General features: G+C 41.3%; 4 protein-coding genes across 6 annotated transcripts; 1 reads left to right on the forward strand and 3 right to left on the reverse strand.

Annotated features, from left to right (window-relative positions):
- Nucleotides 1-22,925: 22,925 nt before the first annotated feature.
- diras1a (DIRAS family, GTP-binding RAS-like 1a) lies at nt 22,926-28,571 on the reverse strand. Of its 2 annotated transcripts, none has more exons than XM_034140908.1 (4): nt 28,419-28,571; nt 23,843-24,026; nt 23,593-23,763; nt 22,926-23,286 (listed from the first exon to the last, which is right to left on the reverse strand). In XM_034140908.1, exons 2-4 carry the CDS (start codon nt 23,978-23,980, stop codon nt 22,996-22,998), a joined length of 600 nt encoding a protein of 199 aa, XP_033996799.1. In that variant the 5' UTR covers nt 23,981-24,026; nt 28,419-28,571; the 3' UTR covers nt 22,926-22,995. The 2 variants fall into 2 exon arrangements, with proteins under 2 accessions (XP_033996799.1, XP_033996800.1); XM_034140909.1 differs by lacking the exon at nt 28,419-28,571 and adding an exon at nt 28,178-28,401.
- Nucleotides 28,572-38,699: 10,128 nt separating this feature from the next.
- Nucleotides 38,700-89,029, forward strand: apc2 (APC regulator of WNT signaling pathway 2). The gene is made up of 24 exons (XM_034140894.1): nt 38,700-38,772; nt 40,796-40,922; nt 41,072-41,350; nt 41,458-41,628; nt 41,848-42,018; nt 42,180-42,296; nt 42,404-42,408; nt 42,516-42,630; nt 42,738-42,854; nt 42,960-43,142; nt 43,303-43,450; nt 49,162-49,311; nt 53,162-53,252; nt 54,044-54,371; nt 55,944-56,052; nt 57,509-57,622; nt 57,809-57,883; nt 72,880-72,969; nt 73,166-73,559; nt 75,567-75,665; nt 75,747-75,886; nt 78,120-78,314; nt 78,713-78,927; nt 79,876-89,029. The coding sequence occupies exons 1-24, from the start codon at nt 38,700-38,702 to the stop codon at nt 85,421-85,423; spliced, it is 9,054 nt and encodes a 3,017-aa protein (XP_033996785.1). The 3' UTR covers nt 85,424-89,029.
- Nucleotides 59,872-61,895, reverse strand: LOC117491052. 2 transcript variants are annotated; one of them, XM_034140888.1, is made up of 3 exons: nt 61,735-61,895; nt 60,392-61,234; nt 59,872-59,986 (listed from the first exon to the last, which is right to left on the reverse strand). In XM_034140888.1, exons 1-3 carry the CDS (start codon nt 61,762-61,764, stop codon nt 59,933-59,935), a joined length of 927 nt encoding a protein of 308 aa, XP_033996779.1. In that variant the 5' UTR covers nt 61,765-61,895; the 3' UTR covers nt 59,872-59,932. The 2 variants fall into 2 exon arrangements, with proteins under 2 accessions (XP_033996779.1, XP_033996780.1); XM_034140889.1 differs by having other exon boundaries at nt 59,872-59,982; nt 60,388-61,234.
- A 70-nt stretch (nt 89,030-89,099) lies between the features above and the next one.
- cunh19orf25 (chromosome unknown C19orf25 homolog) lies at nt 89,100-94,227 on the reverse strand. Its single transcript, XM_034140890.1, has 3 exons — nt 94,052-94,227; nt 93,244-93,416; nt 89,100-91,165 (listed from the first exon to the last, which is right to left on the reverse strand). The coding sequence occupies exons 2-3, from the start codon at nt 93,383-93,385 to the stop codon at nt 90,993-90,995; spliced, it is 315 nt and encodes a 104-aa protein (XP_033996781.1). The 5' UTR covers nt 93,386-93,416; nt 94,052-94,227; the 3' UTR covers nt 89,100-90,992.
- Between the last annotated feature and the right edge of the window lie 49,952 nt (nt 94,228-144,179).

A 144,179-nucleotide genomic window follows, 5' to 3' on the forward strand; every position in this document is an offset into this window, starting at 1 on the left:
AACGACCAACAATTTATGAAGGTACTGAGTGCACTTTTAGTTTTGAAAGCATTTATTTGTTTACTTGTTTGTTGTGATGTTCAATATGTTATGGTGTTTTAATTAGAATAAATTATATAAATGTTCCCAATAAGTGACTTTTTGTATGCATTTCTCAAATTAAGTGTTGAAGGTTAAGGCATAACGGTTTTATTCAAATTAGATTATCCTATTAGGTGAAATGTGTTCTGTTGCTCCCAGCGTGCATATCGGGTGCAAGCTGAGGCCTGTACTACGAAGCCGGATTTTCGCTTAGCCGGCTGACTTCAGGGAAAACTCGGGGTTTCCGGTCCTACGACGCTGGTTCTCTTTTTAGCGGGCTAGATCTCCATGGTAACTTATGCTGAGCGGCTAACCTCCTCGGGAGGAGGTTAGGTTGCAGGCTAAGAGATCAACTCAGTGAAAGCACTGCCTGCTGACCAATCAGAGCTCCGTGTGTGCGGAGTTTAAAGCTATGAAGTCATATTACAGGATAGAGGAAATACAGAAAAACCAACCTGGTCTCACCAGAATGCGTGACTCCACCACGACTCCTTAACACCGCAGTGCGTGGTGGAGTCACGAACTTTGCTACATTTACGTGTCTGCACCACGCAAACAACCCCAATGTAAAGTGAATGAGGCTCCTTTGTCGTGGTGCACACACGCATTTCTACAACGTCCCGCAGTGAGCTTTTATTCTATAAAACGTTTTTAAAATCTACTTTATAGCTTGTAGTAACTCACGGGAGGCTTCTTTTATTTTATTTGTATTCATAATCATTTTTATTTTTCGTCAGAATGTATTATGGTGCATTAGTTACGAATTTCTGTTCTCAAAAAACAGTGCATTGTGTGTAATACAACTGTGATTTTTATTATATTAGTTAGTTTTTAAGGAAGGCCAGAGCTTCAGCTGTGTCAAATAGATTGTTCCCTTTAGTTAACGTTATTTAAAAGATAATTATATTCCTATTTGATCATGTCCCCTTTATTGTATTACGGACACAGAGAGCAATGCATCCATTCCCATTCGTTTTACACCCGGAAGTAAGTATTCTCCTTACTGTCGATTGATTTTACAGTGATATCTGCACTACTCATTGACTCAAAAACACCAGATTATCCTTGTTAATTACACAACATTGATTGGTTTAAATTGTGTACAATGCTTTTGTTCCTCAGCTATTGTTCCGCTTTGCCTCAAGCTCTGTGATTGGTTGACCTCCAACTGCATTCCATATGGAAAAAAAACGTTTCGTAAAAGATCAAATCATACTTTATTCAGCAGTGCTTGCTTTACTCTTTGAAAGTCATCACATGAATGCATTGTAATGAATGGTTTGGCTGCATTAAACATTACACATCTGTCGTAGTTCTTTATTTATCTACAGAGATCGGGCCTCAGAATAGACCGGAAACTATTCTTTTACCATTCGGTTTTAATTTCACAATAAAGTTAGTAGTAATAATTTGTTTTGATATTATTGTTTTTTATTAACGACTAGACCGCTGGGTCATGTTAAGACCATCTTTTCTGTGTTGCTGTGGGTTTTTTATATCGCTTTTGTGTTACAAATATCAAAACAATAACAGAATATATCCGTCGTAAACTAAACCAGAAACAGCAGTATATTTTATTTTGTTAACACTGTAAACTTGACAGCTTTTTAACCCGCACCTCCTACTGGTTAAAGCACGTTATTACACGTTTAGAGTAATGCAATGCAGGTAGATTGTGTTGCTTTTTAATGACTGTTTTAAAATGCCTTTTTCTTAATGTCTTTCATTTTTGTAAAGCACTTTTGAATGTGTTATATTTGATGAAAACATTTAAATATTAAGAGTACATACTCTTAATATAGTGGGAAAGTGGAAGGTCAATGATATAAATAATATAGAATAGAAAATATCAAGAAGATACTGTAAGTGATCTCTACAATAAAACTAAAAGAATACTTTAGGTTAAGGTCTTCTTTTAAATAAGAAAAAAGCTTTGGGGGTATCTACAGATATTAAGCCTGACAAAGTACTTAACGTCTAATATATTGCATGGTTTGTTTTGGAACTTGACAATCAACTTTCCTGCAATGTTAACTATGTTGAAGCACTTATTTTAACTGATATTATACTCTTATAAGTTGTATGTAGATAGTATAAGAAATGTGCAGAATATGTTTAATGGTGGAGGTACACAGATATCGATAGATGTCTTGTAATGCACTGTTGAGGAACCTGTGACCCAAGTTTTTCATTCATTGCATAACTACACCGTAGTTGTGTATATGATATGTCAATGAACCTTAGAAAATCTTGAAATCTTGAAAGGGATGTGCAAAATAGCCATTATATACAGTTTTTAATGAACTATTAGTAGAGAATAATGAGTAATGAATATACTTTATAGGGATCTGCAGATAAATATTTAGCCTTCTCAAGCACCCACTACCAAATATCTCACCTGATTGTTGGCACTTGACAATCACCTTCACTGAATTTTACTCAGGTGTAACTAAAGTCTGATTTAAGGGTTGTTTATATTTCACATCATTAATCCAAATCTGTAAAGTAACTAAAATAAATGTAGTGGAGTAAAAATACCAGGTTAACCTTAAAGAAAGCCTTCAGGATTATAAAAGACCCCCATCACCCCAGCCACAAACTGTTCTGTCTGCTGCCGTCTGGCAGGCGGTACCGCAGCATCCGGACTAAAACCACCAGACTCAGGGACAGCTTCATCCCACAGGCCAGAAGACTATTAAACACCTGAACTCTGAAACAACATCCATAACATTCATCTGGCTGCTACTTAGAAATTATTTATCTAATATATCATATTCAATCACTTGTATATAGACTCTTATTGCACTATTTTACTTTTTACTATTTTACTATTTTTCTTTTTGTATTTAATGCACTATTTTGTCTGTGTATCTGTTTTATTGTGTTGCACTGTTGGAGGAGCCTGTGACCTAAAGGGGGGGGGGGGGGGGGGGGGAGTAGGACACGTTCTAAGCACATGGTGTAGTCCCATAGCTGGGGATTCTGGGTAGTGTAGTGTCTTCTGCCATCCACACACTACGAACAAATATTTGTTTCTCCGTATCGAAAGGGGAAAATACAAAAGCATTGCACACAATTTAAACCAATCAATGTTGTGTAATTAACAAGGATACTCTGGTGTTTTTGAGTAGATGAGTAGTGCATTTGACACAGCTGAAGCTCTGGTCTTCCTTAAAAACTAACTAATTTAATAAAAATCACAGTTGTATTACACACAATGCACTGTTTTTTGAGAACACAAATTCGTAACTAATGCACCATAATACATTCTGACGAAAAATAAAAATGATTATGAATACAAATAAAATAAAAGAAGCCTCCCGTGAGTTACTACAAGCTATAAAGTAGATTTTAAAAACGTTTTATAGAATAAAAGCTCACTGCGGGACGTTGTAGAAATGCGTGTGTTCACCACGACAAAGGAGCCTCATTCACTTTACATTGGGGTTGTTTGTGTGGTGCAGACACGTAAATGTAGCAAAGTTCGTGACTCCACCACGCACTGCGGTGTTAAGGAGTTGTGGTGGAGTCACGCATTCTGGTGAGACCAGGTTGAGAAAAACTGCCGTTGCAGGAAAGACGGCCGGCAAAAATCAACTGACTGTGTGAACGTGAAAATTAATAGAATATCCCCTCCCATCTTCAGAGCAATCTGACTATTATAACATTAGCGTTAAGAAAGCTTACTTAAATATCTGCCACAACATAAGTAACCGGATCAGAGTAACATTACGTACAGTCCGCGGCACTGTGAGTGCAGACGGCGATGTGTCCCATTATCATTCATATCATATCACATCATAATGTATCATATATTTCCTTATTTGAGTCAGCTTCTTGAGCCGTATCTGGCCGTGCAACACTCACAGTGTCACATACTGTATGCAGAAGTATTATTTTAAGCAACACATTAAGTTGACGAAACACTCGAGTCAAATGTAATTCATTTTAGTTAATGTACGCATTCAAACGCTTTTTCTTTTACCAGCTGTATTCACCTTGCAGGTGCAGCTATGTGGCTTTTATCCTGGATAAAGTGTTTAAGTCATGGATGTTTAAAGTTTAACTTCTTCATATGTTTTCCTCCATGGCCCGTTCTCATTTCATCAAATGTCCCTCCTCGACTCCCCTCCTCGACTCCTATCCTCAAGACTTAGTCTTGAGGATGATGCACAGGAGATACGAGCGGAGGAGCCGAGGAGGGGAGCCGAGGAGAAAGGAGGGGAAGCAGCAGGCGGTTAGAGAAATGAGAACTCCTCTCCTCTGAGCGGTCATTTTAAAGAGACGTCCATTAATGATGACAGGAGGCACAGCAGCCCTCTGTCTGATGGACAGATGTGTTCATGACGACTTATATATTTACTTTGAATTCATTCACAGTGCGGTATAATGAGACAATAACAGGCTAGGCTACACACACACACACACACACACACACACACACACACACACACACACACACACACACACACACACACACACACACACACACACACACACACACACACACACACACACACACACACACACACACACACACACACACACACACACACACACACACACACACACACACACACACACTTTCAGAATCAAACAGAGCACTCTCATAATAACGTAACACTATCAGAGACTGGATATATCCCCCCCCCTCTCCCCTTTCTGGTCGCTACAATGAGGGAAATAAATGGGCCAAAAGTTTTATTTACAAGTAAGCAGAGGACACCAAACCAACTGAGACCTGTCTGTCCGCTGCATCTACGCACACACTGTACCACACACACCTACACCACACACACGCACCTACAGCATAATCAGGCTACAGCCGTTGTGTATTTTATTATGTGAAGCACTAAATGGTTTTAGAAAAATATCGACTTTGTTTGTAGATATCTACTAAACTAAGGCAAATAAAGAGAGTAGGCCTGTTATACTGAGTGATATCTATTTTACACACTGCTCTGCTTTCTGCACGGACCTCACAGCTGTTCTCACTGGAAACATCGCGTCGCGATGAAAGCAGTTAATAAAATAATATCCAGGGGATGCATGCAGAGCTGTCATTGGCTGAGATCAGTCCGGCCGTGCGTCTCGACTCTTTGAAACATCACTGTTGCCGGAAATGCATCCACGAAGGAGCCGTGGAGGACCGTGGAGGACCCATCAGTGTATCCTCGGTTATAGCTCCTCCAGAGAGCCTCCTCGACGCTCGATGCTCGGTCCTCGATGTGCATTTCGAGAAATGAGATGTCCTTCAACATGGCGCGCTAAAATTCATTTCCGGGTCACTACCGGAGGACCGAGGAGTCGAGGAGTCGAGAAGGGACATTTGATGAAATGAGAACGGGCCCTTGTGTCTTCTCTGTTCCTTCTTCCTGTGTTTGCCTTCCTGTCGTTAGTTTCCCTGGTGTGTCTGATTGTCTGATTGTGTTCACCTGTTGCCCTTGTGTTTCTGCCTCCCTTACCCCAGCTGTGTCTTGTCTTGTGATTACCCCTCTCTGTATTTAGTCTTGTCTTCCCCTGTGTGCCTTGTCGGTTCATTGTTTGTTTGTTTGTCCTCCCTTCACGTCACGTTTCATGTTTTTCTCTCCGGTCTTCCTCCATGTTTTTCACGCTCAGTTTTTGTGTTATTGTTTTCCTGAGCTACCGTTTTGATTCATGCCATGTTTTGTTATCAGCTTTTAAATAAAGCTCGCTTTTTGTTTCTAAACCTTTTTCCGTTTTTGTAGTCTGCATTTGGGTCCTACCTTTTCCGCGATCTTACAGTGATCGTAACAGAATGAACCGACCAGAATTGGACTCAGCAGATTCTGATTTTTTGATTCTCCAGGCGGAACGTCTTGGGTACTCTCTAGAGTACCTTTTTTATACCTGGTATGACGCCACATCTATACGGGGTGGAGTGGCTGCTTTGAAGGAGGCACGCCAGGAGGTTGCTCGCAAGCCCTGGCTCAGGGGTTTGTTGCCTGAGTGGCTACATCTTTTTACATGTAGTCCTGGAAACTTTTCTCAAGCCTCTAACCCTTTCCTGGGATCCGACTACTGTCCTGTTGGAGGTCCACGATGCCTCCAAAAGGCCTCTGAGACGCAGGGCCAGGATTCCAGCCCGTGCCCCAGCAGCCATGGTTCCGGCCCCAGCAGCCAGCGTTTTTGTAGTCTGCATTTGGGTCCTACCTTTTCCGCGATCTTACAGTGATCGTAACACAGGCCTGCCGTGAAAAGCACCCCCCCCCCAAAAAAAAGATGTTTCTATTAATCCCACCCTCAAGCATTTTTGAGGGTATAGTTGTAGGACTAGTACCAATAAATGGAGCAAGTTTCATGTATGTGACCCTTTTATTTTGTAAGATAGCAAGGGGGTGCATATCGTGACAACCAGGCCTGCCGTAAAAAGCACCCCCCCCCCCCCCAAAAAAAATATGTTTCTATTAATCCCACCCTCAAGCATTTTTTAGGGTATATTTGTAGGACTAGTACCAATGAATGGAGCAAGTTTCATGAATGTGACACTTTTATTATGTAAGATCGCAAGGGGTGCATAATGTGGCAAAAATATGCTGACAAAAACTATGTAACATTTGTAAACATTTGATTATTATATGACAAATGTGTAAAATTAAACGATAAATTTTAAAGCACGTGTATAGAAACAGGACGTCACAATGAAAAAAAAACATTAAATAAAAAAATAACTAAAAAAGAAGTGACGAATGAATGCAAAATCCAGGATTCGACACCACTACCATCAAAATACGGAGCGAAAAGTTTAACTACAAGAATCAAGACTATATGAGCTACCACTAAACGACTCACAGTCTGAAAATTACCATTAAAAAAAACCTGGATGTTTACTTTTTGTTTAAAGCATCCTTTTAAGGTCTAAACGTATCATTTAGAAATGTGCATTCCCGTGACACGGGGTGCATTTCACGGCGGGGGTGCATAATTTGACACAACACCGGCATAACATGGTGGTAAGTAAGGTGGGAGGTGCTGCTACCTGTCTGTCTGAAGTGAATGCAGATGTCCACACCGCTGTGCGCGAGACATGGAGGGAGAGAGGGAGGGTAGAGAGAGCATCGGAACTTCACACTCTAATCTCCCGACCTGATATTTTTATTTTGAATTCAATCAATATATATTTGGAAAGGCAAACTGTGCGCAAACAGCAGTAGATATATATTCATTTATTGGAGAAAAAAAAAAAGCACCCCATAAAAAGGGCACTTTCTCTGGAGGAAGAAAAAGGGCAGGGGCTCAAGCCCACTTTGATGTGCATGTGCCATCATGTTATAGTGATACAGTTAGTTTGTGTTAGTTTGTTTGTTCTATAGAGTGCCACAGTGACGCGTCCTAAAACCCGGAAGTAAACTCCTTCCGGTTCCTTCGACAAAAACCAATGCAATTTCTCCATAGGATTTTGGAAAATAGCTGGAAATAAGGTCTGTGGTTGACACAAATTGAAGAGACAGATCACGTTTTGTTCAGCCGGATAATATCCACATGTCTACCCTACTTTTTTAATTTTCGAATCATAAATCTAATCGATAGATTTATGATCGATAGACCACAGACCTTATTTTGAGCTATTTTCCAAAATCCTATGGAGAAATTGCATTGGTATTTGTCGAAGGAACCGGAAGTGGTAAAATGCTAACTTACTTCCGGGTTTTAGGACGCGTCACTGTGGCACTCTATACAGCATATATCTAGCACATTCGTATGCATTGATGTTGAAGTACTTACGCCACTTTCGGGTCCCGGGGAACTACAGCTGGCAGCGAAGCAGCCCAGAGATAACTCTTTCTTCATTGTTTTTTGTGTATTCATTCAAGCGCGTCAAAGTTACAAAGCACTTCACATCTTATTAATCGGCCTAGTTTTACCTTACCAGTGCAGTGGTAAAGTAATCTGTAGAAAAGCACCGTATTTAGGTCAGCCTTCATAGTAAGGCTACATTAAATGTTAAAATATTCATCGTGTCCTTTCTACTGTATATGCATATATTCCTGTCTTGCTTTCATTTGTATTTAATGTTATTATGTTTATACTTGTTTCCACACATTTCACAATTTGGGATGAATGAAGTATCTATTTATATCCATCTATCTATCTGTCTATCTGTCTATCTATTTATCTATATATCTATCTATCTATATATCAGTGGCGAACCGTGTCTATCACAACTGGACCTTCTGTAGACACACACACAACCCCCGCCGCTGCCAGAGTACCCTGGAACCGAGGGAAAGTCTGAAAGAATATGCCCCCCTTGGCTACAAATCAATATATGATTGGTTGATCAATCTGTCAATCCAAACGTTCGCTCTCATTCAGTGTGAGGGCCAGGGGCCTCATTTATAAACGGTGCGTACGCTCAAAAGATGGCGTACGCCAGTTTCTAAGCAATCTTTGCGATTATAAAAAACAAACTTGACGGGAAAATGTGCGGCCCTCCACGCAAACTATGACCCATCCGTACGTGTTACGCACAAAAACGGGAGAGACGAGAAACTGCGACACCGTTGGCAGAAGAAAGAATGGAGACATGTGGAAATAATACCATAAATAAAATGTTACCTCATGTATAATATATGTGACCTGCTCCATCGAAATCAGTCGCATTGACCCAAAGACACATTTTGAGTTGTATACTAGGGCTGTGCGATTATGGCAAAAATCATAATCACGATTATTTGGGTCAATAATTGATATCACGATTATTAAATACGATTATTCATTGAATTTGAAAAAATCAATTTATTGAACTTTAAAACAAATACAAATAATAATTTGAACAGTATCTTTTTAACTGTTGATTACCCTGAACGTATAATTCAACTGAAAAACCAATGCAAAAATAAATTAAATAAATGAAACATTTAAATAAATAATATCAAAATAATAAATACCAATAAACAAGATCAACAAATATTTTGGAGCGCACTTCCACAAGCTATTAAACATATATAAATATGATAAATACAAATAAATGAGACCAAAATAAATTAGATCAAATATGTTCTAGTGCACTGTCACAACCTAGCAAAGCTAAATAATAGTTTTTTTCGATTATGTTGTTTTCGTAATTGTGGCAGGCCAAAATCGTAATTGTGATTAAAATACGATTAATTGCACAGCCCTATTGTATACACTGTTGGAAAGAGGAGATTCCTAGCTTTCTAATGATATCAGGATGGTTTTTGTACTCCAAATATTAAGCAAAATATGTCACATTATATAATGACTGTCACCGAGTCATCATTTTGAGAAAAAGGCCTTCAAAGTTTCCTCTTCTCTGGAATCCATCGATCTGATTGATTATTAGCGGAGCGAATGATCAAAATAGTACGGAGGGAAGATATTTTGGTTTGGATTACTGGTCTGTGGGAAGCTTGCGAGTGTATACGTGTGTGTGTGTTTGTGTATTTTTGCGTAAGTGTATATTGTGTTTGTTTCCCGGGGAAAACACTCACGAGAAACACCGGCTGTTGTTATGCCTGCTGTAACGTTAAATTACTCCATTCTCCGCTTGTAATTATGCCGTTACAAGCTTCATAGTTGTATTTATCATCTAAATTTGCCGAAACAAGTTTAATATTCTGAAAGCCAAGACTTTGTTTATTTGAAATCAGATGAAAACAAACTGTAACGGACTCTGCCGTGTTATCTATGATTACTATATGCCTTAATGTACATTCATAATTTCAGCCGGAGGGAGGGGGGCGGCGCTGCGGAAGAGCAGATTGCGAGTGAGAGGTGCCTGTCATCTTCCCTTTACAAGCTTCACAAATGTATTTATCGTGTGATTTTGGAAATAAAAGTTTCATATTCTGAAAGCCAAGACTTTGTTTATTTAAAATCAAACAAAACACCCGAACCCCGAAAAAATTGTTTTTTACGCAAATCCACGTTTATTTTGAAATGAGCCGTTGCGACTTCCGACTGATTTCGATAGAGCGGGTCACATATATTATATAGTGTATTGTATTATTAAGTAATATCATACATTAACCCCATTATAGCAGATGCCACATTGAATGGATGAACACATGTATGCATCAATAATTACAACAGAGTATTTCTAAATACAAGCTGTAAAAATACGTATATGTATTTAATACTAATAACATAATGATTAATTTCAGATGATAATACTTTTGAGTGTCTGTCTCATGCAGCAGCTGGACCTGTAATTTACAGGAAAGGAGTGCGCGCTACTAAAGAGCATAGACTGTATATATAAAGAGACGCGCTACCATGGAAACCAAACAATGGTGTAGCTGTATTGAAGTCCGAGTGGAAACAGTAGCATTTGGAGCATTATGTTTGAATGAAACAGCCAGGTCATGACTCACAAAAAAAAAAAGTGTTACTTCACTAACTGTAAGCTTGTCACTCAGAGTAACCTACAGTTAACTTAACTGCTGGAGAAGAAAGATCAGGGGGGGGGGGGAGAGAGCTGTGGTTGATGGGCCATTAGGTGTGTAAACACACAGCATTCAGACTGTTTAAAAAACGGTAACAACGGACTATTTTTCTTAGCGGATGCATGTCAATTTAAATCAATACATACAACTATTTTTTAAATCAATAAAAACGTTTTCTAAATCCATAAAAGCATTTCAATTAATATTGGGAGTCATGTCGTTACTTTGTTGAGAATGTGGCCATGTAATAAGCGGGATAATTTGCAGCGACTTGGTCATTGTGGGGAAAAATAACACTCAGGGATCAAGATCCCTCCGCTACGCGTCGGGATCCAGAGGCCTGTACTACGAAGCCGGATTTTCCTAACCTGGATATGTTTGAGTTAGCCGGTTGGCCCAATCCAAAACATACGCGCTCTCGCTAAGCTGTACTACGACGCTGGTTATCAAGTGGATCGCTCAAGCCAGCCGTGTCCTATCTAGTTAGGTGCGCGTTCACATGAAAGGGGTGGTATTTGGAGCATTCGACCAATCACAAACATGGACAAGCGTACTGACAGCGCAGCGTCATACTTCCTGAATGAAAAGGGAACTTTAATATTAGTCAAATATGAAGAAGTTAAACTTTAAACATCCATGACTTAAACACTTTATCCAGGATAAAAGCCACATAGCTGCACCTGCAAGGTGAATACAGCTGGTAAAAGAAAAAGTGTTTGAATGCGTACATTAACAGGTTTATGATATCACAGCCCCGTCCAAGACACGAGTGGATCTGACTTTAATTAGGAGAATTTGACTCGAGTGTTTCGTCAACTTAATGTGTTGCTTAAAATAATACTTCTGCATACAGTATGTGACACTGTGAGTGTTGCACGGCCAGATACGGCTCAAGAAGCTGACTCAAATAAGGAAATATATGATACATTATGATGTGATATGATATGAATGATAATGGGACACATCGACGTCTGCACTCACAGTGCCGCAGACTGTACTTAATGTTACTCTGATCCGGTTACTTATGTTGTGGCAGATATTTAAGTAAGCTTTCTTAACGCTAATGTTATAATAGTCAGATTGCTCTGAAGATGGGAGGGGATATTCTATTAATTTTCACGTTCACACAGTCAGTTGATCTGTGCCGGCCGTCTTTCCTGCAACGGCAGTTTTTCTGTATTTCCTCTATCCTGTAATATGACTTGATCGCTTTAAACTCCGCACACGGAGCTCTGATTGGTCAGCAGGCGGTGCTTTCACTGAGTTGATCTCTTAGCCTGCAACCTAACCTCCTCCCGAGGAGGTTAGCCGCTCAGCATAAGTTACCATAGAGATCTAGCCCGCTAAAAAGAGAACCAGCGTCGTAGGACCGGAAAGCCCGAGTTTTCCCTGAAGTCAGCCGGCTAAGCGAAAATCCGGCTTCGTAGTACAGGCCTCTGATCTGCCTGACAAGGCTCCATTAAAATATAAATATGTTTAGTGAATTACTGAGTTTAAGCACGTTAATAACGTTTTAATGAAGTTGAATACAGAATATTCATATTTGTCAGTGATTTCATGTCAATTCGGCGAACATAAACATAAATGATCGTGGTGAAGATGATGATTAAATTAGGATTAAAAATCGAGAGCCGGCTGCATTTCCTCTCGTTCGTTTTTTTCGACTAAACAACATTATTTTGTTAAATAACAACATGGTGATGTTTTGTAAATGATTACATGTCTCTTATTTAGCACAGACTATGATCCTATCCGTGACATATGGATCTTAACAAAGATCCGCTATACAGTAGTACCAGACATACTGTACATCCAGCTTACTGTATCGAAGTTGATTTCACATGAGCTCCAGTGTGGAACCCCACTGCACCCCCTGGTGGATCAATGATCCATTGCAGCTGGCTTCACAATAATTAAATGTATTTATCACCGGGGCAGTCTCAAGTCAGACTGGGGGCAGGCTCTTCATCACTGGCCTTTCACGGGCCGTTCACGGGCCGACCACGACCCTCGCGTTTCAAACTGTCCTAAATAAACTGCTACATCTGTAGTTTGCCCATAGTTTGGCCACTCATTTTTAATCACACACGTCTCCCCATCCCATTCAAATTCAAATTATTGACTGAAAGAGCAGTGTAGCCTACAGTACATGTAAATGGATGGCATTGTCCATATGCATTTGAAAATAAATAGTACCCCCCTCTGAGTGACTACGTGTTGACTTCACATCTTGTCACAAACCAGGGACTTTACTTCCTGATTTTTGGAAGACAAGACTGACCCGAGATACCTGTACATAGTGGAAAGTGAAATTGACATTGTCAAATAAAAAAAAAATACAAAATAATGTATCTGTGTACGTGTTTTACTGTACTGTGATCTGCATGCACTTATCAAACATTTAATTAAAGAATGGTGATATACACAGTATATGCTGTGATGCAGCGGGAGGAGCAAAACACACACTTCAAGTCAGATCATCACCCTTAGCTATTTTAATTACCTCTCAAACTACCTAAACTAGTTATAAATGTTTATTTTTACTGTCGGCCGGGTCACTCATTACTGGATCAGCTGCTGCATGAGACAGACACTGAAAAGTATTATCATCTGAAATTAATCATTATGTTATTAGTATTAAATACATATAAGTATTTTTACAGCTTGTATTTAGAAATACACTGTTGTAATTATTGATGCATAAATGTGTTCATCCATTCAATGTGGCATCTGCTATAATGGGGTTAATGTATGATATTACTTAATAATACAATACACTATATTATATTATATATATATATATTATATGTATTATATTAATATATGATATGATAATTACATTTTAATTTGATTCATTTCTTATTTCATAGTTTCTCATCATTATTATAACAGTTCTGTTTCATATGAGTGTTGAGAGCTGTATCCATAAATCTCTTAATTTTGCCCTCAAAGTGCACCAGATTGATGCATTTAACTTCAATTTAAAGAAAAACATCTTCTGTTGCCAAAGTGCTGTACATATAATAAAAATACCCTACAGTAAAGACACTTTACAGCAAATACAACAGCACAGTTTGTTCAGAATATCAGTATGAGTATGAGCACCCAATATTGATGTGTTCAAATGCTCTTCTAAACAAAACTGAAAGTCCATGAAAAGTTGTCTTTCTGTATTTGTGAATGAAGCGCCATCTCCTGGTTAAATCCTAAAATTGAAAATCTGGCAACGCCCTCTTGGAAAATAGTGGGAGGGCTTAACATTCCCAGATACTGGTTTTAGGCAGGTCTTAGACAGGTAGCTGGCAGGTAGCAGGTAGGAAGCTGTAAGCTGGAGTCTGAAATAAGCTGCTCCATCTGTAGAGAACTCATCCTGGTTTTTATAAGCTTTTTTCTTCAGAATAATCAGCTTCTTTAAACTGAGACACCCAGGGCTTGTCATTAGAATATATTTTGAAAGACTTAGTGGGTATCACAGAATCTACACAAAAATCAATATAACTAGACACCAGCGACGTGCAGTCAGTGGAGGCAGGGGAGGCAGAGCCTCACCTGTCATACTCCAATGTAACGGAAAAACAACTAAAGAAAAACGAAATAGTAATAATAATAAAATGTCTCCACTGATCTGTGTTGTAAGTGTGATTTCTGTTTGATTCTAATCGCTTTTTATAGTCAAAATCAGCAAATTTGCCGAGCTCCGCTACGGGAGCGATGACAAGTGAGGCAGGGGCGTGCTCTGCCTCTCGTAAGCCCACAGTAACTTGCTGGAGCGCGGGCACTAATGTAGCGCGGGCACTTATTTTGTGAGCGCGCTCAAGCCATTTACTGTGGGCTGAGGTGAGGCACAGATGAGCTCTGCCTCAATTCAGAATGCGTCACCCCACAGAAACTGGCTGGAAAGCGGACCCTAAGCGCATGCCTGTTACCATCTCACTGTAGGTCACCAATGTAATGTTTGTAGATCCCTTTATTACATTTATCCTCGCCATCCATAGTCTCTAAATAACTTATTTCACGTATATATGATATTTAGGCTCGCTGGTCTCAACGGCAATGAAAATGCACCAGGGGAGGCAGCCATAACCTCTGCCGCACTGAAGGGGGCGCACGTGAGCCCACAGGTTCTTGTTGCTACTGTAATTCTACGCAGAGACGGTAGACGTAACAACAAACTAGACTTTTGAAACTACAGGAAGATAAGGAGGACTTTTACAAAAAAGTAATAGAGATTGTTGTCCAGAAGGATAGCATGGACTTCATCTTCAAGTCAAGGTAAGACCACATTTGTAATGAAAATGGGATCTTACTAAGAAAGAACAATCCAATATTTAGATTTTGGGTATCCTTTTGTTGAACGGTCTGTTTAAAATGAATCGAAGCATCAGACTAAAAAAGCTTTTGAAAATAACCGAATATTTCGATTAAGGTCAAAATATAATATTTGTAAATCTGACTCAGTGCCTCACCAGCCATGAACCTCACCGCACGTCACTGCTAGACACTGTCCCAACCCGTTCATTAATATCGGGGGTATCGAATGTTTCCCACTGTGTGCAGTCAAAGCATCCCTGCAGAGCCATAATGCTGTCCTTATTCCACATTTTGACAGTCTTAACTTGAGGTTTCTCCCTCTCAAGTAGCCTCCGATAGACAGGGCGTAGAGAGACACACAGCAGTTCTATGTCCGGAGTGCACAATTGCTCTCTTATCGCCACTGCCCGACACCACTCGTCCCTGATGAGAAGACAGACTCCGCCCCCGCGTACCTTCTCGGTGATGATCGGGTCTCGGTCGGTTCTAAACGCCGAGAACCCGGAAGGCTCCACTACACTGGACTTGATGTTGTTATCCAGCCATGTCTCAGTGATCGCTAAGACACATGCATCCCGGTACTCATGCAGGTAGCGGGTGTTGGCTGACAGCTCGTCCGTCTTTGCTCTCAGGGACTGCGCATTAATGAGTAGAGCGGTAGGCAGAGGGAGTTTATTTCCTAACCTTGTCAGCCGGTGACGGGTGCCTCCTTTGCATCCGCGTTTTCGCTTTGTGCGATAGGTAGATGGGTCCTTTTTAAAACAGTTAGGTAGCGATCCAACACTGGTTAAGAACTCCTGTGACAGATCCGGGGATGTGTTGCGCAGCAGCAGCAACGTTTCTCTGCTGTAATGTATTCCTCGGGCTGTGCCAACAGCAGCATAGTCGTGGTTATATCCATGGGATAAATAGCTGTTTAAAATCACTATAAACAGGCTGATCATGCACCACAGAGCGAGATCCATGATTTATTCGATTCGGGGGAGGTGCCGAGATAAGAGACAGTCACAAGCACTCAAACAAACAAACTAAAACAAGCAAAATGCCAGCGTGAAACACCGCAGGGCAGCCACTGAGCAGCGCCCCGGAAGTGAAAACAAGAGGAGTTGAGTGAAGTTCGCCTTCCTACCAGACATGAATGTCTATGGCCCGTTCTCATTTCATCAAATGTCCCTCCTCGACTCCCCTCCTCGACTCCTATCCTCAAGACTTAGTCCCGCCCACAGGAGATGCGAGCGGAGGAGCCGAGGAGGGGAGCCGAGGAGAAAGGAGGGGAAGCAGCAGGCGGTTAGAGAAATGAGAACTCCTCTCCTCTGAGGGTCATTTTAAAGAGACGTCCATTAATGATGACAGGAGGCACAGCAGCCCTCTGTCTGATGGACAGATGTGTTCATGACGACTTATATATTTACTTTTAATTCATTCACAGTGCGGTATAATGAGACAATAACAGGCTACAGATGCGGACATACACACAGACACACACACACACACACACACACCACACACACACACACACACACACACACACACACACACACACACACACACACATATGTATATATTTATATAAATATATACAATTTCAGAATCAAACAGAGCACTCTCATAATAACGTAACACTATCAGAGACTGGATATATCCCCCCCCCCTCTCCCCTTTCTGGTCGCTACAATGAGGGAAATAAATGACGGGCCAAAAGTTTTATTTACAAGTATTACAAGTAAGCAGAGGACACCAAACCAACTGAGACCTGTCTGTCCGCTGCATCTATACGCACACACTGTACCACACACACCTACACTACACACACGCACCTACAGCTCCTAAAGCATAATCAGGCTACAGCCGTTGTGTATTTTATTATGTGAAGCACTAAATGGTCTTAGAAAAATATCGACTTTGTTTGTAGATATCTACTAAACTAAAGCAAATAAAGAGAGTAGGCCTGTTATACTGAGTGATATATATTTAACACACTGCTCTGCTTTCTGCACGGACCTCACAGCTGTTCTCACTGTAAACATCGCGTCGCGATGAAAGCAGTTAATAAAATAATATCCAGGGGATGCATGCAGAGCTGTCATTGGCTGAGATCAGTCCGGCCGTGCGTCACGACTCTTTGAAACATCTCTGTTGCCGGAAATGCATCCACGAAGGAGCCGTGGAGGACTGTGGAGGACCCATCAGTGTATCCTCGATCATAGCTCCTCCAGAGAGCCTCCTCGACGCTCGATGCTCGGTCCTCGATGTGCATTTCGAGAAATTAGATGTCCTTCAACATGGCGCGCTAAAATTCATTTCCGAGTCACTACCGGAGGACCGAGGAGTCGAGGAGTCGAGGAGGGACATTTGATGAAATGAGAACGGGCCTATGTCTCCGGTATAACAATAAACGTTGAATATAGCACGTCGTAGTCTGGAGTATTGATTGTGCATACGGTTACAAGAACAAAACAATCACCAAAACTGATTATTGGGATGGGGAGTTGTGAGGCTTGAACACAGTGCAAGAGCTTCCTGTTGTTTCCTCCCCACCACACCCATCAGTGATGGAGGGAAGCAGCAATGCGACACATCAGCCAGCAGCTGGCAGCAACAGCCTCACATATTATCAGGGGAAGGTAACAGCATCACTTTGAATGGTAGGAACAGAGGAATAAGATTATTGAGAAGGCTGGTGATAAAAGTGCTTTGACCCCTAATACAGTAGAATAAGCTTTGGAGGAAATATCAGTTTAATGTCTTTGAGTTTTAAAACCTGTGCTCAAAAGGTTTAATGTTGTTAAGGTTCTATAGTGTTTTTGCACAATTTAATAATACACAAACATAACAGATAACAAATGACAAACAGTGCAGGAAGAGGCAAAAAACCCATTGGGCTTATTGAAAGCCCTATCTTAATAATGTTAAAAATCAAAATGTTATATAAAACACAAGATCAATATACCACAATTGCTTAAATTCAATACAAATTGCAAACTTTAAGAACAACATATACTACACTTTTAACAAAATAACACTGTTGTGACTCTCAAAACCTGGCATCACGCAGTGGTCAAACGATTTCTTAAAGCAATGCAGCGGGGTACAGTTTTGTGTTCTGGTTGGTAAGGCCATTCCAGATCTTTGTTCTACTGAAACGGATGGTAAACTGAGCTCTACGAGTGAGACTCATAGGGGGGTGGATATTTGATGAGTGGCTTGTTGCATAAAAATTAACCTGTACATTTTGTATTAAGTAGGCTATGTATTGAAGTGCATGGGAATGATCCCTTTTCCTGAATATATTTTGTAAATAAAAACATTAATTTGATAAACGTTGATGTCGTAAACTATAAGAATCTGAAGCCTGTGTAATAAAGGAGCAGAGATCTTAGTGCAATACTTACGAAGCATTTCTGAAGGGACACATTTTTATGGAGAGTAGTAGGGAAAGTACTTGCCCATACATATAATGATGCCCAAAACGTCTGAATTATTTGATTTATTTATTTTTTAATCTGATTTGGGTTGGATTTGTGTATGGTCTGTTTTGACAGTCTTCTTTACTGTAGGTGCATCAGTTTCACTTTTAGTTGGGCTCCTGGGCCGCACTAGTCTCTGGGTCCTTTCTAATTTATCAGTGTTCTACACCCAAAACCATTTCCCATCTGGGTATTAATAAACTAGTATTTTAACTAGAAATGCAAAGAAGCAAAACTGTTTCACAGCTCACGTTCAATTCTTGTTACTTTATTTACTTTTTCTGTGTGAGTTTTACCTGATGAAGGGCAGAGGATTGGATCACAGTTAATAAAGGAAGACAGTGCCCAATTATCTTGTTCTTTAACAGATATTTTAATTTTAATAAGATAGTGTTTTAAAGATGAAAATAGACAGAAAATGGGGCGAGAGGGTGGGGATTATATGCAGCAAAGGGCCATGGGTCGGATTTTAACCTTGGCTGCGAAGGACCATGAGGCGCTTTCACACCGCAGTACTTTTCCCACTTTAGTTCCGATATAGTTCCGAAATGTTGCGTTCACACCAAAAAAATCCGGAACTAAAATGAGTTCATGAGAACCTTTTTACCGCCTTTTCCGTCAGTTTTATTCGTGGGAGAAAAAGGTTCCTATTTCTGATTGGCTGGGCGGATTGCAAACCACGGCCCGTAAAACTCCCAAAAAGTTTTGTGAAACCGCCATTTTATTATCCTGGCATTAGCATGATTAGCATTAGCATTAGCCCAGCGCAGAAACGCAGAGAGACTAACTTATGGCAATACAAAAAACATGGGAGCGGTGGAGATGAGGAGGTGTCGGCGTTCTGGCGATTTACTCGGAAGGCTTCAGTAGAAGCTGCTGGGAGTCCCAGCAGCTTCTACTGAAGCCAGTCCCCAACTCCGGGGACTTCCGGCCGGGGACTTCGGGTGGCTGTATACGCCGTGAAGTTGTTTGCGCCTATTGAGCGCCTGTTCTGTAAAACACATCTCACAGACAAACACACCAGTCTGTAAATCTTTTTGATGTGCAAGATCTTTCTAGCGACTGTCAGCAGCAGAAAGAATAAATTAAAATATTTAGAGAGCCTAACATTGGAGGTCTTTCTGCCTTCGAGACGCAGCTCAGGGCTGAATCCCTGAACACACTGTCAGGTATTTAAACAATTTCTTGTTGTTTTGGGATTCATTGGAAAACAATATTCTAATTTACTTTTGTCCTGAAAATATTTGTCTAAGACAAAATGTTATATCTAATGTGATTTTGTGTTTATCTTGCCTGAACAATATCAAAGATGTGTGCAGAGACTGAACTTCATACATGTTTGAAATATGTTGTTAAATCAGGTTTAACATTGTTTTCATCAGCATTGTATAAAATAAACAAACATTTTTCTGTACAACAGCACTATTTTTATTCAATCACTTCCTTCACATGAGAATAGTTCCATTTACCCTAAAAACAAATGTGAAGCCAGAACACAGAGCTTCAGGGACGGTCTCAGCAGTGTGTCCTCTGAAGTCCTCAGGAGGAAAACATCTTGTAATGACCCTTCAATCCCACATGTTTCTGATTCTGATATTTCTTTTGTTGAAATATATACCAACATTTGATTAGTTGTAAAGCAAAATGCACTACTGTTGTGTGAATAAAAGTTTGTAGACAGCTGCCAACATGTTGGTAGCTTTGTTTGATCTGTTCGACTGTTTTGGATCATAGTTCCTTCTCTTTCCTGCCGCTTGGACCTGCACTGGGGCAGGTGTTGAGTTGGTAGCAAACACATAGTGCAACATACAAGAAATACAATATGCAAAAGATACATGAATGATACATCTACCTTGGGGTCCCTCAGGGGTCTATTCTGGGCCCCCTGTTATTTACTATACATCCTGCCCCTGGGGTACATTATGATTAGACATAATAATTGTTACACTGGTGATACGCTGTGTTATGTCATTTGCAGATCTGAAGATGTATCCATGTCTTTATTTCCTCCAGGCTTGCATTATTCATGATCTTTTCATTATTATTATTCATGATGATATAGATTCTCTTCACTGGTTACCAGATTTTTGAATCTCTTCTTAAAACTAACTTTACTCTTCTGGATTTGTCTAACTGCTAATATCTGCTGAAATTGTTGAAATTGTATCTTGTCTGATGTTTTGAATGATATCGTATTTATTATTTTTTACTGCAAAGCAATGTGTATGTTTTAAAATGTGCTATTTAAATACGGAGCGTTATTATTATTATAAATTAAGAGCTTTTTTAAGCAACATTCTCTGGAAATCCACAATTGCATTCAAAATTCTCTGATTGTAAATACAAATTTATATCCAGCAAAATGTAATCTTTCTTTCCAAAACAAACCTGCCATGTGACAGCACTTATCTGTTCCGAGAATGACATGAAGTTGTGCATGATGAAAAAAAAAGATTGATGACATTTTGATGAAAATGACATGAACAAGGGAAGTGAACCATTTAAAAACTGGAATGTAAAGTTATTTATTTTCCTCCTGCAGCCCCAGCGTTCCCCGCATACGGAGTAAAGACATTTTAATATTGCTGAAGCCAGACTGATGTAACACGGAGGATACGGTGACCTCTTGGACACAAAACTTGTTATAAAGCTTTTTACAGTCGAAAAAAACATAAAGTATTTTTCAAAAGTGCATAAATGTGATCAGCATGGACTGACATGAACATAATGTAACAGATTTTCTGCAGGATCAACGTGTGCTTGCTTTAGTTTGTTGTGTTTGTGCTTTGTAAAGTTTTAAGCCCACTTATGTTCAAGAATATATCAAACTGTCAAGTAAAGTGGTAGGAAAGACATTTGCAATATACAGCTGATGCTCACACAAGGGACTATCTTGACTGATAGTTAAAGGAACAATTTAACATTTTCTTCATCATTCAGAAGAGGGATATCAGTACAGAGAGGATTTAAAAAGGGGGGGAAAGAAGTAGAAAGTAAAACATTTTAATGAAATATAATTATCTTGTTTAACTTTCGGAAACCAGCAGTGGCACTACATCAGCAAGACCACGTGGGGCAGCGCTTACCCAAACCAACCAATTTAAAAACAGCAGCCTTGAACTAGCTCCATCAGGAGAGAGGAAGCACACCCTTCAAGTCCGTCTGATCGGCATGAAACACAGAAAGCTTTTAGTATTGGTCCTGGCGAACAATGAAGAAACTTTAATTACAGCTGACAAAAGCAACGTAATTCATTTGTGTTATAAGCTTTCTATTGAAACTTGATGCCAAAAAAGTCCTTAAAGTGCTCAAAAGCTCCGTGGAGCCATATAATGGATCTCTACTTTAAACTCTGCTTTTTTTAAAAGAGCACTTCACATTGTCAGACTAATGAACGTCAATAAGTGTGTATTTTATTACACATAACATTTGCCAAACCTGGCGCCTACATTGCCCAAAATGCACCTCAACCTGCTTTTAAATGTTTGGGAGATTGTGGTGTGATGAAGATGACACTAATGATGATTCCAGAAATGTCCCCGTCTCTTTAAATGATATATACAGTTTGTCCAGCTATTTTTGCTAACGGATGTTGTCTCCAGAGAGCCTGACAGAAATGAACACAAGAGTGGAAGGCCGGCATGTGCTTGTGGAATTCACTGAAGCCATTTTGACTTTCCTGATGTTTTAAGAGCGTCTGCTGTTTGTCCTGCAGTCTGTCAGCGTATTAGAGTGGCCGTGCTGTTAATGTGTAGGGTAAAGACCTTTATGTATGTAGGCGTTCTTCTAATGATGAGCAGGAAGCAGAACCGACAGGGAACATCCTGTAGTTTGCGGTCACAGCCAGCAAGAATAGAATTATAATGGAATCGTTGCTCGTCCTGTTAGATAAAGGAATACTTCACTGTTTTCAGCCTTATCTGTAGCTGTTTAATGGCTGCATTTATGATCAATATGTGGCGAAAAGTCATGAGGCAGCTAACCACAGGGTGTGGTCGCAGATATGAAAAAAGTAAACCAGGGCTCCCATCCTCTACTCAGGGCACCAACCAAACCACAGGAGAGGACGCTGGGAGAAGCTAAAGTGCGCCTTTTAGCGAGGTGACCATGATGCTCAAATCCTAGCTTAGCATGTAGCTACGGTACAGCAGAGTTAAGGGTTTGTTTTTAAACCAAAATCACAAGAATACAAGTTTAAAGAATTGATCTACTCTACTTTAGTTCTCTGTTACATACTTCCAAGCCAAGAGTTAGCATATTGTTAGCTAGCTCCATTGTTTTGTGAGGTTACATATAGCATCGGATAGAAAACACCTCTTCAAATCTCAGAACCATTATTTCTGTAATGTTATCTGGTCTCTGGTTTACTTATTCCTTCAACAATCTTTAATCCTCTAATCTTTGTACTGCGTCTGCTGCTCAACAATTTCCCACAGGACTAAATAAAGTTCTATCTTATTAACATTATGCTTCTACAAAAAGTTACATTCATGGCTTGGCCAAAGATACACAAAATAAAATCAGTGGAGTATTCCTCTATTATAATATGAGTGTAATGGTTGATGGGTCTGTATATGTAAGTGTTCGCAGCCACAAACACAATCCAGTTCAGGGGGGGGGGGGGGGGGGGGGGGGATCTCTATGGGAGTTCATTAGCAGACTCCCCCTCCTGTTTCCACATCTGTACAGCGAGTCCAGCGCCTGCTCTACATGATGCTGCACTTCCCCTTCAACTTGTCGGCTCGTTTCTGTTTCCCTGAGCGCTTGCCGTCAATGCTCAGGCTCATGTCCCTCTTCTTCTCCAGGGACAGCAGCTCCTGGAACAGTTCCTTCACGTTGGAGTTTGTCTTGGCCGATGTCTCCATGAAGGCACACTTCCAGGCTGCAGCCTGAGCCTCGGCCACCTTCGTGTCCACCTCGCGCTGAGCCGTCTCATCGCTTTTGTTGCCCACAAGCATGATGGGAATGGATTCCACCGTACCTTTGATGGCAAGGACCTGGAGGGAAATGTCATCAAGTCAAGACAACATTTCTAGAGAACCTTTCTGATGCAGCTTTTCAGCTTTAAACACGTTTTACTGCTGCTGAGCTGAGACTAATACATATCAAATCAATATTTTACTCTGGACTGAATGTCAATGCTAATCTGCACGCAGAAAATCAGACCAAGTTCAGACAGAAGATATTTGATATCTATTTATCCTGTTGACAACTCTGAGGATCCTCTAAGATTTGCTCATAAGAAATAAAGTTAAGGTAAAAGTACCCTTAAAAGAGCCTACATTAGCTAAATAAAGACTAACCTGTTGGTATATGGGTTTCAACTCCTCCAGTGATTGGCGGCTGGTGATGGAGAACACTAGGATGAAGGCGTGGCCCTTAGAGATAGAAAGTCGCTGCATGGCGGGAAACTGGTGACTTCCTGTTGTGTCAGTAATCTGCAGCGTACAGACGCTCTTGTCACAGCTGATCACCTGCAGAGAGAACAGCTTCTAATCAATATTCCTAAAAGTGTGTTATTACAAGAGTTGAAGTGACACCAGAGAGACCTACCTGTCTGTACGTGTCCTCCACAGTGGGGATGTAGGTGTCTCTGAAGGTGCCTTTGACAAACCGAAGGACCAGCGAGCTCTTCCCCACTCCACCGGCTCCAAACACCACCACCCGGTAATCGTTACTCTGCTCAGGCATTCTGGGAGTTAAGGTCCGCCTGCTGCTCTGGATATCTGACTTTATGCTGGAGAGGAGGGGAGAAGAGGAGAAGTTGGATTATGGCAGAAATCTGGAAATGTTAAATCACACATCATTCAGTACTGAAGGATTACTGAAGGATTAGCCCTTTGTATAAATATCATGTATGAATCTCAGAGATTTACGTTAATTAAGATTCTAGTTAGAATTTTTGTATTAGATATTCCTGAATGGATATCACCATTTGTGGCAAATGAAGCAAATAAAATGAAAAATAATAGAAACGTTGAAATCAGGTAATATTCTCAAAGCAGGGTTAAAAGGGAAAGCGAGAGGAGCATAAGCTTCTGATCACACTGTTCGCACAGAGCGAGGCAGGAACAGACAAACCATTTGAATGAAATTAGTCTAAGTGCCATCAACAGTAACTGGTCAATGAGAAGCACTCTGCTGTATTCTGGGAGAGTCCTTCAGCTGGACACACAACCTGCTTCAAGTGCAGATCATCCCCATCATAATAATCCACTGTTAGCACGCCCAGCTGTTGAACGATTGCTTTAAAAGTCAAACTGTTTGGTTTAGGTTAGATTACAGTTTAGTTTAGAAAATAAAACCATTTGGAAACTGTTTGTTTTAGCGATTATTAAAGGTTTAGAGAAATGCGCTACTGGAACCAGACATTTGTGGACAAGGGCAGAGGATGGGATGCTAACCCTGTTAATTGTATAAACACCGCACTTCACAACTCATATATTTATAGGTGCTTTGTTATATATTCTTTATTCGTTTACAGTTCAGTTAAGCAGTTTTGTTCAGGTTAGCTTTATTTTAAAACGTTGGTAAATGTATTGACTTTTTGGTTACAGAACGCTTAACTCTGGTTAAGAAAGTACTTTCCTCACTTTACTTAACTTCCTATAAACTACTACATTGCCTACAACTTTAAAATAAATTATATTATATATTCAGCTCAAACAGATCACAAATAATATGTGAATAAGAATGATAGGACGAATGCATATGATCATTTGTGTGTCTCCTATCTAACAGACAGTGAGAGATGAATAAATCCTCCAGTGACATTTCAATGTTCAGTGACTGAAACACGTGAGGCAGCCTCGTCCTCTCTGAACCCTCAGTGTATTCACAGATAACGTGACGAACGGGAAGGAATTAAAAAGATGGAACTAAGGCCTTGGGGAGTTACCCAGCATGCCGAGCAGTATTCCCGACAGAATGACTAACGAGCATTGATTAGAGCTTTGCATCTCATTGAAGAGGAGCGCTGATAACAACCAAAACACTACAGAGGAGAGAAAGCACTACGCAGGAGTCCGTTCCTCCTGTGTCTCAAGTTTTCTGTGTTTAATGCTACAGCAAACTTCATTTCTCTGCAATAAATATCCCATCCACCCTTTTATTAATCTCACTGAGAGTTGACAGCCTCCTGCTACTCACAGATCCAGACTGTGATTACGTCTGTGGAACAGGAGATACTATCACACCATCATGTTCTTCCTCCCACTGCTTCCTGCTGTATGAGCCAAGCTCTCAGTGTACAACCTCTACATAGCATCAGAGCACAAGAGTTCAAACTCAGCTCATCAAATTCACTTTTTACATTTAATAGTAAAAAGCACTCTGAAATGTATTCAGTGTATAATGTCTACACCTGCTTTTAATCTGCTTCAATATTTTAAGTTGCTATCTTGCAGAGCTCTGTTTGTTCTCTTTGGCGCCACCTTTGTCGCTAAATGGTAATTGCAGGTTTGTTTTGCACTTCCCAGAAAGCCAAACATCGTTACCAATAGTAAGTGGGCTCCTGGGACTTGCTATCACTTTTTTCTTTTATTCAGCAAAACCAAACATTTTCTGGGCTTACAGAGTTTGGTAAAAAAAGGTCCCTTGACACACAAGTGAGCTGAAGGGCGATTCTGTTGCATTAGCTTCGCCTATTGCGTCTGTGGTGGAACAACAACTGGGTGATGGAAAATGCATTACTAGATTTTCATTTAGTGTTCCAGAGGGATATTTGTTTTCACAGCTGGTACATGACAGACCATTAGCTGTAGGCCGCTTGTCTCCAGACAGCCTGCTCGTATTACTGCAAATCCAATGGCTTTCATGAGTGGGCCATATAGGCTCAATCTCCATTGTGTTACCTCATTCAGTGATATGTAGGACTTAAAATAAAACAATTTAAATGTTGTAAGATTAAAACCTGAGAAATAAAATGGCTATTATACACTTGCATTAGGGCAGTATTCACACCTCATTCATGTGAGCCTTGAGCCTTGAGCCCCCCACCAACGTCAGTGCTCCTTATCTCCAACACAAGTTAAGACCAGTGACTGATCATCAGCTTGTAAATCAATCAGACACACACACACACACACACACACACACACACACACACACACACACACACACACACACACACACACACACACACACACACACACACACACCTGCCTCCTGATAGCATCCATTGTGTTACTGAATGTAACCATGGGAGCATCTGAATGTACTGTGTGTGTGTGTGTGTGTGTGTGTGTGTGTGTGTGTGTGTGTGTGTGTGTGTGTGTGTGTGTGTGTGTGTGTGTGTGTGTGTGAGTTGTCTGGTTGCCGTGGCGACATTGCTCGAAACAGAGGGAAGGAGAGACAGACAGCAGAGATTTATACACACGCAGACAAGTGCAAACATGTCATCATCGGCACGGCAGTTGTCATGGTTACCCGCCTTCCCACATCTTATTACGTCACTTCCTGTGCGGAGGCGGGTGGCAGGGAAAACACCACCAACTGAGCCAGCAGCGTCACAGCTACAGAAATGAACATCTGTAGATCTGATGATCTGCAGCCACAGTCAGGCGTTTAGGATCATTAGAAACTACAAACTGAGCTGAGGGATGGATGAAAAACTGATGGACATCCTTATAGTTTCATCTGTGAGAGTCCCAGTTCCAAAAGGAGTTCAACCATGCTGGATCATTGTCAAATGTAAAAGCACGTTAAAACACTTTACCCACAAAATATAAGGTGAATGTAAAAAATACCTGTCTAAATACTGTCTGAATACTACACTACCCATAATACTCGGCTACTTTGTAAAAGTGTTGTAAAAAAGGTTTTGTAAAACACAACAAATATTGTGCCTTTTTTTTTGCTGTAAGCAACACAATTCATTGAATGTTTGTTTATCTGTGAAATGCATCCTAGTTTACTTCTGTCTTATTGAGACCAAATAGTAAAATAACAAGCACCTCTGATCAAATACACCTGAGACTAAAACAGTAATGAGCCCAGGACAGAACCTTGTTGTACTGAAAAAACATCAGTGCAGACAGAGCACAGGACATTATTTTACCATAATGCACTGCACAAAGTTCAGACTGATGGTGGGTTATCACTCATTAATTAAAATCAGTTCTTATGTCACATTTCTTATACATTTAGAAGGTCATACATAACGTGTAATGGTATGATACAAAACTATTAGTGTTTTAATAGGAACAGCAGACCGTTAGCATGTTAGTAAAATGATATGCTAGCTACAGTAGGAAATAATCAATGCCTGCTGTATTATTTCCACTATCTGGAAAATGGAAACATGTCAACTTCACAACATCGGACTAAAATCAAAAGAAGTATAAAACACACACACACACACACACACACACACACACACACACACACACACACACACAGAATCCCTGCTGCAGTTTCACACCTTCAGTGCGACTCCTAACATTTCCACATTTAATAATCTCTCTATTTTATTTTGAACAATCTGCTGCAGCTTCAATACTCCAAAAAACAATGTATATTGTTTTTTGTGAGCTGAAGACAATGCCTTGGAATTTGTTCCAATATGGTTACTATTCAAATATAGAAAATGATGTAGTGGAGTACATTTATTTTATTTGGATCAGACTACTGATTTAAATTCTGCATACTCTGTAATTTAGGAGTCACTGTAGTATTCCTAGAATATTTCTGTGCTGACTCCTCCTGATATATTTGACAGCAGTAAAAGATTGTCGTGTTCTCTGTCGTCACGAACATACTTATACAACACACACACACGCACGCACACACACACACACACACACACACACACACACACACACACACACACACACACACACACACACACACACACACACACACACACACACACACACACACTCAGCTGACCTGCTGCTTTGTTCTCAGGTTCAGTCAGCTGCAGTCTCATTATCTCCTCACATCATGTAAATCAGGCTGACTCCCATCAATATTAAGATCAGGAACGGGCGCGCACAGCGTGGCACGCGCATTGTCTCACACACGCACACAGTGATGAAATGAGAGCTCCACAGCACCGAGCCGGCTGGTGAGATCAGACCGAGTAAGGTGCTCGGCCGCCGGGCTGTGTGGGTTAGATGCGCGGACTCACCGTGTCTCAGCCGGTCCTCTGTCTCTGTGTGCGGGGCTTCTCTACTCTGTGAGCATCCTGAACCCTCCGCTCTCTGACTCATAGCATCATCATCATCATCACCATCATCATCATCAGACCTGCTTCTGATCAGCACACATCAGCCCTCCTCTTCCTCCTCCTCCCTCCATCACCATCACCTCCTTCCTCCGCTCCGCCGGAAAAACAGGAAAGAAGCCTTCCTCTGGGGTTTATCCTTTGCTTTTCAGAATAAAAGCGTGATTTACAACCCTACAGGCCTCAGACAGACATATAAAATACACGAAATGCACACACAACTGAAACAAGCTGTCATTATAAAGCCACGACAGAGAACAGACCTGAGTGTAATAGTCATACAATGTAATAATGTTATTACTTTAATAATTTATATGGAAAAATCATAGACTGTATATATAAAAATGCATGTTTTACTTTTATTCTGAAGGATGTAATTGCAAAGCGGAAGTCTTTATCCATCGTGTTACCTGAAATATCATCGTCCTCTTCCAAAGTAAAAATACATTTTCCTCCACACCTCCACCAGCGTCACGCAGACACGTCATCTCCCGAGAGGAGAGCTGCAGTCAGACACTGTTATACAACCTGGTGTTCAGATCACATTAGAAACTGACAATGATCATGATAAACATATTTGAATTATTATAAAAAGTGTTGATGTTTAAATAAAGGGCTAATTTGAATATGAACAAAGAAAAAATATGTTTGTGACTATATGTAGATTTGATAATCAGATCATAATAAGAATGCATTTTAAATTGTCAAAGATATAACCAAAGCATTGTCGTCATTTGAAACCAGAAAAGATTCATTTCATTCCTGACATGTGCAACAAACAAAAAGACACGTAAAAAGGCAGTCAAATGTATGTGATGTTTTTATTTAATTCATGTTATTTCTGCAATATTTTATGTTGCATTTTAAGGTTGTGCTCATTGTCCTTTTTATACTGTTTACTCAGCAATGGATCATATTCTTTAAGATCGTCAGATGTGTGTGTCGCTATCCTGTGAGAACCCCCTAACTAAAATGAACAGATTTGGAGATACATGGTTGTCATTAGATAATCTGTTGATGTTATGTAATGTTACATTGAGGACTGACAGCAGTGAGTGATCCATAACGGAGTGCATTAGAATAGACTAGAAGCTTGTGTTGTCATACTCTGATGATTATTGGAGATGTTGTAAATCTGACAGAATGTAGGGGAATAAAATCACGAAGCTGACCCCAAGAGCCGTGGCTCCCTCTGGTGGGGGGGTTTAGTATTGCAAAGAACACATGTAAGTATTTACGTTTACAATAGAGTGGCGAAGTCCCTCCCACTTACTTCCGGGGTATGGGACCTTATTTCGGAAAAATTATGCATTGAAGTCAATGGGGAGAGAAAACTTATCTTTCGATCCCGTTTGAATTGTGCCATGAATTACACATATGATGTTTGTCAATCTTAAAAAATCATTTCCATGTCAAAAAAGTCACAGTTTGTCTTAAAACTGTTGAAATATAAGACTTTGAAAAATACGAAACTAGAAAGACTACAAATCCCAGAGTCGCGTAAGTGATGTCACAATTGAGACACTACGATACACGTATAATACCGTATATATACGATCAGCGCCATATAGATAGAATCTATCTATATGGCGCTGGCTAAGATAAGATAACTTTGTGCCTGTGTGCTTAGTACCAGGTTGTTATTATACCAGCAATGGGTCTTGCTCGTTCTTTCGCTTCCCGTCTGATGAAAGAGGAGTGTGTGGATCAAGTTAGCTACCTAGCTAGTAGCTAGCACGTTAGTTAGCATTACAGCCTTGTCATTTTTATTAGCCTTAACATGAAGTAACATTAAGTAACCCAAAAATGTTAAACAGTAAGAGTAGTAGTCATATTTCGTGAACCCTTTGAATAGTACTGTCACCGGTGTGATCATTCTATAATACACAATTTAAGCCCGGGGGAGAAATGCTAACGCTAACGCTAGCGATCTTCTCTACTTCATGCTATCTGCACAAATGGTTGACATTAAACATTAAAACGACCAGGCAGTTCAGAGAGAATCAAAGGAAGGAAGGCAGGCAGCTTTGCATGACATTCTTCAGGACGTGTTTCATTGTAGTGATAGTGAGGGTAGTCTCTTGTGTTGACAAGACAGTAGTGACGGCCATCTTGGTGACGTGTGTTGTTCTGTGAGACCAGAGATGTAGTTCTTTGAGCGTTTCACACAAACAAATGTGTTACTTCACAGTTTTACGACACATTTTTTTTTTTTTGACTTGCAAAATGATCTTTTAAATTGACAAACAACATATGTGTAATTCATGGCACAATTCAAACGGGATCGAAAGATAATCTTTCTCTCTCCATTGACTTCAATACATAATTTTTCCGAAATAAGGTCCCATGGAGGTCCACCGGAAGGGGAGGGACTTCGCCACTCTATAGGGCAGCACCCCCCGCAACAAACATTGGTTGCTCTTAGATATAATTTAAAATATGTATATAATACATTTCATATATATTATTGCTACATAAAAGTGATCTTATTTCTGATACTCTTCACTCCATTAGAGAGAGATCTCTCTCTTTAATTGAGTGAAGAGTATGGTTTTGTGGCCTTTAAGTCACCATCAACATGTTGACATTGGAATATTCCAGCGCTACAGTGGAAATACAGAAGAAATGCTACCTTTATTTCGGACATCTGGCCCTCTTTGGCCAGATGTTCGGACAAAAGGGATCATATTCAGACGGAGAAAGGCACAGTTTTCGACTTCCTTAATTCGTAGCTGGGGTGGCTGTGGCTCAGTGGATAGTGTGCTGGACTTCAAATCAGGGGATAGCAAGTTTGAGTCCCACTGCAGTCAGCATGTCGTTGTGTCCCTGGGCAAGACACTTCACCTCATATTGCTCCTGTGGGGATTGTCCACGGTACTGAATGTATGTAAGTCGCTTTGGATAAAAGCGTCTAACAAGTGACATGTAATGTAATGTAATGTAATGTAACTTAGCTCTGTTGCCCCAATTTCGTGAAAGGTGGGAGAAGAAGTACTCAGATCATGTACTTGAGTAAAAGTAGAAGTACTCAGATCATGTACTTGATTAAAAGTAGAAGTACTCAGATCTTGTACTTGAGTAAAAGTAGAAGTACTCAGATCATGTACTTGAGTCAAAGTAGAAGTACTCAGATCTTGTACTTCAGTAAAAGTAGAAGAACTCAGATCTTGTACTTGAGTCAAAGTAGAAGTACTCAGATCTTGTACTTCAGTAAAAGTAGAAGTACCAGAGTGTAGGAATACTCTGTTACAGTAAAAGTCCTGTATTCAAAATGTTACTCAAGTAAAAGTATTAAGGTATTATCATCAGAATACAGTAAAAGTAGTGATTGTGCAGATTGGTCCATTTCAGAATAATATATATGATATGTTTTATAATGATTGATCATGAAAGTGTTCTCAAAGCTGGTAAAGGTGCAGCTAGTTTGAATGACTTTGTATACTGCAGGGTAGCTTGTGAATTTACTCCAGGTGGAACTAAAGTCTGATTTAACACTTGATTATATTTCACATCATTCATCCACATCTGTAAAGTAACTAAAGGTATTAAATACATGTAGTGTACACCATTTACCTCTGAACTGTAGAGGAGTAGAAGTACAAAGTAGCAACACTTGAAATAATCAAGTAAGTACAAGTATCTCAAAATTGTACTTAAGTACAGTACTTGAGTAAATCTACTTAGTTACTTACTGCAGGTACGTTATGTGTGGTAGCAGCCCAGAATCCACACTATAGATTAAATAAAGCAATGTTAATTCTGTTTCCAATTTGTTTAGATTTTCCCTTGAAAAGTAACAAAAATAACCGATAAGAGTACCGTTAAAGTACCGGATCGATAAGCAGTATCGGTAAGAGTAGTAGTACCGTTAAAATCTTAACGATACCCATCCCTACACACAAGCCATTGATAGGTAGGCTATGTGTGGAATAGGAATGGAATAATGATGTGATTATTTGCAACCTGCTGTAAAAATAGTAGTTAATGATGATTATGTTTTTCATTAAAACATTTTTGAATTAAAAAATCTACTATTCAGGGAAGTAGGGCTACTAGTTTCAATTAGGCCTGACCATTATTTCACAGTGCACAGGATAATCTGCCAATACAAGCACTTTAGTTCAGTGGTTCCCAAAAGTGGGTCGCGGACCCGTTTCGAGTGGGTCGCAGATGTGTGAGTTTTTTTTGGAAAAAAGTCAAACTTTTATTTTGAAGACCCGATTTTCTAACGCTGTGCATGCACTAGGCGTTGGACAGGGGGTGTTTCTCAATGTCGAGGAAGGCTCCTCCAGAGCCACTATTTCAAGGATGCTACGTCATCGAGTCCCACCGAAGGACTGTTTCAATGTCCAGGATCCCTGGAATTCTACCAAGGCCGGCATCCTTCGTTGCGGGAAATTTCGAGGCTGCACATGTGTATCCTCCGCGGTCTTAAAATCCCCACAATGCTTTGCGCAAGGAGAGACCAGGAGGAAAAATGTTTTTCGAGCGAGAGAGAGAGAGCGCACCGGTACCGGAGATCGTTGTTGTTAGCTTCTGGTGCTAGCGAGCTACGCTAACAGATATAAGGAGCTTTTTCAACAACAAGGTGGAGGAGAGTCCTCTCCTGTCAGACTGAGAGTCTCAGTGGACTAAAGGACTCTCTGAGTGTTTAGATAGTTACTTTAGTCTAAGTTATCTCAGTGGGTCTCGAACGGTTTGGTCACGATTAATGTAAACAAGTATTTCCGAGGCACACGTTTATATGATCGTTATAGTTATAAAACAATAAGAGAATAAATGAATAACAGTTATGAAATACTATATGACAGTAAAACAAGAATAAAGTTTAAAAGGGGAGTGATTTACAGTTCTGTTTCATATGGGTGTTGAGAGATGTATCCATAGATCTCTTCATGTTGGTCTCAAAGTGCACCAGATTGATGCATTTAACTTCAATATTAAAAAAATTATCTTCCCGGTGGAGCTTGCCCCCGGACCCCCCTAGAGGATGTGAGGTAACAGTCGCGGATACACTGTGTATGTGCGTGTGGATTGTTGCAGTAGAAAATTCCACTGTAGCACCCGGTACATTAATGGGAAACCCTAAATGTTTGAGCACCCTCTATGAAACGTCAAGCTACTCCACAGCACCCCCAAAAGAAAATCTCTGGCGCCGCCACTGAGCCTGCAACCCCGTTTTGAAGAAGTCTGTAGTGCAAAACAGGCTCATTGCAGACACTGATGCTGTGATAAGACACACTTTTTGGCCAAATATCAGCATTTTCTTTCTTTTAATTTTTTTGCACAGATTGCAAAGTGGCAAAGTATTATAACTTATTGTTCTAGCAAAGGGATTGCACAATTGTATTATGTATTTATTTGACCACACAGACATGGAGCATTGTTTTATTATCACTGTTCTAGCAAAGTAATGCTCACGTTCATATTGATGTATTTTAATAAATGTTAACTTGGACCATTACGTGACTATTTGTGTTGGGGGACCCCGATTATTTTTTTTTCTCCAAAGGGGGTGCCTGACAGAAAAGGTTTGCGAACCACAGTGTTAGCCTGTTCCGACCAGGGGCGGGCCCACATCGTACGACCGGCCCATCAGGATTCTTCCCTGGTTCCGACCATTCTTCGTTTTCCGAGGCTAGGAAGGATTCTTGCCTCGCTTCTCCAGGACCTGACTCGGAAGACATGGCCTACCAAGGAAGCGTCCTCGACATTGAGAAACACCCTGGAAGTACCGGAGTACTGGTTTTGAAAACTTCTGTCACGTAGTGATCATCTTCTCAATAAAACATTTTTGCTGATGTTTTTTCGAGTCTTCTGGCCAATCAGAATCAAGATTGTTGCCGGAAGTCCCCACGGAGAATAACTTTGCGGTATAACTATTCTTTATACATCCATGGGTACAACTTCAGATACAAATGAACACATAATGAAATATGACCCCCGGCTTGATGATTGACAGGTCACAGAACAATGGGAGCTATCTACCCTTACCCACAATTTAAAATAATTCACACAGACTATCTCCTCTTTGCTCTTCTCTCTGTGAGGAGCAGCAAGTTCAGCTTCAGAACAAAGTGAAACACAAATAATGGCATAAAATATTATTAATATGTCGGGTAGTAATAGATTTATTTATTTTCTTCTCAGAGTGTACCAGAATGCATAGTTTATATGTTAGTATTTCAAAAATAGATTTGAGTGGTTCAAAATTTCGGGTCGCGATTTATTGACAAAGGAAAAAAGTGGGTCCTGAGGCCTGACCAGTTGAGCATGTTCAGTCCATAATAACATGTAAAATGAAAGTTGGATCTCTGTATCTTGTTATTATTAGCAGAGAAAATGTAATGTTTGTACAACTACAATTAATGCTACCAATCTAGGTTGGTACCTGCCCGGGTCAGGGGGGTCTTGAAAATATTTCCAATTACCCAAGGGGGGCCTGACTGAAAAGGTTTGGGAACCTCTGCATAAACATATGCATCTGCATCGTCACTGCTGTGCCTCGTCTCCTGATATGTGGATGTGTTTAGATTTCAGAGGACATTCGGCTCTTTGAATTCTGAAATGAATGCTGCAACGATAAGTATACATTGACACAGTAGAAAACAAATATTTGACAACTTTTTTGATGATTGAAAAGTTGATATAGTAATTACTATATTATTCATTAGAAATTGGAGAAAAAGTTATTCACAGCTTCTTAAATGTTCAGTTTTCCTGCATGTCTTTATAATATATTAAAGTGGACATCTTTGGGATTTGGTCTGACAAAACAAGACATTTAAAGACATAATATTGGACTGAGAAACTGGGATGGACATTTTTCAATATTTTATGACATTTAATAGAACAAACAATAGAGAAAATGATCTGCAAAATTCCTCAATAATGAAAATAATTTGCAGCCATAAAAGTCATCCAAATGAACAGAAGGTTCTGAATCTCAGAAGGAAGTGCATTTCTATCTCACAGTCCAACAGTGACCAGATATGTCATGCCAATCATATATATATATGTCCCAAAAATGCTTATTTGCTTTGTTTTTTTTTGTTTTACTTGTATTGGTGTTTGAACCTGCTTTGTGTGTCTTTGTTGTCACTGAGTTTATTTTCAGTTCTATTATAGTACTTTTTTGTATAGTTGCATAGTTGTCTTTTAATCTGTTTTTAAATGTTCTTTGTAGTTTTTTGTGTGTGTTTGTAGTTATTTTGAGAATCTTTGTAGCAGCTTGTTTGTGTCTCTCTCATGAGTCCGAGTAGTTGCTTTGCAGTCATTTTGACTTCCTTTTCAGTTGTTTTGTTTCTCTTTTTCTCTTTGTGAGGTCATTTTGTTTCTCCTATGAGTTGCTTTGTCTCTTTAGTAATGAGTTTGTGTGTGTCTCTGTGTAGTAATATTGTGTTCTTGTGTTGTGCTCTGTTTTGCAGTCAGCTGTAGTCTTTCTTTTTGTTCTCTTGGATTTTTGGCTCGTTCAATAGTCCAGTTTATAAGGCGTTTAAATGTTAAGTCGAGTGTGAGAATGTACATGTGCAGTATTTAGAATACTTCAGAATAATATAGACAGCTGACACGGCAACAGTAGTTACTGGTCTCATATTTAAAAGAGCCCTTTGTACCAGATGTCAGAAAAACGATAAATAACAACTTTATATTTGGCACTGAGGCTGCATTAGTCTCTTTGTTCTGGTCCGCAGCTTCCTGTCTGTGACATTCTCCATGTCATTTGGAATCATTTGTTTTTTGTGTCTTTTTAATGATTTCTTCTTGGAGTTTTATTTAAAAACACCTGAATAAATTGGATTTGGTATGTTTTTTGTACAGACTGTTAAATGGGGCTTTCCCTATGTCACCCTGTGGTTGTTTTTGTGTTGAAGTTATTCTATATGCTCAGAATTGATTCCATTAAAGTCAATATCTTTCAAGTTGCTATCAATGTGTCTTTTGTTCCTACTGAGCATTGATATGTGTTGAAAATGTCATCATACTGGACAGCAAAGGGGGGGGGGTCTTTTTGTTATGTGCTTTCTATTCTACCACTGGTCTGTTCTGATGATGTGGCTGATCCAACCACTAAATCAGGCTTTTTAACAGGCTTCTGCTTTTCTTTATGATAGCAAGCGTTAAAGCTTCCTCTTGAAATATATTCATCATCAATAGCATCTTTCAGCTCTCTCCCTGCTGCCCCCCCCCTCGCTTTCACTCTCCCCCTCACTCCTCCGCTCCCCCCCCCCCCCCCCCCCCCTCTCTCCCTCTCTCCCTCCCTTTCTCCTTCAGTGATCTTCAGCTCAGCTTGGAGTCATGAGGTAAGAACGGAGCTCTCCTTCTATGTATTTAAATCACATTATTATCGTATCGTATGTATATGTTACCCGGGTAAAGCGTGCATTCCGAGCCTCCTGCCCTCTCTGGCTCGGCTCGGCTCGGTTCGGTTCGGCTCAGAGCTGTGAGTCACAGACAATGCGAGGATGTCAAATCAGACGCTAGGAGGCTCTTTCTAAAACCTGCAGCATCAAATCCAAATATGTAAGCTTTAAATCCGACTTTTATTATTCAGATTATATTCTCAGAGCTGCGTTTTTATCATGTTTCCATTCCATCCATCATTCATGCGGTGTTTTGGGGGTGCGTCCTCTTTTCTTTCTCCTCCTTCATGCGGGCGGACGATGGAGGGTGGAGGGATGATGAATCATAGATGTCGACAAAAAAAAGGCTGCAGCGAAAACCCATTTCAGGGGTCGAATCACAGTCTATGGGTCGTATATAACAATGGAAAAATGTTGCCGGTTTGATAGGCCTAGTAAGTATCCTGTTTGGTAAAAAACAACAGTGTGGACCTCCATCACACGGTCTGCTCAGGTCCAGCTGCTGGATCTGATCTCAGGTGGTTTATTTTCCGGCTGGTTGATGATTAGTGGCCGTGAACGTCTCCTGCGGCCTGTGTGTGTCTGTGCTGCGTTCATGGCCCTGCTGTCTCATGACTCTGTCTCAGTAGTGTTCTCTGTGTTTATGTGGAAGCTATCCTGATGGTATCTGCATGTTTTTAGATTCGTAGGCCTATGGCTGTTTTATTCCGGTCTGTATTTATCGTTTAGGCTGTAACAACACTGGGTCAGATCTCTTTGAAATCAACTCAGTTACTGGATAGAAACAACGGGGCATTTTCTTAGTAAAGTTACCTGTACAGGAATGAAAAACGTGTAATATAATTTCAATTTCAAACACAATCAAGCATTGTAAATATTTCACCATTTTTAAAATGTCAATGTCAAAATGATAATTTCTCTCATGCGGATTAAATGTATTTTACATATTCAGCCTTTCAAGTTGGTCAAGTGAAATGACCCTTACCACTGTGTGGATTCTATAACACGGGGACCGGAGTGCTTTACTTTTATTTTCTACAGACATTACCATCGATGTAATCAAATCATCCGTGAATATAACTATAATCTAAATTCTATTCCTCTTGTCAATATAATCTACGCTCATTATAGTTAGGTGTAGGCCTACTATGTTTGTAATCAGAGGATATTAACCTGATTACTTTAATCATACTATCCAGCCCTGTTTATAAATGAAATGATCTGATATTAAGGTTTGACCCAGTGATTGAAAGAGGAAATAAGAATATTAAAGCTGTGTGCTCAGCTTTGATGTTCAGCAACAAATCTGATGTGGGATTCACACAACGTTTCTGTTTTATAATGAGAAGAAAGAGCAGAGAATATTGTTTAAAACTTGTAAATATTTTCTCAAAAGATGAATATGATTTTGAGCTGGTTTAATGTTTTTGAATAAAATTAGACTATATAAGGTTCATCTATCATTTTCATTGATTAATGCCATAGTGTACACACAAGGTCAAGTATTAATAACTCATTTATTTTCACTCTGTCTGCCTTAGATGATGATTCTTAATTTAATTAGTATTTCAAAGCTTGTTTGTAATCTTACAAAGATGGGTTTAGGAGTAATGATCGCCAACAGATGTGTTCTCAATAACTGTAGAAGTGTTATAATATATCTCCAGGAGAGTCTTTAATAGTAATCTCAACTACAGGATTCTCTCAGTTCTTCTCTTACAATCATAGTTAGGGCACGTGATATTATATTTGTTTATTACGTCATAGAACAGGAAACAGAGGGAGAGGAAGTGAAGGGTAAATGTGACCCTGGTGATCAGAGATGACCCGCGTCATGAACACAACACAGGCAGGCACACGTCTGTGGTTCTGCTTTAGTGGAAAGGTTGATGACGGTCTGTCTGTAAACGTGCCACGTTGTAGTTGGACTTTTCATTACCTCTCTTAATAGAGTTGTATATTATCCAGAATCCTGAAGATTTGGGGATTTCCCTGAACAGCTGATCCCAGAGCCTGATGCTGCTGACAGATGAGTGTGATGGAGTGAGTGCAGGGTGGAGGACTCAGGGTGTGGCTCTCTTCTGTCTGTTTATGGACCAACATCGTCAAAGGACATTTCAGAAATGCAACCTTTAGAATCAAAGAGAAGCGTTCATACAGTAATGACCAGTTTCACCAGATTCACAGGAAAAAAGGAGAGCTGATGGTTAGGGCTGGCTTTTGTATTTTGGTTGTATAATGACTGATTCATTTTGGTTGTAAAGGAAGTATAAAAAACAAAACAATTTATAATCTATGAATAAAATATGGTGGTGACCAGATTTTCACCAACATTTAAAGTAACATAAAGATAAGTCAAAAGTGTTAAACCTACCCAGAAGTATCATCACAGGTTATACTGCATGTATACTTATATGTCACTTTTGGAATGTGTAACTCCAAATTAAAATACTGAAATCATCCTGGATTTTTTTATTTATCCGATGGCCAAAGAGACCAGACTATAATCCTAATCTTCAAAAAATATATTGAAATCAATTTGAGTCCTTCCTGTTTTCTGATCTGCTCCTACTCAAACAAACACTTATCCTTTTTGAGGAATATTCCATTTTATCTTTGAATATTATGGAAATTCTCAGGTGCAGGCAAATATATATTTTTCATATTTCTTTTTAAAATCTATTTAAAAATGTTAATTAATTAAATGTCTTATCATCCTTCTTATATGTACCTTCTAGTTTGTGGGACAACATTCAAGGATTGCATTTCCTTAGTACAACATTGTGATTTGAGCCTCTGAATACGAAATGTACCTTCTTCTTTTTACATCCTTTGCTTTCCTACTGTTGGAAAGATGTCTTGACAACATAATTCATTTATTTAATGTTGTGGTCACTGGTCAAATGTCTGATTGTCCTTAAATGCACCAACAGGATGTGATGTCTCTCAGCTTCATCTGCACATGAGGAGAATGTTTGACAGAAAACAAGCAAATGTGTATTTTCTTAGAAATGTAGTGAAATCCATCTGAAAACTGAGTGATTTAGTAAATGGAGGCTGGTCACCAGAGAGGTGTGTGATGTGGAGTTTAGTTTCAGTGTGTGTGGGACACTGAACTGTCTGGGATCAAGTTTAAAACTAAACCTCAGGTTCTTTTAGCTACAAACTGCAGAAAGCTTTAATATGTGGCTTTACAATAAATATGAATTGGTCATTTAAACCTGGAACAGTTTTTATTCAAACATACTGAGAATCTACAAAAACGTTACAATTTGACATTTATAGGTAATATGTATTTAGTTAGTGTTCTTCAAAACAAAGCTCCACATTGCTTATGTTACATCAAGTTTAAGTTACGGATAAAGTTAGTTGTAGTCATTTAAATCTGATTGAAAAGAGTTTGTAGCATAATGTGCTTTAATGGTTGACTCGTCTATGTTGGTGTCTTTAGAGTTGTACTAATGGTTATTCTAAAACACGCAGAGTGCAGTGAAAGTGAATGTTTTGGGGGTTTTGGCCGTTGTTGAAATGAAGTTGTGTCTGCAAACCACAGCCTTTTATTAAGACAGACAGGAGGTCCTTCTTCTCTGAGCTGAAGAGGCATTGATGATGTCACATTATAAACGTTGAATTTTAGGAAAGTTGCGTAGCTTCAGACAGAGAGAGCTGAACGTCTGCTGTCCAACACTGATCTGACCTCCGTCCTGCTGAGGCTCAACTCTGCTGTAGAGCTGAGGACTGAGAGTTGACCTGGAAACCAAAAGGTCCCCTCATGGAGCTTCTGCCCCACATCTCTCTTTCCTCAGCTCATGTAGGAGGCGTGGTCATCATGAACCTGCCCCACAGCTCTCTCTTTCCTCAGCTCATGTAGGAGGCGTGGTCACCATGAACCTGCCCCACAGCTCTCTCTTTCCTCAGCTCATGCTGGAGGCGTGGTCACCATGAACCTGCTCCACAGCTCTCTTTCCTCAGCTCATGCTGGAGGCGTGGTCACCAAGAACCTGCCCCACAGCTCTCTCTTTCCTCAGCTCATGCTGGAGGCGTGGTCACCATGAACCTGCCCCACAGCTCTCTCTTTCCTCAGCTCATGCTGGAGGCGTGGTCACCATGAACCTGCTCCACAGCTCTCTTTCCTCAGCTCATGCTGGAGGCGTGGTCACCAAGAACCTGCCCCACAGCTCTCTCTTTCCTCAGCTCATGCTGGAGGCGTGGTCACCAAGAACCTGCCCCACAGCTCTCTCTTTCCTCAGCTCATGCTGGAGGCGTGGTCACCATGAACCTGCCCCACAGCTCTCTTTCCTCAGCTCATGCTGGAGGCGTGGTCACCATGAACCTGCCCCACAGCTCTCTTTCCTCAGCTCATGCTGGAGGCGTGGTCACCATGAACCTGCTCCACAGCTCTCTTTCCTCAGCTCATGCTGGAGGCGTGGTCACCATGAACCTGCCCCACACCTCTCTCTTTCCTCAGCTCATGTAGGAGGCGTGGTCACCATGAACCTGCCCCACAGCTCTCTCTTTCCTCAGCTCATGTAGGAGGCATGGTCACCATGAACCTGCCCCACAGCTCTCTCTTTCCTCAGCTCATGTAGGAGGCGTGGTCACCATGAACCTGCCCCACACCTCTCTCTTTCCTCAGCTCATGTAGGAGGCATGGTCACCATGAACCTGCCCCACAGCTCTCTTTCCTCAGCTCATGTAGGAGGCATGGTCACCATGAACCTGCCCCACAGCTCTCTCTTTCCTCAGCTCATGTAGGAGGCGTGGTCACCATGAACCTGCCCCACAGCTCTCTCTTTCCTCAGCTCATGCTGGAGGCGTGGTCACCATGAACCTGCCCCACAGCTCTCTCTTTCCTCAGCTCATGCTGGAGGCGTGGTCACCATGAACCTGCCCCACAGCTCTCTCTTTCCTCAGCTCATGCTGGAGGCGTGGTCACCATGAACCTGCCCCACAGCTCTCTCTTTCCTCAGCTCATGTAGGAGGCGTGGTCACCATGAACCTGCCCCACAGCTCTCTCTTTCCTCAGCTCATGTAGGAGGCGTGGTCACCATGAACCTGCCCCACAGCTCTCTTTCCTCAGCTCATGCTGGAGGCGTGGTCACCATGAACCTGCCCCACAGCTCTCTCTTTCCTCAGCTCATGTAGGAGGCGTGGTCACCATGAACCTGCTCCACAGCTCTCTTTCCTCAGCTCATGTAGGAGGCGTGGTCACCATGAACCTGCCCCACAGCTCTCTCTTTCCTCAGCTCATGCTGGAGGCGTGGTCACCATGAACCTGCCCCACAGCTCTCTCTTTCCTCAGCTCATGCTGGAGGCGTGGTCACCATGAACCTGCCCCACAGCTCTCTCTTTCCTCAGCTCATGCTGGAGGCGTGGTCACCATGAACCTGCCCCACAGCTCTCTCTTTCCTCAGCTCATGTAGGAGGCGTGGTCACCATGAACCTGCCCCACAGCTCTCTCTTTCCTCAGCTCATGTAGGAGGCGTGGTCACCATGAACCTGCCCCACAGCTCTCTCTTTCCTCAGCTCATGTAGGAGGCATGGTCACCATGAACCTGCCCCACAGCTCTCTCTTTCCTCAGCTCATGTAGGAGGCGTGGTCACCATGAACCTGCCCCACACCTCTCTCTTTCCTCAGCTCATGTAGGAGGCATGGTCACCATGAACCTGCCCCACAGCTCTCTTTCCTCAGCTCATGTAGGAGGCATGGTCACCATGAACCTGCCCCACAGCTCTCTCTTTCCTCAGCTCATGTAGGAGGCGTGGTCACCATGAACCTGCCCCACAGCTCTCTCTTTCCTCAGCTCATGCTGGAGGCGTGGTCACCATGAACCTGCCCCACAGCTCTCTCTTTCCTCAGCTCATGCTGGAGGCGTGGTCACCATGAACCTGCCCCACAGCTCTCTCTTTCCTCAGCTCATGCTGGAGGCGTGGTCACCATGAACCTGCCCCACAGCTCTCTCTTTCCTCAGCTCATGTAGGAGGCGTGGTCACCATGAACCTGCCCCACAGCTCTCTCTTTCCTCAGCTCATGTAGGAGGCGTGGTCACCATGAACCTGCCCCACAGCTCTCTTTCCTCAGCTCATGCTGGAGGCGTGGTCACCATGAACCTGCCCCACAGCTCTCTCTTTCCTCAGCTCATGTAGGAGGCGTGGTCACCATGAACCTGCTCCACAGCTCTCTTTCCTCAGCTCATGTAGGAGGCGTGGTCACCATGAACCTGCCCCACAGCTCTCTCTTTCCTCAGCTCATGCTGGAGGCGTGGTCACCATGAACCTGCCCCACAGCTCTCTCTTTCCTCAGCTCATGCTGGAGGCGTGGTCACCATGAACCTGCCCCACAGCTCTCTCTTTCCTCAGCTCATGCTGGAGGCGTGGTCACCATGAACCTGCCCCACAGCTCTCTCTTTCCTCAGCTCATGTAGGAGGCGTGGTCACCATGAACCTGCCCCACAGCTCTCTCTTTCCTCAGCTCATGTAGGAGGCGTGGTCACCATGAACCTGCTCCACAGCTCTCTTTCCTCAGCTCATGCTGGAGGCGTGGTCACCATGAACCTGCTGCACCTTTTCAAAGTACTACAGATATTTGTGTATAGTGTCTTGGAATTAGTAAATATACTAAAGATAAAACAAGCAATCCGCCTTCATAAGTCACAGAGACAGAAGCAGCATACTTACAACAACAACAACAACAACAACAACAACAACAACACAGCCTTGTGTTTGCAGACAGGAAGTGTGAGTGCTGATTCACTCTGTGATCACATGACTGTTTGTCTCATTGAATGTGCTGCAGTAAGAGCTTCATCCACCCTCTTCTTCGTCCTCCTCTTCCTCCTCTTCCTCCTCGTCCTCCTCATCCTTCTCCTCCTCCTCCTCCTCCTCCTCGTCTTCTTCCTCCTCCTCATCCTCCTCTTCCTCGTCCTCCTCGTCGTCCTCCTCCTCATCCCCCTCCTTCTCCTCTTCCTCCTCCTCCTCCTGCTCTTCCTCCTCCTCCTCTTCCTCCTCCTTTCCTCCTCCTCCTTACGTTGTGACTTCCTGTCTATGGCTCTCAGCCCCTAACCACATGGTCTGCACCCTGTAATGAATATTAAACATAAATCATAGTTTATTTTCCGTTCAGTCATTTCTAGAGAAAGCTGGTCTCTTTAGTAAACATGTTTTAAAAACATAGAGGAGAAGCTACATTTGAGGGACTACTTTCTGTGGCACATGAATGTGGGGCCCTAGTGAGTAGGCACCAGGATGGTGTGTGTGGATGTGACACAATGTGTTAGGCTTTGATATCACACGTCATATTAGCTCCATTAGGTTAGCCTTTAGCATCTGTAGGGCAGTGACTGTTAGAGGGAATGAGTGTCTGATGCACCACGTTCTATCCAGATGTCATCCTGGTTTCAACATGATAGTGAACAAACATCCTGACTGTGTCACAGTCGGCCGTGACGCTGGAACACACTGAGAGAAGTGCACTGTGTTTTCAGTGACAGATCGGATTGTTTGACTGCAGTCGCTCTACACACACACCGACGCCATTTTATTCTCCTCCTCTCTCTGCCTAAAGGATGCGGTTGCCAAGGTAACCAGACAGGGGGAAACAGGAGGTACAGAGGAGGGGGAGGGGGAGGACGTGGGTGGGAGTGATCGACACGCTCTTTGTTCAGATACACAATCCACTTTTAATGTGTAAATGTTTATTATTGAGAATGTTACTCTGAAGATCTGATTATACAGAAAAACGGAAGCAAACATTATAAATACATAATTAAAATGCCCCAATATCTGCATCCATCTGTATCTACAGCCATCTGTGGCTTTTACATAGTGGACATGTTCACACAGCACTACATCATGGAAGTCCTCTGCAGCAGGACGGGGGGGAAGATTCAACATTACATTTCTGTATTGTCATTAGGTCTGAAAACACATAACCATAATATTGATAGATGATGCACGAGAATGAAGTTTCTGTGTTTTCTGCTGAGTTGGTTTCTCAAATTCACTCAGTTCAATGTGTTCAATATAACGTTATGATTCAGATTTCAGTGCAAAGACGAGAAAGAAATAGATTTAAATTCTTCCATTGAAAGTGTTTCTATAGATGTGTGTTCACGTGCCCCAACACATTGACTCAGAATAGAACTGGCTGCTCTGACTGTGAGATGAGGGGCTTTTCCAACTGTATTGACACATTTCTATTCATTCAGAATCAGAATCAGAAATCCTTTATTAGTCCCGGGAACTGTACAATACAACATCAGAGAGATAGCAGATAAAGTGAGGGGGGAAGTAAATAAATAACACAAGTACACAATAAGTAATAAACAAAAACAAAGTAGCATGTAAAAGATGTTGCAGTATATTTGTTTTTAAGAAATAATTACCACAGTAAAGAGCTAGCAAATATGCAAATTGTAAATAAACTGAGAGAAAACACATGAAATATAGAAGGAGAAAACAATACTGGAGAAGGCCCCACATCTTGCATGGAAACAATATTTGTGTTCCTGCGGTGATTAATAAAACACAATCTCAGCAGCACATAGTCGGAGGCCATGCCATGTCCTGATCACCTCATGTGACAAAGGTGCAGAAAGAAAACATACCCTCCAACCAGGAAGGTTATTAGAAGCTAAAATGTCCCCTCCCCCCATCCAGAAGGCAGTAAGTCTCTCCAATCAGGTCGGTTACAGGAGGCTTGTTTTATACAGATTATTCTGATTCATTGTGAAATAATGGGGACCCAGTAAATGCAGCGAGTCTGAAGATGAGGACATTTGACTGTCATGATGAACATTGACCATGAGACACTGCGGGCGGGGTACAAGGCAAGGTAGATTAATGATACTATTTTTATTTATGTGAATATTCAAAGTGACTGAGGCTGTAAAAGAAGAATATCTGAGATGTGGTGGAGTGGAAGCAGACAGTATTGAGTAAATGTGTTTCATGCTTTGTCTTCTCAAAGACTCTCTTCCTGTTTCTCTCTTCTCGTCGTCTCATATAGGGGTCACATGCTTTAGATCCGTCGTTGCCATAGAAACTGCACGGTTGAAGGTCTGCGTTAACGCTTGTTTGAACTCTCCGTCTGATTCATTATCCTCTTGGGAGCTCCCACATGTTCTTACCCAGCATGTTTTGCCAGCGACTGCAGCAGTGAGATTTTGTGTGTGTGTGTGTGTGTGTGTGTGTGTGTGTGTGTGTGTGTGTGTGTGTGTGTGTGTGTGTGTGTGTGTGTGGTGTGTGTGTGTGTGTGTGTGTGTGTGTGTGTGTGTGTGTGTGTGTGTGTGTGTGTGTGTGTGTGTGCCAGATGACAGGAGAAGCAGAAAGAGACATCCCTTGATGTAAATGTGTCACCATGGCGATAGTGGGCGAGGGGGATGTTGGCCTGATACCATGTCACCATGTCATACATGTATATATAAAAAAAGTCTTCAGATTGGTGCTTGTGCAAGCTGCTCCTCGACCTGGACCGCGGCACAGATGGTTCTAGGGCCTCCTAGGAAATAGGTTCCTTTATTTAACTGTTGCTGACTGAACATGTCTCTGACGTGAATCAAGAGCTGTGAGTCTTTTTGTGGATCATTTGGTGGAAAACAAACCTAATACATATAATTATTGTCCTCATTATTTTCATAGAGAAAGTAATTCAGTCGGTATTATGTTTCCTTTAAGAATGATGAGTAGGTGATGCAGTGTGTGGAAGTTTCATGCAGCCTTTTAATTGCAGGATCAAGTTTCAAGTTATGAACTATCATGTGCACGGCAACTAGAGAGAAGCAGTGGTTGGCAATACAAAGCTGTCAGGCTCCCACCGGCCATGCTTGATGATGTATGGATAAGGTAATCCTGAAAGTGTGATCGTGATGATGTTGCTATCTCTCTCTCTGATCTGTTTTCGGATAGAGCTGCAAAGATTAGCTGACGATCAAATCTAGCGTCCCTTTTACCATCAGTAAACACACAATGTGGCAGATGGTAGTGCACACATACATGTGACCCTTTCTTCTACATACAGTGGCTTTATGGCTGTGAACAGTATATGTCCTGACACAAAAGGATAGTTCAAATCAGATGTAGTAAGAGTAAAACACAATTAAACAGTGTAACCTGAGAATACGTCCAGAAAATCCACATGAAATGACATTCTGGATCAGGTTCCCCCACCTTCATCAGGTTCCCCCACCTTCATCAGGTTCCCCCACCTTCCTCCTACCCACAATCCCCTGAGGTCAGCTCCTCTTAATGAATGCAGCAGCAGTGACATTTGCCGCACTGACCGCCTGCTGACTTCAGATCTGCTGCACTGGGCATAAAAACCTGACGGCAGAGATACACAATCACCTGAATAGCATCAGAGACAGTCAGTTGTTTTGTATACATTGTCTCAAACAAACAAACAAACAAACCGCAGCGCCACGTCCTCTCCACATGTTGGTCTGTGCTCTGAGTCTGGTCTGCTGTGAAGGTCACCATGTGACTCACACTGAGCATGTGCAGTGTGACCTCACTGTGACACACAGACTCCATGTTAGCCTATTGATGGATTATTCGCTCACTCTGCATGTCTCTCTAACCTGAGTCGTGACTAGACTACTGTTACGGTCATCCGGGACCAATATTACATAACAGTTATTAAGGAGGATAATAGAAAGCACAGTTCAGAAAAGACAATAGTAATACCAGTATGCAACCCTGTCTGCTAAAATATTCTAGTAGTGTCAGAATGGTTTAAATGAAAGGTTTACAATGTTTCAAGTCAGGTGTTGATATGAACCCTGACGCTGTAACTACTCCCTATACCTGCACATTATTAGATCCTTTCATCCTTTTGGGGCAAGAATACATCATGGCGTTTATCTGAGGAGAAAGGGAGTCTTTACAGATCTCAGTCAATGAAACAGAGTAGATATAAGACTGCATTTTGTAATGAACACTGACTTTGGAAGATCTTAACTTGCAGTATAAAAGTGTTGCAGTAAAACAGCATCACCTCTCTTTAACTTTACCCAGGAACCTGTGCGTTGTTCAAAAAACATTTACTTTACTTTGAATGTTTTAGGAAAGATACGAAATATCTGTTGGTTTATGTTTTCAAATCTTTACAATAAAAACATGACATACGTAATACTATGTTATGTTTAAAAAAAAGTCAAACAAAGATTACAATACAAAGAAAAACATGTCTGAAAGAAACTAATGGATGTCTATGAAGTTGGTTAAAAACTCATATAATTTATATCAGAATAATATTTATATATTTTATAAAAGTAATTTTTACAATACAAAAAGTGAATTTTTCTATTGTTTTCCTGTTTGTACAAAAAAACAATGTTGAGCAGATGAAAGCAGCGAGTGGAGAGAGTTTGGTGTTCCAGACTGTTAGAGGAGTGCAGGCTGGAGCAGCCGCAGGACACACTTAGATAACATGTTATCTAACACACACACATGGAGCCAGAGTGAGAGTGACTGATCCCTCCCTTTGAGCCATGACTTAGTTCATTTATTTTCTTTAAAATATGGACATCAGAGTAGTGTTTGGGAAATATTTTCCTAGGGCCACACCTTTGACCCAGTTGATCAGTTTGTACTGCCCTCACTGAGCACAGGCCTGCAACCTCTGGATGCTCTCAGTGTCTCCCTGTTCCTGCCTGTTGGCGTCAGCTGATAGAGGAGTTATAGTGCTTTGCCGGTTTTATCTTGTCATGCAGCATGTTGATTATTCTCTCAGAGCTAAATACATGGGTCTCGGGAAAGATATTCAGAATTGGTTTGGCACCGCTGAGTCACCTCATGGCTGCAGCACATGTCTTTGTCAATGCTACGGCCGTAACTTCAAATCAATTCTTCAGTGTTTGCCATCAAGTCCCAGCTCTCCTGTGTTCTCATTGTGTTTCGACTCCATGCTCCAGAGGTTTCTATTGCAAGTAGCATTATAATGGTAACATATATATGTGTGCATAAGAACCAGATGTCCTGCGGTCAATGTACTGTATGTACTGCAATGCTAATCCACAAAGCTAAAGCTAAAGACAAAAAGGAAATGAAAATAAATCCATACAAAATACAAAAGGTGTCTGTGCAAGCTGTGAGCGGAGAGATTTCACTTTTCCCCCAAACAGGTCTCCACAAGGGTCGATTGACAGATGACCAATAGTATTCCATCAGAGCGCTTGGAGCGTTTCCACTGACGCTGCCTCTGAACAACAAACCATTTGGTGGAGGCACCACCCTGTGTGACAGTCTCTCATCCATCAGTCTAACACCTCCTCCTCCACCTGCAGGAGGCGCTGCCCAGTGTGAAGATGGCTTCCTACGATCAGCTGGCCCACCAGGTGGAGGCGCTCCGTAAGGAGAACTCCCACCTGAGGAGAGAGCTGGAGGATAACTCCAACCACCTGTCCAAACTGGAGACCGAGACCACCGGCATGAAGGTCAGTGTGGAGAGTACACCAACACCACCATCACCACCAAATCCAATGCAAACACCAGCCACACAAACACCACCAACACAGTCAAAACCAACACTAACACCACCAACACAAACAGCAACACCGACAACATCAACACCACCAACACCAACTTGACTAACACAGATTTAAAGGAGCTAACCGTTGGTTTTACCTTAAAACTTCACACCGTGTATACTTTATTTTCTGCTGAGAACTTTTCCCAATCATCCGTCATGTTTTATGTTGGAGCTTCACCTCTTCGTGTCAGCCTCAGATGCCTGTAAACTGATGGCTCGTTTAGAAAGTGAGAAGTAATGGAAGCACATGGTGATTTGTAGTCAGGCTGCAGCATCTGTTTCTGAGGTCACCTCATTGTTTTTTCTTTGTCCATGCTTTGTTCTGGACTGGAACCAGAACATTTTGAGGCTATCTATCGAATTACTATAACATCACAATTGTTGCCAGTACATTTGTGAATAAATTCTTCATAAATGTGTAGTTCATTTAAAAAACATGAAGTAAACAAATGCTGATATGGTCCTTTAATGTGATTTACACTGTAGAAAGTGAGCTTTTTGAACATTAAAATATATCGTATTACAGCTCTGGAGACCACTCCACATTTGTCTTAAATCTCAATCTCTACATGTATGGTAATTCAGTGTCTGTTGAATTCCAACACAGGTACATGTAGTCAGTAGTTTATATAATAAAAAAAAAAAGCTATAGATAACACATTCAAATCTGAGTCCAGATTGGCACAATGTGTGTGTGACGTTGCGTCTGCGTTACAAGGCACAATGTGTGTGTGACGTTGCGTCTGCGTTACAAGGCACAATGTGTGTGTGACGTTGCGTCTGCATTACAAGGCACAATGTGTGTGTGACGTTGCGTCTGCATTACAAGGCACAATGTGTGTGTGACGTTGCGTCTGCGTTACAAGGCACAATGTGTGTGTGACGTTGCGTCTGCGTTACAAGGCACAATGTGTGTGTGACGTTGCGTCTGCGTTACAAGGCACAATGTGTGTGTGACGTGCGTCTGCGTTACAAGGCACAATGTGTGTGTGACGTTGCGTCTGCATTACAAGGCACAATGTGTGTGTGACGTTGCGTCTTGCGTTACAAGGCACAATGTGTGTGTGACGTTGCGTCTGCATTACAAGGCACAATGTGTGTGTGACGTTGCGTCTGCGTTACAAGGCACAATGTGTGTGTGACGTTGCGTCTGCGTTACAAGGCACAATGTGTGTGTGACGTTGCGTCTGCGTTACAAGGCACAATGTGTGTGTGACGTTGCGTCTGCGTTACAAGGCACAATGTGTGTGTGACGTTGCGTCTGCGTTACAAGGCACAATGTGTGTGTGACGTTGCGTCTGCGTTACAAGGCACAATGTGTGTGTGACGTTGCGTCTGCGTTACAAGGCACAATGTGTGTGTGACGTTGCGTCTGCGTTACAAGGCACAATGTGTGTGTGACGTTGCGTCTGCGTTACAAGGCACAATGTGTGTGTGACGTTGCGTCTGCATTACAAGGCACAATGTGTGTGTGACGTTGCGTCTGCGTTACAAGGCACAATGTGTGTGTGACGTTGCGTCTGCGTTACAAGGCACAATGTGTGTGTGACGTTGCGTCTGCGTTACAAGGCACAATGTGTGTGTGACGTTGCGTCTGCGTTACAAGGCACAATGTGTGTGTGACGTTGCGTCTGCGTTACAAGGCACAATGTGTGTGTGACGTTGCGTCTGCGTTACAAGGCACAAGAATTGTGAAGCTTATAAAGTGAGGCAAATAGAAATAACCATCTGATCGATTGTACATGTGAAAACAGCAACGAAATAGGTACATTTGATCAGCTGACGGTGTGTTTTTCTGCCACATTTCTGACAATAACCTTGCACACCTTCTCTGAGGTGCAACGTCACAAACAAATGATGGTCCTGTCTTTTTTTAAACTTTTTTTTTAATGTTATCACAATAAAAGTGTTGTTTCTTAGTGAATTTCCTTTACTGGTCTTGTATCTCATAACATAAGCTTTAATTTTACTCGTGGATTTTCTTCTTCTTCATCAGAGAAGGAGAAAATGGTGATGCAGCGGTGTCTTTCAGGCATGTCCTTACCTAACAGAAATGACAAGAAACACAACACATGACATAACTGAAGAGCAGTGTGTCTTTAGGGGCTGTAGATATAAATGTTTTATTTCAAAGTGTTTTTTAAATTCAGCTGTGCACTACAATGAGATTATCAATGAACAGTTCATCGACATTAAAATATCAGTTTTTATTCAAATTATATTTTTATTTGTTGCCAAAACGTAACGTAGAAACATGCTGTTTCTGCAATAATCACTTTTACCATGTTTTCTTACAGACAATATGTAGAGACAAATGTTATGTAGTTCCATGTTATCCAACATTTTAGCAATAAGCTTGACTCCAACAAAGAAATACTTTTCAGGTAAGTTTGACTGTTTACTTTAAACAAAGTGGTGGCAGTACGAAAGAAACACATTTTTTAGAGCTCAAAATCCATTTAGCTCCGTGGCGCTATGACGTCAATTTCATTACGGCTGGTTTAAATCAATGATATAATAATAATGATAATAATAATAATAATAAAGAAATACAATGTTCTAATATATATATATAATATATCAAATTATACATTTTAACATATGGCTCCTACAATTAGCAATTCTCACTATATGTTAAAGAATCTTTGCCTTAAATACATGTAAATGCCAAAGCTATTTGAATAAAAACACCAGTAAAATATAAATAGAGAACTAGAATTTACTTACCGAAGAAACCACATTCATGGACGGTCCGTTTTAATTGCAGAGCAAGCCATGAGGATATTTGCTGTTTGCAATAAATATCAAAAAGAAACCAACACAACAAACACGGCTGTGGTCAAGTTATGTTCCCCCGATAAGATCATGTGTCTGAGCCGCCTGTAGCACAGAGCTGCTAACAGAGGACAGGAAGCTAACAGCCACACGGTTCCCGTACTGCGTGATGTGAAGTGAGTCTCTCACTGAAGCTGGTTCACTACAGGTACCCGTACTTCTGACTTTAAAGTCAGAATTCTGACAAAAAATGTAAAAGTCAGAATTCTGACTTTTTTCTCAGAACCAGAACAAAAGAAATGTGGCCAATGTGGTCCTAATCCTTTTCCGTACAAATCTAAATCTAAAATGAGCCGTGAACTAAAATAATGGATAAATATAGAGCTCAACAGAAAGAGAGAAACCTGTGAAACCAGGCTAAGACTCAAAGCCACACACACACACACACACATTCACACACACAGTCACGTGTCGGCATACACACTGAGCTGGTTTCATCAGAATCAGGACGTCGGACACACACACACACACACACACACACACACACACACACACACACACACACACACACACACACACACACACACACACACACACACACACACACACACACACACACACACACACACACGCGAAGGAATAAGCTCTGTTTATTTTCCTCACGGATGAAGGGAGATTTGATCTACTGCTCGGGGATTTGACTTTTTTATCTTTATGGGAGGTTTATCTATCTTTTTGTTCTGACCTTTTTGGTGTTTTTTGCTGCGTTGATGATTTTTCATCTACAAACGCAATCAACTTGCACATGGTTGTTTTTTTCGAGTTACAAACCTTTAATATGAATTCAGAGGCAAAGAAGTGATGATGAACCTTTCATATAATCTTGGTTAATAGCTTTTCCTTATCTGAATACAACCAACAGTGAACACCCTGGATGTGTCCTGTCTGTAAATGTGTGTCTGTTGCTCCTCTTGATGCAGGAGGTGTTGAAGCAGCTGCAGAGTAAACTGGAGCAGGAGGCAGGAACACTGGCCTCGTCCGGCAGGAGCGACGTGCTGGACCAACTCAAAGGTATCAAGGATCAGTTATTGTCATAAAAGATAGGAGGGATTCTACCGACTGTTTCTGAGGCTCCGCTGGGACAAATCGTTATTCTCAGAGAAATGAATCGACTCAATCAGTTGACCTGATTGGATGCAGACAGCTCTGCTCGTTATGATTCAGTCCAATTAAACAACCAATTCATGTCAATTAGTTTGTCTGGACTGAAATTAGATTACTACAACTGAGAGCAACAGCAGCTGCCATCATAGGATTAAGTCAAATTCAGTTTGAAAAAATAGACAACACATAGATGTATGGGAGAGTGGAAGGAAGCAAGGAAGCAAGGAATTAAGCTAGGAAAGGAGTGAGAAAGGAAAGAGGAGAGGATCAAGCAATTATTGTAGGAGGATATCAGGTAAGGGGTAAACAAGGAAATTAAGATATGGAATGGAATAAGGAAGGAAGGAAGGAATGAAGCTAGGAAGCAAGTAAAGGAAGGACAATTAAGAAAGGAATGAAGCTAGGAAGCAAGGGAGGAAGGAAGGACAATTAAGGAAGGAAGGAAGGAAGGAAGGAAGGAAGGAAGGAAGGAAGGAAGGAAGGAAGGAAGGAAGGGAGGGAGGAAGGAAGGAAGGAAGGAAAATTAAGCAATGAAGGAAGGAAGGAAGGAAGGAAGGAAGGAAGGAAGGAAGGAAGGGAGGGAGGGAGGGAGGGAGGAAGGAAGGAAGGGAGGGAGGAAGGAAGGAAGGAAGGAAAATTAAGCAATGAAGGAAGGAAGGAAGGAGGAAAGATTGATTGATGTTTTGTTCCTCCCTTAGAGCTCCACATGGATCTCACTAACTACTACGAACTAAAGCATCAACCCCACAACCTGAGGCTTCTGATGGGCGGTGTGGGGGGGGCAGGTGGGGGAGCGGAGGTGGACGATCGCCTGGCTCTGCCTCCTTCCTCCTGCTCCTCTTCCTCAGCGGTAAGCAGAGCCAGGAGTCCGCTCAGGGCGCTGTCCCGTCTGAGCTCAGGGTCCGGGGGGGAGGCCGCCATGCTGCCGCATCACTTCCTGGAGGGAGCGCCGCCCAAAACAGCTGTGATCAGTGGAGCTGACGGACGGATGAGCGACCACCACCAGGAGGAGCTGTACAAGGAGAGGTAGTATCTTTACATTCTGCAGATACATGTAAAGTACGTTTAATGGACAGATGTTCCATTTACAGTGCAACTACTATATGTAAAGCTTCACACAGATTCCATCTGTGTATAAAAAAATACATTTAAGAGAAAGAAAAAAAAAACACATGTAATTATGTACTAGTACTAACGTACGAGTACTAAAGCTAAACAATTATAAAGAACATACGAAATACATTTGAGAAAATGCATCAACTTAAAAATAAATACCAGTAAAAATGTTATGAAACATGTATTACAATTTAGTAATAATAATATTGTTAAATCAAATGTAAAACAAATGTATTAATGGGGTGAAATGACTGTACTCTGCACCACAAGCCTCAGTTTCTTCTCATTTCACAAAGAGTAAAGGTACAAAACAAGGATTATTATTTGCACTAGTGATGGAGCCTTTAGCAGAACAAATCTGATCCAGTATTTTAGTTACCGGTATCCAAACCAATGAAAAAATACACCCAAAAAAAATACACCCAATTGATATCCTTGTGTTTTTGAGTAATCCCTTGTCCTCAGTCCCAGCTATTACCAACATAATGAATGAGTGTGTAAGGTTCACGATATAAGGTCAACTACGGGAAATCATTTGCTTCACCACTTGGGAATTTAAAATGCTCTGATTTATTTGGACACATTCCTTTCCAATTGGCCACTAATGGGTTCAAATATCTAGGCATTTTTGCCTCCTATAATTTAGAAAATGTGATTAAAATGAATTTGGACCCGGTGGTGAATGTGATCAAAAGACATCTCCAAAGATGGAGCCCTCTGCCAATACCACTGCTGGGACGGGTTGCCCTCATCAAGATGGATGTCCTGCCAAGGCTTTTATATCCAATGCAGATGTTGCCTAATTATATCCCAGCTAAGTTTTTTAAATCATTTCATAGTATAAAAGATACATTTGTGTGGAAATCTAAACACCCAAGACTTAAACTGGAGAAAGTGCAACTACCTTTAGATAAAGGGGGATTAGCACTTCCAAACATTATGTTTTATCACTGGGCGTCACAACTTAGATATATTACAGAATGGTTAAAAAATTATCCTAATTCTACATTTCTTGATTTGGAAAATAAAGGGTGTGAGCCCGCACTCTTAGACATGCCATTTATAAACAACGCAATTTCACTACATGGGATTAAAGATAACTTTATTGTTATAAATACTCTTAAAACATGGAATCAGGTACGAAGGTATTTTGGGATAATAAATCAATAATCTGCTTTAGCCCCAATTGTATGTAATCCTGCTCTGCTTTGGACTTCAAAGTCTGGAACATTTCTGGTATCCTTCAAATGTAAGATCTCTGTTTGGGAGTCAGTGCAAACGGAGATCAGAGAAGTGTTAGGCATAGATATATATTTTAACCCATATAACTTTGTCCTCGGATCAGATTTAAATGACGAACATAGACAAAGGCACATTATTGGTATTGCTCTGTATGCAGCACGACTCACTTGAAAGAGATAATGCTGCTGTGTTAGCATTAGCAGTCCTGAGGCTAACGTGATATCTGTGTGGCGTCCACAGGAACCTCCTGCTGGGGGAGATCGACCGCGAGGAGAGGGAGCGCTGCTGGTACTTCAGCCAGCTGGAGGCGCTGTCTCAGAGACTGGCTCAACTGCCCCGCATCGACACAGTGAGAAAACACACACACACACACACACACACACACACACACACACACACACACACACACACACACACACACACACACACACACACACACACGCACACACAGACACATTCACATGAGCACCTGCATCGGCATTAGTGTGACCTACTGAAGAAGTGTACTAAAGTCTGAGGTCCTTAGGCGCTTTCACACCGCAGTACTTTTCCCACAAAGGTTCATGAGAACTTAGTTCATCAGAACTCTTTAGTTCTCATGAACTAAGTACAGATCGCGTTCACACCGGAATAAGTCCCTGGGGGAGGATTAGGCAAATGAAGCCGCTGACGTCACTTCTTCTTCTTCTGCTTTGGGTTTACTGGCAGGCCGCAAACAACTTCACGGCGTATACTGCCACCCAAAGTCCCCGACCGGAAGTCCCCGGAGTTGGGGACTGGCTTCAGTAGAAGCTGCTGGGACTCCCAGCAGCTTCTACTGAAGCCTTCAGAGTAAATCGCCAGAACGCCGACACCTCCTCATCACTACCGCTCCCATGTTTTCTTTTGTGTTGCCATAAGTTAGTCTCTCTGCGTTTCTGCGCTGGGCTAATGCTAATGCTAATAATGCTAATGCCAGGATAATAAAATGGCGGCTTCACAAAACTTTTTGGGAGTTTTACGGGGCGTGCTTTGCAATCCGCCCAGCCAATCAGACATAGGAACCTTTTTCTCCCACGAAAGTCCCTGCTTTCTAGCAGGGACGGAAAACTGACGGAAAAGGCGGTAAAAAGGTTCTCATGAACTAATTTGAGTTCCGGCTCTTTTTGGTGTGAACGCGACATTTCGGAACTATATCGGAACTAAAGTGGGAAAAGTACTGCGGTGTGAACTTATGAGTATTTCTCTCCAACAAAACTCAGAGTAAAACATGTGCGCTATTGCGCCTAATTTACATTACATTCAGATGAATTAAACAAAAATATGAACATATACATTATGATATGCAATAAAGAGTTTATAAGATAAAACTTTATTCAGGTAACTGACATGTTTTTACCAGCATGCACATAAATGCATGAATAATACAATAATATATTTTTTAAATGTTTTATGAAATTGGCCATTCTGCATACATCTTTTTATTTTGGTAGTCAAAAGTACATTTGAAATTTGAAACCTTTTACTATAACTTTAAAATGAAAGGCGCTACTTTTACTTGAGTAAAAGTTATGAGATATTTTTTCCAAATGGGGCCAAGGAGTTGATAGTTCAATAAGTTACTTAAATGATTAATAAGTCAACTGACTGTTGTGGCTCTACACAGGAAGTCACCTTCTGTACTGCATTTGTCAAAATAAAAGATCAGATTACAGTAAACATCAACAATTCTGTTTTCTTTCGCTCACAGTGAGTAAATCAGATGTGTGGGGGCCTTTAGTATTTGAGTATCATGTGTGTACTGAGCTCTGTGTGTGTTGTTTCAGTTTTCTCTGCAGATGGATCTGATCCGGCAGCAGCTGGAGTTTGAAGCTCAGCAGGTTCAGTCTGTGATGGAGGAGCATTTCGGCACCAGTGATGAAGTGGTCCAGAGGACGCAGGTGAGAAACAGCCTGCTGTTTATGCTCCTTCTGCTACAGCAGATCATGTCATTCAATCATTTTATGAACAATGCAACAGAATCAGAATCTTAATTCATTTGGATTAATTTGATTAAATTAGTTTGATGAATTGTTGTCGATGGTATGCAGCACAGACATGTCTGAATGTATGCGTGTATGTTGTAGATTCGTGTTGCTCGTCTGGAGCAGCTGGAGGAAGAGCTGCAGGAGGCCCGAGGCAGTCAGGAGACCCAGCTACAGGTCAGACATACAGACATCACACACACAATACACAGACAGAGGGGTCAGCACAACAGAAATGCACACACATAACAGCAGACAGCAAATATAAAGGCTGATTCATGTTTCTTCCAACAAGTTGGACCGGGTCTCTTCTGGTCTAAGTCAGTCGGTGTTGACAGATACATTAAAATCATATTTGTGTTTAATAGTCTCAGTTGATGCCGGTCGTTCTCACAAATACTTTTTTATACATGTTTGATTGATGTGTCCAGACCTTAAAGCTGGAACATATGTCTCCATGCTTCATGCGGATAAACGGGCCTAGGTGTTGATGCATAAATACTAACAGCTTTTGTGTGTGTAAGGAGCATAATCAGCCAATCAGCTTGATGCTGGTGCTTAAGGATGGATCCATTGTGATCCCCCTTGTTCACTGCAGCAGTCGCTCCCAGTCTAACTCCACCTGACACAGTGACACCGACCCCCCGTAGGCCCACACCCAGAAAGCTGGGTACAGAGGCTCAGTGAAGGTGGAAGTGAAGGTATGGAGGTGGACCATGGTGTCCTGAGAGATGCAGTAGAATGACAGTGAGCCTACAGACCAGTTTAGGTAAACCCCGACTCTGTGGGTGAAGGGTTGTGGCGAGGAGGACCTGAACCTGTCGTTCTGGTGGCACGGCGTGTAGCTTCCCTCTGAACACTCCAGACTCCAGGAGCGCTCGCTGTGTCCCAGCAGACTGCTGCTGGTGTCTCCGTCTCTGGCGATGCTGTTGTAGGAGACGCCAATGTCTGCTCCGCCGCTCCACACCACCTCCCAGTACACCGAGTCCAGAAGCCCCTCCCTGCACAGGACCTGGGGGCAGCGCTCAAACCGGTCCGGGTGCTCCGTGGGCCGGTGATCCGACCACACCCGGGTCACCTTCCTGTTGCCTTCAGTCAGACGGAGCTCTGAGTTGGCAGTGTTGGGGTCAAAGGTCAAATAACAGGCAACTGAATGAAAAGACAAGGAACAAGATTATTCATTTCAGCAATTATTACGTTCTCCAACAGAAACTCCAAACAGTGGCTGCTGTTCTGTTTGAAATCGCAAAACATAGAGGGATGTACAATCCCTCTATTCTAAGTATTTAATAGAAAGAAAAGCAGCTGTGGCTCCTAATGATGATTCAGGCTGATTGTCTTCAGGTCAACAAACATTTCATATTATCTAAAAATGTCAAATGATGTTTCAGTTATTCTCTTATGAAAGCTGGTCTGCTGAGGACATCTTTTATAATATCTTCTCATGATTAAAGGAACATAATATAATGTCACAAGTTATCCTATTTTCTGGAGTTTACTCCCTGAAAACAAATGTGGGCTCTGCTTAAGCTTAAGCGATACAAAAGGTACAAGTACAGTATAGGTGTTTGCTGTAGTGCTGCAACAACAGTAACCACCATTAGTTTTGAGCTGGACAACCAGTTCTATCTAAAAGAAGAAAGATACAAAAAATAACAAGATAAATAAAGAAGATAACAAAAACAAAGCAATTAATTTGTGAAATTAAAATGTTAAATGTTCTAAATACACATATTGTTTATCAGACAGAACCACCAAATGAAGTGAACTCCTTATACATAAAGCAGAAAGGTAGAAAGCTTACAGTTTTTCAGCGACCACAAGTCTCCTCCCGGCTGACCGCTGCAGGAGCAGAAACAACAACATCATTCAGACGGAACACGTGTTACTGTCAGCAGAGCTCCTGCGGGTCCACTCACCTCCTGTTGTCTTTCTTTGGGTCTCTCAGATGAATGATACTGGTCTCAGAAGACAGAGGCTCCCAGGAAAGAGTCTCTGATGGCTTATGTTCTTCTTCTTCTTCTTCTTCTTCTTCTTCTTCTTCTTCTTCTTCTTCTTCTTCTTCTTCTTCTTCTTCTTCTTCTTCTTCTTCTTCTTCTTCTTCTTCTTCTTCTTCTTCTTCTTCTTGTCCTCCTCCTCCTCCTCCTCCTCCTCCTCCTCCTCCTCCTTGTTGTCGTTGTTGTTGTTCTTCTTCTTCTTCTTCTTCCTCTTTTACTTCGTTCCCCTTTATCCTCTCGTCTTCTGATGACACTGTAGTTGAGTTGTCATTTTTGTAACTTTCTGAAACAGACAAATCAAATGAAAATGGAGCTCAGTCGGCAGATTGGAGAGTCTGTGTGTAATATATCCAGTTATTTGATTCTGACAGTGAACCTAAGGTATATGTACTGTTGGGTTTTTGAGACAGATGTAAGAAATTCTAGATTACAAATTGTATTGAGTTACAAAACATGATTAAACAGCTTGACAGGAGCGTCCTGATATTTGACCTCTTAATACATCTGGCCCTCATTATTATTTGTCTTCCCTTAATTTGAATTACTTATTTAATTTGAGCTAATGAATCCATAGTTACAGAGAAGGCCTATTATTGTCCCTAATGCTGTGATACAAAGACTATGGATAGTCTGTAATGGTTTCTAAATTAATGTTTGGTTTAACAGCGAAAAGATCCAGCCTACCTGCCTGTGGTGTAGGAACCGTCTCCTCAGTGTGAAGTGTTTCAGAAATACTTTTGTCATCAGAGGAAGTTATATGCCCTTCACTGTCCTCCACTTCGTGCATCCTGTCCTTCATGTTTTCTGAGACGTTCTCTCCTCTGACTGTCTCTTCGATGGACTCTGAGAGGTTTCCCCTAAAGCCAGCATCCATTTGTTTCTCCTCCTTCTCTGAGAATACCTTTTTAACTTCCTCAGAGTTCTCTGCTTTTAGGACCAACGTCTTTTGGTCTCTTCTGAAAAGGCTTTCTGCTGTTATTTTAAAGGTGTTGGATGAATCTTCCTTGGCCTTGTTGTCCCTCTCCTTTGAAGGACCCATTCTGAAGACGCTAGAAAGGTCGTCTTTAAAATGAAGAAAGCTCAGACGGTTGATGGTCTTCTCTGCTGACTGACTTGTTTTAGTATCTGTGGACTTGGTCTCTTTCAACAAACTGAAGACGCTGGTCACATCTTCTTTAAACTGGCTCAAGTCCTCTTTCAGGAGGTTGAGCGTACTAATGGCAGGTTTATTTTCTGCCTGACTTGATGGGTTTGTGTCCTTGTCCCTGAACACTTTCAACACTTCTTCCTTAAACTGGCTCAAGTCCTCCTTGATGAAACTCAGTGGGCTTATGGATCTTATATCTCTCTGACTTGTTTGACGCAGGTCTTTCATCCTCGTGTTTTTGTCTTTTTGGTCTTCTTGTTCACCATCATCAGTCACATCGTCCTTTTGGAGAGATATTTCCGGCACTTTCTGCTCCCTTTCCTGTGTAGGTTCCTCAACATGACTCATTTGTTTAGCTGTATTGTTGGAGACTTCAGAGAGCACCTGTATTATCAAAAACATGTTGAATTCGGTAGTTAGTAACAAGTTGTCATTAATACTTGATTATGGTTAGAACTATTCTTCCATTCAGAATCATTCATTTTTATTTAGCACGTTTTTGTCACTTACACACCCAAATTATGTTAATTAAATCTCTTGGGTTCAAATAAAGTCCAACATTTTAGCAATGTCATTGGGATTAGCATGTGATGTTAGCATGCTGGTGTTAGCATGTTATTGAAAACTCCATTGTGTGTTAGTGCAGACCCACATAGCTGCCTGCATGACTCTACATTCATTTAGCTTAATGGTTCCCAACTTCAGAAAATACAATGTTACATTTTTTAAATGCTTATTATAGTCCAACCAACAGAGCAAACCCAAAATGAATCAAAATACATGAACATAAGGTCTGAGGTTCCTGTTGTCTCTACTCCTCTCAGTTCATGTTCAGACTTGTTCTTGAATCTGAATCAATCACAGCGTCTTAGTCAGATACTTACAGCTGCTTTAGCCTCCATGTTTCTGGACATTTCTTCCTTTGAAAACACACCAAGATGATTAAAAACTAATCCACATGTGTGTATCCTCAGTATGAGTGTTGTGGCTGTATCCTGCGTCTCTCTGTGTTGAAAAGGACAGTCGACATTCTTTCATTCAGCTGAACGTGTTTCTGGTTCGACCAGTTTGTCTCCATTTTTTGCTCAGCAGTCAGAGTCGTTTTACTCTGGGTGTTCCTGCTTTAGACAAAGTGAGCCCTCGGCTGCTTGTCACTTCTTTAAAGTGTTAGTTTAGGTTTTGATTTTGAGAAAAACTACAACTCAAGTTTCATTTAAAAAGGCTCTAAAATGTAAGAATTAAGGTAGTGAATGAAGTTCTGCAGAATTCGAAGTAAAAATAAATAATCCGTAAGCAGTTGTTCTATATTAGTTGATCTAAACACAAAATAGGTGTAATGACAAAGAAGTTACTGCATGAACTGATTTGTGTCTGTAAACAAACACATCTTACACACTTTCACCTCATTGAGTAGCTGATGCTAACATGTTAGACCTTTTTTTTAGCTTTAAATTAAAAAATGATAAAAGTAAATCCAAAACACACCATTTACCATTAGATAAGAAAAAGCTTATTAAAAAGTGGTGTAATAATATAAATCAATTGTATATATTGCACATTTTCATATCACAGTTACAAAATGCTTTACAATAAGATTTCAAAATAAAATGAAAAAATTCAGGGACGCAGAGAGAGTACTGCACTTAAGCAAAAATGTTGAGGTACTTGTACTATACTTAAGTTTCTTTATCTTCTAATTTCTACTTCTGCTTCAATACAGCTCAGATGCATATATTGTACTTTTTTAAATCCACTAGTGCAGACCATAATAAAACAATTCATACAGATAATAATGTAATCATATAAATCATTTACTCATGTCGTTGCTTTGGACTGTATGAACATGCCCACCATCACCAAACAGTAAATCAATAGGAATGCAACATATTTAACAGAAAAATAACAAACTCAATTTAGTTTTAAAAGGAAACAGAGCCTGTTATAACATATATAAGTTAATATACCCAGAGTGACTAGATTCATTTTAACTTATATTATCTTGTTAGTTCTTCACAGTTCTTTACATGATGGTTCTGGGTCAGTAGAACCTGAAGAACATGATTAGACATATAGAGGTCTCTCCTCATCCTCGCTCTGTCCATCTGCATCTTGGCTCGTTGCTATGCAGAGACAGGTCTGAGAGCTGAGCTGTGATTGGCTGTTGCCAGGCTGCAGGGCTGGCATGGAGCGAGTCTGAGATAAAGACAGCGAGTGGCTCGGCTTCCCTCTGAGAATAACAACGAGGCAGCAGGGAGATAAAAACATCAGCGGCAGAGAGACCAGCTAATACTGTGTCATTCTTCGAGCCCAGCTCCCCGAAGAGCACAGGGTCAGATTCTTTGTTGTGTCCCTTTACTCTCCATGGAAGTTTTGTGCTGCTCACACACATCCATATTCTGGATGGTTCACCTCACAACTCATTGGGACTTTAGCTTCTTGGGACTTTAGCTTCTTAAAGTGTTATATGGGTGCCAAAACTCCTGTAAAGTTTATTTAAGAAACAAAAAGAGAAGAATCTTGGATTAAAGGAGACCAGAGAACTGGGTCAGACCTAGTTAAAAATAAACCGGGAGATAATGAGACATGGGTGTCAGTCATGAGCTAATTTATTTGTATTTGTATGTATTTTAGGATTAGTGAAAAACAAGGATAAAACTTAAGTGAATTATAATTAATTATGTTCTGAATTGTTTCAAAACAGCAAGAGAACAATAACTTATAACAGTAAAATATAATACAATATATTTTTTATAGCATTTTTAAAAACAATATTAGATAGTAGATAAAGACAAATTACACATCAGTATAAAATACCATACAGTATTGCGAAAAAGATCAATAACAAACACATTATTATTATTGTTAGATAAAAGCCTTGTACTTTATTTAAATTATAGAATATATATTTATGTATGCATTCAATTAGACATTTTCTAACATGAATTGCCACATTATATTCCTATTTATGTGCATTTATTAAAATGATCTGCTGAGACATTATTATAGTGCAGATTCCGAATACATTTTGGGTGAAAGTAGTGTCCTTTTTTTGGAGATCAGTGTGCTATATTATTTCTATCTGCCAGGGTATGTACAGTGTTTTACCGACATAGGTGTGTAGCAACATTGTAAATAGTCCAGAAGGAACTATGTTTTTTTAAAGGTCCCCTATCATGCAAAATGCACTTTTTGATGTCTTTTATACATAAATATATGTCCCCGGTGTGTAAGGAGACTCACAAAGTGTCAGAAAATAAAACCCTCTCTCTTTTCCTCCGTACCCACATCTCTAAAAACGGGGGTACAACGGAGCTGATCCAGATTTGCTGCGTCATGACGACATTACTAAAATGTGGGCTGGCTTTACGCCCACGGCCCTATGAGAAACTCGCTATCAGAAACAATGCCTGTCGTGTTTGGGAAGTAATATGGTCTGTGTTTACCAGAGGTGGGGACTCGAGTCACATGACTTGACTCGAGTCAGACTCGAGTCGCATATTTTTTTACTTGAGACTTGCTTGACTAACATTGATAAAAGACTTGACTTGACTTTGACTTGGTATTCATGACTTGAGACTTGACTTAAGCTTGAGACAGATGACTTGAAAGGACTTGACTGTTTAAAATGAAATATTTGCGTTTGTTTTTGTAGTGAGATATTACGTTTAGTTTTTTCGAAAAACGTGATTGGGTGATTATAGCGCCATGCGCGCAAACCTGGCAACCCACTAGACGGCAGGAGTGTCAGTTAACATGGCAGCGGCTAGCGTTACTCCACAAATAGTGAAGTTTGGATTCAAGGATTATGTTGTAGATGACGCTAATAAGAAGAGAACAGCGGTATGCAGGGTCTGCAGCATAAAGATCAGTGACACGACCACCACAACATCCAACTTCATTCGTCACTACAAAAAAACCCACAGAGAAAGGTGCGTGAATGTGTTGTGTTAACTAGGAAGCTAACGTTAAGTTTAAGCTTTAGTTTTGGGCCGTTTGGAACATTGTGTGAGAGAGAGAGAGAGAGAGAGAGAGAGAGAGAGAGAGAGAGAGAGAGAGAGAGAGAGAGAGAGAGAGAGAGAGAGAGAGAGAGAGGAAGATATTGAGGAAGAGGAAGATATTGAGGAAGAGGAAGAAGGAGAGAGGAAGATATTGAGGAAGAGGAAGAAGGAGAGAGGAAGATATTGAGGAAGAAGGAGAAGAGGAAGATATTGAGGAAGAGGAAGATGGAGAGAGGAAGATATTGAGGAAGAGGAAGATAGAGGAAGATATTGAGGAAGAGGAAGATAAAGGAAGATATTGAGGAAGAGGAAGATAGAGAGAGAGAGAGAGAGAGAGAGAATGAAATGAACAGTTAGAACTGACTCTTGATCGCCCTCTCTCTCTTCTCTTGAACGGCATATGATGACACCCCATAATTGACGTAGAGCTGTTGAGGGCACGACCATTAACCATTATCTGAAGTCTACTGCTCTGAGCATGTCAGTTGGAGTGATGACATCATCGTGTTCCATTACACAGGTGTTTCAAGTTGAGCTAACGAGCTCTGTAGAGATCAAAGGTTTCCATTGTTCTGAATGAGAGATAAACCTGTTACATGTGAACGTTTTGTCGAAGAACCGTAACAGATATCTGTGAAATTTCAAAACGTGAAGCATGTCAAGGAAGTTGAGTATCTGAAGTGTAATTTTTGTGTACTTTCGGGTTAATAATGTGGCCTTTTTGGCAGTTTAACTAAAGGTGTGCGGCTGCTGCTGTGAGGAAATATCAGCCTGAAATTACAATGGGCTTTAATGGAGACATGTTGAAAGTGTTTGTCACTTCATGCCCTCAAGAGGCATTTTGTTTAATTATTTTTGCTTAATTATTTGTCATTTTTCAAGCTACGAGATGTTTTCCTACGTTTGTCATGAAAGATTATGTCTCAGGAATGTAGGGTTTGGGAATTATGGCAGTTTTAAAAAAAAATATGAAGGCAAATTTCAAGATTTCCTACCCTCTAGCTGTGACATCACGCACTCTAGTTAATGTTAAAATCTGAAGAAAGCCTCTTTACCAAGGTCTGAACAATGTTTAATATCTCTAAAAGTAAGAATCAGATTTAAAAGTTCTGTTACATGAATAATGTCAGAAAGATGTGTAACATTTTAAAGTTGGAATGAGGTTTCTGAGTGAAAGTATGAATGAACAGTTAGCAGTTGAAGTCGCATGAAGATTGTTCAAGTCTGAAGATTTTCTCCATTGACTTCAATGGTTAAAAATGTGATGAATTATGGGATGTATCTCTGGAATTATGAAAGTTATGAATGATAAAAGTAATAGCCTGCGATTCCTGACCGAGCTGAACGTTTTGATGTTTGAACGGAGTTTCTGCGATGTTGAATGTGGGAGGAGAAGAGGGCCAAAATAAGTCGGCGGAATAATAATAAGAATTTTGTCTGTAGCATAACATATGCTGTATCAGCATTCCCACTAAATGATTTGAAAATGATATCTATGTAGGTGCTGATGCTGTTGGCGGTTCTAGTGTTAACAGACATTTAAATTAAATATGTGTAATGGCAAATGCCATATACGATTTTCTTACCTGGAATTCTGCCTTTTTGAACAGACTTTTTGATTGAGTCCTAGCTATATTGTCTGCAGTTCTAGGGTTAATATTAATCTAATATGATTGTCATCGGTCTAAATTAGATTTCAAATGATTAACTGTGTATGTAATGAAGATCATAGTGTGGGTTGAATCGATTTTCATAACCACTGTCTTTTAACTGATTTAAATGTGGAAACTGGGCTTATTCATCAGAATTTCGTATGACTTGACTTGACTTGACTTGACCTGAGCAATGACTTGACTTGACTTGCTTGACTCTCACCACAGTGACTTGGGACTTGCTTGATACTTGTAGGTCAAGACTTGAGACTTGCTCATGACTTGCACATGTAGGACTTACTCCCACCTCTGGTGTTTACATTAGGAAGCATCGCTAACACTCAGAGCTAACGCTGTACTGGAGAGAGTATGTGTAAAGAAGCCAGATATAAAAGGTACTGTCCTTGTGGTAAACCCGCGAGAGAGAAAGCGTTTGAGCTCCATACTGTTTCAGAAATAATGCTTGTTTTGTATTGGAACATGATATGGCGTTTAATCACGGCAGCGTTTAGCTGAGAATCTCAGTAGAATTCTCATGCATGAGCTCCCCCCCCCCCCCCCCCTTTTTTTTAAAGCTATGGACCCAGAATCAGCACTTCTCCAACAGAGCTGAAATAGAGGGGTATGAGGCTTCAATGGGTGATCTGTTTGGTATTTTGAGCAAAACACTTCATGGACATTTTTATATATCTGAGACCTATAATATATGCCTAAAAATAGTATAATAGGAGACCTTTAAAGGTGGGGTAGGTCATTTTGGAGAAACCGGCTCGAGAGCGCTAGAATTTGAAAATACACAGCCGGAAAAAATCTGCCACTTCCTTACAGAGCCCCTCCTCCAACACACACGAACGTGCACATGACCAATGAGGACACAAGATAAGTTTGTGCACAGATGGAAGGCTGACAGGCAGGTAGGCCGGGCCGGGCCGGGCCGGCTAAAATGATTGGTCGTGCTTTTTACAGTACTAGGGCTTCCACAGATGACATTTTTGTATGGATTTTTTGTCAAACTCTTGGATGTTAAGAGCATTCCATGGAATATAACAAAAAGTGTATCTCGAGCCGGTTTCTCAAACTTACCTACCCCACCTTTAAGACAATGAAAAAACAGCACCTCCTCCAAATTCTGGTAATTGTTTGTATTTTTGCCTAAAAATTTGAAAAAACTTTTTTCCATTAAAGGTACTGCGACAAATAAAATCCAATAGAATCAAACCAGAACCAGAAGTAGAAAATCGTAGCATACTTTACTTTATCGCCTGTTTCACTCTTGAATCCTACTCTACACAAGAACACAATGCTGAATTTACAAATACTGAACTAGCAATTTAAATCATTATTACATTATGAAATAGTTTACTCCTTCTGGAAACCAGTAGAGTTGCCCCCTGATGGCCATTAGAAACATTGCAAATGTAAGGCTCTTTGGCATATGTATACTGTATATACAGTAGAATACTGTAACAGTAGTAACAGAACCAGGCGGTAATGGTATACTAAGAACTCACAGATTTATTTATCAGTTTAGTTTATCCAGCTCTGGATGGTGAACTTGTGTCATCCTGCGTCTGTGGGTGCGTCTGTGACATTTCCTGGCAGTCTGTCCTCAGATGAAGATGGTAGGTGAGATCTCTGTCCCTGCCTCCGCTGACAGATGAGTCCTGGCAGTGAAGTGATCCTGTCTCCTTTCCTCTCCTCTCCTCTCCTTTCCTTTCCTTATCTTCTCTTCTCTTCTCGTCGGTCTCTTTCTTATCTTCTATCTCTCTCTTCCTCTTCTCTTCTCTTCTCTTCTCTTCTCTTCTCTTCTCTTCTCTTCTCTTCTCTTCTCTTCTCTTCTCCTCTCCTCTCCTCTCCTCTCCTCTCCTCTCCTCTCCTCGCGCTGACGTCCATTTTGTGGTCATGTGTGCAGCTGGCTGTTTAATGGAGGAGGATTGGATCAGAGCCACACACTCAGTCACATTCACGCAAGAAGAAATATACAGGCATCCTTTGTTATTACACACACACACACACACACACACACACACACACACACACACACACACACACACACACACACACACACACACACACACACACACACACACACAGACACTGACACTCATTTGGATTCACAGACTGAAATGCTCAGTCGTATCAAAGCTTTCATCCCCCTTCTCTCCATCCCGTCACCGTAGCAACGCCTAAGGGTGTGATGTGTGAGCCAAAGACTCTCCGCAGACAAAGAGGAGTGTGTGTGTGTGTGTGTGTGTGTGTGTGTGTGTGTGTGTGTGTGTGTGTGTGTGTGTGTGTGTGTGTGTGTGTGTGTGTGTTTAGATTAGCAGTTTTGTGTTAAATGCTTTCAGAAAGCAGCAGGCATGCCTTGATCTAATTGACCGACTCAAAAATAAAGTCAAAAATAAATAATGAAAAACATAAAAAGAAACGTAGAGAGGAAAACAGCAAGAACAAAAAGAGGGAATACTCATGATAACGTGGCCTACTTTCCACTACTACTTAAATTAGTTTTCTTTATGAAATCAGCCTAGATGTAAAAGCTGCTTCAGGGATCGGTCTGTGATTCTACAGGATGGGTAAGAAGTGTTCAAAAGATCAAATTGAAAGTATTTCTCATCCCTCTCTCTGTCTGTGCTCCTGTTATTAATATAAATGATTCAGCCGTTGGCTTTTAAATGCACAGAGAGCAGAAATGGGTCAGTGTTGTTTTCCTCCTTTTCTGGCATTCAGCCCAGAACTGACTTCACCTAATGTACGAGAGGATTTATAAATAATATGAACAAAAAAAATCATACTGAAATATAGTTAGGAGCTGTGTGCAACGGTCAGTGTATGTTTCGGTCATTGGATTTTCTTTTCACAAATGGATATTCAAAACAAAAAACGACTGGATATTTAATTTTCGTTTTAAAATTGAAAAACCAAAATTGAAATACAAGGCTTTTTTTTTATCATGGTCAAAAAGGGATTTACTAAACTTAAAAAACTGGATGATTTTCGTTTTCTACTTCTCAAAACTAAAAATAAAATCACTAGAAAACAGAAACAAAAAAACTACGTTTTTTTCATATTCTGCTACCGGAAGTTACCTTACAAAATAAGAGCGCAGATGAGGTCAGAATCCGTGTATCTACGGTCCATTTGTTTTTCTTTATGAAACAAGTAAACGGAAGAGCGTCTGCACGGCGTTTTTGTTTTTTGCTTTTTACCTTACTAAATGGTCAAATGGTCCTTGGAGCGAGGTGCGGGCCGAAACTCACGGAAGTGATTTCAAAACAAAAGCACTTGTTTGCTTGGAACTGTGATAAATTATTATAAACAAGGGGAATTTAGCAATCACAACGAAAATGGCCAAGACACACTTTGAGCCCAGAAAATGAATGTTACTAAGGGCTGTAAATATAATAAGCCTATGTCTAAAATGGACAACATTGTTAGGAGATTTAAACTATACAGCGATTCTGCACTGCGTTCAACTCAGCCGTCTCTCCACTTTGTTTTTTCAAATCAGCTGCTCTTCATTTTTCCTGCTATATTTGACGAATGATACAAATATTTTTTACCTCAAGTTCTTAAGAAAACTGACATTGTTGGACTCGGTACTAGTTTGACTTCTACCAGAAATAAAATGAAGTACTTTTACTGTGTACTTTGTGAGTAATCCTCTGTCAGAGTCCCCTTCATAGTAGGCTACATAATGCATGTTTATCTGCTATCTTTGATGAATGATCAAAATACAATGTTACCATTAGTTCTTAATGAAATTGATACTGTTTGACTTTGTATTAGTAAGCCTACTACTAACAATACATTGAAGTACTTTTACTGTGTATTTTTTGAGAAATACTCTGTCAAAGTCCCCTGCTGAGAACAAAATCAAGCCACTTCTGCTAAGTTTGATGAGGGAATTATTTTTTGTTGCCATTAGTTCTTTGTGAGATTGATCCTGTTGGACTCAGTACTAGTGAAACTACCCCCACATGTACTATGAAGTACTTACTGTGTACTTTTCCAATAATCCAATGTCAATATCCCCTCCTGAGAACAAGAATGCATGTTTCTCTGCTATTTTGAATAAGCGTTAAAAAACCTTTCTTCATGAGACTTATATTGTTGGACAGAGTAGGCTATTTTAAGAGGATATAATATCAGCAATACTTTCAGTCTGGCCTGGATAGCTGGTCACAAATATCCTTCAGCAATGTGACACACTCTGTCACTCTTGTTGGCCTCTTATGATACTGCTGTCTTTTAATATAAAAAATATTTGTATAACTCAACAAATATAGCAGAAAAGAAATGAAGAGCAGCTGATTTGAAAAAACAAACTCGAGAGACAGCTGTGTTGACCGCAGTGCAGAATCGCTGTATAGTTTAAATCTCCTAACAATGTTGTCCATTTTAGACATAGGCTTATTATTTTTACAGCCCTTAGTAACATTCATTTTCTGGGCTCAATATGTGTCTTGGCCGTTTTCATTGTGATCGCTAAATTCCCCTTGTTTATAAAATCACCGTTCCTTCAGCAGGATACTGTAGTGATTCAAAGTGTGATTTTGTTTTGAAATCACTTCCGTGAGTTTCGCCCCGCCCCTCGCTCCAAGGACCATTTGACCATTTAGTAAGGTAAAAAGCAAAAACGCCTCGCAGACGCTCTTCCGTTTACTTGTTTCATAAAGAAAAACAAATGGACCGTAGATACACGGATTCTGACCTCATCTGCGCTCTTATTTTGTAAGGTAACTTCCGGTAGCAGAATATGAAAAAACTGTAGTTTTTTTGTTTCTGTTTTACTAGTGATTTCAGTTTTAGTTTTGAGAAGTAGAAAATGAAAATCATCCCGTTTTTTAAGTTTAGTAAATCCCTTTTTGACCATGATAAAGAAAAACGCCTTGTATTTCAATTTTGGTTTTTCAATTTTAAAACGAAAATTAAATATCCAGTCGTTTTTTGTTTTTGAATTTCCATTTGTGAAAAGAAAATCCAATGACCAAAACATACACTGACCCGATTGACCGTCCTCATCTGCGCTCTTATTTTGAAAGACAACTTCCGGTAGCAGAATATGAAAAAACGTTTTTTTTTTTTTTTTTCTGTTTTCTAGTGATTTTATTTTTTGTTTTGAGAAGTAGAAAATGAAAATCATCCCGTTTTTTAAGTTTAGTAAATCCCTTTTTGACCGTGATAAAGAAAAACGCCTTGTATTTCAATTTTGGTTTTTCAATTTGAAAACGAAAATCAAATATCCAGCCGTTTTTTGTTTTTGAATTTCCATTTGTGAAAAGAAAATCCAATGACCAAAACATACACTGACCCAACACACTCCTACAATGCTTTTCTTTGCCATGTATGTAATATGTAATGATAAGATCTAACAGAATGGCTTATATGTTCTGATTATTTTCCTATTAGAAAGTCTGATACAAATATTTAACAGCACTGCTATCAATAACATCAATATATTGGATTGTTTGTAATTTAATGAACATGCCCTCAGGAGCTTTGTGTATTCAGGGTTTCTACATATCAGCAGCTGATGTGCGGAACATTAACTAAACAGATCCTGAGATATTCATAACTCTGATCTCACATGACGGATGTTTTCCACCATTATTTAATCCAACATTAAATGTGATGACACATTTTTCAATTATTTTAATTTAATCGTTTATTTGAAGAGGTACAATTGAGGTACAAATTGATGAACATTTAAAACAAATAATACTTTCAAACGTAAACATGCCGGATTTTAGCTTTGAGCTAATTTCCATCCGTAGTCCCTCACATACAACATTTAAGAACGACATTGACACATTTCTGTAAACAAGATATTTTTTGGTGTGACATTGTGCTTGTTGTATTTATTAATCTATTATTTTATGTTTCAAACTATGTTCGCCTTGTATGTAAGCATAATAATGTAATTATTAAATAAAGTTATAATGATCAAATAATTGAGAATCAGTTTTAAGTGAAATATCTGAGTGATTTGTCTGCAAAGATCGAGGATATCACAGTGACAGATATTGCCGTATAAATGTGGCATACATCATTATGACACCCAACACTTGTTTTTATGTCACATTTAGAATGCATGGATAGTTTGTGTACTGCTGGTATACCTGATCATCTCGGACAGGAATCACATTCTCTACTTGGTTCTCCGTTCAAAAATCTGTTCAAATCAAAGCATATCTTCAGTTTATCCCCCTCATCCTCATGTCTTCTTCAACTTGTGTGTGTGTGGTGTGTGTGTGTGTGTGTGTGCGTGTATGTGTGTGTGTGTGTGTGTGTGTGTGTGTGTGTGTGTGGTGTGTGTGTGTGTGTGTGTGTGTGTGTGTGTGTGTGTGTGTGTGTGTGTGTGTGTGTGTGTGTGTAGCTTTCTGGAGCTGAGAAGCCCCCTGCTGGAGAGCCAGAGAATGGAGGCGCAGCAGCAGGAACAGAAGCTCCTGCAGATGGAGGCAGCAAGGTGACCACTTGTTACTCTCCCCCCACTAACTTTCATGCGTTTTGGACTATTGCAAGCACCCCAGAAACGCATTCAAACCCGGCAAATACAAAATATTATAATTCTATCAGTTTAAATAGGTCCTCCGCACTGTGTCTGTCAGTGACTGGGCCTAATAATGATCTTCATATAACAGTTTTCCTGCCCCTCCTTTCAGGTGGAGATGGTGTTCTGGCTGCTCTCCATGCTCGCCAACAGAGATAAGGAGGAGATGTCTCGCACTCTGCTGGCTCTGTCCAGCTCTCAGGACAGCTGCATTGCTATGAGAAAGTCCGGCTGCGTCCCGCTGCTGGTCCAGATCCTACACGAAGCCCCCAGCGGGGGGGAGACAGTGACGGAAGGGACTGTGACGGGCTGCAGCAGGGAGGCCAGATCTAGAGCCAGCGCCGCCCTCCACAACATCATCTACTCCCAGCAGGACGAGGGCCAGGCCCGCCGTGAGATGCGGGTGCTGCACCTGCTGGAGCAGGTCCGGACCTACTGTGACAGCGGCTGGGACTGGATCGAGAGCCACGCAGGGACACCGTCCCCTGGAGGAACCAAAACCACCGGTCAGTCAAGTTCTTAACCTGTTAAGCCCGAGAGACCCCGGTACCGGGGCTCTGCCGCAACATCTTGCAGGAAACAGTGTCTGAGGGCATGTTCATTTAATAAACTATGAATGTTTTATATCCATGTAACGAGAAGAAACTCATCTAACTGATCTTTTTTTTTTTTTTTTTTTTAAAGAAAACCCACAATGCTAACACTGAGCCTCTGAATTAGCAACGAGCGAAAAATGCTAACACCTTACTGCACCGAAAATCACTCACAAAACCTTATTATTTATCTTTTCTCCACATCCATGATATCGAGTCACATCGTGAGGTGTCACAGAATCGATGGGTACCCTCATTATCACTGAATTATACGTATTTGCGACGTTATAAACAAAAACAGACATCAAAACAGGTGACGCTAGGTAGCTAAAAATGCTAACAAGGTTACCTTGGCTCTGTAGTCTCTCCAAAGTGGTCTTCAAAGGCATTAAAACGATAAAAACGCTGCTGAAGTTAATCCATAGGTTAATCGAATGTGTCTGTGTCCCTTGATGATTTCTGATAATCCATGATCAATAAAACGGATAATCCATGCTATTCCGTTTCTAGATGTCAGAGCTAGAATGTAGCTTCACTCTAATGCAAAATTACATGCACAAAGCCCTCACCTTTTTCTTTCACAATGAGTGTGTGTGGGGGACTCCCCCTTCGATTATATTGGCTCTAACGGTCAGAAAGAGGTGTCAACCATCAAAATCTATCAAGGGGGGCCAGAGATATGGAAAATCCACCCAAATGACCCCAGAAGTGGTTGTTTTTTGCTAAATCTCTCTAAAAAGGTCAAATGTCACTTGTTTTGCATCAATCTTGATACAGGGTACTTATTATATGTTGTACTTTGGATTCCTAAAGCTTTTAGTCTACCTTACCATCATCCAAGGGTGGTTTTCACTATAAGTAAAAAAGAATTTTTGGACGGACAATATAATTTACAGTTTTTTACTATGTAAAATCTGAATTTTCTTTAAAATAAAAAACATCTATATTGATTCTGACTTTTCTACATCCAACTCACAGGTTTATCATTACTTTGAGAAAAAAGATTATTAATTTAACCCTTTTAGAAGGGAAGATATGGTCATTTGTTCTGGGAATGTCATTTTCGAGCCTGAGACCTGAAAACAGGCTCAGGGCTTAACAGGTTAAACTCCATTGGTCGGTTAAGCTCCCTCTATACATTTGGAAATGCGAACAACCCTTTAAACGGGCGGGGTCACCTCTAGACTTATCCATACCCACTGGGGAGCAGAGTTTAGAAACTTTAGACCAGGAGGAGCTCACACCACCTATGCCTCAGGTTCCTACTCAGACCCGGCGGCAGACATAAATCTGTGGGCGGGCATTTGATTTCCCAGGGCGGGCCCAATGTAAAAATAATATGTGGCGGGCATCCTTACCTGCGATTACTCTGACAGACTGTTAGAACTATCTCACATTCACACACATTATGTTCCATTGCTTCAAAACAGCTCACATTTAAATATATTTGGGCCTACACATTCTTCTTTTACATTCATGGCCCACAACTTTCCGCTGCACTTGGGTCACAAATCCAAACAATTTATAAGAATGGGAAATTATGCTCAAGTCGTTTAGTCCCACCAAAATGTTAAACTTACACATCATACACAACACAACATTCCATGGCTTATGTGAATTATAAGTGCTAAACAAAGTCAATAAAACAGTTGTTAATTGCACACTATAGTATCACTTCTATAACTAAAGTAAATTATTTGAGGACTTCTTCCTCCACTCACAATTTTCTTCTTTGCATTTAAAACCAATTATACATCCCTTCATTTTTGTGGCGACGAGCTAGGAGTTTTTTTGGGTACAGCAAAAGGCAGTACATTGTTTGTGTTGTACCAGTACAACATAAAGGCACATATTTCACAGATGAGTTTTCTCATTCAGTAGATTTATTGTTAATAAACGTATTTGTTTTCCTCTCTGTAGACATCCCTGAGCCTGTAGACCCTCAGATCTGTCAGGCCATGTGCGCCATCATGAAGCTTTCCTTTGAAGAGGAGTACCGACGTGCCATGAACGAATTAGGTTTGTGAAACAACTACCAGTCTTATTTTCACTAAACACTAGTGGCCCCTTTTGCTCATAGTTGATTGTGTTGTGTTCCAGGTGGTCTGCAGGTCGTGGCTGATTTGATCCACCTGGAGCAGGACATGTACGGCATGCAGAACGACCCCATCAACATGGCTCTGCGCCGCTACGCAGGGATGGCTGTGACTAACCTTACCTTCGGAGACGTCGTCAACAAGGTACACTGGTGTTTCATCAGTCCTGCAAGTTCAGTTGGCAGTAATGTTAGAGAAAGATTTGTCGTGGAAAGGTGTAAAATATGAGAAAAGTAACCTAAACACGGTTGTGGACAGTAACTATATACATTTATACATATTTTCTCATTTCTATACTTGTTCGCATTACAAGAATACTTAAGTTACTTTTTTAATGCACAACCTTAACTTGTAATAGAGTATACATAGTTTGATAATGCTAATGTTTACAAGATCTAAATATTTCTTCAACAATAGATTCCCACCCTTTTTGTTAGGACTGTTACTAACACTGGTGTCGGACGGTTTTTAGGGTAAGAGATTGTTGCGGTCACTTCTTTTTAATACCCTTATAATGACATACTATTCTATGAGGTTTTAAACTCTTTTCAATTACTTTATGGCATTTTTATAACATACTATAATATGAAGTTGTATGGCATTCATATGACATACTAAACTATGACATTAACCTGTTACGCACCGCCCCCCCGGTACCGGGCGGATAAACGCGTCATTTGCAGGAAACAACGTCTAAGGAATCTTAATATTTAATAAACTATGAATGTTTTATATCCATGTAACGGGAAGAAACTCAGCTAACTGATCTTCTTAATTTTTTTTCTCCAAAAAAACCCCACATGCTCAGCCTCTGAATTACCCACGGGGGAAAAAATGTAACCTAAAACTGCACCTAAACTCACTCATAACTCCCTTATTACTTATCCTAGATGCACAGCCAACCGCTCGTTTTGCATCTCCTGGAGACACAGAATCTGTGTAAAAAACCTCAACACTCAGTGATAAACATTTGCGACGCTATAAACGTAAGCGTACATCATAACATGTGGAGCTAGGTAGCTAGAAACGCTAACATGGCTTACCTTGGTCAAAACTGGTCTTCAATGGCATTAAAACGATAACAAAACGATGCTGCAGTTAATCCATAGGTTCATCCAATGTGTCTGTGTCCTCTTTGAAATGATTTCTGATAATCCATAAGCAATAAAACTGCTTTTTCGTTTCCAAATGTCAGAGCGAGAGATCGGTCCACTCTGCTGGCAAAATTACATGCGCGAAGCCCCACCGTTTGTTTTCACAACGAGTGTGTGTGGGGGCCTCCCCCTTCGATTCTATTGGCTCTAACGGTCAGAAAGAGGTGTCAACCATCCAAATCGACCAAGGGGGGCCAGAGATATGGAAAAAAAAACATTTTCACCCAAATCACCTCAGAGGTGGGGTGGTTTTGGCTAAACCTCTCTAAAAAGGTCAAATGTCACTTATTTTGCATCAATCTTGATACAGGGTACTTATTATATGTTGTACTTTAGATTCCTAAACCTTTTAGTCTACTAACCCATCATCCAAGGGTAGTTTTCACTATAAGTAAAAAAGAATATTTGGACGGACACTATCATTTACAGTTTTTTACTATGTAAAATCTGAATTTTCTTTAAAATAAAAAACATCTATATTGATTCTGACACTTCTACATCCAACTCACAGATGTAACCTTGCTTTGATAAAAGACATTATTCATATAACCCTTTTAGAAGTTAAGTTGTAGTCATTTGTTTTGGGCATGTCATTTTCGAGCCTGAAACATGAAAAACAGGCTTGGTAACAGGTTAATGAAATACTATTCTATTTCTTTATTGGCATTTTCATGAAATACCATACTGTAACTTAAATGGCATTTACAACATAGTTTGCTATGATCTTTTTTTCTATATACTATACTTTAACGTTTTTAAACACACTACAACTAAAATGTTTCATAAAAAGTCAATCAAGAAATGGAATATGTTGTCAAAAAAAAGTCATTACAAAAAATGCAGCATAGCATAGCATGTCATGTGATGACAATAAAAAGCCATAAAAGATAAAAACTCATAGTATGCTATATAAAAAAAATTAAAAGCATAGGATAATAAAAATAACAAATAACAACAATCAAACATGATATGTGTTAAAAAAAACATATACAAAAAATATCAAAGTAAAGCGTGTATTTAAAAAAAAAATAGTATAGTATGTCATTTAAATGCTAAATAATTCATAAACTGTAAGGCCACAGAAATATGCTCGAAATGCTCTGTGACAGCAGCTCTGACAGACAGGCCTTTGTGACAGTCAACAGATCAATTAAAAATGTCTTTGATTGATTTACCAAACTAAAACAATTGGGTCTGTTTGCCCCAAACTGTTCACATTTCAGGCCACTCTGTGCTCCAAGAAGAGCTGTCTGCTGGCTCTTGTGGCCCAGTTGGCGTCAGACAGTGAGGAGCTACATCAAGTGGTCTCCAGCATCCTGAGGAACCTATCCTGGAGGGCCGACATCAGCAGTAAGAAGGTCCTCAGAGACATCGGCTGTGTGTCTGCCCTGATGACCTGTGCCCTGCAGGCTACCAAGGTAACTCAAACAACCTCACCCGCACAGAGATAATGTGAGGAAGATCGTAAAGACATCTTCTAAATTACTCGTTTTATATCTTGTGGAAGTTTCCATCGCTTTTACGCTTACTTTTAGTACGAATTATACACATGATATACAGCATGTCAATTAGTGTAAAACTGTGCATATGTGTTTAAAAGGTTTCTAAATGTATGTAACCGGAGTTGGCTAATCCTATCAAGTCAGTAACTTGTCAGTTCCAACAGCAAGTCACAGTGTGATTTTAAAAAGTACGCTCTGAATAATTTCAAATGAAAATGTAAGCTCTGAAGACATTATGTTCACTGAGTATATGTACTTTCTGTGTTTGTATACAAAGCCAACAAAACCTTATATGTTGTTTTGCTGATTTTCAGGAGTCGACCTTGAAGAGCCTCCTTAGTGCTCTGTGGAATCTTTCTGCTCACAGCACTGACAACAAGGTGGCAATATGCTCAGTGGACGGCGCTCTGGGCTTTCTGGTCAGCACACTGACGTACCGATGTCAAACCAATTCGCTTGCCATCATCGAGAGCGGAGGAGGAATTCTTCGAAACGTGTCAAGTCTGGTCGCTACAAGGGAAGACTACAGGTAGGTTTCTGAGACTCAAACAATGACTGATATTGCAGAAAATAAATTATATTGACATTGTAGTTAGAGAAAAAATATCTGCTCAAGGAGTATTTCTTGAGCCCTCAACAACAGTTAGTCTTTAGTCCAGAGGTCGCGCTAGACTTTTTCGCTGCCCGTCATTTTGACGGACAGGATCGTAACATTTCCGTCAAAATCCAGTATTACCCGTCGGCCTTTACACAACTCTGACGAGGGGGGGGGGGGGGGAGAGAGTGAACTGTCACAGCGTAAAGCCAAAACTCACAGACATTTCAATGATTAAAGTTAGGTTTGGAAACGGTATCATTTCCTTTTTGGCGGGCATGCATAACACTGTATAACACCGGAGCCTCGCTGCGGGGAAACTTTGGCGCTGTTCTGAGTTTGTTCTAATCTGTCAAAATGACGGACTGCTTTCAGATTTTTCCGTCATTGTTAAAAAATATCCGTCATAGACGGAAAATATTCGGTTAACACAACCTCTGCTTTAGTCACAGATGTCTCAGAGCAAATGCCATCTGCTAATGAAACCTGAAGATGTATTTGAAAATTCAAAGAAATTTAAGATAATTAATCTTAAATTAAGATTTTTTTTGTCATGTGACCTGGTTCTTACGTTTAATACAACTTGTAATCGGACACGGGATTGTGCCACTCAAACATTGCTTTTTGAAACAGTACTGCACTTTTAAAAGTATGTATTTAATCAATTTCTAAAGAAATCAATTGAAAAACTGTCTGATGGGATTCTTGCCAGTTACATTATTGTTTGTTAAATAGAGAACAGAGTTTTCTAGTCAACATACTCATGTAGTTAATTGGGGTAAAATGTCAATTCAAACTAGAATGGTTCTTTAATGTACCAAGTAATTGCTTCAGCTGCAGATAATAATTATATTAAAATGTATTTTGCTTTCTTACTTCAAGGCAAATCCTCAGGGACCACAACTGCCTCCAGACTCTGCTGCAGCACCTGCGGTCCCACAGTCTGACAATAGTGAGCAACGCCTGCGGAACTCTCTGGAACCTCTCTGCCCGTAGTCCAAAAGACCAGGAGCTGCTCTGGGATCTTAGTGCAGTTAGCATGCTGCGCAACCTTATCCACTCCAAGCACAAGATGATAGCCATGGGCAGCGCTGCAGCTTTAAGGAATCTCCTCACAAATCGACCCCTAAAATATAAGGATGCTGCCGTAGTATCCCCTGGGTCCTGCATGCCGTCACTTTACATGAGGAAACAGAAGGCTCTGGAGGCAGAGCTGGATGCCAAACACCTTGCAGATACTTTTGACACCCTGGAGAAACAAAGCCCCAAGAATCTGACACTTAACAAGCCACTACGCCACATTGAGAGTCTGGCGAAGGATTATGCATCTGATTCTGGTTGTTTTGATGATGATGAGGCACCCAACGTCTCCAGTAGCCTGGACACTGGGAGTTTCTCGATGCTCTCTATGTTCCTTACAAACTCTAACTTCTTGCAAAACCAACCACGCAAGAGGGACAGTGAACCTGAGAGAGATGTAGACATCCCTCAGATGGTCGAGAAGAGACAAGCTCCTCCTGACGATTTGGTATCTGCTGCTGCAGAGAAGCTGGCCAAAAAGATCACCAACACGGTTGCCAAGATAGACAGGTTAGTGGAGGACATCAACATGCAAACATCATCGGAGGACAGTTTTAGCCTCAGCTCTGAAGACCACTTGGCGGACTGGCCTTATGGGCTGGATGAACTAAATGAAGCCCGTGCAAAATCATGCTCCCCTTGCCGTCTCTCCGAAACAAGCAGCTTGGCCCACAGGGAACGGCTCAGTAGAGCCCATGCCCTCTTGCGCCTCAAAACGGCCAATACAAATGTATCAACAGACAGCCTAAACAGTGGAAGCACCAGTGATGGCTACTGTGGAAGCAAAGACCAGATGCGACCTGCTCCAAAACCTCTAACAATGCAACAGCGTCCCAACCAGCTTGATCTCAAGGTGGCCCATCACGATTACTTCAATGTAGCGTCTGCACTGAATGAGACTAACCATCAATACATTCCGGAGAGAGATTCTGTGGACAACAAAGATGCAAGAGGTGAAGAGCTCAGCAGCACAGATGCAGAAAAGTATCAGGATCAACCTGTACAAACGCCTGTCAGTGCTTGTACTAAACTCTCCTCTGATGTCAGCATGACTTCAATTCAACTGTCTCCTTCTTATCAACAGGTTCCACTTATTCAGAGTGTGGCTAAATTTGGTGTAGCAAAGACAGCAATCAATGTACAGGCTGCCCAAGCAATGAGGAGGCAAGCATGGGTACCTACTGTGATGACTGGGGCTAGTATTACTACATTTTCTCCAATGTCATCCACCAGAAGCCCAACTATTGGGGCGATGGAGACGATCCAGAAATACTCGGTGGAGAACACCCCAATTTGCTTCTCCCGCTGCAGTTCACTCTCCTCCCTCTCTTCTGGCGACGGAGCATTGGATGGACAAAGTGAAAATGAGCTAGAGAGTGACTCATCATTAGAAATAATTGAAGTAGAAGATGGGGAAGAGGTGAAAAGAGCTGAAGAGGATGAAACCTTGGAGGATCTGAGTGACAGTCAGCTGCTAATGACTGACTCAAAAACATTCCCCAGCAAAGAGACGGATCCCATTGAGATTCCCTGTCATGCCAAACGGGAAAAGGTGTTCCTTAGAGGAGCTTCACCAGCCATACTTGAAGACAGATCTCCATCAAGTTCATCTGAAAACTACATCCACGAGACCCCCCTGATAATGAGTCGCTGTAGCTCAGTCAGTTCCCTGGGTAGTTTTGAGTCTCCTTCTATTGCCAGCTCAATCCAAAGTGATCCATGCAGTGAGATGATAGATGGAACAATAAGCCCTAGTGATCTACCTGACAGCCCGGGTCAAACCATGCCTCCTAGTCGAAGTAAAACTCCATGTTGCATTGAGTCAAATGGACAAGAAACACAGGCCACAGGAATTGCAGGTCAATGGGAAAACAGCCTGCGAAAGTTCATGGAGATTGCAGACTCCAAGGAGAGGTTTAACCTTCCTCCTGACTTGGACACTATGATCTACTTTACAGTGGAAAAGCCAACTGAAAACTTCTCTTGTGCTTCGAGTTTGAGTGCACTGCCTCTTCACGAACACTACATACAAAAAGATGTTGAGCTGAAATTGACCCCCCTACTCCAGCAAAATGACAAAAATCTTCCTTTCCCTGATGAGCATGAGCAAGGATTTGACCATGGTGAGAGATATAGTGAGGGCAACTCAGATGATGACATAGAAATCTTAAAGGAATGCATCAACTCAGCAATGCCCTCCAAGTTCAGACAAGTAAGACCTTCCCTGATGACCACCATCCCTCCTCATATTCTCAATTCTCAGATCCGAAAACAGATTCACGTTCCAGTGTACATGATGCTTCCAAATGGTAAAACCCAAATGTGTCCTGGAAGGAGATTCGTCATCCCCCAAAAGGACTTCATATTTGACGATTCGTCCTTCACTGATTCTGCAGAAGGTACACCAGTCAACTTCTCCAGCACAACATCCCTTAGTGATGAAACACTTCAGTATTCAGTAAAGGAGAGGGGAGCTAACGACTGCACAGCTAAAGGTATAAACAAACAGGAATTGCTTGACGATGAGGCAAAGAGGATAGAAGACTTGAGGATATTCTCACACTTCCATAAACCCAACAAGATGAACTACCCACCAGAGATACAAATGAATCGAACAACCAAACACATCATCCCGACGCAGAGGGTGCTGTTGCAGAGCAAAGAGGTAGCAGATAGGGTGGCAAACCAAAGAAACCGTGATAAGTCACCAAACCAGCAAAATAATAGGCAAGGTCAAGGTACGGTCAGGAAACTGGAATTGCCCGTCATTAAGCAAAACAAAGAAGGTAACCTAAATGTTCGATCACAAAAAGGGAAAACAGTCTTTCGGCAAATGACACAATCTTCCGAGGACAGTAACAGCTTCTATGATGATAAAAAGGAAGCAATCAAACGAACAAGCAGAAAACAAATCAGGGAAGAAAGTAGAAACACTCTCTCCCGGAGCATGACAAATATTGGCAGTGTTGATCATTCCCAAGCAATTTCAAGAGGATTTCAAAGGATAAAACAAAATCTGATTAAGGATGAATCACTGGCATGTTACTCACTCAGCTCTTCACTTAGCTCACTGAGTGATGCTGAGTTTGAGCCTCATAAATCAAAAGCCCATAAAATATGGTACAAAAACAGACACAACAAAACACTGAATATGATGAAACAAACAAAGACTATAAACATTCACAGCCAATACGAAGATCCAAGCTCGCCAAGCTCTGTCAGCATGGATTCAGAGGATGACCTTCTTCAGAAATGCATAACATCTGCCATGCCTAGGCAGAGAAGAAGGCTTGCTGCCAGAAAGAAAAAAGCAGAAAATACTCAAAAACAAAAGACCTCTGATGGGTGGAACATGAATGAGGAAATGGATATGGATGAGGAAATGGATAGTGATGATACAGCATGGGATAAAGATTCAGACCTCAATAGTGTTGAATGGAGAGCCATACAAGAAGGTGCTAATTGTGTTGTCACTGGGTTGCAGGCATCAAGGTCTCAGGACCCATCTTCTGAAGAGACTGAATCAGTCCTGTCATTTATGTCAACATCCAGCTTTACACCCAAAGAAAGGAAGTTTGCTAAAGATAAAAAGGCAAATAAACCTCTTGACTTTGCGCAGCGCAAGCCAGTTCCAAACCTACCAATGGTTTTCAGAGGCAGGACAGTGATCTATACACCGAAAAAGGAGACGGCTCCATCACAAATACCTCCTCCTAGAAAAATAACAACCAAGACAGATGCTCCAAAGAACCCAAACCTTGCTCAGCACAGATCAAAGAGCCTTCACAGATTAGGTTGGCCCCAGGATATTGAACTATCTTTGCCAAAGAGAAGCTCTACTCCACCTCCAAGGATACCAAAAAGTTCATCCTCTGGATCATCACAAAGCTCTACACCATCTAAACAGTCACAGAAGAAGATAACATCCCCGACTCAGACAAATAAAGCCAACCAGAAAAAGAATGCCTCATTACCTAGTAGCCCGCCAGCTACAAGCCCCCCTGAAAGAAAGGGACGCTCTCCTGTTATGAAACAAAATGAAAAGTCTGCACCACCTAAAACTCAAAAGTCTCCTGTCCGAATTCCTTTTATGCAAAATTCAGTCAGGCCAAGACCTCTGTCACCTCTAGTAACTAACAAAACAACCACCACACAAACCAATCAGGTCAATGGCAAACGTTTGGCCCCCACCAATCGTTTTGGACTGGTCAGGATGACTTCTGTCCATTCAAGTGGTGGTGAGTCTGAGCGCAATGGATTTTTGAGACAGCTGACTTTCATTAAGGAATCACAGAACGCGCTTAGACGTGATAACTCAGCACGCAACATGTCAGGATCTCAAAATGGATCCCCGCGCAGAACAATTCCTGGAGCTACAGCTGTCTTCCTTTGCTCATCACGCTGTCAGGAACTAAAGGTATCTGTGCAAACTCCCAGACGGGTGCAAGTAAAAGATCCAAGACAAACAGAGCAGAGGTCAGACCGCCTTCAGAAGCAGAGTGCAACCCTCTCCAGAGCAACCTCCAGTGAAAGAGACCTATCTGCAAGACGCCCATCCAGAAGAACCAGTTCTGAAAGCCCTTGCAGGTTGGCTCAGCGAAACGGGCCTGGCAGAGTGTCTGGACCCAAGCAGCAACAAGACAAGGATAACTTTAAACGTCATGCTTCATCACCAAGCCTAAACATACTGAGCCGGGTGACAAGCCGTTCCTCCCTCCGTTCGTCCTCATCTGATTCAAGCGGAAGAGCAAAGAGCGAGGATGATACAAAGAAGAAAGTGCAGAGATCTGCATCACGGCTTAATGAAAGAGTCACCTGGAGGAGGATCAGGGATGAAGATGTATCTCAGATCTTGAAAAGCACTCTGCCAGCAAATGCATTACCTCTGGTGACTTCTCCTGACGGGGAACAGCCAAAGCCACTGGCTCTACCAGGAAAACTGCCAACAATTCTACTTGCGTCTCGCAAGACAAGCGATGCGACAGTCCAGACAGAGGATTTTACAAACAACAAGACCAACTCAAGCACCTCTCCAACGGTTGAAACAGCTCAGGTGATTTCAGAGGAAGTGTCACGCTTTGCTCTACTTAAGAAGATTAGTTCAACCTCTGGGAGTAACCTGCAGGATGGAGATTCTGACGTCTCCCCAAGGAGCCACAGTACTGTCTCCACAGGAACGTCTGATTCCCACGTCAGTGGAGTTGTCCATTTCCGCCAAGGATCCCCCAGCAAGGCCGCCCGTATCACTCCATTTAATTATACTCCAAGCCCCATTTCCTGCAACCTACAAGACATGCAGAGCCAGAGAGCCTCGGTCAATGAAAAGTCTGGGGAGAAAAGCGAGTCGTAAGACATTTAGTGGATTACTGGACGACATGGATTACTCTACTGTGATCCTGGATGAAACTCAGGTGGACAGTCTAGGAGCGTGGTGGCCCATATACCTCGGGTATTTACCCTTTACTTTCCCCATTCACTGCATTCAAGTCCTTCTCTCTGAACAATTGATCAAAGCTTCCATCTACCATTCATACAAGGTTGGATGTATGCTTTAAGAGAGGTCGGACAAGAACAGACCAGAAATAACAATGCACTTCAGAGAAAAATCTCACATGAAAAGGAAGTGCATCTTTTTGTACTTTTTTTGTATTTGTAGAATAATCATTGCCTGTTAGAAACGTAGTGAAAACATGAAGCAAAAGACAATGAACTTGATTTCAGCACATCGGTTTTCTGGACGGAATCGATAAAAGAACAATATTATGCAAATTCTTGAAGGATTACTCAGCTGGACTTTTACCTGAAAATGTACAAACTGTGGATGACTGTTGACAGACTCTCACAAATGACGCCAATACACTGAAATGTTAAGCATTTTTTACATACAGTTAATCAATGCTTTGGGCCTCTTAATCCCTAATCAACTGAATTATAATACACTGCTTGTCTTTTTTCTCTCCATATTTCTCCAGTAGGTCTGGGGTTACATTTAAGAAAATACTTCAGATTAACAGTGCAATTACCTTATTTAGATTATATAGTGATTTCGGAATGATATCGATGTGTATTACAGGTTAACGGTATGAACAATTCTAAATTCAAAAGCTAAACATTTTGCAATATGTATTTAAATATTTTTAATGAGCAAAAAAACATTTTTGAGGCAACTGTTTGACTTTAGTTGTATTAGTGTACATCTACATATATATATATATATATATATATACATATATGTAGATATTATCATATCTCCCCAGCTCAACTTTGGTAAAAAATTATTAATAATAAAGTATACTGAGCGGCAATTTTAGGAGGAATATGATTATTCCCGACACCTACTCTACTCTAGTTAAATCCCTGCTGCAGAACAAATGATAGCATCCTGTGGTTTTCCAAACTATAAGCAGATTCTGGTATTTACTCTCTCCTGTACTCTTTGTCTTAATCAGTTTTGTAAATAACATACAGATATACAAAATCTCCAAAGCTTCCTTGTGGGCAAAATAATCTGTGTTGCTCGATGACAGCATGCATATATACTGTATATCATTGACTGTATACACACACCTGTTAACATTGTGGAGGGACAATTAAGTTGTTATTCAGAGGTAAAATAATTTCTAGACAAGAGCATTTCTAGCCATCTGTAATTAGGTGCTGAAAAGACATATAATGGTATAAACTGTCAGCATAGCTGAACAAAGCGACTACAGTACATGCTTCTTTTCATCTAATAACATGACATCATTGTTATGTTTGATTCTATATTCAGGCATTATTGCTGTTGAGTATTCCTTGTCCAGAAACAAAATGATTTCATCCAGTGATGGGGCGGCTTTGAGTCAATGGACATGTGTCCTTACAAAAATCTTTATAACTTGTTAATATCCGCTTAACTGTGTTGCTGTAAAGTAGTGATAGGTTGAGAAGAAGTTGAATATTAAGACAATGAATATTCTCTGTTGTTGTAACATCGCTCCTCCGTGTGTGCTGCTGGAAGACAAAAGACAGAACTAACATTCATCATTCATCTACCTAAAGGGGCTCATTATTCATAAAACAAGGTTTATTATTTACCACACTGAACCTACTGTATTTCCAAAGCATGTTTTGATTATGAATAAAGAACAAGTAGAATTTGAATGCGAAACTTCAGGTCCCCCTGGCCATTTAAATAATATATAGTGGGTAGAAGGGGGTATCATGCACCCCCCTGAAATATACTTCTAATCAGCTTTTCTAGATTGGAATAATTGTGTAGAAAATGATTAGCTATGTTAAAAAGTTGGCAAATTGTCCCACATATATATTTTTTTCAAAATTAGTGTGCCTATTACCCTAGAAATCGAGTTTCACTCTTTTTACTCCTTTCACTATATCTCAGCCATTATTGCAGATAAATTAACAAATAATGTGTCTAGACCCATGTTTTGATGGTCAAGGAACACAATAAAACTATTCTTAAAGTGATCACATGTGTCTGTGGCATGCTATTATGCTAATTAGTGCCGCCATTACAAGAAAATAGCATTTTAGTCTTGTACCAAGAAGGGTGTATTTTGCACCGACACAGAAATATACTTATAATCAGTGTTTCCAAAATGGAAAAAGTATGTAGAAAATGATGAGCCAACCCAACTAATATACAGTACAGGTGAACAACCCTGAAATCTGTTATCATATGAGTATCAATCACCTGGTTGGTTTGATTAAGTTAATTTAGAAATGATCTCATTGTGCATTACCTTTTGTAAAAACTCTGCCTGAGTAGTCCGAGTTTTTAAAAGTGCAGTTGTAGAAAATGGGTAGACAAATGATATAAACAGAGAAAAAAGGGGCTTGATCTGAGTACAGATTTAAAGCTGAAACTGACTTTAAACATGCAAACACACATTTACTGCAGGCTAAGAGTAGAATGATTTGTCCCTTAGTACTTTAGCCTTGATATATGTACAGGGTGTGATATTTCTGTCAAAGCTAAGGTACTTGGGCCAAGTTTGAGTGATCAACTTTAGTTTCGTAATCTATTCATTATTTAAAATGTTGAAATCAATGTGCATGTAAACATAGTGTTATCACAGCAAATATTTCTTTCAGTCAAAAAGTCAGGTAGATGATAGCTACACTAGCTGTCCTGAGTCACAACAGTTTGTGAGTAAGTGTGAATATTTGTCTAAATGTGACATTATATACACACCTGCAGGGGATGACAGGACTGTTGTGACTCTAAATCACTATATGTTTAGACTGTAAGAAATGTACATTTGTTTCATCTGTAACCAGATAAAAGTAAAGCCCAGGAGTCAACAGAACAGTTTGGCATTTTCCTAAACACGTATTTCACACATTTAAAATATTTGTCTTGCTTATTTGAACCCATAATTAAAGGCTTGAAATGAGAATTTGTAAACAGTTTGTTTGATACTTATCAAGACAGATTTTGGGTTTGAGAATCACTTTAACAGCAACTAAAAATAAAAATTAGGACGAAGAGTGAAAACTGTGTGAATGAGACGGACAGGGGGTTAGTTATCGTGTTAAAAAGCCATCAGAAGGGTCCTGGGAGTTAGTCCACCATCACCGTCAGCAACCTTGAACACGCCTGGCTGTAGACAATTGTTCATGTCCAAATTCATACAGATGGGTTTTAAATAAAATGCCAAGCACTCTGCTTTCAGCGTTTTCCAATTCACAAAATATGGATGGTTAAAACTTAGTCAAATATGACTAAATCTGTTATGAAATTAAATATTAGATACATTATAAGGTCTCTTGAAACTTACATTTTGTGGAAAGTTATTGGGCTGATGTCTAGTGTCACTCATAATAATGGCGGCCCCAGCCTGCCGTGCCTGAACAAGGCCCCCGAGGAGTTATGGTGCCATGTGAAATAGGCGAAGCAGCAGAACTGTCATAATAAATGTTTTCATCAAATAAAAAATGACGTGTTTCATTAGAACTCTGGGTCCACTTTCTTCAAACAGCTGAAGGTACGAAATTGTTAAATGAGAAGACAAAAAAAAGGACGTCATCAACATGGTGCTTTTTATTTAGTAGTGAGACATTCAATGCGTCTTGTTAATAAAGAGGTTTAGACTGAACATGAGGCCAGTTTTAGGAGGTGAAATATGTACAAGTAACCTCAACATAATAATGTGAAGTAGTGACAAGTGATGTCACATTAGAAGTTGACGGCTAGCGGCATCAGCACATGGTATTTGTGAGCAGTGTTGAATTGGTACGCTGGTTTTAAATACAGCTTGTTGTTTTGCTTGTAAAACTAAGCTTTATACTTTGTTTGTTATGAGGTATTACAGTTAAGGTAAAGGTTTGGATTAAGGTTCAAAATGTTTTAAATCAGTTAAAACAAAAGTAAGGTGTCGATCCAAACAGTAAAAACATGTTTTGGTCACGATAATGTTCGATGTTGCCTCCAGCTCATACAGGCTGTTGAAAGATCCAGTACTAACAAAAGAAAGCGGATTTTTCAATTTCCTAGATACAATATTTCTGTCAGTGAGGAACTGAAGATTGGGCTTCGAACGGCGCTTTATTCAGGATGGAGATTTGTATTCTTTTTTGGACTCTCCTTAACGTGCTTTTAATGAAATTGATGGAGAACAAAATCCTCAGCCCTCTTTTAATGAAAAAATATAAGCTTATTTAAACCATTAATGGATTTTGCACTAAAAGCACTGATAAAATACATGTATTATATTTGAATAGAAATAATATACTTGATTATATTTGGTAACCTGCTGAAGCGTCATGATAGCTTCAAATAGCGGTAGGTTTTGTCTTTCATCACTTATATTGGAAGAGCATTGTCAATATCTCATATGAACATACATTACTGCAAGAAAAACCTGGTAAAACTTAAGATGGACTTGAGAAAAAACTTAAATTTAAAGTGCAATAACACATGTCGCCATCTTAACTGCACCATGCAGACAATTCAAAACAATGGGGGCTCTTCAGCACCATAGAGGTTTGATGCTGCAAAAACCTTCCTGTCCTCAGAGCTCAGGATGAGACTGTTTAACATTTGCACTGTATGGAAAATGTAGGAACTTCAGAATTGTACAGAATAATTTAGGAAAACAATGAGATATGGGAATTTACACGACTGAACAATCACCTGGTGAAAATAACAAGGCAAATATTGACCTTACGCTCAGTAAAAACACATTGCAAAACTGTAGTTAGATCGGATTAACGACAAACGCTAAAATTGCTACATTTATTTTTGATTGAGTATAATCACATTCTCAACTATTAAAGACTTTATCTGAGAATATGTTAGCTGTCCATCATAGCATGACAAATATAACATCACTTCATACTGTAAAGTTTTTGCAAACCAGTTGGATATTTACTTAAACAGCGAAGTGATATACCACTCTTTTACTGCCACTGTCGCCTTTTTTGATGTGATGATCCAACATGACGCAGAGATCCAGCAGTGCTTTGGTGTGACACTGTGCCCCGTCTCCCCTAAAACACATCAACTTCCCAGTCAAACAAAAAAGTAATCATAATCACACCAGTTTAAGATCGTAACCAGCAAAAGCAGAAATCGACCCAATTGAACTAGTAATTGGTCAGTTTGTGATTTTATGGCAATATGTCTAGTATTGATTGAAGAAGTAAACTGCAACTTCAGTTGATAATGTCTGTAACCATTGTATCAGTCAAGATCTCAGCCTTATTGTAATTTTTACCTTCATTCTATCCGCTCTTACCGTCAGCAACAACCCTCACATGTTTCCCGAGGTCAGGAGCTGCCTACACTGGGCTATTTGGCTGAAGGGCACTCGGGTAGGTCTGACTGATCTAGCTGAACCACCATCCCTCTGGACTGAAAACAGTCAGTTAATGTCCCAGTAGAGAAGCAGAGGAGAGTCTCTGACAGAGTCGGGTCAGAGGGTTTGACCTCTGACCTCTGCCACGTCGCTCTGCAGCCGCTCCCCCGCCACCTGCAGCCCCTCCCTCTGCAGCTGCAGCCGGCCCCGAGCCTCCTGCAGCCGCTCCGTCAGGTCCAGATACTGAGAACACTGCCGGAACCTCAGGTCCACATCGCTGTCCGACCCGTCTGAGAAGGAGCACAACCAGGCAGTCAGCCACAGCAGAACAGGCAGTACGATACAGGAGAACAGGCAGTACACTACAGGAGAACAGGCAGTACACTACAGGAGAACAGGCGGTACGCTACAGGAGAACAGACAGTAAGCTACAGGAGAACAGGCGGTACGCTACAGGAGAACAAACAGTAAGCTACAGGAGAACAGGCGGTACGCTCCAGGAGAACAGTCAGTACACTACAGGAGAACAGGCAGTACATTTCAGGAGAACAGTCAGTACGCTACAGGAGAACAGACAGTAAGCTACAGGAGAACAGACAGTAAGCTACAGGAGAACAGACAGTACGCTACAGGAGAACAGACAGTAAGCTACAGGAGAACAGACAGTAAGCTACAGGAGAACAGGCGGTACGCTACAGGAGAACAAACAGTAAGCTACAGGAGAACAGGCGGTACGCTCCAGGAGAACAGTCAGTACACTACAGGAGAACAGGCAGTACATTTCAGGAGAACAGTCAGTACGCTACAGGAGAACAGACAGTAAGCTACAGGAGAACAGACAGTAAGCTACAGGAGAACAGACAGTACGCTACAGGAGAACAGACAGTAAGCTACAGGAGAACAGACAGTAAGCTACAGGAGAACAGGCGGTACGCTACAGGAGAACAGACAGTAAGCTACAGGAGAACAGGCGGTAAGCTACAGGAGAACAGACAGTAAACTACAGGAGAACAGGCGGTAAGCTACAGGAGAACAGACAGTAAACTACAGGAGAACAGGCGGTAAGCTACAGGAGAACAGACAGTAAGCTACAGGAGAACAGGCGGTACGCTACAGGAGAACAGACAGTAAGCTACAGGAGAACAGACAGTAAGCTACAGGAGAACAGGCGGTAAGCTACAGGAGAACAGACAGTAAGCTACAGGAGAACAGACAGTAAGCTACAGGAGAACAGGCAGTAAGCTACAGGAGAACAGACAGTACGCTACAGGAGAACAGACAGTAAGCTACAGGAGAACAGACAGTAAGCTACAGGAGAACAGACAGTAAGCTACAGGAGAACAGACAGTAAGCTACAGGAGAACAGACAGTACGCTACAGGAGAACAGACAGTAAGCTACAGGAGAACAGACAGTAAACTACAGGAGAACAGGCGGTACGCTACAGAAGAACAGTCAGTACACTACAGGAGAACAGGCGGTACGCTACAGGAGAACAGTCAGTACACTACAGGAGAACAGGCAGTACACTTCAGGAGAACAGTCAGTAAGCTACAGGAGAACAGGCGGTACGCTACAGGAGAACAGTCAGTACACTACAGGAGAACAGGCGGTACGCTACAGGAGAACAGACAGTAAGCTACAGGAGAACAGGCGGTACGCTACAGGAGAACAGACAGTAAGCTACAGGAGAACAGGCGGTACGCTACAGGAGAACAGACAGTAAGCTACAGGAGAACAGGCGGTACGCTACAGGAGAACAGTCAGTACACTACAGGAGAACAGGCAGTACACTTCAGGAGAACAGTCAGTACGCTACAGGAGAACAGTCAGTAAACTACAAATAAAAATGCAGTTAAAGGTAGTGTAGGTAAGTTTGAGAAACCGGCTCGAGATCGCTAGAATTTGAAAATACACGACCGGAGAAAATCTGCCACTTCCTTACAGAGCCCCTCCTCCAACACACACGAACGTGCACATGACCAATGAGGGCACGAGATAAGTTTGTGCACAGATGGAAGGCTGACAGGCAGGTAGGCCATCCAGTTATTTTAGCCGGGCCGGCTAAAATGATTGGTCGTGCTTTTTACAGTATTACGGCTTCCACAGATGACATTTTTCTATGGATTTTTTGTCAAAGCACTTCAGATATTCATTGCTATCGGGATGTTAAGAGCATTCAATGGAATATAACAAAAAGTGTATCTCGAGCCGGTTTCTCAAACTTACATACCCTACCTTTAAGTATACGGGAGAACCAGCTGGTAAGCTACAGAAAAAGACAGTCAGCAAACCACAAAAGAGCCAGTCAGTTCACTCAGGAGAAACAGTCAGTAAACCACAGGGGAAGCTGGGTAGTGTGGACTCACCGTGTCCAGTCTTCTCCAGGATGTTAAAGACCGGGTCACTGAGGGGGGCTCTGTTGATGTCCTCCAGGATCTGGTCCACAGTGGGGGGCTCTGGACGGCTCGGCAGAACCACACGCTTCTTGTTTTTAGAACCAAGATTCATTGTGCTGCAGACCAGGCTACACCTTCTGCATCTGCACACAAACATCATACATTCTGAGGTCAGCAGTGATCCTAAGGAGGAAACTGTGCTGTTAAAATGACAGAGAAACTGACCCTATGTCTGCCACTCCAACAGTGACACTCAGAGGGTGCTCATTAGCGACCATTGTATTTAATGTATGCCCTGTGCATCACTGACCCTTCACGTGAAGCCTTCATCGGAGCTGTTTATTAATCCGATACATTGAGAAATAATAATGTGATGGATTTTATAGTAACTAAATAATTGACTCATACGTTTCCGAAGTAATACCCGTTAGTATTAAAGTTATCTTAATAAACATAAACCTGTATAACTTCACATCAGTGGTGTCGTCTAGCTTTATTCTTTTATTTAACATTAATAACCTATCATCCAGCGTTACAGACCGAGGACATATGCTAACTAGCTAGCAAATTTGGTCTGGGCATCACAATTGGTGAAACCCGTGGAAATATGACTATGCCGAATTTAACATAAAGTCCTTCAGATTCATGAGACATCTTCGGTAAAATACGATACAGTGTAATGTTCGCCTATAAGCAGTTGTGGTCTAATGTGTTTAACTGTTAGACGGAGTTCCGCAGGTTGTTGAGCCAGCCGGAGGTTTAGTTAGCCGGTGCTTACTGGTGTTTAGTCGTCTTTCTGAAATACAGCGGCGGGTCTCAGGAATTCTCCGGAATGTCTTCTGCAACGTACACCGGACTGTAGGAAGGGAAATGACCAAAATGCTGCTAAATACAGAACTGTTTGGTAAACACGAGCCAGCGCAGGAGAGATGAGTGGACGTACTGCACCGCACGTTGACCGTCGACGACGTATTAACTGCCACGTCACTACGTCGGCATAGACGCACAGAGGCCACGCCCCCATTACACGTCATACTCTAGTCTAGTCTAACTCGATTCTGATCGGAGATTTTTATAACAATTTATTACACGGCTTCGCGTCGGGCTCCCTGATCAGCCTGTGTCGGGTGTTCTTATATAATCAGGTGTGCACATAACTTTTTGAGTGAGTTACTCAGATGAGTACCAGGAGACAGCGTTTGGTACTCACCCCACATGAAGCGTGGTGTTAATAAGTGCAGTCTTCCTCACTGTCCTCCTCAGTGTCTCCTTCACTGTCCTCTATTTACACTTCTTGCATGCTAGATGATGAAGATGATGAAGATGCACCTCCCTGTCTCTTTGTAAGCTTCCAATTTGCTTTCTCCAAAACTTGTTGCCAAAACTGTGAAGTCCTTGCATTTCCTGAGGCCAAGTTGAAGGATCAAATACTAAGAAATTATCACATGACTTGAAGTCATATCTGATTTCAGAGGTGGGAAGTAACAAAGTACACTTATTCAAGTACTGTACTTAGGTACAATTTAAGATACTTGTAGTTTACTTGAGTATTTCTATTTTATGCTACTTTGTACTTCTACTCTACTACAGTTCAGAGGTAAATCATGTACTTTTCTTCCACTACATTTATTTAATACCTTTAGTTACTTTACAGATGTGGATGAATGATGTGAAAATATAATCAAGTGTTAAATCAGACTTTTGTTCCACCTGGAGTAAATCCACAAGCTACCTTGCAGTATACAAAGTCATTCAAACTAATTTGTAAACACTTTAATGATCAATAATTATAAAACATATCATATACATTATTATGAAATGGACCAATCTGCAAAATGACTACTTTTACTGTCGCTACTTTAACTAGATTTTGATGATAATACTTTTCTAATTTTACTTGAGTAACACTTCTTCCACCTCTGTCTGATTTCAAACTCTTCCATTAACAGCCTGAGTAAGTTTGCAGCTGTGTGTTTTACTGCACTTTGTTGTAAATAAAACTGCAGCAGCTTGACCACAGAGCGTGAACGTTGTGATCAGCTGATTTTGCGCAGTTCTCCAGTGTGTGCGCGGGGCACAGAATGTGCACAGGGGAGTCTCCCACCGCAGCCAGTTGACGTAGTTTTGGTACAATTCTGTTGTACACACCGACGTTAACAGCAGCTCCGTCTGTGCACACGGCGACCAACTCTGTCGTCCAGTGATCTAAGCCTCTGCCTCCTGTGAAGCTTCACAGGTCCGTCGGTTATGTCCTGCGCGGCACGGCCAGCACCCAGTTCAATCAGTCATAGAAAGTCTGAAGATTTTAGCAGGGAGCGAAACGGCAAAGTGGCTGCTTAATGTCTTTGTTTTTTTTGGACATGTCTAATAATTTACTCCACTGAGTATTGACAAGAAACATGTGTAGGCGAAATATGTGTTTTGTTTTGATGACCTATCAGGTACGCAAAGGCGCGTTGTGACACAAGTGACGTTACGCATTTCAGATTGTTGCCGCGCATGCGTACCTGCGTACCAGTTATGTGCACCCCTGTATATAATTATCCCTTACATAGCACAGGCAGGGGCGTAGTACAAAACTCCGGGTCCTATACATAAGCTATCTCTGTGGCCCCCTTCCTCTCTTGATCCATGTCTCTAATGCACCTTTTAAAATGTATTTACAATGAGCCAACAACTGTACACATGAATCTGAAGCGGTTATTAGGGAAGTCATGAAGTATTAGTAATGAACTAAAGTAGAACTAAAGTACAAATAGTAATAATAGAAGTAATAATACTCTGTCATACATGCCAACCTTTCCAAATCCAAAAGAGGTAGGTTTGCGCCCGGCAAATGTGCACGCCCAAATTAGGTAATCAGAAGAAATGGAACCCCAGTAATTACATGTATAAACCATGTATTTAACATATATTGCATCATTTTATGCATTTTTCAGAAAAAGTGGTAGTTTGGTAAACAGTGACATCAACGACATGTTTGGTCTGTAAAATGCCCGAAAAGTAAAAGAATGGGAGATAAATATCCCAAAGTCTCCACATTTTATTATATTTTTAATGTGTTTCTGGTCCTCTTTCAGTTGCATTGTTGGAGAAGCCTGTGACATAAGATTTTCAACGACATAATTACTCTGTAGCTATGTTAGTTTGACAATAAAGAACCTTGAACCTTGACAGTGTAGATCAGGGGTGCCCAACCTTTTTTGAACCGAGAGCTACTTTTAAAGTGGCCAGTCTGCCGAGATCTACCAGTCCAAATAGAGAGGCGCAGCCATTACTGACAGCCGACTACCAGGTAAATACACACTTCTACTTGTATAAAACTGACCTTTGTACGATTAATACTTCATAAAATACTGCAGATCCTTTATCTTACCTCTTTCTAATCTACACACACACAAGTATTTAACTGAAGTTACACAACAGTGTTGTTGATACAGAGTTGGGAGTTTATTCACACGTCACAAACTACAGTGGGTAATGTTTTCAAGAAACATTGAACAGTGCTGCCACATATGACACAGGAAAAAAAGAAAAGACTCTGAACCCTTTCTTTGCCATTATATAAAAATAGTGTTGCTACAAAAGTATAAATTAGTTTTTACTAATAAGACAACTCAGATCTGAAGTTACACAGGAATCTGCTGCCAGAGTGCAATAAAAAAGACAAAATTAATAGAATCAAACCCTTTTCTTTTTTTTGCATTTTAGTAGAGTATAAAAAGAAATGCCTTTAAAATAGGATGCAAGCAACACTAGTTTCTTAACCTGAATTGATAATAGACTATAATCAATTTAAACAGAACAGATCTTAAAGTTTGCATTCTTATACCATTTTGTACAATAATTATAATGAATAAGTTCAAACAAACTAAAACTTACAGCTGATTAATAACGGTATCTAACTTGAGTTTTTATTATATCAAAAACCTGTTGAAATGCTACTGCTATTTTTACTGTCCCCAAAAAGCGCGTCGGCAGCCTCCAGGAATGCTTCTTTCACAACTTCGCCGTCTTTGAAAGACTTCATGTGTTTTGCAAGAACGTGACTGACACGATAAGACGCTATGGTAGCAGCCTTGCTCTTGTTGTTGGGCCTGGTGAAAATTGACTGCTGTGCATTTAGCTGTCCTTTCAGGTCCCTCACCTTTTGGGAGCGTAGGACAGAATTAGGAGGGAATTCCGTCTCGTAGCGTTTGTGCACTGTTTTGAAATGCCGCTCCTAAATTACCCTTCTTCGATAAAGCCACGCTCGCATTGCAGATGAGAGACAGATGGACTTTGAATTGGAATAGATACAAAAATAATCATCCTCCCCACTCGGAGTGAAAATGATATATTTTGGGCTCTTTTGCTTCTGCCATAATTGTGGTCTTGTGTGTGCGGACTGCACAGCAAACTAGTGCCCACTGCCCACTGCCTACCAGCCACGCCCCGATAAATCACAAAGCTTTGATGCGTTCAAGTGCATTATTCTGGCACAGGAAGATTATGTTATAGGACATTAACGATAAAACAGAATATTGTCGTTCTATTTTTAGACACATCTCGCGATCGACTGAAACACAGAGGACTGTTTGTATGATGGGATCACAGACACGCTGCAAACGGTGTCCGCCAAAAGTCGAGTCCAGTGTCTATGTAGTGTCATTTTTATTTGTTATAGTTTGGGAAGATTGAAAATCGGTAGGGAGAGTCAGCTAAGTCGGTAGGCGGTAGAAACATGTCAAAAGCGGTAGACTACCGCCCAAATCGGTAGGGTTGGCAGGTATGCTCTGTGCACATTTCAACCCTCTTTCCTCAACATACTGTAGTTTACAATTACTTTACGATGGATAAATTAGGTTTGCTTGGAGTATCATGCTTAAGAGAACATTCTTCATGTTTATTTAAGTATTTATCATTCCCACGGTATAAAACAAAACAAAAAAAACACCATCTTAGTTTTCTAACCACTACATTGAGAGAGTGCTTACTATACTGCATAATAACAGACAACTGAACAAGACTTCACAAGTCATGTTTATTTGCATAAACAATAACCAGGGATGCAAACTCATCAGGTATGAAAAAGGTGACAAGGATCCGAGCCCCCCCCCCCCGACCCCACGGAATATCGGCTTTAAAATGAGGAATAACAGAGGATTTTAGCAGTCAGAACAACTAAAGCAGTTAATAATAACAGAACCGCCAAAGAGTCACATCTAATAGAAATGTATAAAAGCATTTATTTGAATTGTGTAGCAGTCAGTTTATAATTTTGGCAGCACTGTTGAGCATTTTGAAAATGTATTTTCATGCCTCTGTGCAAGGCTTAGTCTTTCTATCTGTATAGCCAGTGGTGTAAAGTAACTAAGTTCATAAACTCAACAAGTACTATACTTGGGTACAATTTTGAGATACTTTATTTAAGTATTTCAATGTGTTGCTACTTTGTTCTTCTACTCCACTACAGTTCAGAGGTAAATGGTGTACTTCTACTCCACTACATGTATTTAATACCTTTAGTTACTTTACAGATGAGGATGAATGATGTGAAATATAATCAAGTGTTAAATCAGACTTTAGTTCCACCTGGAGTAAATTCACAAGCTACCCTGCAGTATACAAAGTCATTCAAACTAGCTGCACCTTTACCAGCTTTGAGAACACTTTCATGATCAATCATTATAAAACATATCATATATATTATTCTGAAATGGACCAATCTGCACAATGACTACTTTTACTGTAGCTACTTTCACTATATTTTGATGAGAATACTTTTCTACTTTTACTTGAGGAACATTTTGAATGCAGGACTTCTACTTCTACTTTTACTCAAGTACAAGACCTGAGTACTTCTACTTTTACTCAAGTACAAGACCTGAGTACTTCTACTTTGACTCTAGTACAAGATCTGAGTACTTCTACTTTTACTCTAGTACAAGATCTGAGTGCTTCTACTTTTACTCAAGCACAAGATATATACTTATACCACCTCCGTTTATAGCCTATGAAAAAAACTATTTGAAAACGAAGGCTAAAGCTAACGTTAGCAGATAGTGACAATGTATGCTAGTTAGCTAGCTCAACGATAATATTGCGACAGGAACACTTTTCAGTGCACATCACGCTCTGCCGCTCCGACAGGGAGCTCTGATCTGAACACCTGAACGGCCCGTTCTAACAGTTGTTCACCAGCGGTCCAGTCTGTGCCACAGTGACTCCGGACCGCACAGTTAATATTAACGAACGCACCCGTAGGTAATGTAGCTGCTGAAGCTAGACCCTCATCCCGGAGCAGCAGAGCCTTATTATACATCCATGAGCAGAGCCGACAGGCAGGAAGACTCGAGCACACAGCTCGCGCTTCATTATAATATATAAAAAAAGAACACCATGCGTGTCATGATGGCACATAACAGCTCGCGGCCGCAGATTACTCCGGGTCCCAGACCCCCCCCATACCCCAAAAATATTTGTATTGCAGATCTACATGAATCACACAAACGACCTATTTTGGATTCAAAACGGCGAATTTCGCCGAAAGGTGACAAGTTTGCATCCCTGAATAACACACAACAAATCAGAAAGCATATATGCCAAAAAGCTAAATAATTAAAACTTTAGAGAGCTGAAAAATCTTTACAAGTTATGCTTTGGATAATATGATTGATCTTGCCGTTATTGAAAAAATATGAAGAATGTCTAACTTCAAACTCTAATGTATCTTATGGAACTGATGATATTGGAGTTCATTCCCCAGTAATGACACTGACGGGTCTTCTTGTTAGCAATCATCATTAGCTGACACTCTACTTCTTCTTTGAATTATCTATGTTTATTTATATATATATATTATATATTATATATATATATATATATATATATATATATATATCAGAGTTCCCGTTAGAATAATTATTTGCCGGTCAAAATGTCCGTTACTGTTTAAATCTTCTGGACAAAATTAGAAAAGTGCCGGTCAAAGGTCTTCTTTGTTATTTATTGAGCTTTAAAACAAATTGATATGATTTGATATTAAACAAACTAATTATAGTAGATTAATTAACGATTCAAACGTGTACAGTAATTTACAATAACACGGGAATAATAAACGGAGCGCTCTCCCCCTCTCCTGACAGCCCGCCAGTCTCATGCAGCTCGCGGATCCAGTAATGAGTGACCCGTATGGGCTCAGAACAGTCTCATAATACACACATGCATACAGAAGGATTCACACTTGTATTTCATGATCCGCAAAAGGATTCACACTTGTATTTCCGGATCCACACTTGTGTTTTTCAATGCACACACAAATGTGTTCCGTTTCATATACATGTAAATAAAATCCAAATACAGAAAAAAGTTTTACATATGTATTTTTGATCCTCACATATTTGTTTTCCGTTTAAAACCGCTGCACCTACAAACACAAACCGCTTTCTGTGCATGGATCGCTGTGCATTCGTGTGTGGGTTTTTTGAGACTCCCCTGACGGTGACCCGATTCGTACTTGTAATTTTTTCTATCTATAGCCAATCAGATGTCTCCTCAATTCTAAGCCAATCACATGAGCGCGCCCCCACGAGGGTAGATTTCTTGCGTTCATGACGTAGCGCTTCATGTACGCATTTTGCGCTGTCCGGAGCTGACAGGTCCATGGAGCCTGCCTGCAGGCGCTAATCTCAGGACACTTCCACTCTCAGTACATTGCCACTTTCCGAGCAGGAAATGCACGCAAATACAAGCCTTTATATTATTAAGGTACAGTGCCACTTTCCGAACCATTAATGAATGTTTGTGTACACAAAAACGGCAGGCAAAACCGTTTTAAATGTGTGTTTCCTGTATGGCGAATACAGCTGCTTTATTTACTTCTGTATGAAGTTGTTGTGAGTGTGGAGGGAGCAGCTACAGATTAGCTTAGCCTAATCGATCAGTGCACTACGAAGCCAGTGCTAGACAGTGAACTGTCAACGGGGGGAGCCCCGCCGGTCATTATCGGCCGATATTCACTCTTAGTAGTTTGATCGGTGCTCTCTATAAAGGCTGATCAGGAGAGCTGGATCTGATCGTTATGGACATAAACGCGAGTGAAGTTTTAGCGAGCTGCATGAGAAACTGACGGGCTGTCAGGAGAGAGGGAGGGAGAGAGGAAAAAAGAGATGATCCTTACTCCCGTGTTATTAGCCATATCCGGTCATAGTCCGGTAATTACCTGCTAACGGAAACGCTGCTACACAATTCTTCTTCTTCTTATTATTATTATTGAAACATGACCGGTAAGTTTCAAATTTGTCCGGTAAAATAAATTCTGTCCGTGGAAACCCTGCTCCGGACAGCGCAAAATGCGTATATGAAGTGTCATGAACGCAATAAATCATACCCTCGTGGGGACGCGCTCATGTGATTGGCTTAGAATTGAGGAGACATCTGATTGGCTATAGATAGAAAAAATTACAAGTACGAATCGGGTGACCGTCAGGGGAGTCTCAAAAAACCCACACACGAATGCACAGAAAGCGGTTTGTGTTTGCAGGTGCAGGGGATTTAAACGGAAAACAAATATGTGAGGATCAAAAATACATATGTAAAACTTTTTTCTGTATTTGGATTTTATTTACATGTATATGAAACGGAACACATTTGTGTGTGCATTGAAAAACACAAGTGTGGATCCGGAAATACAAGTGTGAATCCTTTTGCGGATCATGAAATACAAGTGTGAATCCTTCTGTGTGCATGTGTGTATTATGAGACTGTTCTGAGCCCATAGACCCGACAGTAAAACTAAACGTATCTATAACTAGTTTAGGTAGTTTGAGAGGTTATTAATATAGCTACGTGTGATATTCTGAAGTGTGTGTTTTGTTCCGCTCACCGCTGCAGGTGATCATGCAGAGCTGCGTGTCGACTCGTCAGCAGCAGCTGATCTCTCTCTCCCGTCAGATTAGACTTCACTCGCGTTTATGTCCATATCGATCAGATCTAGCTAGTTCTAGCTAATGATATGACTACCTGCTTATTAAAAGACACCTAAACAATAAGCGTCGCTATGCAACCGGGTGAGGCCACAAAGTATAGCGCAGCATTATGCATTTGTTTACATGCCCACCGGAACCCTGAGGCATTACCAACAGACAGTGGCGGCGCCAGGGTATGGCTGGGGTAGGCTACAGCCATACCAAGAAATGGCTTAGCCCCACCATGAAAAATGATGTTAAAGTAAGCAAAATAAAGTCCGCCAACTCACGCGGAGTAAATTGCACAGACAGCAGTTAGTAAGATTGATTTCAGTAGCCACTTGTCTGGAAATACCGAAGACTAGAAACGGTTTTGAAAACTTTTGTCACGTAGTGATCGTCTTCTCAATAAAACATCTTTGATAATGTCTTCTGGCCAATCAGAATCACGATAACGGCGTGGTGCTGTGCAGGAAGTCCCGACGGATAATACTTTTGCGGTAGTACACCTCTACATCGATACAACATTACGTGATAGAAATCAACACGTAATGAAATAAGACCCCACGGTTTGATGATTGATTCAGTAGGTGTGTGGGCTGTCTTTCATTTTGACACACAGAACAATGGGGGCTATCCACCCTTATCCACAATGTAAAGTAATTCACACAGCCTCTTTCCTCTTCTCTCTGTGAGGAGCAGCAGGTTCAACTTTCAGAACAAAGTAACAAAAAACAAAAATGGCATTCATTTTTTTTAAATGTGTAGTAATAGATTTATTTATTTTTCTTCTCAAGAGAGTACCAGAATGTGTATTTTATGTTAGTATTTCAAAAAATCTCCTGGGGGAGAATCCACCCAGACCCCCCTGCAGGGGTTGAGTTTTCAGCATGTCAACTCTTTAAACTGTGGGGAAATTGCAGGATTGGCTCCAGGTCGCCCTTTTTATTTACTACAAGACAAATGTGCCTTTTTTTTATTTCATACAGTTCAATTTGGATTGAGACAGGGAAATAATCTAAACCTCATGCATGGCGTTTCACTGTCAAGGGGGGAGATATAGCGTGTATGTAATTACATTGCAAATACTGACTTGAGCCCCACTACTGTATGGGTTAGCCCTACCATAGATTACCCAACAAAAATACTCTGGCGCCGCCACTGCCAACAGATCAACGCACAATCAACCCATACAGGACATCTCTTTCTCCACATTAAGTGTTAGACATTAGACATTAGATTGACTATTCTTGTCTGTCACATACTCTTTTATCTGTCACATACTATTCTTGTCTATCACATAAGTGGCGCAACTGATGCGGTATTGCGCTAAGGGGAAATTATTTTGACCGGACATTTTGACCGGAGAGATTTAGATTTGCCGGTCTTCAGCATATTTTACCGGTCATAGTCCGGTAATTACCGGCCAACGGGAACTCTGATATATATATATATATATATTTATTTATCTGATTTTATTTCCTGGTGTGATGACAGTTTTCTGGATTTAAATGTCTCTAAAATCCAGGAATTGATCATTGATTTTAGACGTCACAAGGATGTTCCTAAGGAGTGCATCATACACAACTAGAGAATGCAATTCCTGAAGAAATTGCTAGTGGGAATGCTTTATGCTGAAGCTAAACTGCTATGCTGAAATGTAATGTGTAAGAAGAAAGTGAAGAATTTAGATTGAAATGATACATGAACACTGGGGGCTTGAATGTGTGATGAGAGAAAAAAAGAAAGTAAAAAGGCTTGGAAAAGCAGCAGAATATTTGAACTGCAAACGTTTGAACTAACTTGATGGCGAATGATCTGCCGCCATGCCAACGGCATTTGATGACATCCCATAATACGCTTAGATGCGTTGATGGCTGCTCTCGTTACCAAACCTGTGAAGTTTTGGGCCGTTTGGAGTATTTTCACTGAAGTTATGAGAAAACAGTGTTTCATGGCGAGCATTGTGTTGCCATGGCAACGACATTTGAAGAAATCACAAAACTGTCCCGTAGATGTCTTGACGGCTGGACTGTTAGCACACATGTGAAGTTTGAGCACTTTTTGAACATTTTCATAGGAGTTATAGCGACATCGTCTTTTATGGCGAGGGATGCGTTTCCATGGAAACGGCATATGATGAAACCCCATAATTGACGTAGAGCTGTTGAGGGCTGGACCGTTAACCATTATCTGAAGTGTGGTGCTGTTTTGACCCTTTTCATAGGCGTTACGACAACATCGTGTTTTATGGCGAGGGATGCGTTTCCATGGAAACGGCATATGGTGAGATGTCAGATTTGACGTAGAGCTGTTGAGGCATGGAGAGGTGATATACAGGTGAAGATTGTGGGACGACCGGACCGTGTCCATTGGAGCTACAGCGACATTGTATTTTATGGCGAGGGATGCCTTTCCATGGCAACAGCCTATGGTGAGATCTCAGATTTGGCGTAGAGCTGTTGAGGCATGGACCGGTGATATACAAGCGAAGTTTGGGGGACGATCGGACCGTGTCCATTGGAGTTACAGCGACATCGTGTTTTATGGCGAGGGATGTGTTTCCATGGAAACGGCATTGGATGACACCCCATAATTGACTTGGGCTGTTGAGGGCTGGACCATTAACCATTATCTGAAGTCTGCTGCTCTGAGCATGTCAGTTGGAGTTATGACATCATCGTGTTCCATGACACAGGTGTTTATATTTGAGCTAACGACATGTCCAGAGATCAAAGGTTTCCATGATTTTTTCCAAAATTAAATATGTCCTCCACTCTAGCTGTGACATCACGCACTCTAAAATCTGAAGAAGGCCTCTTTACCAAGGTCTAATATCTCTAAAAGTACGACTCAGATTTAAAAGTTGTTTAACATGAATAATGTCAGAAAGATGTCTGACATTTTAAAGTTGGAATGAGGTTTCTGAGTGAAAGTATGAAGGAGCAGTTAGCAGTTGAAGTTGCATGAAGATTGTTCAAGTCTGAAGAGTTTCTCCATTGACTTCCATGTTAAAAATGTGATGAATTATGGGATGTATCTCTGGAATTATGAAAGTTATGAATAAGAAAAGTAATAGCCATCGATTCCCGACCGAGCTGAACATTTTGATGTTTGAACGGAGTTTCTGCGATGTGGAATGTGGGAGAAGAAGAGGTGCAAAATAACCCGGCGGAATAATAAAGAATTTAGTGCGTAGCATAACAGATAGTTGGAATGCTGTCAGCATTCCCACTAAATAACCTACAGTCCAGTGAGCATACTAGAACCAAAACCAGGGATTGACATTAAATATTTAGAAATTCACATATTTTCTTGTCAAAGACTTGTATTTACATAACATAGAGTGGGAAGCTTCCCCATTATGTAGGAATTATATAAATAATACAAATAAATGTGGCAAAGGCTCAAATTTGTTGAACAACACATTTGTAACAGGTTTGTTAATTGACCAAAAAATATGAACAGTTGGAAGATTGAAAATGGGATTATTATTATTAGGATTATTTGTAGGTCATTGAAAAGTAGAATCATTTAGAAAGATGTGAACATTGAAGTTTCTATTTTAGAAAAGCTGACACTGTAGTGCATCGCTGGTTTTAAAAGTGATTTCATGTTTAAAGATGTGCAATACTTAAAACGGCCTAACTTAGTTAGCTGATCAAATGTTAGGGATAAATACCTTGACATATTGACTACAAGAGCTTGAATCAAACAAGCAACCTTGTATTTGAAAGATTGAGGCCCCGGCTCCACGAGGACGGAAACTGGTTGAATCCGCATATTTCTCATGCGTATAGCCCTCTAAGCTCCACGACGCCGTAAGGGAAACGTAGAAACAGACCCCGCAAACGACAACGGGTCCAAAGGTGGATAGATCTGGGAACTGAGCGCTCTGGGGGGTCCAACGGGGCCGTGGAGTCGCCTATACGGTCATTCGTTTTCATAGCCCCGCCTCTCCCTGCCTCTCCCCTGCGGGGTTGCTATCGTGCTCCAGTCGCTACTGACCATGCTACAGTTCTTTGTGCAACATCTACAGGAGCTCCTCCTTGAATTCAGATTATTTATCTTTATCTCGATATGGACATAAACGCGAGTGAAGTCTAATCTGACAGGACGGAGACACGCAGCTCCTGCCGCTGTGATGCAGCGGGAGCAAAACACACACTTCAAGTCAGATCATCACCCTTAGCTATTTTAATTACCTCTGAAACTACCTAAACTAGTTATAAATATGTTCATTTTTACTGTCGGGTCACTCATTACAGGATCAGCTGCTGCATGAGACAGACACTGACGCTGTGAGAAGAGAGGAAAAAGAGACAGGCTCCGTGTTTATTTGATGATTATATATCATTATATCGTCGTTATTCATTTGTTTTAAAGCTCAATAAATAACAATGAAGACCTTTGACCGGCACTTTTATAATTTTGTCCGGAAGATTTAAACTTTAACACACGCTGACCGGCGAAAAACTCTGCCCGGTTCTGTCGGCCCCCACCGCGGAGAATACACAGAAGTGCAGCCATGACAACCATTCTTCTTCGCTGCTTTTGTGGAGGAAGTTGCTGCTTTTGTGGAGGAAGTTACAGCGCCACGTACAGGTTCGGCATATGTACTGCAGCTTTTCCAGCGTTTGGATGTAAACGGAGCCGTCTCGTGGAGCTTGACACAATCCGGTGTATATTGCGTGGGGACGGAAGGTTTTTTGCGGTTGCATTTGCGTTACTCCGATGCGTTTTGCCGTATTTGTCCTCGTGGAGCCGGGGCCTGACTCACATAGCAACAGTCGCACCTGGTATATAAGTGGTGTGGCTGAGTACTTTAAAGGGTTCATGAATAGAGGGGACTTGAATGTGAAATAAGAACAAGAAAATAAAAGTCTAAATGCATGAAAAAGCAGCAGAATATTTGAACTGAAAACTTTAGAACTAAAAGCATACGTCACCAATTTCAAACCTTTATTTATCCAGGTGTATCCCATTGAGATCATTGATCTCTTTTTCAAGGGAGACGTCACCAATAATGTCTAAAATATGTGGAACATGTTGAAGTCAGTATGAAGTCTCCATCAGACGGAAAATAATAGGCTGAGACAGTCTGTTAAACTCCAGTGACCACGTCATTAGTCTGCTGCTCTAATTATGTCAATTGGAGTTATGACATCATCGTGTTCCATGACACAGGTGTTTATATTTGAGCTAACGACGTGTCCAGAGATCAAAGGTTTCCATGGTGATCAGTGAGAGGAGAGCATTTTCATTGTTCTGAATGAGAGATAAACCTGTTACATGTGAACGTTTTGTTGAAGAACCGTAACAGATATCGGTGAAATTTCAAAGCGTGAAGCATGTCAAGGAACATGAGCATCTGAAGTGTACTTTTTGTGTACTTTCAGGTTAATAATGTGACCTTTTTGGCAGATTAACTAAAGGTGTGCGGCTGCTGTGGTGGGGAAAGGTGAGGCTGAACTTACAATGGGTTTTAATGGAGACATGTTGAAAGTTTGTGTCACTTCATGCCCTCAAGAGGCATTTTGTTTAATTATTTTGCTTAATTTTTTGTAATCTTTCAAGCTACGAGATGTTTTCCTACGTTTGTCATGAAAAATTATGTCTCAGGAATGTAGGGTTTGGGAATTATGGCAGGTTTAAAAGAAAATATGAAGGCAAAATTAAATCTATCCTCCACTCTAGCTGTGACATCACACACTCTAAAATCTGAAGAAGGCCTCTTTACCAAGGTCTGAACAATGTTTAATATCTCTAAAAGTAAGAATCAGATTTAAAAGTTGTGTTACACGAATAATGTCAGAAAGATGTGTAACATTTTAAAGTTGGAATGAGGTTTCTGAGTGAAAGTATGAAGGCGCAGTTAGCAGTTGAAGAAGGAGCAGTTAGCAGTTGAAGTTGCATGAAGATTGTTGAAGTCTGAAGAGTTTCTCCATTGACTTCCATGTTAAAAATGTGATGTATTATGGGATGTATCTCTGGAATTATGAAAGTTATGAATGATAAAAGTAATAGCCATCGATTCCGGATGTTTCTGCGATGTTCAATGTGGGAGGAGAAGTGGCGCAAAATAACAGATAGTTGGAATGCTGTGTCAGCACCTCAAATTTGATGTGAATACTGAGTGTATTGTGAAGCGGGGTCAACAGAGAATGCACCTTCTTCGCAAACTGAACTCTTTCTCTGTCAGGCCTTTCATTCTTTGTCGTTTTTGCCAAGCATTCATTGAGAGCTTTATTTGTTTTTCTTTTATCAGCTGGTTCCATAGCCTTACACTGAAAGACAGGAACAGCCTGAACAGCATTGTTAAAACCTGCTATAAGATCATCGGCGTGAAACAGAGAGACTTAAATTCCTTCTGTAACCAACAGATTCTGCGGAAAGCAGAGAGCATTCTGGCCTCTCCAGGTCATGTTCTTGCACATGAATTTCATCTGTTGCCATCAGGGCGAAGATATGCTCTACCTGCTCTAAAGACTAATCGCTTTTCAAAATCATTCATCCCTTCTGCACTCAAACTTTTAAATTCTTGAAAGGCTTTTAACTTGATTGTTTGTTTATTTATTATTGTGATGCTATGAACTATTTATAGTGTAAATTGGAATGATCCACATCTGGGCTCCCGGGTGTATCTGTGTGTTTTCTTCCTGTATGTTCCTGCCTGTGTACATGACATAAGCTGCTCATAACCAATTGCCCCTTGCGGGATTAATAAAGTTGTTGATTGTTTAGAGCAGGGGTTTTCAAAGTGTGGGAAGGTGAGCCTCCCCTCAGAGAACATAAGAACAGCCGCGCCCCCCCTCCCAATTATTATTGCTATTATTATTATTATTGTTGTTGCTATAATGCAGGGGCATTCAATTGCATTTCAAAGAGGTCCAGTAAGAGAAAATGTCATTAAATGCTCTGTTTTCGCTGTCTACCTTCCACCATTTGAAATGACTCCGACTGTTTCTCTCCTCTTGTCTCGTCTCTGTGTGTGTGTTTGAATCTACCGTGCTGACTCACTGACTGCACCGATTTGATTGGCTGAGTAGCGTCACCTCCTTAAAACATTAAACAATAACTTTTTTAAACCTTTTTATCTTTATGTTTTAAACATACATTTTTGTTATGTTTTAAACACTACATTTTTTACATTTTCAACATCGTGGATAAATCCTTATATGCTCCCGGCAACACACTGAACGTCAACTTTGCCTCCTTATTACACTCACCCCTACTTTAGTGGGAACAATGAGTCTGCGTCTTTGATGCGCATGCAGCCTTGACCGGTACTTGCTTTTGATCAAAGTCAATGCGGAAAACCCGCATTCACACAGGTAGGTGGAGGCAGGGGCGGACTGGGACTAAAAATCAGCCCTGGAATCTCACCCAGCCCAGCCCACACAAATTGGTAGAGCACGCTAGTGAACTGTCAACGGGGGGGGGAGCCTCGCTGCGTGGAAACGGCCCGCTGAACGGACCTCTGTTGCCTGTCAGCGCAACTTAAATGATGCCGTTTAAAAACATAAAAAATAAAGGTCGGTGCCGGCCGTCAACGGCCCACTGACGACCGGCCGTTCTATGATTCTCCAGAACACACAGATGGCCAGTCCGCCCCTGGGTGGAGGTGAAGGGAATGAGCACTTTTACAGCCTTTTTGGCGAGGTGGGGGAACTCGGTCTCCACAGACAGCCAAAAGTGTGCAAGTGACACTTTACTCGTCTTTTTCTCGTTATTTTTTTCTCACGCTGGGCCTCCCCTGAAGCTCTCTGGCGCCCCCCCAGGGAGGCGCGCCTCACACTTTAAAAACCGCTGGGTTAGAGCAAGCCAATCAGGAAGTTCGCCAGGCGCTGAAGTAAATTCTCATTGAATTACATTGGGAAAGAGACGTCCGTAAATCTTGTGTTTTTTTTAGGTTGTTGAATTATGAATTACAAGATATGAATTTGTTTATTTAATACTCTTAAATTAAAAATCACTTCCTGTATTGCCGTGATAAAAGGGACATGCGCAATAAAAACATGTCACTTCCGGTTGAAGCAAAGCCGACGGTGTATGTGTGTATTTATTCCTCTGTCACGTTAAACTATGTTCACGGTATTCCTACCCTAAGATCATGGCATCATCAACAGGTTATGGGCCCAGGAGGGACCATGGAAGCCGGTGGAACCGTTTATGTTTCGACGGAGACAAGAAGAACTACGAGTTATGGGAGACAACGTTTTTGGGTCACCTGCAACTGCTAGGACTGAAGGCTGCCATCCTAGAGGAGCCATCCTAGAGCAGCCAACGTTCCACCTCAGTGATTCTAGCCACTCTGAGCGCCCAAGGCATGCAGCTACAGTTCATGCAGGCGCTTACCGTGAGAGCCTCCCTTAGATGCTCGAGGCCGAGGCAAGAGGGGCAGCGGTCATGGCCGTCCTCGGGCTCAAGAGAAGCCATACAGGCGCTACATGAATGAGCCATTCTGTAGGTAGCCAGATGCAGCATAGCCGGGAGCGGGTGCGGGAACATAGCCTTCACCAGCTACCTGCTTAACGGAAAGAGTAGAGCGTTGCTGCTACTCGCCAAACAGAAAGAGGGATGTAATTACACCCACGTTACCGGCAGAGGGAGCGGGAGCGAGAGCACTGCCTTCACCTGGCTGGATTAATAAACACGGCAGTTTAGCGTCTACCAGGAGCGGGGGCGAGAACACTGCCTTCACTGGTTGAGCTAGAGACGAATGCCAGATGCAACGTAACCGGGAGCGGTGCGGGAACACAGCCTTCACCAGCTACCTGCTGAACGGGAAGAGTAGAGCGGTGCTGCTACTCGCCGAACAGAAAAAGGGATGTAGCTACACCCGCGTTACCGGCAGAGGGAGCGGGAGCGAGAGCACTGCCTTCACCTAGCTGGGTAAAATAAAGAAGCTTCAACACAAAGCTAAGACCAGAAACTGGCTTCTAAAGAAAAAACAGCACGGGAAACTCCAGTGCTTATCCCGGCGTCACCCGAGTGGCCGCAGCCGCTACTGCTAACTAGCAAGAAACACAGCTAAAGCCAGAAACTCAACATGCTTGGCACAACAATAGCTTGGCACAACGCCGCGGTCAGAACAAGTACAAAAGCACAGCAAGGGCAACTCCTGGGAGAGGGAGCGGAAACGCCGCCGTCACCAAAAAAGTTCAAGCCCAAAAAGCAAACACAGTAATCAGGACAACTTGGCTGGGAGAGGGAGCGGAGTGGTTGGTGATGGTGCCATCACCAACCAAGCCGACACCAACCTGTCCGAACGAAGTCTCTGCGCAGCCAGCCACAGCTCCTGGAGGACGGGTAAGCCCGCGGCTCCGACTGGATGGGTCGCGAAGCTGCACGCAGCCAGCTGTTTGCAGAGAATCCTTGACAAATGTTCCAACCGAACGAACGCTGTAGGCTACAAAAATGTAGCCACGGTACCCTCGCGCAGCGAGAAGATGAAAAGGAACAGATCCTCTGACAACACCGGCTGATATAGCCGGTATCACGTGGATCACAGGTGACTTTGTTGTTATTGGTACTCGAGCTGCGCATGCGCGCGATGGACATATCCAGTGCTAAAGCACCGCCTCTGGCAGTCAGTAGGGACGAAATAGAACTCCGTTGGCTGTCGCGGCTTTAACAGAGAAAATGTCTTGTGGATAGGACGGTATGTAGTAGGGATCGATCGATATGGCTTTTTCAAGGCCGATACCGATTATTAGTAATCAAGGAGACCGATAACCGATATTTGGAACCGATATACATTTGCAGTAAAATCAGAAAAGGTTGGTGTCAAAATGTAGAATGACAGAACTTCTATGAAATGCCTTTTTATGTTTAATGAACTTTTCAACATCTTAAAACTGGTTTCCTCTCTGTGACCCTGAGTAAAGTAAATGAAGTAAAAATAAAATAAAAACTACTAAAACTTGTTCTGAACTTCTGATATTTGAGTCTCACTCATTTAGTAGTCCCAATTCAGCAGCACCAGATTGTGGTGCAGAAAGCAGAGTTGCTGCGAGGCTCCACTAGCAGCCGTCACAGTCCCAGTCGTCTCGGCGCGTCAGTTTCTCGGCGCGTCACAGTTTCTCCGCTGCGAGACGCTACCCGCCCCCCCCCCCCCGGTCCCTTTGTAACTGGGAAACTGATAGAATTGGATCATAAGATCGTGGTGTTTTTGCAACTTCGGCATAGGGGATTGGGATGTTTATTGAACTTCGGCTTTCAACTGATTTACCTTTGAAACACCGCTCACTGCTGCTGCTTGCCTCTGTCTGTGTCTGCGTTCTTTGCACCTGCCTGTAATCTGAGAAGGTCCCGCCTCTCTGGCTGGCTGCAGCCCGGAAAATCTTCAGTGTTGATTGACACTTCAGTAATAGCCTATCAGATAGCGCTGTGGGCGGGACATTGCTTGTGAACAGTGGTGACTGCAGCCAGAGAAACGGCCGCATCAGAGCCAAAGTCGTATCGGCAATTTGATTTAAAAAAAGCCGATACCGATAATCTGTAAAATGCGGAATATCGGCCTCGATAATCGGTCGACCCCTAGTATGTAGAGCTCGTCCTTCTGGTGTCGACTATCAGCCCTTTATGTGTAACTCCGGATACTAGACTGACACGTAGTTTAAAAACAAATTAGTGGTCCTTAACGTCAGTTGCTTGTTTAGCATTGTCTCTCTTTTTACGTCTGCAGTTTGCATCTTTATGTGTGGAATTTTTGCAAAAACTGCACCACTGTCTCTTGTCTTTGCTGTTGCTGCTACGCACACTTCGACACTCACGAGCCCAGTGCCCTTTCTGACCGCAGTTGTAGCAGGTGATATCGGGGCCATCTCTCCACTTCACCCAGCCACTCGCTTTCATAATATTATCCTCACTCAAGTTGGCATTGTATTTTTCTGTGCTTTCATAGCTCCTCAACTTGGTTTTGAACTCACCAAAAGTTAGCCTCTCATCCCCTTGTGTTATGTGGATGGCAAACGGCCTAAAACAGATTGGCAGTCCCTTTAATATCATGGCAATCAGCAGCCCGTCGCTAAAAGTGACACTCTCGTTAGCGGCTTTCTGCAGGGACGTTAGTTCAGGGTAGAGGCTGATCACCCGTGGTTTCCCTTTACCAGCGTAGTGGTCCCTCAACATTTTGTAACGCTTTTCTTCCGTTGTCCGCTGCTTCTCTCATGATCAGTGAAAGGCTTTTATCATCCAGTACCTGGATCAATTCAGCATAGGCTTCTTCGTTTTTCTGATCATCATCCTTGCCGTCTTCATCCTCACCTGGCTCCTCTAGGATGGCAGCCTTCAGTCCTAGCAGTTGCAGGTGACCCAAAAACGTTGTCTCCCATAACTCGTAGTTCTTCTCGTCTCCGTCGAAACATAAACGGTTCCACCGGCTTCCATGGTCCCTCCTGGGCCCATAACCTGTTGATGATGCCATGATCTTAGGGTAGGAATACTGTGAACATAGTTTAACGTGACAGAGGAATAAATACACACATACACCGTCGGCTTTGCTTCAACCGGAAGTGACACGTTTTATTGCGCATGTCCCTTTTATCACGGCAATACAGGAAGTGATTTTTAATTTAAGAGTATTAAATAAACAAATTCATATCTTGTAATTCATAATTCAACAACCTAAAAAAAACACAAGATTTATGGACGTCTCTTTCCCAATGTAATTCAATGAGAATTTACTTCAGCGCCTGGCGAACTTCCTGATTGGCTTGCTCTAAACCAGCGGTTTTCAAAGTGTGAGGCGCGCCTCCCTGGGGGGGGCGCCAGAGAGCTTCAGGGGAGGCCCAGCGTGAGAAAAAAATAACGAGAAAAAGACGAGTAAAGTGTCACTTGCACACTTTTGGCTGTCTGTGGAGACCGAGTTCCCCCACCTCGCCAAAAAGGCTGTAAAAGTGCTCATTCCCTTCACCTCCACCCAGGGACGGACTGGCCATCTGTGTGTTCTGGAGAATCATAGAACGGCCGGTCGTCAGCGGGTCGCTGACGGCCGGCACCGCCCTTTGTTTTTTATGTTTTTAAACGGCATCATTTAAGTTGCGCTGACAGGCGACAGAGGTCAGATCCAGATCAGTTCGGCCGTTCCCGGCGACTTGAGGGAGCGATGGCTATGGGTGCTCCCCCCAATAGGAGGACTAGAAACAGGCTTTCCTCTAAAGTGGATCAGCTAGCTGCCGACATGGGCATGATGAAGTCGCTCCTCTTGGCCCTTCAGCCTGGGCCCGGTATAGGGGCTGCTAGCGTGCCGCCTGCCCTTCCTTCGGTTGTCGCCCCTCCTTCGGTTGACGCACCTCTGTATGAGGATGCCTTGTCGCTAGCGGCTTCGGCTAACCTCTTCAATGAAGAGATGGAGGACGAGGTCCCGCTCGAGGAGGCTTCCCTCTCCTCTGCTCAGGGTTCTCTGCAGGGCGTGGAGGACGACTCCATTGCGGCCATTATTCGTACGGCCCTGGCGCACTTGCAGATTCCGGTTCTGCAGGCCGACTTGGCTCAGGCTAGCGCCTTTTTCAGGCATAGCCCTGCCCCTGTCCCCCTCACCGTTCCTCCTTCAGAGGAGTACCTGAGGGAGCTCCATGCATGCTGGAGGGACACCAGGGCCCTCTGCCATGCTGGCTCTGACGCCCGGGCCTTGGCTGCCATGCAGGATCCGGCGAGGGTGGGGCTGGGTGGCGTGCCACCCATTGAGCCTGCCATCGCCTCCCTGATTCTGGCTCCTGACGAGGCTCTAAGGCCTGAGGTCAGGTGCCCTCGGCCTCAGTGCAGGGTCACAGACGGGCTGCTCTGTAAGGCCTACGACGCAGCGGCACGCATGGGTCGTATCGGGAACTCCCTCTCCCATCTAATGCTGACTGTCTCCACCTCTCTGCAGCAGGCTTAGGCCGAGCCTTCTTTGCTGGGCCTCAGTGATGCATCACTGCAGGCCTTTGCCCTAATGGCTAGGGAATTGGGACGAGTTATGCCCTTTCTGGTACAGACTCGTCGCCAGGTTTGGCTGGCCCAGTCACCACTAACGGAGACATGTAGGAGAGTCCTCCGTAGCGTGCCAGTCGAGCCAGGGGAGGTGTTTGGGTCAGCTGCCCTGGAGGCACTGGAGCGTGCTGCTCAAGCTAGGCAGACCAGGCAGCAGCTCTCAGGTCTTCGCAGACCTGTGCCCACTCCCGGCAGGCCCAGGGGCCGCTCTAGCAGCCGCACTCAGCCACCGGATTACAGGAGTGGTCTGCAGAGGTCCCAGCGGCCCACTCAACTGCCTCCCAATGACTTTCGTGCCCCAGGTCGCCTGCCTTCCAGGCGGCCTTGTGCCTCAGAGCCTTACCGGCGCCCCCCAAGGGGCTCCAGGGGCCGGGGGGCGAGGCCCTGAAGTCCCGGGGCCGGTCGTCGGCTGCTTTTCCCAGCAGCAGCTCAGCTACTGGGCTGCCTGTACTTCCAACCCTTGGGTGGTTTCCACCCTAACCCAGGGATACGAATTGCAGTTCCGACGCCGGCCCCTAGCCTTCGGCCGGGTCAGAATGACAGTTGTCAGCGATACGGCGAAGGCCTTAGATCTGGCCCAAGAGGTGTCCGTCCTCTTGGCCAGTGGACCCTCTGCTTCAGTCCGGGGGGTTCTACTCGGCGTACTTTCTTGTGAGCAAGAAAGGCGGCGGATTCCGTCCAGTTCTGGACCTCAGAGGAATCAACAGATTCCTGAAGGTACTGCCCTTCCATATGCTAACCACAGCAGACACCCTTCGTGTTGTCGCACAGGGGGAGTGGTTCGCAACCGTGGACTTGAGGGACGCCTACTTCCACGTGCCAATTGCATCCCATCACCGGAAGTTCTTGAGGTTCGCCTTTCAGGGCCGACATTATCAGTTCCGGGTGCTTCCCTTTGGTCTCTCCCTCTCTCCAAGGGTGTTCACCAGGGTCGTTGCGGCAGCGCTCGCTCCCCTGCAGGCCCCAACTGGCGGGCAGGCATGTGCTCGTTCGTTCGGACAACATGTCCGCCGTTGCCCAAATCAACCACCAGGGGGGCACCAGGTCCGCACAGCTGCTCCGGGTTTCACAGAGCCTCTTGCCTTGGGCGCTCCCCCGCCTCGCCAGTCTGCGGGCAGTCTTTCTGCCAGGAGACCTGAATCAGGTCGCAGATTTCCTCTCACGGCACAAGCCTCCACCGGGGGAGTGGAGGCTTCACCCAGAGGTGGTGGAGACAATTTGGAGCCTTTTCGGCAGGGCCGAGGTGTCAGGACGCTCTGGCGCACGACTGGCTGGACATTCTCCTGTATGCCTTCCCGCCACTGCCTCTGATACTTCAGACGCTTCAGAGGGTCCTTACTCAGGGGCACAGGCTTCTTCTGGTCGCCCCCCGCTGGCCGGGGAGAGTCTGGTTCCCACTGCTGCGCAGTCTCTGCTGCAGCCCACCATGGCGTCTCCCCGACAGGAAGGACCTTCTGTCACAGCTCAAGGGTCAGATTTGGCATCCCGACCCTCACAGCCTTCAGCTCTGGGCTTGGCCTCTGCGGTGCCCAACCCACCGTTGAGTGGTTTCACGGCATCTGTCAGGGAAACTATCCTGAATGCCAGAGCACCATCCACTCGAGCACAGTATGAGTGCAAATGGAAGCTCTTCTCCCACTGGTGTTTGAGTAAGGCTGAGAATCCGGGGCATTGCTCCGTGGCCACCATTTTAGAATTCCTGCAGTCCCTTATGGATAGTGGACGTTATCACTCCACTTTGAAGGTGTATATGGCTGCTATCTCTGCCCGACATGTTGGAGTCGACGGCGCCACAGTGGGGCACCACAGGTTGGTGTCCCTCTTTCTGAGAGGGGCTCTACGGCAGCGTCCCCCTAGCACCTCAAGGGCTCCGGCTTGGGACCTGCCCCTAGTGCTGGATGCCCTATCATCTCCTCCCTTCGAGCCCCTGGCCCAGGTCGGGCTTAAGTGGCTGTCCCTGAAGGCAGCATTTCTGCTTGCCATAACCTCAGGGAAGCGAGTCGGAGAGCTTCATGCCCTCTCCGTAAGCAATACATGCCTGAGGTGGAACTCCGATGGCTCGGGTGTTGCCCTCTGGCCGAATGTGGCGTTCCTGCCCAAGGTGCTTTCACTAGCCCACTCCAATCGGCCTATCCAACTGGCACGCTTTAACATTCCACAGGAGAGCGGCACGCCTGAGTTGCTGTGCCCTGTGCGTGCCCTAAGGGCGTATATTGAGGCTACGGCCTGTATACGGCAGTCAGAGCAGCTCTTCGTCTGCCATGGCGGCACTAGGAAGGGGCATGCTCTTTCTAAGCAGCGGCTGTCCCACTGGGTGGTTGATACCATCACACATGCCTATTGGGCCAGTGGCCGCCCCCCACCATCAGGGGTGAGATGCCACTCTACAAGAAGCATCTCAACATCGTGGGCTGCCCTAAGAGGGGTGCCCCTGGAGACCATCTGCGCCGCGGCGTCGTGGGCGTCTTCTGGCACATTCTCCAGGTTCTACCGGGTCAATGTCGTCACTCCTCACCCTCTGGGTGTGGTCCTGTTGCCAAGCTCCGCTGCTTCCAGCTAGGTGAGTAAGTGTTTGGATTCTTCATGACATGGTTGGTATAAGTCATCCAGTGCTAAAGCACCGCCTCTGGCGGTCAGTAGGGACGAAATAGAACGATAGTTACGGCTGTAACTACGGTTCTATGAGTCCCGGATGACCGCCAGAGCGGAGCAACTCATCAAACTAGAAAATGCATTTCCTGCAGAAAATGCGTGCGAATGCTGTAAACTGTGAACATTTGTAGCTGAATTTAGCTGAAAATGCAGAAAAAGCTGAATGTTATTAGCTGAATGGTAGCTGCTTTTAGCTACAAAAATGGAGAAAAAGCTTAATATTTAAAAGAAAAGGTTTAAACAAACATGTATAGCCTTGATGTCCTGAAATAGCTGAATAATGTGATAGTTGAATGGTTTCTGCAGCTGAAAATAGGCTGAAGGAGTTAAATATCAGATGTAAGTAGTAGTGAATACATTTGTATTAAGATGAGAAAAGAAAGTAAAAAGGCTTGGGAAAGCAGCAGAATATTTGAACTACAAACTTTTGAACTAACTTGATGGTGAATTATCTGTCGCCATGGCAACGGCATTTGATGACACCCCATAATACGCTTAGATGTGTTGATGGCTGCATCGTTACCAAACCTGTGAAGTTTTGGGCCATTTCGAGCATTTTCACTGAAGTTATAAGGAAACCGTGTTTCATGGTGAGCATTGTGTTGCCATGGCAACGGCATTTGAAGAAATCTCAAAACTGTCCCGTAGATGTCTTCACGGCTGGACTGTTAGCACACGTGAAGTTTGAGCACTTTTTGAACATTTTCATAGTAGTTATACATTACATTAGGAGGTTACATTACTCTCTCTCTTCTCTTGATCGCCCTCTCTCTTCTCTTGATCACCCTCTCAATCTTCTATCGCCCTCTCTCTCTTCTCTTGATCGCCCTCTCTCTCTTCTCTCTCTCTTCTCTTGCTCGCCCTCTCTCTCTTGATCGCCCTCTCTCTCCTCTTGATCGCCCTCTCTCTCTCCTCTTGATCGCCATCTCTCTCTCCTCTTGATCGCCCTCTCTCTCTCCTCTTGATCGCCATCTCTCTCTCCTCTTGATCGCCCACTCTCTCTCCTCTTGATCGCCCACTCTCTCTCCTCTTGATCGCCCTCTCTCTCTCTCCTCTTGATCGCCCTCTCTCTCTCCTCTTGATCGCCCTCTCTCTCTCCTCTTGATCACCCTCTCTCTCTTCTCTTGATCGCCCTCTCTCTCTCTTCTCTTGATCGCCCTCTCTCTTCTCTTGATCGCCCTCTTCTCTTGATCGCCCTCTCTCTCTTCTCTTGATCGCCCTCTCTCTTCTCTTGATCGCCCTCTTCTCTTGATCGCCCTCTCTCTCTTCTCTTGATCGCCCTCTCTCTTCTCTTGATCGCCCTCTCTCCTCTTGATCGCCCTCTCTCTCTCTTCTCTTGATCGCCCTCTTTTCTCTTGATCGCCCTCTCTCTCTCCTCTTGATCGCCCTCTCTCTCTCTCCTCTTGATCGCCCTCTCTCTTCTCTTGATCGCCCTCTCTCTCTTCTCTTGATCGCCCTCTCTCTCCTCTTGATCGCCCTCTCTCTCTCCTCCTGATCGCCCTTCTCTCTCCTCTTGATCACCCTCTCTCTCTCTTGATCGCCCACTCTCTCTCCTCTTGATCGCCCACTCTCTCTCCTCTTGATCGCCCTCTCTCTCTCCTCTTGATCGCCCTCTCTCTCTCCTCTTGATCACCCTCTCTCTTCTCTTGATCGCCCTCTCTCTCTCTTCTCTTGATCGCCCTCTCTTTTCTCTTGATCGCCCTCTCTCTCTCCTCTTGATCGCCCTCTCTCTCTCTCCTCTTGATCGCCCTCTCTCTTCTCTTGATCGCCCTCTCTCTCTTCTCTTGATCGCCCTCTCTCTCCTCTTGATCGCCCTCTCTCTCTCCTCTTGATCGCCCTTCTCTCTCCTCTTGATCACCCTCTCTCTCTCCTCTTGATCGCCCACTCTCTCTCCTCTTGATCGCCCACTCTCTCTCCTCTTGATCACCCTCTCTCTTCTCTTGATCGCCCTCTCTCTCTCTTCTCTTGATCGCCCTCTCTCTCTTCTCTTGATCGCCCTCTCTCTCTCTTCTCTTGATCGCCCTCTCTCTCTCCTCTTGATCGCCCTCTCTCTTCTCTTGATCACCCTATCACTCTTCTATCACCCTCTCTCACTTCTCTTGATGTGTCTGTGAGAGAGAGGGAGAGTGTGTGTGTGTGAGAGAGAGTGAGAGTGAGAGTGAGAGTGAGAGTGAGAGAGAGAGAGAGTCTGTCTGTCTGTCTGTCTGTCTGTCTGTCTGTCAGAGAGAGTGTGTGAATTGTTACAGCTCAAATGCATTGCAATGACTTCCATGTTAAAAAAAGACTTTAAAAAGCTGAATATTTTAAAAAGTATAACATATTTTGAAAAAGTTGAAAGTTTCCCATCATGTGCTGAAAAGGCTGAATTGTTTGATATTTGAATGGTTCCTGCAGCTGACATTAGGCTGAAGGAGTTAAATAAAGACATTAAATGTAAGTAGTAGTGAATGAATGTTTACAAACACCTGTGTGTGTGTAAACCAAGCGGCAAACTCTGGGGAAGAGCCGGGACGCCAATGCGGAAGTGCCACAAACTGCAGTTCATATATTGGCCGATAGGCGCTGACTGCAGAAAGGAGCAATTTCCATAGAGCCCCATGTTAAAATGCCCAATTTCACAGCCTAAAAAAACATGTTTCTACCTATGGATCCAATAAATATTATTATGAATATAGTTAGATTCCACCTTCATGATTATGGATCTGTGAGTGAATTGTTTTCTAACACGACCCTTTTATTTATATTAGGTCTTAAAGTTTTTGCATAAATTAGGGCGTGGTCACATTGAGTGACAGCTCTGTCAGGTGACTGCTGCTGTTAGTTTTTTGTCTCTCTGCTAGCTGCTCCGTCCGTGAAGCTACAGGGACTCTGCCTGGTCAGTTCATCCAGGGAACACAACTTGATCCCGGCCGTGTTTGTTTGTTCTTCATGCTTATATATCGGACTATTGTGACTCGCTCTGCGGTTAAAACAGACGGTGCATGAATGCCGTTTTGCGGTAAGTGAAATTCGAGTACTTTATTTATGTGTTTATGATTTTAATCAGCTACGTAATGAATGTTAAGGCTTGGGTTTGCGTGTAAGCGAGTGGTAGCTACATCGGTGCTAACGATGCTAATCGTATCCTCCAAGTTAACTTAAAACCATAGACTGTATATATAAAGGTTAAAATGAAATAGACAAGTGTTAAGCGTTAAGTGAGATAGTACTGTAGAACAAAAGGCTTCTGTTTGAGGTTGATAAAATAAGGTCATCCTTGTAACTTAGAGAGATATTTTATTATGTAGGTAGGAACTGTATGCATCGCTAAGGTTAATTTAAATTGGCTATGCTCAAGTATGTAGACAAGCTAACGTCGAAGTAGTGTATGTGAAATCAACCTCACAATAAGATGTGTGTATATTACAATTATTAATGTCATATTTCAAGATGATTACTTAGATATTACAATATGGTTGGTTGAGCTGGAGTTCATTATTGAGTTTACACGTTAACGTCACAGTCATCTGAAGAACGAACCCAAACATTGTTGTTTTTATTAATTGCATTACCAAATTGGTATCAAATAAACAGTAACACAACAGCATTGGTAACACAACTTCCAAAGTTACAGTAAAATAAAAAGAACCCTGACTCGGACAATACACAATCCAACATGTTCAACAGAAGAGAATAAGTTATATTGTTTGTACACATGGTTCTTTACATATATATCTGTTTGTTTAAAGTTTCCAGGTGATGCAGACAGGATGGACCAGAGAGTGAGAGACAGAACTGGACTCCTCACAGCAGTGAACTTCAGCACAGGTACAAATACTCTTTTTTCATACTGTACAAAGAATCAAGAAAGATATTGGTTTAAATAAATGAAGTATTGACTTTAATACACTGCTATACATTCCATTAAACAATACTAAATACTAGATCACCTACACATCAGTGAAGTTGAGGGTTTTTTCCATGCAAAGGGTTACATTTAGATGTTAACAAGCAATATTACTGTCAGCTTTCTAATTTAAGGTATTGAAGGCAAAGCTATTAGTGACAACTGCTATTTATCTCTCAATATTGTCTGTAAAAAATGTGGTAAAAGTTATGATTTCAGTGAGAGAACAGAGCAAGCTTCTACAGTTGCACTAAGTTTTGATAACAATTAAATATTATTTTGATAATAAAATATATTTCAATGTTGATGAATGTCATACTGTTCATTCATAATCTGATTGTCTTTGTAGCTCACTGTTGAAATAAAATAAAACATTACAATTACAAAATAATTATATCTACAGCCCCTAAACACAAGCACACCTCTTTCATAAATAACACACTTGTTCTGCAATAATATGTTTTATGTTTCCTGTAATTTTTGTTAGGAAAGGACATGCCTGAAAGACACGACTCAACATTTTCTCCTTCTCTGAGGGTCAAGAAGAACATCCAAGAGGAAAATGAAAAGCTGATGTTATGAGATTTTAAGACCAGTACAGGACATTCACAAAGAAACTACTTTTATTGTGAAGTCAGCTGATCGAATGCACCTATTTCCACATCTACACTCCATCAGCTGATTAATTCTATTTGCCTCACTTTATGAGCTTCACAACATGTACCTTGTACCGCAGAGTTTGCAACGCAAATAAATGGGGCCAATCTTCAGTCGGATGTGAATGTGTAATCTAACATTTTCAGTAAGAATAATGGACAAAAGGAGTGCAAATACAAATTCAATTTATTGAAATCTGAACCAAAAGTTAATCAAACATGTTTTAAATAAAAAAGCACATATGGACAGAAGGTGTAAACCTATTAAATGTATAAGTAAACACATTTAGTCAAATAAAGTGACAGACAAGGCCTGTGCAGGTGGCATCAGCTATGCCCAGCATGGGCTCCTCCATCAGGCCTGGTCCTTCTCGCAGAGGAAAGACCCTCAGTCTTCTCCAAACCAACAGACTGGACGTCCATCACACGGAGGTTTCTCCCTGAAGTCTCTGCAGCTCTCTGGACACCACGCTGTCTCAATCCGTCCACACTGAATATGAGAGGGGAAAATGAAAATAATAAATGCTTTAGACAATAAGAAATATAAAGTTGACTGTTGAGTTGCTCAGTTTTTTTAGATTGTCAATACTATTACTGTATAACTAATATCCCAGGTTAAGAGGCACCTTCAAATAAAGATTGGTCTTTAAATACATTTTGTCTTTTGAATTGTTTGTCTAAAGTCAAGGATCTAGAACTGGTACTTATAGTTTTAATGATACAGTCTGGTTATAATGCTGTTTGGAGGAGGCCTCACAGGTAAGAGCACTAACTAGCTACCATCACATGCACCTTAGCTTAACTTAAATGTATTAAACGTATAATTAAGTGATAGCAAAATATAAATAACTAATGTCATGCAAACATATTAATATTTGCTTGATTCCAGTGTTGCATTTAGCACATTGCATACAAACGTTAAGGGATTTTAAGATTCTGAAGTATTATGCTAAAAACTCAATAACTTAGATTATTATTTATAGTTTTGCTGAATAGTTTCATGTCCGCTTACCTTAGAAACGTAAAATGTGACGGCAGTGTGCTGATGGGGAAGCATGTTAGCTTAGCTTCTTAGCTTGAGCTAGCTCTGTTACTTCCCAGCTGGAGGCAGAAGGTCCCGCCTCGGCTCCGCCTCTTTGCCCTTATTTGGAGCAGGCGGGAGTTAGACTCAGACGTCACTGTCGAGCCGTTAGTGGCCTACTAAGGGCTTCTCGGCAACTCTGCAGAATCCTATGGGTGACGTCACGGACCCTACGTCCATTTATATATACAGTCTATGGTGTAAACCCAGAGATCAAAGGTTACCATGGTGACGATTTATGACGATTTCCCAACTGCAGCACTGAGTGCCATTAAGAATGCATTGAAGATTATATCTGACAATTTTGCCACCTGTTCAAAAACTATGGCTCCTATAAAAAAAATACCAGACCGTGAGCATCAGGGAACCCCAATGAACTGATATATGTTGTTTTTTTTGGTTTTGTGTGTAAAATGTGGAGATGGGAGCAGTTTGTCTAAAGTGTACTTCTCTCTGTTCTGAAGAAAGTTCCGGAAAGATTTAACATGGTAATCAATTGGGAGCTAGGTGGACTTTTTGTCTCTTCATGCCCTCAAGAGGCATTTTGTTTAATATTTTTTCTTAATTCTTTTTTATTTTCCAACCTAGGAGAGGTTTTCCTACGTTTTTCATGAAAAATTATGTCTGAGGAGTGTAGGGTTTGGGAATTATGGCAAGTTTAAAACATTTTTTGGGGAGCACTGCTGCACTCTGTTTTGAGATCAAAGCACTCTAGACTTAACGAGCTGCTCCATCCACACTAATGTTAAAATCTGAAGAAAGCCTCTTTACCAAGCTCCAAACTAAGTTAAATATCTCAAAAAGTGTAAAAGATATCAAAAATAAAAATCAATTTTGAATAGCTGAAGGTGTTGTGATCATTTGAAAGTTCGAATTAAGTGTCTAGCTGAAAGTATGTGGAAGGAGTAGCATTTGGCGCAAAGTGTAGGAAAAGAGGATTTGAAGGCATCTCCCATTGACTTCAATGTTAAAAAAAAAGAGTTTAAAAAGCTGAATATTTCAAAAAGTGTAAAATATTTTTAAAAATGTGAAGGTTTCCCATCGATTCCTGAACAGGCTGAATAGTTTAATATTTGAATGGTTTCTGTAGCTGAAAATAAGCTGAAGTTATGGAGAGCCAAAGTATTGGCTGAAATAATAATAAGCGGAAAGAATAAAGATTTGAAGTACTATAGTGGAATGCTGTGGCACAGCATTCGCACTAATAAAGAAATTGAAGTACTATATTGGAATGCTGTGGCACAGCATTCGCACTAAATAGTATGGAGGGAAGATTATTTTCGTTTGGATTACTGGTCTGGGGGAAGCTCACGAGTGTGTGTGTGTGTATACGTGTGTGTGTTTTTGCGTTTATGTGTATTGTGTTTGTTTCCCGGGGAAAACACTCACGAGAAACACCGGCTGTTGTTATGCCTGCTGTGACGTCAAATTACTCCGTTCTCCGCTTGTAATTATGCCGTTACAAGCTTCAAAGTTGTATTTATCATCTGAATTTGCCGAAACAAGTTTAATATTCTGAAAGCCAAGACTTTGTTTATTTGACTTTGTTCAGATGAAAACAAACTGTAACGGACCCTGCCGTGTTATCTATGATTACTATATGCCTTACATTCATAATTTCAGCGGAGGGAGGGGAAGCGGCGCTGTGGAACAGCAGAGTGGCGAGGGAGAGCTGTCATCTTCCCTTTACAAGCTTCAAAAATGTATTTATCGTGTGATTTTGGAAATAAAAAGTTTCATATTCTGAAAGCCAAGACTTTGTTTATTTAAAATTAAAATAAAACACCCGAAAGAAAAAAAGAAAAAAATAGAATTAATTTTTTAATTTATTGGCTCATGTTAGGCCCCCGATCTCCGTAGGCCCCTGGGCTTCAGCCCAGGTCAGCCCGTGCATTAAGGCGGCCCTGGTCGTTGTAGATTGTGCGATCAACTTTTATTCCACAGTCTACACTCCTTAATGACTGGTGATGCTTGACGGCATGCTAAACTTTACAAAGTCCTCCTGGCTGGTCTACCTGCATGTGCCATCCGACCTATGCAGCTCATCCAGAATGCAGCGGCTCGCCTGGTCTTCAACCTTCCTAAATGTTCCCACACCACACCGCTCCTCCGCTCCCTTCACTGGCTTCCAGTAACTGCTAGAATCCACTTCAAGACACTGGTACTTGCGTACCATGCTGTGAATGGATCTGACCCTTCCTACATCCAGGACATGGTTAAACCATACACCCCAGCACGTGCACTCCGCTCTGCATCAGCCAAACGGCTCGCTGCACCCACACTGCGAGGGGAACCCAAGTTCCCATCAGCAAAAACACGTGGGTTTGCTATCCTGGCTCCAAAATGGTGGAATGAGCTCCCCATTGAAATCAGGACAGCAGAAAGCTTACACATCTTCCGGCGCAGACTAAAAACTCATCTCTTTCGACTCCACTTCGAGCAATAAAATTACTAACAAAGCACTTATATACTAATAAAGGACTGGCTTATCTAAAGCCAGTTGAGTAGCACTTGAAATGATTTGGCTCTATGAAACCTGATGTACTTATATGATTCTGTTTTCTTCAAGTTTGTATCTTCTTGGTCGAATGCACTTATTGTAAGTCCCTTTGGATAAAAGCGTCAGCTACATGCAATGTAATGTAATAATGTAAAAGTGTGTACTCGAGGTAAATTGGCTCAGAGTAGGAACAGACAACCAGATGCAAGAGCTAAAGCAGCGCTCAATCTTGTGCACACTGATTTAGCAGGTCCCATTGAGCCAGAGACTAAGAATGGATTCAGGTACACATTGGCTTTTACAGATGTATTTCCTAAAAGCTAAAAGTGATACTTTTAAAGCCACAGAGAAATTCATTGCTGATGTCGCATCTTACGGTAAAATAAAATGTATAAGGTCAGATAATGCAACATGCAATACGACATGAAACTTCATCACCTTACTCACCCCATCAAAATGGGACAGCTGAGAGAAACTGGAGAACACTCTTTGAAATGGCAAGATGCATGCTTCTTGAGAGCAATTTACCAAAGAAGCTATGGACATATGCCGTCATGACTGCAGCTGTAATACGTAACATATGTTACAACAGACGTGTAGGACAGACGCCTTATTATATTCTGACAGGACGTAAGCCTAACCTTTCGAAAATGAATCTCTTTGGATCTGTATGCTATGCATACAAGCAGGACAAGAAAAAGGTGTGACTCGAGGTGTGAGAAGGGTATTTTTGTAGGGTATGATAAAAACAGCCCAGCATACCTAGTCTACAACCCAGACACAGGTAGTGTTAGAAAACACAGGCAAGTGAAGTTTGTCTCAAAAAGTGTAGTCGAGCGACATACACAGACTGATTTTGAGGCAAGTGATGACGATTTATATGGGAAAAGGTTTGTATCCACCAAGCCAGAAACCCAGGTGATTGACTCGTGCCCAAAGGAGACACAGGAGGCTCGAACTGAGACAGTTGATGACACTAACACTCAGACAGGAAAGGGAGCAGAAGGTCAAAAATATGCTATCCCCAGAGAGAGAGGAAAAAAACTCATTATTTAGAGGACTACGAATGTAAAGTATAGTGTGACCATACGTTTGTAAATATTGACTACTGCTACAGAGTAATGTGTAATGTACCAAACACCTTTAAAGAGGCCATGAATTCAGCAGAGCCAAAACTCTGGACTGATGCTATGCAGGAGGAAATGAATTCTCTTAAGGAAAATGACACATTCACATTGACCACACTACCAGAGGGCAAAAATGCAGTGGGGGTAGATGGGTCTATACAATCAAAGAAAACACAGATAAGACTGAGATATACAAAGCCAGATATGTTGCAAAGGGATATAGTCAAGTGGCAGGAATAGACTATAAGGAGACATTTTCCATGACTGCAAACATCAGTAAGAAGCTTGATGCAACTGGCAGCTCAACATGACTTACACCTACATCAGATGGATGTTAACTGCGTATTTACACGGTCCAATTGATTGTGAGCTATATGTGCAGCAACATGAAGGTTTTGATGTCAAGTCAGACACAGATGAAAAGCTAGTCTGCAAGCTGAATAAATCACTGTATGGGTTAAAACAATCTGGAAGAAACTGGAATAAAATGTTGCATGATCATCTCTGTGAGAACGGTTTTGCACAAAACCCAGCTGATCACTGTCTACAGCAGGGGTAGCCAACACGGTGCCCGCGGGCACTTAGTCGCCCGCAGGGGCAACGTGAGTCGCCCGCGGGGCAAAATACACAAAACAAAAAAGGAAATGTAATTAAAAGAATCTACCCTATGCATAAACGAAACCTAAATCATAGCGAACTCTATCTACTTACTACAACTCTATATCTATCTAACACCCCTCCTCCCCCCACCCCCACAATGAATATTGACCAATCACGTTCTTGCTTGATTTGCGGGACCAGCGTTGCAGTCGGGAATAAAAGCAATGTGGCACCTCCCCGCTGATTTTCCTTCTGGCAGAATCTACACAACACATCAGCCCCATTGAACAGCCTATCATGCCAGCCTAAACAACACATGAGGGGCAGAGTTTTACTGTGTGTGTGTTGCAACTTGCATATATATTTATTGCACTTGACGCACACACACGCATGGCGTAATTTCCACCTGGGACAGGGGGGAAATGTCCCCCGCTCTTTTCGAAATCCCGTTTGTGTCCCCCCACTTTACAAATATGTTTATTATTATTTTTTAACGCAAGCCGTCATCGCCACGGGGGAGCACACAGCCTCTGTGAGCGAGCAAGACAGAGAGAGCGAGCGAGAGGAGGGAGGGAGAGGGAGAGAGAGAGAGGGGGGGAGAGAGAGCGAGCGAGAGAGCTAGGGAGAGCACACCTTTATCTATTTAATATAGATAAAGTAAGAAATCATTCCAATGTGTATTAGCTATAGGACAGTAAAAAAAACAAAAAAAACAGTTTGAAAGGGGAGTGATTAGTAAAATAAGCATAAATAAAAAGAAAGAATGCTAACTAGGTAACATAAGATAAGAATAAACAAGTTTAAATTATTTGTTATGGGTTGTGATCATATTCTAAAGATATTTGGATTATTGAAAAGTATACAGCTCCCTTTCATCTGAGTGTTGAGAGCTGTATCCATCAATTCATGTTGTGCTCAAAGTGCACCAGATTGATGCATTTCACTTCAACATTTAAAAACAATCTTCCCGGGGGTGCATGCCCCCGGTCCCCCCTAGAGGAGGTGAGGACCCCCCTAGAGGAGGTGAGGCCCGTCCACCCCCAAATAAAGCAGGTTAAAATAATTAAATTGCATACATGTTCTTTTAGTAAACACTGGAAACGGGTCCCACAGACCCAAACAGCACACAAAGGTTAAAGGTAAGCATATAATAATGTTAAAATGTGCTAAATATATACACTGCAAAAAACAAAAAAAAGAGGAGTAAAAGTAGCCCCCGACTTATTTAATTTTTTGAAAGTAGCCCTCACCCTAAAAAAGGTTGGTGACCCCTGGTCTACAGTAAAGGAATAGAAAATGAGAGGATCATTCTGATTATTTGGGTGGATGACTTAGTTATCGCAGCTAATGATATTCACACAATTAATAAGGTGAAAGAAATGTTGAGCACAAAATTGAAAATGAAGGTCCACCCCATGTGAATAGAAACAAAACTTTGATGGTGATGCTGTTGATAACACAATATCGTGAAGTGGTAGGCAGCTTAATATATTTAATGACATCTACACGGCCTGATCTAAGTTGGATAGTCAGTAAACTGTCACAGTATTTGACAGAGCCAAAAGAACAACACTGGTTAACTGCTAAACATGTATTGAGGTACTTAAAGGGCACAATTAATCAGGAGCTATGTTTTAAACAACAAGAAGAAAAACTGAAACTTGTTTCATACTGTGATGCGGATTGGGCAACAGATCAAAATGACAGACGGAGTATAACAGGGTACTGTTTAGTCTAACTAGCAATGGGCCTGTTATTTCTTGGAGATCAAAGAAACAGCAAACAGTAGCTTTGTCAACATGTGAGGCAGAGTACGCCATGTCACACAAACTCTCCTGTGCTGTGGCAGCCAGTGCCATACTGGCTGCCACAGCACAGGAGAGTTTGTGTCTTGGGCAGTTAATAGGGAGCATGGACAATGAGGGCCAATATACTCCTGTGAAAATCTTTGAAGATTTACGTACGTGGCCAGGTGATGAACGGTGCCTGGTTTCCTCCAGACATGATGCTTGGCATTCAGGCCAAATTTGGTTTCATCAGACCAGACAATTTGGTTTCTCATGGTCTGAGAGTCCTCTAGTGGCACTTTTCCACTGCAGGACCTAGCACGGCTTAGCACAGCTTAGTTTGGCCTTGGTAGGCCAGGCTCACTTTAAGCTGCGTTTCCATTACAGTTTAGTAACTAGGGTAGTTACTATAGTAACGCAGTGTAGGCGGGGCGATCGGCTGTTGGCGGGCGGAGCGACGCTGCGTAAAACTGCCGTGACGTCATCTTCAATGCGAACCACAAAACCAAAACATCTGCCGTTAGCTGTTAGCACTCAGAGCTCACAGCTCCTCATATCTGTTCAGAAACTAGACAAAAGTTAAACAAGTACAAACCACAGACTGTCTGTGTCATGGCGAGTACAGTCGCTGGTTTATTTATGTCTGTAGGCCGTTGTTGTGAGTGTGGTGTGGAGGCTATTTTTATATAACATTAGAAAGACTGATTCTTATTATTACATTATAAGCTTATTGTGCTCATTTTATGTTACTGTGACTTTGGAATAATTAGACGTCTTTAGCCTGCAATACAGAGTAGCAAGGTCAGGTGCAGTCACTGGAAGAATACAAAGAGTTATTCATAAACAGGACATCACTCCGACCTTGATCTTTGGGTGAGCTCCGCTCCCACACATAGCGAGGAAGCAGCCTTATGAAGTCTCTACATTTTCTGTAGAGACTTTAGCGAAAACAAATTACGTATGATGGCGACAGAGTAGAGAGGGACTTCCACAGGCCGGCCGAATGCTGATTGGGAGGATCGTGTTGCCAAGAGACTTTTTTCAAAGTCTGTGCACCTACCAAAGAGAACCAAGTCTAAACCACGGTATCTCTTCACCTAGTCTTGACCAATCATAAATGTACAGGCAACGCCCTGTGTAATAAAATGTATTGTCGCACGAAGTTCAGGGCTCTTTGTCCGAAAATAGTGGTTACAGATTACAGCTTTGCTGCATGACATGACGGAGTCCTTGGCCAAGTGAATATATATATTTTGCTCTCATAGTTAAAGTTAGAAGTTGTCTGTCTTTCCTGGAATTTTGAACACAACAGTGGACGGAGCATATACAACGTTAGCTTAGCCTGATCGATCCGATCTCCATTCAGAAAACACGCATTTTAAAAGATTTTTTTTCGCCTGCCGTCTTGTCTGCAGACCGGTATCAGTATGTTGTTACTTCGGCATCATTTTAAAACGTGTATTACAATTAAATCACGGTAAAATATGTTCATTTTGTTGTAGTTGTAGCCCCTTTGCCAGCGATTCTCTCTGACCATTCAGCAGTCGAGAGTGTTTACGTCACTAGTTTCAACCAAGCGGCAAACTCTGGGGCAGAGCCGGGAGGCCAATAAGGAAGTGCCACAAACTGCAGTACATCTATTGGCCGATAGGGCCATTTCTACCCCTGGATGCAATACAAATTATTCGGGATATAGTTAGATTCCACCTTCATGATTAGGAATTGGTGAGTGAATTGTTTTATAACGCAACCCTTTTATTTATATTAGGTCTTAACGTTTTTGAATAAATTAGGGCGTGGTCACCTTGAGTGACAGGTCTCTACAGTGAGTGCTGCTTCTAGTTTTTGTCGCTCTGCTAGCTCCGTTAGCTCAGTAAGCTCCAGGATGCTACAGGGGTGAGGCTGATGCGAGGAACACAACTTGAACCTTGGAGTATATTTTTCATTTAAATATTGGACTTATCTTATGGCTCTGCGGTTAAAACAGCCCGTCCCTAAATGCAGTTTCTTCGGTAAGTGAAATTCAAGCACTTTATTTCTTACTGGTCTTTTTATTCAGCTAACGAGCGAGAGGAAGCTCCATCTGTGCTAACGATGCTATCCGTAGCATACAAGTTAAAGGGCCCATGTCATGGCCATTTCTACTGATCATAATTCCATTGTTGAGGTATACTAAAATAGATTTATACTGTGCAATTTTCCAAACTCACATTGGTTTCTCATACAGCATCTCTGTAAAGTATGTGTATTCACCGGTATTCACTCTCTGTCCTAAACGGCTTGTTGGAGCTCCTGCCCCCCCCCCCCCTCCCTGTGAGCCCAGTGTGCTCTGATTGGTCGGTACGTTGAGAGGCTCGTTGCTGCGATCTGCTGCGAGGAGCGGACAGGCTTCCGGGTCGGCGATACAGCGAGAACAAGCAAAACTCATCCTAAGCACACACAAACACTCACAGCCGAAGTAAAAACAATAAGGCTTGATATTGAGTAAGAAAAAGGTTTATAACGCTGTGAGAATGGGTCTGCGGAGAGCATTTCTCCGCGATCCCAACTTAGCAGCCCGAAAAACGTTTACCCATTTAAACAGTCAACATGTTTTAAACATCATAAATACACAAACAACAATGAATACTTACAGGTTGTGTACCCGAATCTCCCGCTGGTCCAAACAAAGTAGGAACAGCATCGTTCTTCAGTGCCCTACGCTGTACATATCCGGCATGAATCGCTGAAAGGTTTGTGAAGCTTTGTTTCGTGAAATGCTGGTGTGGCCTCTGGATATTCACACGTCACAGTACCCAGGAAGTAAACAATGGAAAATGAGAAATCTCCAACGAGGCGTTTTGGAGCAGCATAGACTGTGTTAGAGTTTTACTCGCTACAGGGTGTACTTTGAGGGTTTTTGACTCTGCAGACCGTTTACATGCATAAAAACCTTCATAACACACAAGGGGACGGGTAATAACCGGAAAAGCATGACATGGGCCCTTTAAAACATATTAGAGAAGTGTAAAACATTAAAGGTGGGGTATGTAATTTATTTCAGAAACACTTTTTGTTATATTCCATGGAATGCTCTTAACATCCCGATAGCAATGAATATATTTTTAGCCGGCCCGGCTAAAATAACTGGATGGCCTACCTGCCTGTCAGCCTTCCATCTGTGCACAAACTTATCTCGTGCCCTCATTGGTCATGTGCACGTTCGTGTGTGTTGGAGGAGGGGCTCTATAAGGAAGTGGCAGATTTTCTCCGGTTGTGTTATTTCAAATTCTAGCGATCTCGAACCGGTTTCTCAAACTTACCTACCTTTAAATGTGAAGGAATGTGTGTATAACAAAATACATAAAAAATACCGGAAACAGACGTAGGCAAGGTCCTCAGCTCGGTGATTCGATGGTTTAGCCGCAATGCACGTTGGGAAATAGTGTTTATGGGATGTGAAATCCGAAAACATTTTTTAAAAATAAAATAATACTTTACTCCGAGTGTGCTTGCTTTTCTCTTTGAAAGTCATCACATAACGGCATTGTAATACACGGTTCGGCTGCATTAAATATGACATATCTGCCGTAGTTCTGTATTTATAGAGCCCTGATGAGAAGACTTCTGGACAAACTGGAAGCACTGCCGCCAAAACTGAAAACGTGACGTGGATCATAAATATATCAGCAATTAAACAACATCTTAGATTTATTTTCACACAATACGTCTCCTTGCAGTATCAATACTAATTCGGCTGACTTTTATATTTGATCCAATTGGTAGATAGGCTGTATTTACACCATAACGGTGCACAGCTGATAGAAAGGCACATCTAGTGGTTAAAGCACGTTATTGAATTTTATTATTTTATTATTTTTCACAAAAATGAAACCATCAATAGCAAAAACAGAATTAACTGTCATTAGTAAACCACCCAAAACAAATATCATAAGTGGTTTTGTTTTACATATATTTTAAGGATAATAATAGCAATGTAACACTGTCTATGACACTTACTGTATAACACTGATTTGAAAAACATACAGAAAAAACTAATTCACTGCCCTTAATAAAGTATTTAAATATACATTTCAGGTGTGCTGTTTTGTTTAGATCATTAACAACTGGAGCTCTTTTAATGTCCTTTTTGATTATTGTTACACCAGGTCTTGTCAAAACCTTTATTCCATATTCAATATCCATTACTAAACAAAACAGCAATTCTACTCCACTACAATTCAGAGGTTAACCTGGTATTTTTACTCCACTACATTTATTTTAGTTACTTTGCAGATTCTGATTAATGATGTGAAATATAAACAACCCTTAAATCAGGCTTTAGTTACACCTGAGTAAAATTCAGGGAAAGGTGATTGTCAAGTGCCAACAATCAGGAGAGATATTTGATAGTTGCTGCTTGAGAAGACTAAACATTTATCTGCAGATCCCGATAAAGTATATTCATTACTTGTTATTCTCTACTAATAGTTCATTAAAGACTGTATATAATGGTTATTTTGCATATCCCTTTCAAGATTTCAAGATTTTCTAAGGTTCATTGACATATCATATACACAGCTAATTCAATAACGTGCTTTAACCACTAGGCGGTGCACACAAGGTACACACAGCCATAATAACTTTGTATTATTAGTGTAGGACACTTGTGTATGTATAACATCTGAAGATGTGTAGTTTTATTCATGTTTTCACATAATTGTACAGGATATTGCTATATTATTTCACATGTTTTACTTCTAATATCTGATTTGTAAAACATCACAGACAGAAAGGTATATCCGTCATTTAACAGTAAGCTATTGAAAATCTGAATCGATAGATGTGTCTCCCATCACCCAAATCCCCTGACTATTCTCTCAACTCAGTATTTACATTCTTATATTCAAAGAAAATCAGTAATATCTTTAAAAACGACAAGTCCTTTTATATCAGCTGTGCACCGTTATGGTGTAAATATAACCTATCTACCAATTGGATCAAATATAAAAGTCAGCCGAATTAGTATTGATATTGCAAGGAGACGTATTGTGTGAAAAGAAATGTAAGATGTTGTTTACAGATGTAGCAGCTTATTTCAGACTCCAGCTTACAGCTACCTGCCTGCTACCTGCCTGCTACCTGCCTGCTACCTGCCTGCTACCTGCCTGCTACCTGCCTGCTACCTGCCTGCTACCAGCATCTGGGAATGTTAAGCCCTCCCACTATTTTCCAAGAGGGCGTTGCCAGATTTTCAATTTCAGGATTTAACCAGGAGATGGCGCTTCATTCACAAATACAGAAAGACAACTTTTCATGGACTTTCAGTTTTGTTTAGAAGAGCATTTGAACACATCAATATTTTAGATCAAATAAAGTATATCTAATCTTGTAATTCAATAATATATAGTCTTTATATATTAAATAATCATAATAATAATGTAAATGTTTACATTACACTTCTTTATTTGTCATGCGGTCTACCTACGCTGTAAAATGTATTATCTCTTCGATTTACACACGGCATCTATTGCACTTCTGTCCATCCTGGGAGAGGGATCCCTCCTCTGTTGCTCTCCCCGAGGTTTCTCCCATTTTTCCCTTTGAAATGTGGGTTTTTCTCTGGAAGTGAGGGTCTAAGGACAGAGGGTGTCGTTTTCTCATACTGATATTCTGAACAAACTGTGCTGTTGTATTTGCTGTAAAGTGTCTTTACTGTAGGGTATTTTTATTATATGTACAGCACTTTGGCTCAACCAAAAATCGTTTAAAAATGTGCTATATAAATAAAACTTGATTTGATTTGATGCTCATACTTTTACCTTTACAATCGTTTGCTTTAATATGCAGTATATTTTTTGTATATTTTTGTGTTTGCTTCCTCCTGCTCCCTTTCGGACACATACTGTATGATTTATTATTATTATTAATATGAAGATATTATTAAGATAAGATAAGATAAGATGTTACTTTATTGATTGAACATTTTAGTTTAGAATGTGCTATCCCACGGTAATTCAGAAGGCTCACAGGTCACATTCCGACCATTATTTAAAACAATGGGTGCTTTCATAATAATGATGAGAAACTATGAAATAAGAAATGAATCAAATTGAAATGTAATTATCATATCATATATTATATAGTGTATTGTATTATTAAGTAATATCATACATTAACCCCATTATAGCAGATGCCACATTGAATGGATGAACACATTTATGCATCAATAATTACAGAGTATTTCTAAATACAAGTTGTAATCTAATCCTCTTATTTTACACAATTGACAGACAGTGTTATTTGTACGTCAATAGTCATATATTGTCATAACCTTTTTGTGTGAAATAATTAATATTATTATTATTTTCGCCCACTGTTTGGCGAGCTGCATGAGAAAGGGAGAGAGAGGGAGAGAGGAAAAGAGAGGATCCGTTTCTCCCGTGTTATTATCCAAAATGAATGTAAACTTTTGAATAATGTACTTATTATTATAGTGATGAACATTAAAAACAAAGCACGTTGGCTGATTTTGGACCCCCTCACTATTTGTTTTCACTACTTTAATTAAATGTTTGATAAGTGCATGCAGATCACAGTACAGTATGCTCGTTCAGTAAAACACGTACACAGATAAATTATTTTGTATTCCAAAAATCAGGAAGTAAAGTCCCCTGGTTTGTGACAAGATGTGAAGTCAACAGATAGTCACTCAGAGGGGGGTACTATTTCTTTTCAAATGCATATAGGCAATGCCATTCATTTACATGTAGGCAACACTGCCCTTCCAGTCAAGAATTTGAATTTGAATGGGATGGGGTGTGTGATTAAAAATGAGTGGCCAAACTAGGACTTAGTTTTTCAAAAGAGAAAATGCAGATATTACACTCAGAAAAGAAATGGTAGACATATCAGTACTCTTAGTGCCAAGTTGTCTCAGACAATCTGCATTTCCTAATGTGGGACAGTTCTGTGCAAAAAGTGGGACACTGAAAAGTCTATGTTAAAAAGCCTCAGTCACCTTAATTCATGTAATGAAAACATCTCAGGTCAGTAACACTGAAAGCTAAATGTGCAATACCATGTTCAGCTATGTTACTATTTATAATGTTATTGTTGTTACAACAGAAGATGTTTTTCTTTATATTGAAGTTAAATGCATCAATCTGTGACACTTTTATTTTGTAAGATAGCAAGGGGGGGCATATTGTGATAACCAGGCCTGTCATAAAATGCACCCCACCCAAAAAGATGTTTGTATTAATCCCACCCTCAAGCATTTTTTAGGGTATAGTTGTAGGACTAGTACCAATGAATGGAGCAAGTTTCATGAATGTGACACTTTTATTATGTAAGATTGCAAGGGGTGCATAATGTGGCAAAAATATGCTGACAAAGACTATGTAAACATATATTTTGATTATTATATGACAAATATGTAGAATTAAACAATACATTTTAAAGCACGTGTATACAGACAGGACGTAACAATAACAAAAAAAAAAGATTAAAAAAAACAAAAACTGAAAAGGAAGTGACGAATGAATTTCGACACCACTACCATCAAATACGGAGCGAAAACTTTAACCACAAGAATCAAGACTATATGAGCTACCACTAAACAACTCACAGTCTGACAATTACCATTAATAAAAACCCTGAACGTTTACTTTTCGTTTTAAACATCGTTTTAAGGTGTAAACGTGTCATTTAGGAACTGCAACAGCATAAATATGCGAACACAAACCTACAGACTGCTGGAGAAGAGATATCACAGGGGGGGTTGGGACACACACATTCCGATGGCCAATTAGTTTTAAACAAAGAGTATACTCAACATAGGCCTACAGTAGGCAGGGTGGTGGGGGCTGGTGAACGGTATTGTCAATGTTTGTAAACACTGTGACATTTTGACTTTATTTGATCATTTCAGTTAAAAACTAACGTTCATATTTCTCTTTTTGAGAAGAGCAATATGAATATGTTAGTGGCTGACCCATCCCCATGGTCTGTCACAGTAGTGCGGGAAAGAGAAGTGCACTGTTTTGCCTGGCTGGACCTGTAATTTACAGGAAAGGAGTGCGCGCTACTAAAGAGACACGCTACCATGGAAACCAAACAATGGTGTAGCTGTATTGAAGTCCGAGTGGAAACAGTAGCATTTGGAGCGTTATGTTTGAATGAAACAGCCAGGTCGTGACTCACAAAAAAAAAGTGTTACTTCACTAAATGTAAGCTTGTCACTCAGAGTAACCTACAGTTAACTTAACTGCTGGAGAAGAAAGATCAGGGGGGGGGGGAGAGAGCTGTGGCTGATGGGCCATTAGGTGTGTAAACACACAGCTGAGAGCTGCCGTTTCATTCAGACTGTTTAAAAAACGGTAACAACGGACTATTTTTCTTAGCGGATGCATGTCAATTTAAATCAATACATACAACTATTTTTTAAATCAATAAAAACATTTTCTAAATCCATAAAAGCATTTAAATTAATATTGGGAGTCATGTCGTTACTTTGTTGAGAATGTGGCCATGTAATAAGCGGGATAATTTGCAGCGACTTGGTCATTATGGGGAAAATCCCTCTGCTACGCGTCGGGATCCTGATCTGCCTGACAAGGCTTCATTAAAATATAAATATTTTTTGTGAATTACTGAGTTTAGGCACGTTAATAACGTTTTAATGAAGTTGAATACAGAATATTCATATTTGTCAGTGATTTCCTGTCAATTCGGCGAACATAAACATAAATGATCGTGGTGAAGATGATGATTAAATTAGGATTACAAATCGAGAGCCGGCTGCATTTCCTCTCGTTTGTTTTTTTCGACTCAACAACATTATTTTGTTAAATAACAACATGGTGATGTTTTGTAAATGATTACATGTCTCTTATTTAGCACAGACTTTGATCCTATCCGTGACATATGGATCTTAACAAAGATCCGCTATACAGTAGTACCAGACATACTGGTATCTGTATCGAAGTTGATTTCACATGAGCTCCAGTGTGGAACTCCATTGCAGCTGCCTTCACAATAATTACATTTATTTATCACGGGGGCGGTCTCAAGTCAGACTGGAGGCAGTCTCTTGATCACGGGCAAATCACGGGCCGTTCACGGGCCGACCACGACCCTCGCGTTTCAAACTGTCCTAAATTAGCTGCTACATCTGTAATTGCTGATATATTTATGATCCACGTCACGTTTTCAGTTTTGGCGGCAGTGCTTCCTGTTTGTCAGACTTGTTATACAGTCTATGATCCACACACATGGATTAACATCGATTTAATACATTAATGTAGCCTTTGTTTCAGCTAAAAGAGGTGTCGACCAGCTAGGGCAACAAGAAAATCGGCGAAATCGAGTGTGACGATGAAAAACTAAATTAAAAACATCTAATTTTGACAATAAAAACCGACCAATAGGCGCGGTAGACCATTTGCTTGGCACTTCCGGGTATTTCTCCACTGGTTGGGCCATGTTAACAGTACCGTGTAACTGTTTGAAGGGACGAAACCGTGACATATTCACGTCTCCCAGCATGGTAGATCGTCACATGTTCACGTCTTGCCGTGATACCGGGTTGTAAGCACCGCCTCTGGCAGTCAGTAGAGACGAAATAGAACTACACATATTCAGATGTTATACATACATAAGTGTCCTACACTAATAATACATTTATTATGGCTGTGTGTACCTTGTGTGCACCGCCTAGTGGTTAAAGCACGTTATTGAATTATTGTTTTATTGTGTTATATTCGATGAAAAAAATATTAAGAGTACATACTTTCATAGGGGGAAAGCAGGGTTGCCAACTTTGGGTACCTGGCTGGAGTGAGATTTTGATATCATGGGTTTAATTACACATACATGTATGCGCACTAAATGACTGCTATCGTATCAGTAGCGGGACCTTAGCATATATATAGGATATATATACAATATATACAAATACACAATATTGGACACAGACTATAAAGGGCACACAGTTTCATTCACTAATGAAAGTCAAACACATGTTTGTTTCCACTGTTTTATTGTGTGCCTGTCGCAATAAGCAAATAATTGACTTATCGTTCGATAAATAAAAATGAACTCGATAAATTGCCATTTACATGAGGATGTGACTAGCAGTTATAGTTATATTATATATTATCATTATGTCAGTGGTCTAAAATGGTCACACAACGGTGCCGACAATATTATTGTTTATCGCAATAATTTCCGGGAAAATGTATCCAACAAAATTAATTGTCGTGAAACACACACACACAAACAAATCTACAGACTTACTCCAAACTGCCAAATATATTAATTAACACACTCTCACTCTGGAATTTTCATGATCTAGTTAGGTGCTTTTTAAGTCCTGTGGGGGGTCACAAATTGGATAATATATCGATTTCAAACCATGTCAGTGGGCTGCAGCATAAATAATTTTGAATCAGTTAATTGTTACTATGAATGATCTGGACATGCAGAAGAGGCTAAAATGATCACAAAACATTGTCAACATTCATTTTCCATGTCTCTCTCCTTTCCATAACCTGCCCCCTCTCTTCCATCTTCTTTAGTCTCTCTGTCCTCTAATCTTTCTCTTTGTTCAATCTCTCCCTCGTTGTTCACTTTTTGCTCCTCCACACTTGTCGCTCCTGCCAGTGAATTAAATGCAATTCAGCAATTTAGTTCATTTCACTTGTTTGTTTGCATTTTTCTTTTTTAAATCTGTTTTGTTTGATTCTCAAAAGAGAACAAAGATGTAAGCAAATTGTGTTTTATACAATTGTATGTTATTATGACATCATAACTGCAATAGATGTAAGTTGTTTTAAAATTATGCCTATTGTCTATATTGTAAATGAAGACTAAGTTATAGATAGATAGATAGATAGATGGGGTTATTAAGACTACATTCTTTTGTGTGACTGTACCTGCAGTTCCTCCCAGACTTCCATCACTCTCTCTCTCTCTTTCTCTCTGCCTGTCCTGTCTCTTCCTTACCAAAGCTGAGCTTCGACTGACGTAGTCTTTTCATTATATCTGAGTCAGTGTAAAAAGAAAACAATACAATGTTATATCTTCAATGTTTTACTCAAATTGAAATGAAAGAAAAGCATTACAACGTTTGTTAAAAGGTAATCCTTCTACTAATACAATAAGAATTGTTAACACCTTTGTCACTTGTATTCTCTTTCCATCATTATTATTATTTTTGTTTATTTCCGATTATTTGTCTTATTTTCCAAGGTAGACCATCTTAGTAGTGTTACCAATCCCGCTTCAATCTCATTAGTATGCATAAAAAAGTGACAGGTCACACCTTCTAAGTCCCGCCCCCTAATTATGCTAATGAGCCCCCTTTGATATGCTAATGAGCCCCTTTGTTTGAGGTGTTATCGCGTACAGGTGTTACATCCTCCCCGGTAGCCCCCACCCCTCTCAGCCCACCCCCCTCCCCCTCACATACAGGTGTTACATCCTCACCGGTAGCCCCCACCCTTCTCAGCCCCCAGCCCGCTCAGCCCCCACCCTCTCAACCCACCCCCTCCTTACAGCAGGTGTTACATCCGCCCTGTCGCCCCCCCACCCCTGAAGATAGTGAGGGGGTGGAGTCAGTCATAAAAAAAAGAAATCTATGCAAAACTAGATAAAAGCCAGTCATTTGAGCTTTGAAACAAATTGATATGATTCGATATTAAACCAACTAATTATAGTAGATTAATTAACTATCCAAACGTGTACAGTAATTTACAATAACACGGGAATAATAAACGGGTCAGCAACAGCGGGTCTCTCCCGTCAGATTAGACTTTACTAGATTAGACTTTACTAGCGTTTATACCCATATCGATCAGATCTATCTAGTTCTAGCTAATGATATGACTACCTGCTTATTAAAAGACACCTAAACAATAAGCGTCACTATGCAACGGGGTGAGGCCACAAAGTATAGTACAGCATTATGCATTTTGTTTACATGCCCACCGGAACCCCGAGGCATTACCAACAGATCAACGCGCAATCAACCCATACAGGACATCTCTTGCTACACATTATGTGTAGACATTATAATTGACTATTCTTGTCTTCTGATGTTCAATTACATCACCCCCTTAATAAAATAATCCCTATATGAAGTTACATGAGGCTACATTTACTGGTGTTGAACCCTGGATGATGAAAATAATCTAAGTGTCATGTTAGGGGAACATTACGGAACTCAGGAGTCCGCCCTTTGAGGCGTTGTTAACATTAATGCTTTTGTTTTTGTTACTAAGATACTTTTTAGATACACTTTTGAAGTAAGCACCACTCTACAACTGGTAGAAAGTTAAGTACTTTGTATGGAATTGGGTTTTCTTTAGAGCTGTTTTCAGTGAGACAATGCAGTTTCTGATCATTTTCAGTTTCAAGTTTCAAGGCTTTATGGCATATGCCCATTAGCTACAGTGTAGATATGTCAATGAAAAAACATAGGTCACAGGCTCCTCCAACAGTGCACATAAAACAGATAAAATACTGCAATTTGTGCGTAATTCTCTCACAAAGGAACTGTAAGATACACGTTTATGTATGGAAAACTATATAACTTGGTAAAATATTCATTCATTTGTAATGAATTGAGTTTTCTTCAAGAATCAAACTCTAAATGGAGAGTTTGTGATTTTAACACTGTTTCGATGAAACAATGCAGTTTTGATAACTTGACTTGACTAACATTACTTTTTTAAATATATGTTTTTTAGATGCTTTACTTTTGATTTCTTTCATATTATTTTAACACAACATTACTTTTTTCATATTTTTCAACATACTGTGATATATATTTTTTTTTTCTCTCCATTATATTTTTGAATATACAGTGATTTTTATCAAAATACAACATGCAACTATTACATTATACAATATTACAACTTTTTGCGATATTTTCAACACAATATACTTTTTTTTTTTGTAGGGCTTCAGGATATTTGGCATGTCATGCCTAAAACCGGTGTCATCTTTCCTGAAACTGACGTGCTGTCCGTTTTACAAACAAGTTATCTTTCTGCTTCTTCCCCCTCTGAATTTTCCTCCCCCGTCCCTCTTACTTCAGCCATCACAACAGCAATCAAGTCAGATCTGTGAAATTAAACACCTCTTCCCAAAGCGTGACTTCCCTATTGAGGGAGTGGGGCAGTGGGGCCTAACCCGATTTGGCCAAATATACTAACATGCAGAACATATGGTATGTTTGAAAAAAGACTAACCATCTATCCAGTTCAAGCTGTCTTTAAGATGTGACATTGCGCTCTGACTTTTTCCCGTAAAATCGTGACAAACTATTACTTATTAAATTTGACCTCATGCTGCTTGGTTGAAAATGATAGATGAGCATTTACCAACAGATCAACGCGCAATCAACCCATACAGGAGATCTCTTTCTACACATTATGTGTTATCACTATAATATCATGTCATTATTTAATGTTGTTTTGTTTGTGTGTGTGTGTGTACAATGAAGTCTCTTTGAGAGGAAAATTATAATTTAAAGATCTTAATACCCCCTTATTGTTTAAGTACTTCACACAACTATTAAAGAATCCCTTTATGAAGTTACATGAGGCTACATTTAATGGTGTGCTTCCCTAGATGATGTAAATAGTCTAAGTGTCATGTTAGGGGGGCATTACGGACCTCAGGAGTCCGCCCTTGGAGGCTTGGAGAGCGGATAAAGAGAGGTGTATTTACTGGTGTTGAGCCCTGGATGATGTAAATAGTCCAAGTGCCATGGAACTCAGGAGTCCGCCCTTTGAGGCGTTGTTAACATTAATGCTTTTTGCTTTTGTTTTTGTTACTAAGATACTTTTTAGCCTTATGATAGGATGAACTTAAGCTGTAGTCAATAAAGACATGTTTAATAGAGTGTTGCTGTTAGAGAACATACCTGCGCAGCACTCCACCACGTCTTGGCTTTGGCTTCATGGCCTTCACTGTCCTCTCCCTTTGAGTTTTTTCAAAGGCTGGGATACATTTTTCCAACTGATCACTGGTGACAAACATATGGTTATATAACCTTAAAGAACTAACAAAAAAGAATTAAGTATTTGCAATGCATAAACATAGAAGTTATCACTGTCATATTATGATCACTTAATGTAAGTAAGTTTAAGTAAAACTAACACAAGTCAATATTATTCACCTGGGCATTAGTGGGCTTGAGGGTCTCAGGGAGCGTGGACAAAGTGACTTGTCTCTGTATTTGAGGATTCTCAGTGCAGGCACTAACAGGAAGCTGCTGTGCATTAGTGGAGAGTCCTCTGAAGGCAGCTGTTATTTCATTCACACACTCATCTGTTACCTGCTGACTCCTCATAGTAAGTCTAGCCAAGTCAGCTGTTAAGTTGTCCATACCATCGCTTGATAACTGGTAACTTTTGATTGACAGTCCAGCCATGGCAGCTGCCAACTCGTCCATATAATTCTTAAGAACGTGGTGACAATACTACAAAAAAGTGTATATATTGGGTCAGTTAACCTTGAAGAGCTAAACAGTTCAAGTGGTAAGTAACTAAGTATTTGCAATGAATAAACATAGAAATGATCACTGTCATATTATATAATCACTTAATATGGAGATAAGTAAAACTGACACAGACAGTTTAAACTGCTTGTTAAAACGCTATTGCTTATTGTGTTTTCTCAGCACACTAACATAAATAAGGA

This window comes from Trematomus bernacchii, unplaced genomic scaffold (assembly GCF_902827165.1).
Source record: "Trematomus bernacchii unplaced genomic scaffold, fTreBer1.1, whole genome shotgun sequence".
NCBI classification, from domain to species: Eukaryota; Metazoa; Chordata; class Actinopteri; order Perciformes; family Nototheniidae; genus Trematomus; species Trematomus bernacchii.

What these genes read in the sequence shown, in the direction of transcription:
- apc2 (XM_034140894.1), top strand. Translation starts at nt 38,700, where the DNA reads ATGACCCGCGTCATGAACACAACACAGGCAGGCACACGTCTGTGGTTC. An exon ending in TCGGAGACGTCGTCAACAAG is followed by an intron (nt 75,887 to 78,119) that starts GTACACTGGTGT and finishes TTCACATTTCAG; the next exon opens with GCCACTCTGTGCTCCAAGAA. An exon ending in GCTACAAGGGAAGACTACAG is followed by an intron (nt 78,928 to 79,875) that starts GTAGGTTTCTGA and finishes TCTTACTTCAAG; the next exon opens with GCAAATCCTCAGGGACCACA.
- diras1a (XM_034140908.1), bottom strand. Translation starts at nt 23,980, where the DNA reads ATGCCTGAGCAGAGTAACGATTACCGGGTGGTGGTGTTTGGAGCCGGT. An exon ending in TGGAGGACACGTACAGACAG is followed by an intron (nt 23,764 to 23,842) that starts GTAGGTCTCTCT and finishes TTCTCTCTGCAG; the next exon opens with GTGATCAGCTGTGACAAGAG. An exon ending in TGAAACCCATATACCAACAG is followed by an intron (nt 23,287 to 23,592) that starts GTTAGTCTTTAT and finishes ATTTCCCTCCAG; the next exon opens with GTCCTTGCCATCAAAGGTAC.
- cunh19orf25 (XM_034140890.1), bottom strand. Translation starts at nt 93,385, where the DNA reads ATGAATCTTGGTTCTAAAAACAAGAAGCGTGTGGTTCTGCCGAGCCGT. An exon ending in CCTGGAGAAGACTGGACACG is followed by an intron (nt 91,166 to 93,243) that starts GTGAGTCCACAC and finishes GCTCCTTCTCAG; the next exon opens with ACGGGTCGGACAGCGATGTG.
- LOC117491052 (XM_034140888.1), bottom strand. Translation starts at nt 61,764, where the DNA reads ATGTCCAGAAACATGGAGGCTAAAGCAGCT. An exon ending in ACATGGAGGCTAAAGCAGCT is followed by an intron (nt 61,235 to 61,734) that starts GTAAGTATCTGA and finishes TTGATAATACAG; the next exon opens with GTGCTCTCTGAAGTCTCCAA. An exon ending in AGACGGTTCCTACACCACAG is followed by an intron (nt 59,987 to 60,391) that starts GCAGGTAGGCTG and finishes TGTCTGTTTCAG; the next exon opens with AAAGTTACAAAAATGACAAC.